General features: G+C 42.3%; 1 protein-coding gene across 2 annotated transcripts; it reads right to left on the bottom strand.

Annotated features, from left to right (window-relative positions):
- Nucleotides 1-13,573: 13,573 nt before the first annotated feature.
- Dpy19l1 (dpy-19 like C-mannosyltransferase 1) lies at nucleotides 13,574-109,428 on the bottom strand. 2 transcript variants are annotated; one of them, XM_052754978.1, is made up of 23 exons: nucleotides 109,000-109,427; nucleotides 91,145-91,169; nucleotides 90,454-90,541; nucleotides 87,413-87,550; nucleotides 84,247-84,367; nucleotides 83,517-83,610; nucleotides 67,818-67,875; nucleotides 56,621-56,712; nucleotides 53,019-53,118; nucleotides 50,176-50,253; nucleotides 40,559-40,645; nucleotides 38,784-38,843; nucleotides 38,257-38,337; nucleotides 32,091-32,192; nucleotides 30,021-30,092; nucleotides 28,107-28,156; nucleotides 24,337-24,361; nucleotides 22,949-23,068; nucleotides 21,558-21,732; nucleotides 20,800-20,899; nucleotides 19,608-19,733; nucleotides 16,126-16,315; nucleotides 13,574-14,824 (listed from the first exon to the last, which is right to left on the bottom strand). In XM_052754978.1, exons 1-22 carry the CDS (start codon nucleotides 109,289-109,291, stop codon nucleotides 16,159-16,161), a joined length of 2,241 nt encoding a protein of 746 aa, XP_052610938.1. In that variant the 5' UTR covers nucleotides 109,292-109,427; the 3' UTR covers nucleotides 13,574-14,824; nucleotides 16,126-16,158. The 2 variants fall into 2 exon arrangements, with proteins under 2 accessions (XP_052610938.1, XP_052610944.1); XM_052754984.1 differs by lacking the exons at nucleotides 67,818-67,875; nucleotides 83,517-83,610; nucleotides 84,247-84,367 and having other exon boundaries at nucleotides 109,000-109,428.
- Between the last annotated feature and the right edge of the window lie 19,957 nt (nucleotides 109,429-129,385).

Here is a 129,385-nt window from a genome sequence, read left to right on the forward strand (position 1 = left end):
CATGATGAGTAGAAATACTAGAAGAATTAATAATCACTTTGTGTATGCACACACATGTTCATGTTTATATTCATGTGTTTGCAGATACATGCAGAAGTCAGGGGTCAATGTCAGATGTCTTCCTATATTTGTTCTTTACCTTATTTTGGAGACATGCTATTTAATTGAGAACTTTTGGTTTGTCTAGACTGACTAGCCAACCCAAGGATTCCTCCTGTTTCTACCTTCCCATAATGCCCAGTTTTTTTTTTTTTAATTTGGGTGCTGTGGATCCAATTCTGGTCTGCATGTTTGTTCACTAAGTATTTTACTGACAGAGTAAAATATGCAACCCCATCAATTACTATTAATAAAAAATGTACTTGAGAGATATCTTTTCTGTTTTGACTCGGCACAGACCCAAAATGGATAGAAATCCAAAAATGAAGCAGGGAAAGCAGTTTCTAAAATGTTAGCACACACTAGGCATGGTGGCCTATGATGGCTATTCTTGGTTGTCAACTTGACTACACCTGAAATTAACTAAAGTCCAAAAATGGGGGACACACCTGTGAGGGATTTCTGCTTAATTTGAAGTGGGAAGATCTACTTCTAATCCAGATCTTTGAGGTAAGAAAAAGGTAAAAAAAAAAAAGGTAAAAAAAAAAAAAGACACACTTTTAATTCAGATCTTTAATCAAGATCTAATCTGGGTTATGCCTTGTGCTGGAAGCCTATGTAAAGGCATAGAAGACAGAAGCTTTTGCTCTTTGCCTGCTTGCTCTGGCCATGCTTACAATACTATTCCTTCACAGACATTGGGGCTTACTTCTTTGAGATTCCAGTGTGTCCTGAAGACCAGCCAAGATATCCAGCCTCACAGACTGAGAAACCTCTGGATTCTTGGACTTTCCATTCATAGTCAGCAATTGTTGGATTTGCTGGACCACAGCCTGTAAGTCATCCTAATAAATCCCCTTTCTATATATAGAAATTAATTCTGTAAGTTTTGTTACCTAGAGAATCCTGACTAACACATATCCCATGCTTTTAACCCCAGAAGGCAGAGGCAGACAGATTTCTGTGTGTTCAAGTTCATCTTGGTCTGCATAACACATTCCAAGGCAGCCAGGGCTACATAATAAGGCTGTCTCAAAAACAAAACAAAACAAAAAGTTAACACAAAGATGTTAGGGTCTCCTGGGGGATTTAAAATGATTTCAAATCTCAGTCTGTAGCTTTCTGGAATGCTGTAGTATTTCAAGTTTGAGAATTTTTTTTGGATTATCTGCTAGGAAAAGCTCAAATCATCAACAAGGAAAAGGGTGAAGCCTAATCCAAGCTGCACCCGGGAAGATGGCTTTCCTGGACCAGAAGGATGCTGTCAATAAACAGATACCAGGAGAGCAAGAGTGAAGACCATCAGGGGCCAGGCCACATAAGACATCATTAAAGCATTACCAGAGAGTGTTCCCATGCATCTTCTCAAAATGTTCATGTCTTTTAAAAATAACTTGACAAGGATTAAAACTGTTGAAACAATCAGCCTAACAACTAAATGAGGTTAATTTTGCTAAATTAAACTTTTCCCCAAGTATTAAATTTGTATACCACAAAAGAAAACCATACCTAGGTGCATTGATTAAATGACATTATATTGTATTTAAAACAGCATGCCTTCCCTAAGAGAATACCAGGCACCATTGCCATTTATTTGAAAGTCATTTAACAACATTATGTGTAATTAGTTTGTGGTTAGAGATAATTAAGCATAGAAAAAAATTGCTTTGAAAGTCAAGTCAGTGTCAGTATTGCTTTCTAAAGTTTATTATAATAGACAGAAAGAAAGGAGGGAAGGAATGAGAAAGGAAGGAAGGAAGGAGGGAAGGAAGGAAGTTCTCAGTTGCCTTATTTGGAATTCATGGGAGGAAATATGGAAGTTAAGTTTCTAGAACCTTCTGGTACCTCTTCCACCTTCTCCCAATGCAGCACTGTGAAATAATTTGCAAACACAATGAATCTTAAAGGTATCTCCATGCTTTTTGTGCTGAGAATTACTTTAGAGATTTACATGAGGAACATCTAGTTGGGCAGAGGACTACAGAAGGCAGGAGGAACAGGTGGTTGATGATCCAGTACTGATTCACAGTGGCCTTCAACTAGAGAGAGAAGATTGAAAATTTCTGAGGCAAAAAAAAAGTAATAAAGTGAAAAAAAAAAAAACCAAAATGTTAAAATTCTGACACATCACTGAATTTATCTGTTTTCTCCTGGACAAAGTAATGTTTCAAAGGCTAATTCCATTTCAAGATATTTTTGCTCATTTTCCATCTCTGAAATAACAAGAAAGTCTCATTTACAGCACTGAAATACTTAAATGATGCATAACTCTTATCAGTGCTCTGCTACAAATGTATCTCATTCGTTCCAATTAGATCAAAGTCCCTTGTAGCTGGAAGTTTCTCCGGTCCCACCCAGCCCCGTGGTCCACTTATAAAATAATCATTCAGAAGCTTAATATTAATTGCAAATTATATGGTCTATAGCTCAGGCTTCTTACTGGCTAGCTCTTATAACTTAATTCAACCCAAAACTATTAATCTATGTATCTCCACATGTTCTGTGGCTTCACCTGCATCCCATTACATGTTGCTCCTTGGACAGAAGTTTAGCTTCTCCCTCCACTCTCCTTTCTCTTCTCACTATCTCTTTTGTTTTTTCCCACCTGACTCCATCCTGTCCTGACCTAGGCGAATGCAACATTATTTATTAATCAATCAGAGCAACACATATTCACAGTATACAGAAAGATATCCCACAGCACTTCCCCTTTTCTGTCTAATCAAAAAGGAAGGTTTTAATTTTAACATAGTAAAATTATATATAGGAAAACAGTTATTAAGCAGGAATTATAGTTATAATATCTAGTCTATTTATATTTGGCAAAATTAGAAATATTCTACCATCTGTCCTATTTTTGTGAATCTAAAGTTTTATATCTAATTTATCTTTTATCATGACTAAGGAAAACTATAATTGTAATTATCCAGTCTTCAGCTCCACCAAAGACCCCAGAAGGATATAATATTACCTAAGTAAACAGAAAATGCATTGTAAGCAACTTCCAAAATTCTGGAAATGACAGAGACAGCTGGCTGCCTGGACAGTCACCCAAAGTTCCTCTACAACATTGGAGTATCCATCTTCAGCCCACAGGCCTAGAGTTTTTCAGTTGCTTCTCCCGGTGTCCTGCAGAATGTCTGGCAGTCTCCTCTGTGAAGCACGAACCTGAAGGACCATCCCACCTTGTTTTGGCAAAATTTAGTGGTCATTTCTCATGGGCCCTGCATGTCCAGTCTATATAACATACTGCCAAGCAGTCTAGACAAGAGCAGTTCTTTGCCCAGCAGGCTATTTTGTACCAAGAAGAAGATAAACTCCATATGGAATGTCTTTTATGCCCATCTCCCTCTGAAATAAATTGGTGTGCCAGGAGCAGACATGTCTCATTGTCCAGAAAAGTCTAATTTTTTGAAACATTTTAAATGCCATATTCTGTAAGTCTTTGAAGTGTTTGAAGATTACCTAGCTAATTGAAATCTAACTTTATATACATAAAAACTTAAATAACATGACTTTTAGTTTGATTATCCTAGATGACCATTCATCTGTATTTTTAATTATATATCACAATTTTAAGTGAGTTGCATAAGCATAATATTTTTAAAAAGAGTAGAAATATACATATAGTATAACACAATTAACTTTAAATTTGTATCAATAAACTAAAATCCATAGCAATGTAGAACACTTCAAATAAGTTGTTGCTCTTTAAAAGTAGATTCAATAATCTACCCTTTTATTCTATCATGTCTATATCCCCTTTTTTCCTTTGGAAAGTGATTGCATTTATAATCAATCCCATTTAAATGAAAATAAACATTTATAAACAATATTTTGGGAATTTGGGCATAGCTTCTACTACTACTTCCTGCTGATTGGGGGTTCTGGTAATCATATGGGGATCCTGAGAAAATTAAGAATTATAGTTAAATATTGACTGCAGTAGTCTGTGAGGATGGATCATCTCAGCCAGTTGCTTTGAAACTGATTTTGGATGTTAGATCATTTGGGCAATGGCTATCAGCAAAGACCTTTCAGGTGGTCTTGGTTGATCAAATCATATTAGCCTGGAAGCAATCCACAGTTTTTTTTATTCTGTGGAAACAACAGCAGAACCTCTTTTCCAAAGCAATGTATCCTTAGACATACATTTTGAAGTCAAGATACCTTTAAAATATACATATCAGTTTAACTTTGTAGCCTTTACAATCAAATGTCTTTCTGCAGTTAAAAATCCCAAAGACAATATAATCCAGACTCTCTGTAATTTCCATCTTTACAAGCTTTACTTTTTATATTACTTTTACTGTCTCTTTAAAGACTTTTTTCCCAAAAACTTTTTTTTTTTTTGTTTTTTTGATACAGGATTTCTCTGTGTAGCTTTGTGCCTTTCCTGGAACTCACTCTGTAGCCCAGGCTGGCCTTGAACTCACAGAGATCCGCCTGGCTCTGCCTCCCGAGTGCTAGGATTAAAGGCATGCACCACCACTGCCCGGCAAGACTTTATTTTTTAAAACTATCTATTTCTTTATATAACTGTCTATCCTCCTTTTCCTCTTTCAAACCTATGTACATTTTTATATACACTGTAAACCATTTAGAGGTTTATTCCATCTGAATCTGTCTTTTGTGTATCTATAAATATTCTCTGACCAGGAGAGATGTTGAATTGTTAAACTGCTTGTCTAGGACAAAAAGAGGCAGCCCTGGCTGCTGACTCCACCCACCTCACTTCCCCAACATGGTGGAGGTACCCAGAAGAGTCACACTTACCCTGACAACTCTGAGGTCCATGCTAACACCAGGTAGCATGCAGCTGGCCCATAAACCCTTTTTGCCTGTATGAGTAAAGGCTAAATCCACCATGAAGCATGCTGCACAGCTTGGAGATGCCTCTGTGTACTGAGGCAGGAATCTGCCATGCTGCACCCAAGCCCAAATGCTACAGTGTCTCTGTACCATAGCATCTCTGTACTGAAGTCCTACATGAGACCTGAAGGAGGAAGCTGTTTTGAGCTCAATTTTAGAATCCCTTATTAAGTTCTCTCAGGTTTTGGGTAGAAATTCTGGCTACCACATTGAGCACCAAAAGGGAAGTTTCTCCAGTCCTGCCCTGCCCCATGGTCATGCAGCTGCTTATAAAATAATCACTCAGAGGCTTAGTATTAATTGCAAATTATATGGCCTATAGCTCAGGCTTCCTACTAGCTAGCTCTTAAAACTTAACTCAACCCATAACTATTAATCTGTGTAATGCCTTGTGTTCTGTGGCTTTACCTGCATCCCATTACATGTTGTTCCTTGGACAGTGGTTTGGCATCTCCCTCTTCTCACTGTCTCTCATGGATTTTCCTGCCTGGCTCCATCCTGTCCTTCCATAGGCCAATGCAGCTTTATTTATTAACCAAACAGCAACACATATTCACAGCATACAGAAAGACATCCCACAGCAGTTCGTAGGTGTCAGAGGGACAAAGAAAGTTAGCTCTGGTTCCAAGGGGCTGGTCTGGGTGTAAGTGGACAGGAATGGAATGCCTCTATAGGTCAGCCATTGAGCTAGTTTATACCCATCTATTAGTGAAAACATTCTCAAGGATGGGATCCTGGAAAAATCATCATAACCTAACTGGTAGGAAATGCAAATAACAGATCAAGCAAACTATGTATAAAAATCCACAAGAAACCTGCTAATTTTTAAGCTAATTAAAAAAATGAAATTAAAAATATTTGAGCAGAGGTACCTTGTAGTACTTTGTAGTACGACAGGCCCATAGGGTGGAGGAAATTGGCTCAAAGCAGTTGCCAAGGCATAAACATAACAGACTTTCTTATGAGCCAACCTGGAGTCTGCCTGAGGGCCTACCAACAGATGCTGTCAGAGTTCCTGATCACTGTCAGATTTCCTGATCATGCCCAGCCAATGAGGGACAACTACATAATGCCACCAGATTGGGACACAGCTTGGGTGCTGAGAGGAGAGTATATAAGGCCTTCCCTGTTATTGAATAAATGAGTTTGCTGTTTGCTTTCAACTGACTCCTGGTGTCTGTGACATTGACACCATGCCTTATCACCCCTTCCCCCTAGGAAGGCCTTAGGATTCAGCAAAATGGGTGGGTAAAGTTGCTCCCAGATGCTATAAGGTTATTAAATTGCCTAAATATTTTTGGATTATGACCATTCTGATGATTAGTGTTAACTGTCAATTTGATGCAACCTAGAATCACTCAGAAGATGAGATTCTGGACATGCCTATGGGATTATCATGATTTTATGCTAAGTAACATGAGAAGACCCATTTTAATTGTGGGCTGGACTATTCCTTGGGAAGAGAATCATCATGGACCATATAAAGTGGAAAGAGGGAGCTAAGCATGCACTGGTTCCTTTCTGCTTTTCAACAGTGGATACAATGTGACCAGCTAGCTCTGGCTCCCACTGCTGTGACTTTCCTGCCATGATGGACTACAACATGGACCTATGAGGCAGAATAAACTTCTTCCTTAAATTGCCTTTGTCAAATATTATGATCATAGCAACAGAAATGGTCAGTGTTGCTGTAAGCTTTGGTCAGGAAAGTATAGATTTGTAATAGGTGATTGTTGCTCTGGAGATTTATGACTGGTCAAAGTGCTAAGAATAACTGAATGGTGGAAGTTGTGTGTTGGGGAATATTATTTTAAGATGTGTTACTTTTGTTTATGTTGCATTTGTTTAATTCTGTGAAGCTGTGTTACTCTGCCTGTTTAAAACACCTGATGGTCTAATAAAAAACTGAACATCTAATAGCAAGACAGGAGAAAGGATAGGCAGGGCTGCCAGGTGGAGAGGAGATATAGAAGGAGGAATCTGGGAGAAAAAAGATAAGTAGCCAGAGAAGGAGGAGGACTCCAGGTGCCAGTCACCCAGCTACACAGCAAGACAAGGAGTAAGAGTAAGATTTACAGAAGTAAGAGAACAGTAAAAGCCCAGAGGCAAAAGGTAGATGAAATAATTTAAAGTTAAGGAAAGCTGGCAAGAAACAAGCCAAGCTAAGAATAGGTGTTTGTAAGTAGTTGTTCTCCAAACAGGACACCACTCACACCCCCTCAAAGGTGTGGGGACCATCATAGAGGGTCCAGAAAGAATGCAAGAGCTGGAGGAAGGGGTACAGTGTGATGGAACACTATCTTCTTTGCATTCCTGGACTCTCAGCTGTGAATGTGAGAGTTCCATCAACACTGTCACAGAGGAGAGGGAATCACAAGGCCCATCTTCCCATAAGATTATAAATGCAGTTAATGGTTGCTGGCAGCAAGGAGACAAATTTCTTGAGTGATCTAGCCTCAGGTTAAGTTATTCATGCTCCTGAATGCAACTGCAATGGAAGTCTGAGTCACAAAGACAAACACATGACAAAAGGGCAACTGACAGGGAGAGCAAGAGGAGGGAAAAGGGATAGAGAGTTATGTAGGATGGATATGATCAAAATACATAGTATACATGTATGAAAATGTTAAAAATAAAAAACCCAGTAGCAGAGGTGAAATACCTCCCCATAGGTTGTTGACCACAAATGCTTCTGATGAACCTAAAATAATACAGGCCAATTGCCCCTGATACTGGCTGTATACCATAGCTAGGTGGTAAGACTCCTTTATTGTTCAATACTTTGGTTGAAGGACATGCAGAAATCAATTTGTAACTGAACTAGAAGTGTCCTCCCATGTGGGAGGCCAGCTCCCACTTTTTTAAAGGGTTATTATGAGGAGAGAAAACTAAGAAATGTTTAAATAGATAGCGGAGATAAGACAGACAGAAACACAGGATGGCCTCGAGAGGACCTGGATCAAATTCCATCAGCCCCTTCTGTCTCTTCCAAAGGGCTTTTTATAAAAATGTCAAGGGGTGGAGCAAAAAACCTCCCCCTTGCCAGATCAAAGCACACCATGCAGCCAAGTGCAGACCCTTCCAAACACCTGGTAACTATGCACATGTTCAAGTCATACCTTTTTGCAGCCATGTTGTGTAAATCAAGCTCAGATCTCACTAGAAAACCTCTGTGGGTTCCCACAGGTCCCCCTTCTTAATATAATGAAAGGCCCCTCAGCCTCCCTAGATGGACTGTGCCTGCCCTAGGTCATCTTCTTCAGCTAGACAGAGATACACTATCTGTCAAGCATATTCTGTCTTAGGTCAGAAGCTAACAAGAAGAATGTTGCCTGTCTCTGACTACCAGCTTCTGGCAGGAGAGGGTACAGAGTTTAACTCAGCTCTGACTCAGGTCCCTACTAAGAGCTTGCAAGCATCTGGAACAACCCAGCAATCTCTAGGGCTGTGACACCCCCAGTAAAGGAGAAGAGAGATAATAAAGATGGAATGTCCTTTTAGAATGGGTCTAAGATGTCTATAACAGCCTTAGCTACGCCAAGCCCTTTTTTAAATCAATAAACCCTTGATGCAAACACATCAAATGAACTGCATCAAACTTAAAGATTTCCTTAGCTTTACCAAACCATGGTTCATTAATATCAACATAATTCTAGTATGAATATTATTATACATATTTACAACTAGCATGAATATTGCTGTACATATTTACAATTCTTACAAACTTACATTCAAAAGCAAACTCTCTAAAGGACTACTATGTAAACTTTAGCAAACATCTAAAAGAGATCTCTTTACAGAACTATGTACATTGTCTTTAAACAAGACAGAGAGTACATGAATCGTGAGTCACCACAGTAAAAATTACAGGTGAACTCAAAACTATTTCATTTCTGATATTTGAAGTTCAGAGTCAGTTTTGATAACATCCTTAAAGTTCCACTAACAGTTTGAAATCAGTCTAATTCGTCAATGGCTCTGGAGCCTTTATATCCAACTCCCTTGGCCTCAGAATTTGGTGAGTGCTGCTGTTAAGGGGCTCTAACACTCAGGACAATGCCACTCCCCAACCTTCCCCACCAGGCCCTTCCATCTGATCTTGTACCAACAGAAGTGCACACAGTGGTGGATGATCACCAGCTGGGGGGGGGGCTGACCCTTTACTCATTGCAGCTCCCCTGAGTGCCACAATTCAAACAAATGCTACTCCCTGCTATAGCAGCACTTTATGACAGTCCTTCCAGTGAACCTTGCTTCTGGGTGAGGATGGTCGCCATAGTAACTGAGCTGCCTCTCTGTTCAACTAGTAGGACTCAGGAACTGACTCTTAAAGGGGCCACACATTAATTTGCTGATAGTAAACAGAAGCGGTGTGGCTCCAGGCTCTATTTCATTCCTAAATGGTGACAAGACCTTTGTCCCTTCAGCAGTCTGGGGGACTCCTTAGTCTCCTGCTTTCCTCCAACTGCAGGACAGGACATCAATATCAGGAACATTGGTTCTGTTAGCAGTTATGGTGTTATCAGAGCTGACATTTCTCTGTTCCATGTATTGCACCAAGTGCTCAGGCAGCCATGGAGCTTCATTTGGTGACTGAGGGTACAATTCCTCCCTCTTAATTCTTAAAGGTGCATCTTAAGACTGCCATCAGCTCTTTCAATGGTGCCTTGTCTATGATAGATTTCTATTAGCCCGATGTGTCCCTCTTTTGCATCTCTGGCACAACCCAGGTTCCTTATTTGCCCTTAAGTTTTTTTCCACACCCAAAGCACCTTCCTGGTGTTTGGAGCACTCTCCCTTGCTTTCTAAAGGGTCTCAAAGATGCTTTAACATTTTAATTGCCTCCTGGCAGGCAAACTTTGTTCATCTATTTCTAGTTCTCAGAAGGTAAGGCTAACAAACCTCGTGAGAAAAATGACATTTGGGCCTGAAAAAAGTGGCATTTTTAACTCCTTAAGTTGTTTAAAAGGAATTGGAACATTCATTCACATTATATTTCACTGGGCATCTTGCTGCTCTATTATGGGGAACATTTTGAAAGCCTTGTCTAGACTTACCCTGACCTAAAAGGGCTCTTTTTTCATGGTCTGTATTCATACAATCAAGATTAAGCTTTTGCTCTTTTGCCATGGGAGGTTTCTGTCCTCCCTGAGTTTGTCTTGGGACATCTGCATTATCCCTTGACAGGTGTACCACCTCAATCAAACTTCCCACCTGGCATTGTCCTCGGAGTGAGTTGTGCCTGCCCACATTCACAGACCAGCACTTGGCATCAGGAGAGAGGACCACTCAGGGCTCCCACCACCACCTCACTGAGTCAGTGAAAAAACAAGAGTACTTGAAATGAGCATTTCAGAGAGATTTCCTCCTCAATAGATCTCCTTTGTCCCTGCTTGTTTCCTCCCTGCTACAGACTCCCTGATGCTGCCTTGTGTTCTGGGGGTAGAGGCTTGCATCCCATTTCTGCCTTGTTTGTATGGCCAAATGCAGCCTCAGCATTTCCTGTGCTGCCACTGCAGCTACTACTAGAGACTTAGACCCTGCTCTTTCAGTTGTAGGGAGGATTTCAAAGCCTCTGCTGCTTTCTCCATGCCAGGGCTCATCCCACCCAGTGTCTTGTCAGCCAGAAGCTTTCCCCCAGGTCCCACATCACCTCTGCCATGACTCTGGCCTTGAGGATGCTGCCTGGTGACCCCAGGGACCCCAGTGTCCCTAGAATGCACTCAAACTCAGAAGTGCTTGCTCCCTGGCCCTCTGCTAGTTGCCTCCCAAATGCTGGCTTGAAGAGGAAACACAGCGCTAATAGTGAGGGTTTGCAATGCTCCAGGGTTTTTTTGTGCTAGGGCAATTATGGGCAGCTTTTCCTTTCTGATAGATGGTCCCTCAGGTGAGTCTAATTCTGCCCCTACAGAAGTAAAATGCGACCTGAAGAGCTTCCCGTTTTTAAGTAAGAGAAATTACTAAGTTTTTCAAGCCTTCCAGTTCCTCCCTTGTCTCATCCCAAAACTTCTGTTCTCTAAACTTGGCTTCATGGCCAAGAGAGAACTGACCCTGATTATTCGGTGCTGTAAAGTGTTTTCAGGCACTTCTGTAGGAGCAGACGGTTTTGTCTCACCAGCGTATGCCTCAGGGAAATTCCACCATGTCTCAGGGCTTAGATCTAAGCTGTCCCACATTAATGCCTACAAGCTGAAAGCTTCCACAGGAATCTTTTCTGGCCAGTTTTCCTCATAGTATTTTTGCATTTCAACTCCAATTCTCCCTGAGGAGTCTGCGTCCAGAGTTCCATAGTTGGAAAACCAAGGACACAGCTACTCTATGAACTCCAAGAACCTCTGTACTTGTTGTATTCCACCTCAACCCCTCTAGTTTTTAAACTTTCTACAAGTGAATCTTCAAAGATCTGCTTACTATTTCTCTGCTCCATTTTGGCATTAGGGAAATTTTACTCTTACTCTAAGTTCCTTCTCCAACATTCCTATACTTAACCCTATATTTTTTTTTATCTAATTTTAATAGAAATAAAACAAGAAACCTAGACAGAGACACTCGCTGCAGCCTAATCCTTTCTATATACAACTTTTGCTCCCGAAGAATAAAATGCTGCCCTTACTTTTACTACAAAACCAGACATGTCCAACTGCATCCTGAGAGGTACTTTCCTACTCGTGCTTAACTTCCTCCATACCCAAGTAAGTCCCTGTTCAGGCACCATCTGTGGGAGGCCAGCTCCCACCTTTTTAAAGGATTCCTATGAGGAGGAGAGAGGAATAAGAAACATTTTAGACAGAAAGATAGAGAAGAGACAGAAACACAGGATAGCTTCGAGAGGACCTGGATCAAAATCCACCGGCCCCTTCTGTCTCTTCAAAGGGGCTTTTTATAACAATGTCAAGGGGTAGAACAAAAGACACCCCCCCCCCCCCGCTAGATTAAAGCATACCACACAGCCAAGTGTAGACCCTTCCAAACACCTGGTAACTATGCACATGGTCAAGTCATCCCCTTATGCAGCCCTGCTGGGTAAAGCAAACTCAGATCTCACTAGAAACCTCTTTGGGCTCCCACATTCCCGCTGGCAAGATTTTATGGTGCTGGAAGATACTGTGCAAGCTGTTGGTAGGGAGAATGCTCCTGTCCATGCCCATGGCCCTCGTATACTACAGGGCTGAGCTTCTGGCCAAGGCAGGCCCAGTGGTGCAACAGTGACAGGCTGTTGAGGAAACTGCTTCACATGCCTGGTGCTGCAAGTCTAGTCAAAAGCCAGGGCTGGGAAAGGTTCTCGTGGGGAAGCTCTTGCTAAATGGACACAGTCTAGCTGTCAGTTTGCTTCTGAATAGGATTATGCCCATGGACTAATGCTGCAGTTAGTGGATCTTCCTTTTGCACTGGGCTGCAGTTACTACAGAAGCTCAGGACTGGTAGATGTCGAGACTAAATGACTCCTGAATGCTAATCCATAAATGGGGCATTTATATCCCTGCCTCCCAGGTTTAGGAACATGCGAAACAGGAAGGGGAACAAACAATGTAAGAGATTGGGGGTGGTTTACAACATGGAACACCATCTTCAGGACCTAGCAAGGCCACTACACCCTTCAACTCTTGACAGCTGTGACCACTGACAAAACCTACACAAAACTGGACCCATCATTTTGTCATGGAGTGGGGAGGGAGGACTACAGGGCCCACCTCTCCCTGATTACTTAGAGGCATTAACAACTGCTATGGGAAGGGCTCCAGAGGTCCTACTCACCCCTGAAGATCTCCAGGCAGTTACTAGGCTGGCAAAGGGACAGTTTCTTTAGTCTTTAGCCTCTGGGAACTGCCCGTGCTCTTGTAATCAATCCCTCACCCATGCTCTTAAGAAGTTATAAACACATATAAATATGCTGAATCACACACACATAAAAGACATCAAAGTAGAAGGGGACATTTTTGGAAGAGGAAAGGAATCAGTGAGAGTGGAAGGGGACAAGGGAGTACAATGGAGGGGTGAAAGTGACCCAAACATATTCATGTATGCAAACGTCAAAATGACATTTTGTATGTATAATTACTATATGCTAATAAAAATGTAACTCCTGGGGTCCCCATCTTAGACCAGCCAAGTGAGAAACTTCTGTGGAAGGGCCACTTGCAGACTTTGCAGGTACCTCTGATGGCCACTACTAGCTTGAGAACATTATTCTCCACGAGATGTCAGAATCAAAGTGCAGCTGTGTTAGAAAGTCAGTTCTATATGGATAAACACAACTAAACTGCCTTCCTTCCGAGCAGGATAAACAATAATGCACACATATATGGACTATATTTTGAGGAATCTTTTATAGCAAATTGTCCGTGGTATAATGTATGGGGAAAGCTGTCAGCAACTCTAATTATACCAACACATATGTCCCTTGCTGAAAAGGACAACAGAACATGTGTGGCTTTGACCATACACATAATAAAGTTTTGGGTGATTCTAGCTCCCACCATCAACAATGGGCCCTGTGGTGACTATCCTTTTTCAAAGACCAGTCCATGGCCAGCTGACTAGAAATGAAAATGTGCACGGTCACAGTCAGGGCGCAAAGGAAAGCAGAGGGCAAAGAAACACATTGTGCATTTTCATGTATTTTTTATTTAACATATATAGTACATGTAAACAAGGGGCATAAAATTCATAAAAATACAATACTCCTATGCAGTTATCACTTTATTTGAGACACATCTTTTTATGTTCTCCTTAATGCTATTGGCCTACTTTAACAGCACACACTTTCTGTCAGGCATTTTAGAGGCTTATTTTTTATGGAAGTATTACCCAGCTTTTTTTTAAATGTCACAATAATAACTATTTCAATCGCCTCCTGTCTTTCCTTACTTTCCTCACACTAAAGCAAAAATATTTGTAAATGCTAAAAATATGCAAAATACTGAGCTTTAATGCTGCATTGTCAGCTACACAGAATCTATTACTGCTCCATGTCGCCATAAAAGTGTTTATGCCGCAGAGCACCGGCTGCTACTGGATGTGCTGGAGGCTAAATGTGCAGTGGACCCCCAAGGCCTCTGTTCCAAGCTGACTTGCCTAAAATACAAGCGGAGCTTGCTGGTGGAGTTACATTAAGAAATACTGTTACAAAAGGCTTCTGCAAAGAACTAATTTAGACTACTTTTAATGTTTCCCAGCATGTGAACTGGCTCTAATAGTATTTTAATGTTTTGTTTCTCTGTACAGAATTTCCAATCATTACACATGAACTTATTATGAAGGGAACCGTTAGAGGGTAAGGATAGAAAAGAACTTTAAAAAGGTGATTAAAAAAAAAATCTAACTGCTGTATACACACACCAGCCATCTGAGGCTGCAGAATGAGTGTGGACGAGCAGGGCGTGCACACACCCCCCCTCACACCCATGCCCACTCTTTCCCTCCAACCTCAACAGCCCTCTTTTCACTTCCTTGCATTATTGCACCATCACTGAAACTCCTAACCCACCTATCTCCAGCCGCTTCCCTATTTACTGAATGGGTGAAAGCTTATAAACAAAACTAAGCTCCAAGTGAGGAAGCACAGTCCGAGTGTTTGACACTGGGAATGACAGTCCCTGGGCAGCTCCAGGGAGGGAGACCCTGGGAGGTGAGGCTGGCTCTGGGGACAGTGAGGCCACACTCAGTCTCACATGCTGTCTTTTGCAGGTTGACCAATAAGAGCAAGCCTGCGCTTCCCCCAGACAAGCTTGTCCTTGGGCTCTGGTAAGAAGGCAGAAAGAGAACAGCTCTTCTGTGGCTGCCAGGAGTGGGCACCAGAAGCCATCCCTGAGGACTCCGGTCTCAAGGGCAATCCACACTGAGGTTAATCAGCCTGTGGTCAATAAAGAGAAGACTGTAATTAAATGTGTAGTCAGCCATGGTCACAATTTGCTTAGAATTTAAAACCTGAAAACCATTTCTTACAACAATGAAGATCCATGGTTTTGAAGAATCCCATTTCACACAAATTAACTTCTAAGAAACAAAATTTATATAAGAAATTCAAAGCATGTTTGGAAATTTTTCAAAAAACAAACAATCAAAAAAAAAAAAAAACCAAGGAAGAAAAAATGGGGAAGACTGAACATACTCATTCCTCATACTGAATTTTTTATTTTAGGTAAAATTATAAGGCTTAAGGCTTTGTCTTATTAAAGACAGGTAATTTTGAAAGCAAAATAGAAAAACTATTCTATTATTATTATTCATTTACATTTTGACAGAAAAGTTAGTTATGTTTTATTTTATCTTAATAGTAAAGAAAAATTTCCATATACTACAGTCCACCATAAGCTATGTCTCTATATATATTAGGATCTAGATGCATCATATTTGAGGTTGTCCAAAATAGGTTTTCTTAAGACTGTAATTAATCATGAAAAAATTTTAAATGGATTAAAAATATTAAAATATAATATTTGATTAATACTAAAAATGAGAAAAATACACATTTACTAATTTTTTTAACCAAGAATAAGCATTTGCTAATCAACCTAAAGACAAGATAGCATTTATTTTGGGGGAAAAAAAAGTCTGTGTGGGAAGAGGCAGATGCCACATGGCTGGGAACTAAGGAGCTGTTCCTCCCACCACATCCAGGAGTCTGGGTAACAATGGGCAGGAACACTTGATTCACAAGCGCCATACAGAACAAAAGAGCACCAGGAAGTAAGATGTGCAGGTGACCCAGAGGCCAGCTGCACCTGGACTCATGGTGAGATGGGCTGACAAGATTGGGACAGAGTCACCCGAGTGTCCAGAGGTAAGACCAGGAGGTAAGTAAGAAGCGAGGTGGGTTAACAGGCCCTCAACAGTTCAGAAAGAACTATGTTTTCATATCATCTTCATCTTTGTCATGACCCATGATGTATTTCTACACAGATGGCTTTGTTCACTCTAACACAAATATTTAAATGAAGTACAAGCATATACTCATTTGCATAGCAAATTTTAACAGGTGCACTGAAACAGTAACTAATTGATCTGATGTAAGTCATTTTTACAATCAGAATGACAAATTGACCAAATAAAATGTTTTCCATTTGAAAACAGTTACTTTGAAAGACTTTTAAAGGTTTTGCAATCTGAGTTAAAACGATACAGGACTTAGTGGCAAAGCAGTAAAGCCATTACTGATGTGGTCTCTGTAGCCGGGGCACATGGCAGTCATTCTTTGATAACTTCTAGGACTTTGTAAACGCTGTTCTGGAACACTGTGGTGAAGTGAGGCTTGGACTCCTTCACCAAGATGTTACACAGGGGTGTTTTCCCAGCGTTGGCTGGATCCTCCACATCCCAGATTTCAGGCATGCTGCACCCAGGCCTAGAAAAGTAAATGCACATGTTAAAATCAATGCATGTTATCCAAGTGCACACAGCACAGAACACTGCCCACGCACCTCGTCTCAGTTCAGCTCTCCTACTTATATTATATCTTTTAAAATCTCATAATCCTTTATTTTTGTAAGCTGCCATAGCTCCCCTTTTAGGACATGGGAAACACAGCAACAGGGTATATAAGGACAGACATACAGAATACAGGACAACAGCTCAGAGGCCCTGGGAAGCTCAGCCTCGGCTACTTGTCAAGAATGTGTTGTCATAGTTACGTTCCCTCAGTTGGTTCCCACCTATGTGAAGGGGGAAGATGCCCATGCACTGGTTTGAGTTGGTTCACACTTGTGTGAAGGGGGAAGATGCCCATGCACTGGTTTGCCACTCAGAATGTGCAGATTGAGGGCAGTTAAATATCTACGGCACCAGGCACAATGCACAAAAAGTATTAGTTTTAAAGATGATGAAATTTGCCTAGTTCACAGGGAAGGTGTATCCATTATACTCTAAAATGAGTCAATTTAAAAGAAAGTCTTATTGTGATTGTATGGGAGGGGCACATCAAATAAACTGCCAATACACCCACTCCAAGCCATGGTTAAGGCTTTAATTGTAGGTAAAAGAGAAAAAAAATGTCCAGAATCCAGAGCAGAGAGAGAAAAAAGCAGACTGGACATGGCTGGGGCTACCTATGAGAGGAACAAGAAGAGTAAGAGCAGGAACAGTGAGGGAATAGTTACTGGGCTGGGACACCTGGGACACAGGGTAGAAAGAACAGGAGCTGAGGAGAAGGGCCAGGATGCTCCTGCGGACTTTGAAATGTCTAGCAGGTGAGAAGCATACTTGTGAGAGGACAGTGAGGGACCGCAGGCACAGCATGGGCTTTGGTATACAACCACATGTGCATGCCAACAGAGGCATATGTCCCTTCCAACAGAGGTGAGGGAAATGACTCTTTTTGGCAGATGTGAACTGGTTTCACAACTTCCTGAGTAATACTGGCTTTTTAAACCACCAGAAATCCTCTGACAGCCCAGTTTGAGCTCATTTCTGGATATATGGACTTTCTGAGACCTGTAGTGGTAAGCTTACATCTTAGCTAAATGAATAATTAAATCTCAAATACGATGTACTCCCCCGCCCCCGGAAAAATCAGGGACTCATCATGTGACCTAGGATAGCCTTAAACATGTAACCTTCCAGTCTCAGAGTCCCAAGGTTTGAGAGTACAGGAAAATTAGGATTACATGTATGCTACCATGCACAGCCAATAATATATTTTACAAATAATAATGTAAGTAGATGGGCATGGTGGTGCACACCTTTAATCCCAGTACTTGGGAGGCAGGCAGATCTCTGTGAGTTCAAGGCTAGTCTGGTCTTCTATTTTTACTTGCTTTGGAAGATCTTAAGAAAAAGAAAAGCTGGTGCTGGTGGCACAGGCCTATAATCCCACCCACCTCTGAGGCTGAAGTAGGACTATCTCAAGTTCAAGGCTAGACTGAGCAAATTACTGAGATGATATCTCAAAACAAGAAAATGGAAAAAGTGCTGCTTTAATAACATTCATGAGGCCCTACATTCAATCCCAAATATAAACAATAAAAAAAGAAGAAAAAGAGAAAAAAAATTACAGAAAGTTGACCATGGCTGTTTTGTCATAGTTACTTTTCTTTCTATTTTTTCCCTCCCTTCCTTCCTTCCTTCCTTCCTTCCTTCCTTCCTTCCTTCCTTCCTTCCTTCCTTCCTTCCTTCCTTCCTTCCTTCTTCTTTCCCTCCCTCCCTCCCTTCCTTTCTTCGTTCCTTTTTTTTCTTAATGAAAAGAAAATATTTCTAGGAAGTCCAAGTTCCATTTATTCTTATCCTTTGTGACTATCCAGTCCAACTTTCACCACTTGGCAGGTACATCCATTAGCCTTGACTATCATTTCTCAGAGCACTGTTTATGGACATCAGCATCTAACTATCCTGCTAGAGCTCTGACCCATGTTCCCACTCACACACAATAAACGGGGCAGTTCTGTGTTGCTTTCAGAGAACTGAGGATATTATGGGATTCACAACAGTACAATGTGCTGTTTTCTGAGTCATTTGCACCTTTCATAGCTGGTAGTTCCGAGCTACGAATTACTGAAGGCCTCTCTCCTGGGTGTACACTTTGGTCCCTTCCCACTTTGCTGCCATAAGCCAACACCATACTGGCCTATCTCCCTTTTGTAAATGTTCATTGTGTACAAGACATAATTTTTCACTTTGCTTCCATATGATTAACTGCCAGAGAGCCTACCAGTGACAGCCCCCACTTAGAGGTCCCAGTGCACCTTTTTGAATAGCCTTATTAACATTGGATGCTACAGAGCAGAACTCCTAGAACAGTGGTTCTCAACCCATGGATCATGACCTATGAGGGTTACTGAATGACAGTTTCATAGGGCCACCTAAGACCATCGGAAAATATAGATATTTACATTACAATTCATAACAGCAGTAAAATTACAGTTATGAAGTAGCAACAAAAATAATGTTATAGTTGGGGGTCACCACAAAATGAAGAACTGTACTAAAGGGTCACAGCATTAGGAAGGTTGAGGACCTCTGACCTAGAATAGTAAGGCTGGGCTTTTGGTTTCCACCCTTAAAGTTCTCACACACATCAAGGTTGAACTATCACCACACTTTGGGTGGTAGAGAACATGACAACTGAAAATTCATAAACCTACTCTTGGTTTTCCAGAGCCCAACACACTGGGGAAAAGTAAAGGGGCAAAGAACTGGCTTAGGAGCCCCATCTGTCTTTGTAACACCTGCTACTGGCATTCTGCAAGTCCCCTCGGTGGCCAGCCCCATCTTTCACTAGCATTTGTGACGTTGGACACAGTAGTGTATGTCCATAAGCCTAGATCCTCAGAAGGCTGAATTAAAAGCATCAGTTAAGGACAGCTCAGAGCCAGGCTGGACAACAGAGCAACATTCATTATTAAAGGAAAAAAAAAGGTTAAAAAAAAGCATCGGTGAGAACCTGCATGATTTCCTTCTCAATATAATTATTTTAACTTTATTTAACTTCCATTGCTAGAATTAAGGAAAGTTTTCTTTGAAAATGTAAAAGGTTATAAAAACTCATCTACAATTACCTATTTAAAAATGGGTATATTTTAGTTTTAGGCAACATATACATGCATATCACTATTTAAAAGTATATTTCTATAATGAATAAAAAGGTCTGATTATGTACAGGGTGTTGACTCATACTATAAACTATTAATTGTATGGATACTCACTTGGATCTTCTTATGCACCATGATTCTTCTAGAATGTAGTAATTCACTTTCAATTTCATCAATTCCTTCTTCACTTCTTCAGCTGCTTTGCGGCTATACATCGAATACACAATTTTTGTTCTGGCTCTTCAAGAAAAAAAAAATAAGTAGGCAAACAATCTTTCAAGACTAAAAAGGATACAATCAACACTATCTGGAAGCAAGCATGGCATGGAGCGAGCACACTCCAGAAGAGGAAGAGGTGCAGACACCCTGGAGGAGTTTGCAAGGGGGTCAGAGTGAGCAGACAACTGGAAGGCAGAATTCGCCTGTGGGGCCTAGAAGAAGGGGCGTGGTTCTAATACAAGCCCACATTTCCAAACTCTGTCTTCTCTTTGTTCATTTGCTTTTGTTTCTAACTGTCCAGCAACCCTGTTTGCAGACAGAGCTGAGAGCAAATACCCCAGCAATGCTAAAAAGGGCCAAGGGCACAGCCCATAGGCTCCCCACTTGACTTCTAGATTTAAGAAAAACTCACTCTACAAAATTGCTTTGGAAATTCGTTCATTGAAATGGATTTTTTTAATGGAAAAGCTTTTTATTTATAAAATCTATACCCTGCTGTTATGCAAAACAATATACTAATAGTATTCATCTGATCATTTGGGAAATGAATAGCTTTATCTCCTCTAGGAAGTACATTGATATTAAATCTTCACCTATTCTAGGAGAATGCAAGGCATCATTTATGGGAAAAACAAGTCTTATGCCATCAAAAAATATCTAAGCTCATTACAGCAAACAATTTCATAAAAGCAGAGGAGAAATCCCACTGAATGATTCTCTTCCAAATGACTCCTCAGATTTCAAGAAAAAGGCCTGTAAGGAGGAGGCTTTACTAAAAACCTTAAACTGGAGTGTAGGACAACTGTGGATGACGGCATGAGGAGGCCTAGCTATCTTGGACAACTGATCGGATTTTCTTTCTGCGGAACAGGAAACAGCACAAAGAAAACAGCTTTGCTGCACCACTGAGCCCAAACAGTTCTGTTTCTATCCCAGCTATCTTAGTTCAGCATCTCCTTCCCCATGAATGACTCTGAAATAACCCTGTTGACCCTATCTTCTGTGAAACACTCCACTCTTGTGGGTTCCTCACTCGCGTCCATCTGCATGAGCACTTGCTCTTTCCCCCATGATCCTGCACACTAACCTCAGACCTGCATCTTCATAATGAGGGTGGTTCACCACAGGCCGCAGAGCAGAGAGCTTCACACTCGCCATGGTGGGCATGGCGCCTGCAAACACTGCATCTGGAAGCAACGACATGGTCTCAGGAACACGCTGGGCAAGCATCAGCAGGGGTTTCCTTTGGGATAGCCCAGCTATGTCACAAGTAACAGAGCTGCCTGGGGCCCAGGGGGGTCACAAGTTACAGGTTCAAGGGCAGCAGCAGAATGAAGCCAGAAGCTGGCAGAGTGCAGATCTGCAGCCAGGCTTGGGGAACAGTCATCGGCGCTGAGGAGTGCTTATCACCTTCCCTTCCCTTTCCTTTCTTTTCAGTATCTTAGGGAGCAGCATCCAACTGACTAAGAACATTTCCCAGTATCAAGTAGCTCTGAGAGTCAGCCACTTCACACTGGGACAGTAAGTTTCCATAGGGACACGTGGATTAAAGAGCATGTCACCAGTGAGTGGGAATGGAAAGGCTATTACTGAAATTCTATTAAGGGAAGAAACATAACAAAATCATGCTAAATGTAGCACCTAAAACTTTGGAAAACTTTTATAAATTTAAATTTACTAAAATAGCAAAATAAATTACTAAGGTTATATAGACTCCCCCTTTAAGCCATGTAGCCAGTAGTAACAGATCCTTTAAACAAGGATAAGATTTTGTGGTAACATATAAAATTATGGAGGAAAAGAATCCTGGCTAGATAAAAAGTAACAGGGTGTCCTTGTTTTTACCTGGTTTTGTGCTGTATCTGATCCATTCTATGAGCTCTTCTTGTGGTAGATTGCTGAACTCCCCTACAATGTTCCACTGGGTTTGTAGGTTTGCTGAGCCTTGAATGGACATTGCTGCTAATACAGCAAAGACAACAGTACCAGGATGTACTTTGCCAAACAGCCACCCAAACAGCTGAAATCACAGCAAAAACACCGGTCACTGTCAGGGCAAAGCAGTATGTTCCAGGACGAAAACCATCCTGAGGAAGAACTCAACCCGTGGGAGGGTTAGAGGTTAGAAGACAAGCTCTGTGGAGCCTGCTCTCTCCTTCCACCTGACAGGAATTCCAGGCACTGAGTTCAGGTCACGGAGTCATCTTGCTGGCCAGCAAACAGTCCTTCAACAATGACCTTTAGCATCAAAACGATTCTACCCAAGAGGGGCAGCCCAAGAAGCATTGCAGGAAGAGCCAGATCACCTGCTTGATTTAGGTCCAGCCACATAAAAATGAGAGCCCATTTATAAGTGGGTTCAGGACAGGCTAGGGACACAGCTCACAGGTAGAGCACTTGCCTATGAGCCTGTGTTTGATTTCCAGTACCACAGCAGGAGCAAGCTTAACCCAGTGCAGAGTCCTAAGTTCAGTACACATCAGTGGGATGGGAGTCCAGATGGAGGACTTGCTACCAGCTTTCTTTCCTGTCCCAACCCTGCCTAAAGGACAGAAATGAGGGAGCTGGGGCCTCTCTAACACAGTGTGTGCATGGTGATAGGAGCCTGGAGCCCACACGGCAGTCCACACTAAGTAACAGCACTGTCCACTGTTCTCTTCTGCGGGCATCCCTGCCTGACTGGGAGCTGGATATCAAGCTTCGTGAACCTCGTTGCAGTTAACAGAGGCGATGCTTCTGCACCTTTGCGGGCTGACTGAAGAGACAGCAGTACCACAGAGGAACGAAAACCTCTAAATATAATTACATGACAGATAAGAATAAATAGTCAAGGACGATTAAACTTGAGAGTAAAATTGGGGACATACATACAAATGTACATACCACAAAAAAACATCCTAAAACTTGATCTGAATAAGACAATATAATTTGAAAGATAACTTGAAATCCATTTTTAGAAATTCTGTGATATAAATATTAAAAAAATTCTATAGTTGAACTATAGTACTTTCTATCAGCACCTGTACTGATTATAGGTGACCCAGTCTGCAGTGATTTGGCACCTGCTGTTTGCCAAGGACAGTTTTACACGGCAGAAGAGCAGCCATGATCAGCATGGGCCATTGGCTTTAGGAAGCTGTGTACAGAACCAGAGGAGAGCTGCAGTGGAAAGGAAGGCTGCCAGCCAGGGCTAGTTCAGGACCACCTGGTAGCACTCACCGTCCCTGCCAAGTTACCTGTCTGGAGCAGATCAGGGACGCCATCACACACATGTGTGGTGTCAGGAAGAGCTTCAGCCGCATGATCAGGACACCGAGCGCTGTGTAGGCTAACAGCTGCAGAGCGTGGTAGACCAACTGTAGGGAGGGAAGACAGGGGCCCGTGTCTACCATCTGTCACATCAAGAATATACTGTTCATCTGGACATGCAGAAATGACTTCCCAAATGACTCTACGTCACAGTTTCACTAATTCTTTGAGAACTTCAAATGAGGCATTTTGAACACAATCATTCCCCACTTCTTCCTCTGGCACCTCTCAGATCCACATCCCCAAACACTTCACACCGTAACTTTGTGTCCTCCTTTAGAAAACAAACAACAACAAAAACCCAGGGTCCAATTTGTGCTGCCTGTACATACACATATCCACCCCTCCCTTCTTCCCTCCCTCCTCCACCTTCTCATGGCTTTGAGAGCATCTTCTGGAGCATTGTGGACCTACCAGGGCCACATCTTTAAAGAAAACTGATCCTCCCTCCCTTAGCAGCCATCAACTGTCAAGAGCTTCTCAGTTAGGGATGAAGGCTCAGAAGCCCCGCCCCGTCCATGCTAGAATGCAGACTGCCTGTGCAGGTGACCACATCCACTGTGTGTTCAGGACTGCAGGGGTCCTATCCTGTCCTCCCTGACTCCTGGCTCTTACAGCCCCCCCCACACACACCCCATTTTCTGAGCTGGGCCCTGGCTTGGTAGGGGGAGGGACCACACAGGTATCACCTGCCTCAATCTATGGGCATAGAGAAATGGTTAAAATGTACTGTCAGGCTGCCTCAATTTAGAGAGTTACTGAGTCAAGCCTTTGTGCAACTGTGCTCATAGCCAAGCCTACGGTTCACACAGCCTGATTTCTGGATCTGCCTTTCTTCTGCCAGGAGACCAGGGCACGGAAGTGGTCAGGGGAATGAAGGCCACTGCCACTCAACCACACTGCTCTACCCTGAGCTGTGTGGAAGCTGACTGGTCTCAGGAAGGTGGGAACAGAAGCCAGTCACACCTCTGAAGCTTCAGGACAAGGTGGGTGGAGAAAATTGTGGCATTCCACCATGAAATGGCACCTCACACACCTGCCTCACATACACTGGGTTCTAGAAACCGCTATTATTGTAAGGACTCACTCACAGACCAAAAGTGTTTATCATTTCAGCAAAAGATCACCCAATCAGCTTCTAACATTCCCCCCACCCCCGACACACACACACACACACACACACACAAATACATACCAAAGAATATTGAAGATAAATTAATGATAAATGTCAATAAACCTAGATATCAGGAGTATAAAACAGAATCCACAAATATATATAAAAATAAGTAAAGTCTTAGTAATGTTAAATATTTACCTCTCCATGATCAAATTGGTGTTTTCTGAAATGGGAGCAAAATGACTCATTACTGAGGCACTCACTTCCTTTATTTGTTCTTTTATCTACAAATATGAGCTTTCGACAACTTCTATAGTATCCCCCCAGACACATATCAGTAAATCAAAATAACTGCAAGTCTTAGCCCAACACTAGTGTACAACCATTTAAGACAGTTTGTTTTTAAAATGGCAATGTGTGTTTGACTAGGTACACATTTACTATGCCAATAATCATATGGTGTGCACACCAGCTCACTCAAGGCACCAAGTGAAGAACTCTGAGGCCTTCATAGCTCATGTACCTGCTTCGTGCCCTAGTGAGACCTGAGCTCTACGTACCACTGCTGTAGTAGAGATGACAGGGCCACAGGAGCTGCACGCGCAGTCTTCTCAGCACTAGGGGTTTAACATCAAAACAGAGCTAACATCTGCCCTTGCTTTGCTTGAACGTGCTCTTTTTTTAAAAAATCTGGTTATGTGCTTAGAGACTGACAAGTCCTGCCCTCATCTTTCCTGGTCCTCCATCAATTCCCACAGTAGCAAGAAGAGCAGTTATAGAAAGGGCCAGCAAGCTGTCTACTCCTTTGCTTCAGTCTAAAACGGATGAGGTCCCTCTGCAATGCTCTCAATCCATCATCTGCAATGTAGCTCCTCCAATGACCCCACTTCTCTCCCTGGACAGCTACCTCCTCCTTGTTCTCTCCTGATTGCAATGACCTGCTCATAGGTTAACTGACCCTAAAGCCACCAGAGAAGCTTGTGTCCTACACCAGTGCCCATTCCGTGGTCATGCCTATCCCACTGACTATCTTAGAGGAGACAGGGCTCACACTTGTTTTTGGCATATCACCTCACTTCCCCTTCCCCATTAAAATGGGACCTGCAAGAGTCTAGGGTATGAATCTATCCATCCATCTCTTCAAGTTCACTGAGTACTGAACACACAGGAGACAGACAGAGGAACAACAAAACAAAACAAATCCGTATCCTCTCGGTTTATAGGTAAGTCAAAGAGGGAAAAAAAAAAGGGCAAATAAGACTTTGTCTCCCAGTGGCTAGAACTGTAGAGAACAGGAAATGGTGTACCACACAGGAACATGAGTACCCAGAGAGGTACATGCTCCTCAGTCTCATCCACACTGAGTGATACCTGAGTGGGGTCTGAAGCAGAAAGACTGAGAGACCCAGGGGGCAAAATGCAGACAGGATCAAAAGGTCCAGTGTAGGGAGGTTCTGCTGGGCCAGCCATGAAGACAGCATGCTTGGAGAAGAGAGAAGGCAAAGACGGAGGGGAGTGGTTGACGGGAGGTGAGGGGTCAAGTGGCAGTCAGGAGGCAGTAATCCAGGAAGGCAGTGGTGACAGGGAGGTAAGGGTGGGCAGGAACAGCCGAAGTCTGGATATGATTCTAAACAGGACAACGACAAGAGCCCCATACTGTTAGGGTAGGTATGGACCTAAGAGCAGAGCCAAAGCTCACAGCTTCTGAGACCATCTGCTGGGGGAGTGGAGGCGTCAGAGAGGAGAGACAGATCTGGAAGCTTTCTGACAGAGAGAACACTGAGAAACTCAGGGCTGTTCCCAAGGCTTGAACACAGATGAACATCTGTATCAGTGATCATCCTCCCCAACCCAGGCAGAACACAATCGGATCTGGGAATCTAGTCTCAAAAGATGTGTGTGCGTTGGTTTCAGCAAATACACAGGCCAAGCAGGAAGGAGGTGGAATGTCCCTTCACTCATTCCAAGCAAAGACTCCCTCTCTGTTTCCTGAGCATCCAATGTGTTAACAGACTACAATCGTCCGTCATACCCACAGATGGCAAGGAAGCCAAGCCCAGCACTCCTGCCAGACTAGACGGGCCTGCACTCAGGATGACCTCAAAGCTGATGCAGTTTCTACGTGAGGGCACAGTTACTCTCCTTTATCTCCAGGGCCACGAATAGAGCATTAAATGGTGATCACATCCAAATTAAATGTAGCCTTTTCTCTTCCCCTCTCTATTTTATAATGGCACGACTTTTGTTCTTATGCAAAATGAAATGTCAACATGCCATTCCCTTTTCCACAAGAGAGCTTCAACCCTTCTGAACTGAAAACCTCATGAAGTTTAGGTTTTCTGAAATTCCCTCTGTAGTAAAGCTCTTCTTGATGAGGCAAATCTCTTTTTCCATGAAAACTTTTACTTTCCTTTTCCAGAGTTGCACACTATGGTTCTAACTTTGAAGCTTTTCCTAACTCTTCCAAAAATAAAAATAAATACCTCAGATGAAGAGAAATGTTGACATTATATACCAGGATAATTTCCCCTTTCCTGTTTATCTACACAGGTATGAGCAAGGCACAGTTACAGCCAACTGTTTCTAAATGACATAAAAGATTTTCCCATGTGTTATCAGAGCTTCAAAGCTCAGTGTAAAGGTGAGGAAATTCAAATTATAAAAGAAAATGCACAAACACACACACACACACACGTATAAGTTAAAAGCATAGTTGTCATATATGTATATTATTTGATTTTTTAAAAAACAATCCAATGATGTATGATTGAATTATTCCCATAAAGATGGCAAAACATTTCACTTTATACCTGGCCCATAATGCCATTCTGTACTAATACATATTTTGACCATATTAACTTTCCTCATTATACACAACACCATGCTAAGCAAACTTTGACCATTGTCTCCATCCATGTGAACACTTCCGGAGCATGTACCTGTACTTGGGGAACTGTTGGCTTGAAAGGCAGGCCCACTGTATGGCTTCCTGTCACAACCAACTACACCCCATTTCTCCCAGTTATGCAGGCACCAGATATTACCAATTCTTACTAATCTGTTAAGTAGAAAGACTTTAATTGTATTCAAAATGTCTTCATCACCAAGACTGTAGGCCTTTCTGAGCCTCTATGAGTCATATGGGAATATTCACCCTTTCAACTACTACTCTTTCCTATTGGCTATGGAAAGAGTCAGGCTGTAAGGGAGAGCAGGAAACAAATGGGCAAAGGGTTCAACTCCTGCAAACCCCAGAGACAGGGACAACTCCCCATTGTTGAAGTGCACAAGAAGGTCCTAGGGGCACAAGTGTGGTGGAGAAGAAACAGGCAAACTCACTTTTCTTGTGGTCCCTTTTCTGTGTCTTCCATTCATTGTCTCAACACTTTCCTATTCATTTTTCTAGGTTCTTTATGTGTCCCTGGCTGTCATCAATCCTGAGTCACACATCACAAATATTCACTGTAACTGTCCTTTTCCTTTCAATAATGCTTCTGGCAACATTTATCAAACTGAAGTACTTCTGGTTGATGTTGTTTGTCAACCTTCCCAGCGTAGAAGTGTTGTATCCTGCTGAAAGGCCTTTCACTTCTTCAGTTACAAATACGTTCTCTCTGTCAATTTCTAGGTACATTTGCTTACCTATGTTTTAAAACTGCTTCTTAGGGAGTAAAAAATAAGGAAAGGATCTAGTTTTATACTTCCCTATTTCTCAATATGGCAACCTATTGGCCCCCAAACAGAGTAATTAATTTTCTCTGCTGAACTGGCAAAGCTGTGTCCCCCCAAGAAAGGGGATGTGGGGGGCCATGGTCAGGCTTCTGCGGATGAGAACTGACAATGATACAGGAAGGGCAACGGTGACAATGGAAATCAGCACTTACGAAGTGTACAACATGTAAGCATAGAAGTATATACTGCAGCCAATAGTCAATAAGTGGAAGTAAGAAAATTAAGTGCATATTTACCTTATATGTGTCTGTTGTTTAGCTACGACACCCCACATATCACTAACAATCTGAAAATGGATTTTTAAAGACTTTAGAAAAGCTGTTATAAAGAAAATAAATGTTAAAACTCTTAATATAAATATGAGAGGTATGGAGACAAGAGATCACTCAGAAAATAATAATTTCAAGATTATCTTGTACTAGCACAGTCCTTCAATGTGTCTAATTTAGCAGTCCTATTAGGAAAATTACAATACCCATTTAGGACATGAGCAATGCGCTCAGGAGGATGAAATGGTCTTCCTGAGGGGATAAACATTAGGTGGCTCTGCTGGCCCTGACTCTCCTGCTCCTTCCCACCCACGGAAGTGGCAGCCACTACCTCCCTTACTCACACACACAAACGGCACAGGGGCTCAGAGACAACATCTTGCACACGCCTTATTTAACCTTTGGAGGAGGCATTGGGTTGCTGCCTGAGGTTCTAATACTCCCCTGATTGGTCTTATGCATCCTGGTCAAAAGTCCTATCTCCAGGAGTTGATCATTGACCATATTTCTAAGGCACCAAAAGGAACATAGTCTTATTTTCCAAATGGTAGGCTCTTAAATATTTTAAACTAATTTCTCAGCTTCTACTTGAATCTTTTGCTCTTTAAACTAAACAATGTCGCTTCGCTCATCTGACCTACTATATTCCATCACATCTTGCCATCAAAGCTGCAGTTTTTTGTTTTGTTTTATTGAACAGAGTCTCATCTCACTGTGCAGCTCTAGCTGGCCTAGAACTCACAGACATCCACCTGCCTCTGTCTCTCAGGTGCAAAAATTAAAGGCCTGTGCTATCATGCCAGGCCACTGTAGTCTGAATAGGTTCTTGACAGTCAATATCTGATCATTTTTGAGGATTATGATGTCTGAATCAATGCAAAAGTGCAAGGCAGGTGCAGCACCTGGCACACAATGGAACCGAGTAAAGCGGCAGAAGCTGAAGCATGCTGAGCGCCACGCTGAGGACCAGCAGATGTCTGGTACAGGAGGAGGGAGCTGAGACAGTCTGGGGTGACAATGGGCACAAAAGGAGCTACTAACAACCTGTGATCTTCCAAGGCAGTGTCTGTCTACCCCATGGGTCACTGGCTGAGTAACACATCAAAATATGCTGTGGGGAAATAGTCTGGGGGAGTACAAGGCACAGTACAAACACAATGTGAACAGTAACCACAGTACAGACTACCCCACCGATAAATATGCTGTGTTAACCCGAATCACTAGAGATCAATAAATTGTTAGGCTTTGTCATCTCTTCTTCGATCGCAGGCTAATCTCATCTCTTAGGTCTCATGTAGTTAGAGCCTTCACAAGTTACTTAAGAATCAGTTCCACACCTGCTTTTCTTCACAGAAGATTGATGTTTCTCACGCCTAGTTTACACAAGGGCTTAGAATTTCACTATCAATGCAAAGTTGGAGCATAAGCAAGTTATCCAGTTCATCAATATACTGCAATTTCCCAAATCTTCTATTGATTAATAATAAACCCCATTCAGGAGTAACTGCAAACTGCTCATCTATCATATAAAAACAGCTAAATATTAAATATTTTTGGAAATATTACTTAGCATTAAAATCCAGCCAATAATAGACAGGTAGATCAACTTGTATCTCAGTCAATTATGACCTCTAGACATGACTTCCAAAACACAATCGGAACCTAAGCCATTCATTTTTCCTGGGTCTATTTTAGGCTAGCAGGGAGCAGAATATCTTTAAGATTTGTAAGTATTCATCAAAGGCCGTCAGGTAAGAAAATACAGAATGTTTCAATAAATCAGTACAAAACTATCCTATTATCGTGTAGCCAAATATCCGTAAGTACTATACAAAACCGAGAAGATGTTTAATTGGGAAGCGCATCCCGTGGCGAGCGCACCTTTCGAACAATCGCAGTGAACACGACGAGAACAACAGGGAGCAGCAGTGTCTTCGTGTATCTCAGTGGAGTCTAAAATTGAGGGGTATTTGTTAGAAGGAAATGTTTTAGCCAAACAAAACTTCTTTTCAAATGATGAAATGGGTGAATTTCTAAAAGCATAAGTAGAGAAATACAAACATTCATCAACCAAGAGTTGAATCTATCCACTGACTCCCATCACTGAAATTAAAGCATGTTTCCATAGAAACACATTTCACCAGTGCTGAGTTGAAAACACTAAAAATACAGTCCCCAAAACTCATGTGAAAGGCAACAAGAGAGTCTTCTCTTCACACACTATTTGTCTAACTGCAGACCTCACTATTCATCCCAAGCAAACAGTACATATCTACATGGAACAAGCTACCTTGTGCATTTTATGTATATTCTTTCCCATTGTATTTCTTTTTCTTCTACACAAATATACACTGGATAATGACTGATGTTTACGAAGATAACAAAGCTAATTTTTATATTTCATCAACAGATACATTTATAAAAATGTATTTAGTAACACAGTCTTATGTACCTCTCAGTTATCTCCCTACCTGAGCCACTGTCGGGATGTGGCTCTTTCACTTTTGTGAGTCAATTATAGGAAAGATCTCCTCTGTTTACTCCATTACATGTTTTAAGCATCTTTCCGGGTCAGTTTGAACTGTTCCGGACTAGCATTCAAGGTTTGTCTCTTTCCCTACTATACTGATGTACTATAAAAGGAATGCACTCCCTCAGGTGACAGACACTCAACTGCCTCGGCAGCACTGTCCCTGAGTTCAGATGCACACGGAGACAGGAATGGCACACCAGAGCCTGGCTTTCTGTTGAAGCTGAATGACATCGTGCCATGCCTCAACACACAATTTATTTTACTAGACCTGGCAATGACCACTCTTGGGTTACAGTAGCATGCACGATGTTCTCAGTAGTCTCCAGCCCCTCCTACAACATCTCAGGTCTCTGCTTATATTTACCTTCTATTGTCTTTACCACTTTCTTGAAGGAGTCTTCATTTACCATAAACCGGTATTTTAAGGCCCTACAAGGTACTCTTCCTTTGATTTTTCTCACTATCATTTGTATAGTTTTATCAGCTATTGTGTATCAACATCATAAATAGGATGAACGAAGACCAACACGCAGTTGGAGCTGTCAAGGCACACTTGACTAGGAATAGATAAGTCTACACTGAAGGCTGCTTACCTGGCACTCAGGACATGGAATTATCAGAGTGGGATTATAGGAGCAATAAATATGTCAATAAAGTGATGGCCAGTTTAGTATATTCCTACACATATGTAGCCTCAGAGGAAAATGTATCAGGTGCAAACAGCAATATAGGAATTCAACATGGATGGTGCTTCCAAGGCTAATATAAACATGCTTGTTGAAACAAACTACCTCATAAAGTATTGAAAATAATATTTCACTTAGGAGATCAAAGCACCTTAGTATGTGAAATCTCATTTTGTCTTCACAATATCTGTTTGCAATATACTACTAGAAACTAGTAGACTATATATAACACAAAGAATAGGACGTGTTTGTTCAAGACCATTAATTCACATTGCAGGAGTCTGTCTCACAATCCACTACCCACTCTCAGGTTTTCCTATAAATATCAAATATCTGAATCAAGTTTTCAAAGGAGAAATGTTAATATGAAAAACCTGTGCTCAATGATATTTAAGTGCAATGAGATCATTCAAATATCGACACAGTGAGTGGGAGCATACAAGCCTGAGAACCTGACTGAACTGTGTAATGTTGTCTCTGAAAAGAAGCAATTGGGGAAATGTCTGTGCTCACCCATCCAAGCACTGTGGGCATTCTGAATGCATATTTCCAAATTACCAACATGGAAAAGGTCATAAATAAATATACAAATGGGTAAAGCTTGCATTAAGTTGCTAACTTCTTCTTCTAAGCTGAGATAACAGTGCATGCAGACCCTGAAACAGCATGGCATCCTTTATGAGAAAGGGAAGGGCTGAAGCCAAGGGAACAAAATTGGAAGTCAGAGCTTACCTCCTTTTCCATAAAGTCAAACTCTGCTGCACAAGTATATAGTAAAGTATCAAAATCCTTGTAACTGAAGAATTTTGATGTTAATAAGTTGCCAATATGAGCCTAGAAAGAAATAAAGTCAGGAATCATTATACTAAGCCAAACATTATAATTATGCATTTTAATCTTAACAGTATCTAAAAATAGTTTCCACTGTATGAAAAAGTCCATTGTTCCAAATCTGGGCTTTTATGTTAAAGAAAGTTCTGTTCTTCTGTTCCTCCAACCTCACAGCTGTGCCCCCTGTTCTGCCAGCAAGTGACAGCTCCCAAAGCTTCCTACCAATGTCTACTACCGCCCACTCAACAATGCCCAAGGCTTTTACCCTTGAGGTTTTCTGTTCATGGTGCTAAACCTGGTAAAACAGCTCCCCAGCCTGTTTTCTTCTGCTAGACTTCTTCTAAGCTAACAGTGCACGAGGATCCTGATACAGCAGGACATCCTTTATGAAAAAGGAGAGGGCTGAAGCCAAGGGAACAAAATTGGTGCTAAACCTGGGAAAACAGCTCTCCAGGCCCACCTTGCTCTCCACCAGGCGGTATGAGCCCAGGAACTCGTAAGGTTTCTGACAACCACATAGGAAACCAGTCTGGAGTACTGAGGGAAGGCCGATTCTCAATTCTGAGAAGGGACTTAGCAGACAGTTTCAAGGTAGCAGACATGGGAGAAAAGGCGCCTCTGACTGACGGCCAACAAGGGCATGCGTGCAGTCACATTCGCCTCCTGCACTTTATAGAGAGAAAAGGAAGGCTTGAAGACATCAGACATTCACCAAACTTTCAAAGCCTAGGAAAAGAGGCAATTTTGCCGAAGACCCCCACAGCACAGGAGCTGGTGAGAGGGGAGTAGAAGGGTGTGGGAACATGATGAAACACGAGCTGCCAGAAAGAAGAGAAAATGAAGCAAAACTTCCTAGCAAAAGGCAATTGCCATATACACAAAGAGTTTAAATTATCTAATTAAAGGGCAGATGCTTAAACTGACTTAAGGGAACAAATACAATATTATGTTGTCTACCAAAGATAGGTTAACACCAAAGCATAAAAGAAAATAAACAGCGTAAGTTTGAAACAAAAACCTAGGGTGGTAACCGAGGCATTTCATAGAATTAAGTTCAAAGGCCAGAGAGATTCAGGCAAAGGGACATGCCATGCAAACTGATGAACAGAGTGTACTCCCAGAACCATAGTGGGAAGAAAGAACTCCCTCCACATCCCTCCCAAAACACACACACACACATACACACACACACATACACACACACACACACACACACACACACACACACACACACACACACACTACAAAATTCAAGATAAAAAACACATAGGGATTCAGGAAAACTTGAAAAGCGAAAAGACAATACTTTGCTGAGAAATGAGTAGCAAGACAAAAGGACACACGCCTGTATGTGGACTACCAAATGTATGTCTATGAAATTGACAGCTGTAGGAGAAATAGGCAAGCTGACGGTATTCACTGGAAGTGTTAAGCATTATTCCAGGAGCAAGAGAAGATAAAATTTAACATAAATCAGCACAATATAATTAATTAGTCCATAAATAAAGACTATAAACTTTATAGGAAGAACACACACATTTTCCTTAAGCACAGTAAAAAAAATTAAGTGTTTATATATAGCATGTCATAACAGTATGTTGAAAATTCATATAAATTTTTTCTAATCATAAATGCAGTAAAACTAGAAATATCTAGGAATGATCATCAGAGTCTTTTTGACTGGAAACTAAATAGGCCAAAATTTAATAAACCTTTAGATCATGTAAAAAGTCACAAAAAGCAAATTTATAAAGTATACAAAAAGCACTACTTACAGGAATAATTAAGACAAATTTACCAGAAAATAAGAATGGCAAAAGCAAAAGAGCCCCACATTTTCCTACATGCTTGATCTTGCAAACGGATTCTACAAAAACGACTCTCAAAAGAAGGGTGGTTAAAAACGGTGTGGGAGAGGACAGAGTGGGGAGGGGTGGCCAGAGGACACACAGCTGCAGGTAGGAAGGAGGAACTCAGCAGGGACTGCACATCAGGTGACTGTCACTAGTGACCCCTTTGCATGCCACTGCAAAGTGCAGAGAATGGATGTGAAGAGCTCCAGCCACGAAACAACCAATTTATCTGAGGAAAGGCTGCTTTTCAGGCCTCCACAGTGTACCAACACTTCCCCACACGATGCTATACATGGTATACACGTAGAATGTCAAGTTAGAGAAGTTGAAAATTTAATTGTTTAATAAGAAAAGACCATTTCCCATATACATATATTCATACATACATATACATAAATACACACACACACACACACACACACACACACACACACACACATATAAACTTGCACATGCAATTCTAAAAGCATGCTCCACTCAGTAGCACACAGGGAACAGGCAAAGTGGCCCTGAGGACACCTGTCAAAGCTCCAGCCAGATGGCTAAGTTCCCAAAAAAGTCGAGTTTGTACTGAAAACCTCCTCACACAGAAAATCCTTAACACTGTAGGCTTCAGTGTTGCTGTCTGCCTACATCTAAGAGGGAAATGCAGTTCTACTCAAATGCTCTCTGAAAGTAGGAGACTGAACCCATCTTCAAAAATGTGGGAAGCTACCACTATCCTGAAGACAAAATCATTACAAGAAGAAAACTATGACTAATACCTATCACGATTAAAGGCAATATTCTTAAAACACTAGACAGCCAAACTCAGCACTATTAAGAAAGAACAGTGCTATGGAATCATCTTTTTGTATACTGTGAAGATGTATGTTTCTTTGCCAAAGCACCTTCTGATTAGTTTAATAAAAGAGCTGACTGGCAGGTAGCTAGGCAGGACAGCCAGACAGAGGATGCTGGGAGGAAGAAGGGTGGAGTCTCAGGAGTCGAGAGGAGATGCAGAGCGAGCAGGATGGAAAGTACATACATGAAGTCACAAGCAGCACACAGATGGAGAGAAACGGGTTAATTTAAGTTATCAGAGCTAGCTAACAACAAGCCTAAGCTAACGGTCGAGCATTTATAGTTAATAATAAGTCTGAGTGGTTATTTGGGAGCGGTTGCCAAGACACAGAGAAACTCCGTCTACAGAACACAATGAGCAAATGAGATTTGCTTCAGGAGCACAACACTGGGTCCATGTGAGATGTCAGTGAATGTGGGAGCTTGTAGATATGGAAGAGAGAGTCAGAAACTCCCTCCCCCAAGACAACTATAACATGACAGAAGTGTCACAAACAACCATGTCACAGTCTTCTAATCTAACAACCACCAAGTTGTATTTTCTGATAAAAATGAACTTTGGTTGAAGAAATGGGAGTGTGTGGCTGTCCCAACCACCATCAACACCACTATGGATTCTTTAGTTTGCCGGGTCAATGGCATGGTCTCTGTGAGCGTGGTGGGCCCAATTTTGAAAACTTGATTTGGAGCAAATTAGAAACAAACATCTGTGCTGTCTTCAGCAACAGCAGGAAATGAAAGATAAAAGCCTTCCCGCCAGAACCACCGCTTCAATCCCAGTGACGTCAACAGAAGATGGGCAGACTAGCTGTCAAAGCTACAGTGAGAAGCTAGAGACGAGACAACCATCTAAGGGATGGGGGGGGGGAGGTTATAACCCTGGAGGACTGGGAAGTGTACACATGTACAAGAGGATCCAAGAGAGTCCAAGCATTCCACAAGCCCACAGATGATGGGGCAGAAGGCGGTGTGGACCTTCAGGGAGCAAGCAAAGGGGCATGGAAGGCAGGAAAGATGTGATTTTATCAATATTTATTAAAGAATATTGATTGGCTTCTCAGAAATAATAAAGGACAGAAGTTTTAAAGAAACTACAGTCAACAAACAATTCTTTAAACAGCAAAATGAGAAAAAAAAAACAACAACCAACCAAGACTAAACACTGGAACAGAAACAAAACCCGACAGAACCCACTGCTAAGAGACCTGGCTTATGAAAAATTAGAAAATTGAGTCCTATGGGTAAGTCCTATGAGTAAACAAGCCTCCTCAAGCACAAGAAGAAAAGGCAATAAAAATGGCAGAAAATGCTGATAAATACAAAAGGCGATATAACCCCCCTTGTTCTTTTTCTCTTCGTTTAAGATAGAAGAGTGCATGAAGCAATAATGAGAACCTGTGCTGCGGGCACTAACACACCGATGGCCAATGTATGACAGTAACGGCCCAAAGGGAGAGGAGCAGACTCTAAGGAGAGGTACTATAGATTCCACCTGAATTAAGCCAGCAGGCGCCTAAGTGGATTGTTTTAAACTAAGATATGTACTGCAATCTCTCGAATCACCATTCAAAATTAACTAATGAGTTATTCACACCTCAGCGCACGGCAGCACTATCTGCCAACCGAGCAACCTAAGTACCATCAATGAATCCACAAAGACGAAAATGGTGTGCATGCTTGTGTACACAATCAATTACAGCAGTAACAACCATGACAACACCAACTAATGCTTAATGACCCCATGCTACCCTCAGTAAGTTCCTCAATTCAGGTAAACTACAAGATCTCACAGGTGAGACGTGGCCTTTCCAAGCTAACTGTAAAACTCTGCTGAAAAAGCCTTTCCTGTGAAGTACAAGTGTTTTGTTGTTGTTGTTTGTTTCTGGTTTTGTTTTGAATTCATCACTGATGAAATGAGGCCCACATAAAACTTGCAAGTGGGAATCCTCGAACCCTAACAGTATAAGCTCCTCAGACTCGAGAGAAGTGACAGGTGCAGGGACAGGCCCAGGCTCCTCCAGAAGGACAATGAGCGGAGAAGGGGAGGCACAGCCCTTCCCAGGGCGGAGTGGTTGGCACTTGCTTCTTCAGCAACAGCGCGTTCAGAACGCAGGAGCCACTGCTGTTCCTCATGTTACAGTGTAGAGACATTCGCCACGCTCATGTCATCTCCGGGGTGGAAATCTGTATTGACTGTACTTTTCAGTCGTTTCACTTCACTAGGACATAAGGCTACACCAGAAATGTCACCAGTGGCTTCAGTCTGAATCACTGCCTTAATTGGTTTGTCTCCCAACAGAAAGGAAATGAGAGTCCACATACCTGAGACTGGAGCTATTTTATCCAACTTCTTCCTACATTCTGCATCCAGCTCCATTACCCTTTGCCTCTCCGGTCCATTCCTGATTCTCCTCCTGTGGGCTCCTGTAGCATCCTGAACTTACTACTCCTGCTTGCTACAGCCTTCATTATCTTTATTATTATAACTGCTGGGAGGCCCCTCCCTAACTTAGAATGTGCTAATCACAACATCAAAATAAAGTAAGCAAAGTGAAGCCAGGGGATGGCTTGAGGGGGGTATTAGCACTCACGGCCAAAGCACAAGACTACCTGCCTATAAGCCCAGTGTTGTCAAGGGTGAGACAGGAGGATTACTGGGGCTTGCTGACCCCCAGACTAGCTCCAGGTTCATGGGAGACCTTGCCTCAAGACAGTAAGGTAGAGATGGTAGAACAGAATACCTTGTGTCCAATTCTGCTCACTCATAGGCACCCACACAAGCACCATGAAAATACACACACACACACACACACACACACACACACACACACACATAAATAAAGCAACTATTCATAAGAAGAATCCTTAAGATAATAAATCAGAAACATTTTATCATTTTATTCTCTGTCCTAGCCAAACAAAACAAAATCTCTGAAGTCTAACATGGCTCCACCTGAATAATGACATCTAAACATCCCATACTGACCACAGAGACAATGGGGAGGGCAGATCTCTATCCATGACGTTGAGGACACTGTCTCATTGGTTTTAAAAGGAGACCATGAAAAAGTCAGAAAATGGCTAGGCAGACTTTAAATGTTAGGCCTTAGTGTCCAGAGTTCCTGTTTTATATCTTCTACATCTCTGTGACATAGAAATATACTAAAAGGGGGCTGTGTTAATTCTGGAGATTAAAACTATATACATAGTCACATTTTTGTGATTTTCTTTCTTGCGTTAAAGAGGGAAAATAATATTTACTTCACTTTGGAATCTGGCTTAAGTAATGATACTCTAATAATTCCATTAATTTATTCCCTGCCTATTGGATCCTTTTCAAGTCTTTCAATTTTAAGCAAGAATACACTTACATCATCTGCAATGCCGAAGATTCTGGAAGTCAAATACTTGAGTGTAACAGTTCCACATAACCAACAACACCCTTGGATAACCTACAAAAGAAGAATAAATAAACAACGTTGCTTCCACCTTCTGTAGCCTGGTAAAGTGAACAGAACAAATACTTTTATTCCCATGTTAGCAATATTTTAATCTCCGAGGGAAAATGCCTTTTAACAGCATGTTGCTCCAAAACCAAGGGTTATTATAACTAAAAATAAAACTGAGAACATATGACCTCTCTAGCAAAATGTATTTATGTCTTATCAGAGATGTAAACAAGAACTGCAGCCTGCCTCCTACAGTGGAGTGGTTACACATGGCTGCTCCTCACCTACCTAATGAAAAGGACAGTTTGCACATTCAAACACAGCCCTCATATTTATTACAAAGCCATTGGGCCGCTGCACTGTGTGTATAATTCCTTTAAAAGTAAAGCACAAAACCAATGCTATATTTTAGAGAAGAGAAAAAAAAAACCATGTAGGTTTATTCTTACCCATAAACTAAGTTCAGATACATTCATTTTTAGGAACTGTGGTTTCACTGCCAGCATACCCTGCATAGGAAAACAAAAGAAAGCTCCGGCGTTCAGGTAACAATTATTCTGGATAACTGAGACTTTGAAGAATATAAAATCCAGCACATATTGATTATTAATTAAATCTGTTTTTTGCCATTTTCATGCATGTATAAACTATATCCTAATTACTCTACCATCCTATCTCTCCCAGTCCCCATCCCTTCTCCCTACAAATTTCTTTCCCACATTCATGTCCTTTGCTTTGTTTTGTGGATTTTTCACAATTATCACCCCACATCCATTTACAAAATTAGTGATTTCAAAGCATACCTTAAAAAAATCCACAGTAAAAAAAAATATATTGTCAGTGTGTTTGTAAAATTGAAAAGAAAATCACTATATAAAAGATTCATTCTCTGTTTTATCTATCTGGTTTACCTATGAATCAAGAGGTATGCAACAATTTCAGAAATTTAAATAGCTCATAAAAGCGCAAGATTTCCTTTAAGCTTAAAATTCCTGACTTATGTGAAGTTATACATGAGATTTTATTGTCCTAACAAGATATTTCTATGTTAAATCAAGTCTGTCCCGGTACATGAATCCTAAACCATATTACCTCCAGAGAGAAAAACAGACTTCAAACATGTCAAAAATATCTTAGAGAATTTGTCAATCCCAAGGCACAGCAGCAGCAACTCTCAGGTTAGGATTGCAAACAGCATCACCACAAGCCCATGGCTATGGCTAATTATACTTCACCTACAGAGTAATAAATAATGCATCAGCTACAGGTGGTGCCTCAGGCTGGAAAAAGCACGTCTTGGAAATGGGTATTTTAAACTAGTTATCTGTGAGGCAGGAATGTAAGGCTCTGCAAATTTATTAATGGGTTCTGGAAATCAAGTGACTCAAACGATGACTACTCAAAAGGTAGGGAGCACTCCAATGGGGAAGTGTGATGTGTGTGTCGTCATAAAGAGGCTCAGCGGAAGTGCACGGCCCACAGGTGGAAGAACTTTGCTTTGTAAACACTGTAATTCTAAAGCCCATGAATCAAAGTCTTTACCTAGACGTACATGGAAGTCTACATTGAAGACAACTTTTTTTTTTTTTTTTTTTTTTTTGGTTTTTCGAGACAGGGTTTCTCTGTGTAGCTTTGCGCCTCTCCTGGAACTCACTTGGTAGCCCAGGCTGGCCTCGAACTCACAGAGATCCGCCTGGCTCTGCCTCCCGAGTGCTGGGATTAAAGGCGTGCGCCACCACCGCCCGGCTGAAGACAACTTTTATACTTAGACTGAAACTGAAGATGAAAAGAAAATGTAGGGAGCACAGAAACCTCCCGCAATGAACCCAAGGTGCAAGGGAAGCAGAGAGGGAAAGCAACCCCGGGACGTAGGGGCGTGGCTCTGAGCTTTCCAATAGTGACGTCACTGCGTCTTACTTTCTCTGCTATCGTACTGAGAACTTCACTGCTCCGTAGGGTAGAGACAGAGTTGATACACACTTTATATGACCCTGCAGAAGCTACTCACACATCCCAAGCCAGTGATAAAGAAGTTGACTCTATTTGTTTCAAAAACAGGCAGGCAGATTAACTGAACATAGTAATTTATCAATTAAAAAACAGAAACATGAAGCTTGGAAGACATGCTGAGGGGATATGGGGAATATCTGAGATCATACTTCATTGTATACATGCATAAACTTCTCAAAAATAGTTTAAAAAAAACAGCCAAAGGAATACTTACCCAAATAATTACCAAAGAGGATGCATAGTAAGATGTTAGTAACATCGAGTTCCCAAACATCAACACAAAACAAAGCACAAGAGAAATCTGTAAAAACCCAAAAGAAATGCAATCAGTGCACATAGACACATAGGAAGAATGTGGACTTTCATTTTCCAATTGTATATGCCCGTGATGGATGGATTTAAAGTACTCCAACGGACTACCAGGCAAAACTCAGCTCACTCTACATCCCAAGCCCCACACTCCAAGACAGCCATCCCCAGCCATTTCCTGTGCACCCTCCCAGATACCAGCATTTGAAATTCTAGTTTATATTTCATTCATAAGCCACAAGTGGCCACTGAAAAGCATGTCCCACGCACTGTACAGATGAGCCACAGCTTATTTAAACTGTCCTGAGTACTGCCCAACACTTAAGTGCCTTCTGGTTCTTCCCCATTTTCCTCTTTCTCGGCCCAAATGACAAGGCCCTTTGGATGCATCTTACACACTGGTCAATAAACTCATGTAGATAAACCACCTCAACAAAGCTGATAGAGCCATTTCAAAAACAAAAGACAAAATACTGACAAACTGCTATACAAATAGATGTGACAGTTTTCTCCCCACAAACTGGATGAGCGTTTCTGTTGGCACACACTCTGACTCACATTGCACATACTTCTTCAAACATTCTAGTATACCTGGGCAAATGCTCCATCCATCACTGCCTCCCCTTTGCTGCTGTAACGGCACAGGAGACAGTGCCTGCCATAGGCCACACATGCAGGATGAGTGGGAACTGCTTATTTCTACTCTGTGTTTTTTCTGTGAGCTTAGCGGTTTTCCTTCAGGCTCTAGTTGGTGCCAAAGGACAAAGCTCCTTATGGAACAAACACACGACAAGGCTTCCCCAGTTCATTTTTCCTTTGTCCTATTTTTGTATTATGGTTACTGCTTAAATGTTTATGTTAGTCATATTTACCATTCACCTCCTTATCATTTAAAAAGCTTTTAAGAATGAAAAGCCCATATTTTATTCTAGAAGTTTCACCTTTTCTTTGATATATTTCCATTTGCATGTAGATTTCATTTCAAAATATGTATTTATATTTTTGAAAAACCAATCAATGTAATACATTACAACTTGAGAATAAAAGGTACAATTGTTTCAATGGATACAGGAAGGTATTCGGCAGATTTCAACATTATCTACTTACAATACACTGAATCAACTGGGGACAGACGGCTGAATCTACCTTTTCATATTAGAGGCCATCTATGAAGCCAACAGTGAGAAACTGAAATCTCTCCCTCAAGGGCCAGTAACATGGGCCATTACAAACTTGAGTCACTTAGATGGGAAAGAAGACATCAAAGGCAAAATGGAGATGAAAGAGTAAAATGTCTGTTCACAGATACAATTTCATAGGAAGAAAAGCCTAAAGGTGGGATAACAACTGTTAAAAGTTCAGCAAAGTAACCGAACGTAAAGTTACACATAAAAAATCCACACACTAACAAGAAACAATCTGAGAGAAATCTAGAAAACAAACCCTTTTGCCAATAGCATCAGGTGGTTAGCTTAATTGTGGAGACACAATACTTAGAAAACTATAAACTGACACTGAAAGAATAAAGCCATGAATAATGGCAAGGCAGCTCATGTTTATTGTTGGAATGCTGTTAACGTGCCATGAACATGCCGGCATCCACAGATTCAGTACAGTATCGAGAAAACCCAACACCTTTTGCAGAAAACAAAATTGACGTAGGATCTAAAGGGCACAGGGCAGAGAAAACAACAGAGAAAAAGAACAGCGGACAGACTAAGACTCTGGTTTCAAAGGGTGATATGAAACCAAAGTACAAAGAACGCTGTAAGGCAGGAATAAAGTCAAAGAATAGACCAATGACCTTCAACTCCATCCAGACACAAGCCCTCTAATGAATGAACCAATGATTTTTGACAAGAATTCCAACATCAGACAATGGAAACGAGACAACCTTTTCAAGAAACAGTGCTTAGGAAACTAGATACTCCCATGAACATGGACTGTTATCTAGTGCCATTCACAGTAATTAGCTCAAAACAGATTGAACCTCTAAAGGTAAGAGCTGGAATGGTAAAGCCGTCAAACTTCCAATAACTTGATTTCATAATATTTCCTTGGGTGTGACACTAAGAGCATAGAAAACAGGAAAAAATGGTTGAACTGGAATATCCAAAAATTAATGGTCATCAAAGGATAAAGGACAGTAGAGTCAAAAGTCAACTTACAGATGTAGTCATAATCATAATTATGCATAACTCCTAAAACTCAACACAAAAAACTTCTTTCAAAAATGAACGAATAACTTGAAATGACACCTCTTCAAAGATACAGAAATTACTAAGAACCAAATAACAAAATGCTTACTATAACCATCAAAGAAATGTAAATTAAGAGACTCCACAAGGAGAGGTGCACATGGAGAGCTTAGAAGTTGTCACTGGGTCTTAGCAACAGGAAGACCAGTAACCAACTGACAACTGTCTGTGCAGAGAATGGAGGTCACAGAGAAAGCTGCCTCAGAACGGAAGAGACGGGCGGGTGCACCTCAGCTCCCAGGAGCACAAACCCCCGTGGAAGCAATCCCAGACAGGGAGACCTGTACAGAGTGATGGCAGCTGCTGTGGGCCCAGTGGGAAGGGGAGCTTACAATTCAGTCATTTTTTTCCTCTCAGAGCAAAAAGCACAGAGGAAAATCCTTCTATACTCCCAGCAGGAGGAGAAACTAGTACTGTTATGAAATATGCCAGAGCATCCTGTTCTTAGGAAGAAATTACACCAGCTTTCTACACTCTCTTCTGGAAGATGGGAGCTGAGAAAACTCTTCTTAACCCCTTCTAGAGCACAAGATTACTCTCATTCTAACTCAGACAATGACATTACAATAAAACTACTGCCAGGTGCAAAAAAAAGATGCAAAAAAGTACAAAATATCAGCAAATCAAATTGGACAATGGATAAAAAGACACACACTACAACCAAGTGGATGTACCCTGGGCAGTAGCATTCAGCATTTGAAAGCCAATTTGTCTGTAACATCCACAGCCTGAAGAATAAAACAGGTAAAGAAAAATTACCTGACCAAGTTCAACATGCATTCAAGGTTTAAAGGAAAAAATCTGCAGCAAACTGGGAATAACAAAGAAAATCCCTAAACTCAACAAAGAAGATTTACAAAAGTTCATGTGTGTACATCAGCGTTAATATAGGGTGATGAAGCTTTCTGGCCAAGATCAGGAGCCAGGCTATACATTCTCCCTATACTGCCTCTCAAAAAGCCCACATCTTACAGTGAGGAAGGATGTGAAGGCTAGAAGGAAGAAATCAGGTATCTTTGCAAGTAACATGGCGATTTGTAAAGAGTATCATCGCAAACAACACAACCAACAACACCGGAGTTAACAAGGAAGTGCATCAAGATGAGAAGCAGGTTACTGTCCCAAGGCAACTAGGTTCCACTGTAGCGGCAAGAGTCTGAGATTAATAACACACTGCCATTTAAGCTAGCACCTGAAAAGACGAACTATATAAAAAATGTGCACAAGATCTCTAGACACAAGTTTACATACACAAACACATACAAACAAATACTTAAACTTAAATAAATAAATGAATATATATGAGCTGGAAAGATGGCTCTGTTGTTAAAAGTACTAGCTGCTCTTGCTAAGGATTCAGGCTCGGATCCCAGCACCCACATGGCAGCTCACAACCTTCTGTACCTCTAGTTCTAAGTGATCCAATGCCTTCTTCTGATTTCTGCAGGCACCAGGCACACATGTGATGGAGACATACACACAGGCAAAACATATACAGTTCTATGTAGAGAAAACAATGCAGTACTGGTTAAGAGTATTCAAATAGGTAAATAAATAAATCTTTAAAATTAAAAATTCCAACTCCAAGAAAGTCAATGCCAAGATCACTGCAAGCATAGACTAAGGGAAAAGTATCTGTAAAAGGTACATCTGAGCTGGGGCTGCAGCTGGGCTTCTGACAGAGAGCTTGACTAACATGTATAAGGCTCTTGGTTCAATCCCCAGTACCCAGCTTTAGAAAGAAGAGAAAAGCACCATCTGTTAAAGGATTGTTATCCAAAATAATACAAAAATTAATAAAGAATTATTAAAACTCAGTAATAAGAAAATGAACAACCAAATTCAACAAAAACGGCAAAAGATCTGACAACCAGGACAGCACAGCAGAAACACAGACCAACAATACGGAAGCACGTTCAAGCACATGCAGTGGGGCAAGCAGGACACACGGATCAGAATGGCTGACAAGAGGCTCAGGGGAGGGTGCAGAGATGCAGGGTCCCCTCCCTCCCTCCCTCCCTCCCTCCCTCCCTTCCTTCCTTCTCTCCCTCTCTCTTCTGGTGGGAATGCAAAATGGTGCGGTCACTATGGAAAAGTTTGGCAATTTTCTAAACACTAGATAAACTGTTGCCCTGTGATTCAACAATCACTTTCCTTGATACTTTTCCAAATGAATTTAAAATTTAAATTTACATTAAAGCCTGCAAGCAAATGCTTCAGCAGCTTATTTATACCTACAAAAACTTGGAACTAACCAAAATGTCCCTCAGTAACTAAATAGGTAAACCATGATGCAGCCCAAAAAAAGTCGAAATGTTATTCAGTTATGAAAACATGAGCTACCAGGGCACAGTAGAGTAAACTGAACTGTTTAAGTAAGTGAAAGAAGTGGATCTGCACATGGCTATGGGCTACCTGACTCCAAATGCATGGCATTCTGCACCAGGCCAAACAATGCAAAGACAGCAGTTACCAGGCACACGGGAGGGAGGATTGATGACTTCTAGAACTGATAGAAGTGCAACTGCTCTGCAGGATGCGTCATCATCCATCAGGCCCTGTACAATACACAGTGCCGAGAGTGAGCCCTGATGTAGACCACAGACAGGGTGCTTAGGACATGTCCACGCAGGCTCATCAGCTGTGATGACAGTACCATGCTGGTTCAGGACAACAGCAATTAGGGGTGTCATGCAGAGGACACTTCCTGTTCCACTGTGCCGTAAACCTAAATCTGCTCTACAACATGCAATCTTTTAATTAAAGTAAGAATAAGGAAAATTAAAACATCCTATTCCCATTAGATAGGTTACAGTAACTTTTTAGAGACAGAAAATAGATGTTATTTATTGCGGAGAATATAAAATGGTACCATCACTGTAGAAAACAGTATCACTGTCACTCAAAAAAATAAAAATAGGTTTGCCACTTGATCAATTCTACTCTAAAAACCAGAAAACAAAGAGATGCTCATGTTCACAGAAGCATTTTGCTGTAGTTTAAGTCCAGAAGCAATCCACAGCAGACACCTCACACACATATGAACAACAGGATGTTGGTCATCCACAGAAACAAACAAAACTACAAACTACAAAACTACAACACATGATACAACACAGAATAAACTTGAGACTGCTACGGGCTGCAGGGATATATCATAAGAACTCAGCTGGTTATGGCAAAGCCACTACCTGAAGGGATCAAGGAATTCCTTCAGAGGAAGCCAAATTCCAAGGAGCATTTGGTGCTATTTGGCTTGTTATATATCAGCTGTCTTCTGTTATGAAAATCATGTGTGCCTTCATAGCTTTCCCAACTGATTTTTTCCTAAGAATTGCTAATAATGTGGACTGATCACTATTTGTACATATACATTCAAGGTATTTGGAGAACAACCTCAGCAAAGACTTCCTTCCCTTAGGCCCATCCATTTCTTCTCCTTTTAGCTCTGGAATCAGATATCTCCCTTAGCCACATTCAAGAACTAACAGGAACAACAGTCCAAACCACCACATAATAAGTCTTCTGAATTAAGGTAAATTCCACATGGAGACACCACCTAGGTCAGGTGGACCTTAAGTAATAGCTTCGTACAATTTAGCTCTGACCCTCCTTTTCTTACAGCCTTACTAACTTTATAGACCTCTAATTAACTTTATAGACCTCTAATTCCATACCTAACCACTTCTAGGAATATTTAGATAACCATCTGCGCTAATGGCAGCACGTAGCCAGAATCCCAGTTTCTATCCTCCCTGTAATTATCGTCATTAGCTACATCCTGCCAGAACCATTCTCCTAGACAAAAATATCTTATCTGAGAAACTTCCCAGACTTTCTAAGAACAGACCATCTGTCAGAGAAGGAAAAGATTTACACTGGTAAATAATTGCCCGGGCCTGGTGGATGTGCTAATTAAGCTTAACTTTCTCCTTTCCCAAATCTTACCTCTGGTTCCAGATCTCCCTTTAACTATCACCAGAGGCATCTAGCTTTACACAGGTTACCTAGCGACCAAGCACACTTTCCCCCACCCTACAGGAAAACGGCAGATAGCCTGGACAGATAGGAGTCACAGGAAAAAAGAAGACAGTTTTATTTTCACCCATTGACCTAGCAACTTACAGATTCTTAACATTTTCTACCAATTACTTTTAAGATTATAGTTGAGCACATTCTTAGATATTACCCAAATTTAGTCCTTAGTTAATTCATTTCCCCATTAGTCACTTTCCTTTTGGGTTGCAAATGACAATTTAACAATTACTGCCCCTCTATGTGGTTCTTATCACCCTTCTGTTTGACCCTGGAAGCCTGGCTTTGCACTGCCAAGGGATTACTACTTATAAGTGTATATATACCAGGACTCCCAGGGCATGAAAGGACGGAGAGGAGGACTAGGAAGAACAAATGATTGGACTAAGAGCTTGGTGTACTTAGATTCTTTTCCCAAAAATAATTCTCGCCGTTTGTAGTTTCTCTCCTGAGCCCCTGGGAAGTATAATATTAAAGCTGGTCCTTTAATATTATACAAGATGAGACCATTATGCTAAATTAAAGAAACCAGGGGTAGACATATACTGCACCATGTCACTTACATGACATACAGGATAGTCATTATCAGACATAGAACGTACAATGGTGGTTTCCCTAGACTAAAGAGATGGAGACCACAGAACTTATATGTAAAGCAGATGCAGAGTTTCAATTCTGTACAATGAAGACAGTTCTTGAACTGGACCGTGATGCTAGCAAACCAGTGTGAACATTATGACCACCCAGTCGCACAATTCTAATTGTTCAGAGGGCACATTCTGTTACATGACTTTTACCAAGTAAGACATGGGGAAAGTTCTTTGGGGAAATAATTCTATATATTTTTCTTAATATAACTTTAAGAATCTAGAAATAGGTAAAGTGATAACAGAGGAAAACAGAGGATAATTAGTAAATTACTAAAAGCACGTATCATATTCCCAAGAAAGAAAATAAACAAAATCTTGTCATTTCAATACTTATGGATTTTCAGCTTTCAAAGCTCTCAACCATAGCTGCCTGTGTAACTATGTTACAGCCCAATGAGATGGAACACTTGCCTTTTATTCTGAATTGTACTTCAAAGTAAAAATAAATAAATAAATCAGTTTGGGAAGAAAAATATGTATATTTAAGAAAATAAAAGTAAATAATTCACTTTAAACTTTAGAATTCATAGAGAAGTAAAAACGTTGTACAGTTAGAAATGATGTCTAGCCCCCAAATGAAGGTTGTTTTGTTTGTTTGTTTTAATGTGACTTCACCATAGTACAGCTTGAAGAGGGAATAGCAGCACACAGGATCATCTGGCACAGGAAGAAAGCTTCTCATGAAACTTGTTATTCATTTCTCTTGAAAAGTAGTCAAAGCATGATGACAGCATGCTAAAAAAAGAAGCCACAGAATAGTGGAATGAACCTGGAGTAATTCATGCCACCAACAAAATAAAAACAATGGATTATACTGCTCAGAAGTGAAGAGATCCCATCTCTCTCTAACAGAAGAGAAAATTTGCAAAAAGATTTGAGCAGGAAAGTCTCAGAAATGAAAACAGGGGGTGACTAAACACACCAAAGATGCAGATTCACAGAAAAAAATGTAAACTGTAATTGCACTATACTATTTTATATAACCAGACATTATATTTAAATAAAATGGAGTGTCATGAGCCATTATATACTGCTATTTTAAATACTCTCACCATCTGAAAACTGATTTAGCAGTTGTAAAGTTGAACACGTGAATAATTTAGCATGGAGCATATACAGCACTAGGAAAGGACTCCTCAGAAATGCCTAGCCACACGCCCCAGGAGACATGGTAAGACTACACACCATTACTTGTTAATGAAAGAACAGAACTAGCAGCAAAAACTTCCACATCCTTTAACAAGGAAACAGAGAAATAAACTGTTTTATTAACACAATGGAAAATACACAGCAGTGGACATTTCTGAACTTCAGTAACATGCAAATCCCAGAAACCTGAGAGAAAACTTCAGTCTCAGAAAAAAAGCCATTTACATCAGCCTGAAAAACTAGGTTTCTAGTTCATAAGCACGTTGATTATTTCAAAATATCCATACAGCAAAACAGAAGGAAAGCCACTCAATGACAGCTCAGAGAGGACAGTGGTCACCCCCTGGAGAGGTGAGAGTACTCTATGCCTTGTTAGGATGGTAGCCTCATACTCATTAATATTGTATCTTTATCCATAAGGTTCCTATAAGTGAACATATCAACAGCCCGGAGTGTCAAGTGTAAGAAAAGGAAAGGCAATTGTGGTCCAGTGAAACAACATCAAGGTCACCAGGGGAAGAACACACTCACTGATGTGTAAGAGGAGGGGCAGCAGAGAAGATAAATGCAGCCACATCCACCAGGCTTGAGGCTTCCTCTAGCTGTTCACCAACCTACATCAGTGTCCTCTGTAATATCACTTGCCTGTCTGCTCTCTTCTCTCTGTCCTGCTCCTCCTTCATAGCCTCCATCTACTTCCCTGGCTTTGTGCTCCTTTAAGCCCTACTCTGTTAAGTTTTCATTATTTAGTTTTTAATTGCTTTCTAACATGCATTATATTTCCACTTTTCCCTCTCTACTAGGTCAGAAGCATGAATGTTGAGTGCTCTGCAGCTCTGGTCCTGTGCGTGTCTCACACGCCCAGTGAGTGGATATTCCACTGCACTTGAAGAGGTGGCTCCACCTGCAGACAGTGCACCACTTCATACCCCACTGCACAGGTGCATATGCTGGCACACGGCCAATAAGATAACGAAATCCAAATTAAAACTTTCTTTTTTTTTTTCTTTTAATGCCGAATGCTGTTTATTAAAGGAGGGAGGAGGTCTTAAATACAGGCTTACAGCACAATGGGAGAACCCTGGAGGGCAGAATCTTGCATCTAAGCTGTTAATGCCCATTATGCAGGATACACAGACAAGGAACTTCCCTTAAGCATTCAGGAGTGTGGAACCCGGCAGAGAATTAGCATAGGGAGGATATCAAGGTCAAGGTCAGCAAGTAAGGCAACAGTTACCCAAAACAGGGGCCAGGGCGCTACAGGTCCCCCTTTTACTAAAAAATGAGCTTCTGACTTAGTATCAGTGTTTGAATGATACTTATGGTTATTAAAGAATCATGTTACAACTAGTTTCATAAATAAACAAATGGGACATCAGTCAGGAGTTTATTATGGCCACACTAAGTAGAAAACAAACAAAAAGCATTACCATGTGTATATAAATGATCTTCCGTAATTTACAAATATCAATGTATCCCACAACATACACTGCAAATAATGATGAAATCTGAAATAAAAAAAGAAATTATGTTAAAAATAAAAATCATATATATACATAAAAAAGTCGTCACAAGAATAAAGAAAAGACTACTTTATTATTTCAAATTATCTTTATACAGTGTTTTAGTTTTCTTTCCAGCTGCCAATTTATTATTGAATATGATTGTTAATTGATCTTTCACTCACATAGCTCTCCTAATATGCAACTATGTGAGTATGTACTCTGTGGATTGTCCAAAACAGCACTCATTTTAATATCAGGCTGACTCTACTGTCAACACATACAATTAAAATGTACTCTAGCCAATCAAACACTTGAAAGTGTAATTATAACATGACCACCAAGACATAATTGCAGAAACCACAGTAAACGAAAAAGTAATTAGGTGATATATATTTAGGTAAAAACACATTAAATCTTCCTGTTTGTCACCTCCATTAGCATTATGAATAATTCAGATAAATATCACATGCTAGTTACAAATTTATCAAGTTTTATATTTAAAAGAATAATACATAAACTTTCTTTTCCATTTGAAGAAAATTCTGTTATTTATGAAGAATTCTAAAATTCTCAGATTCATCACAAATTACTAGATTTAGATGGGTTCCCCGATTAAATGATACTCCAGCTCATGTAGAGAATCATGTCAGACAGGGTCTCTCCACCTTTTTCAGAGGGAAAGCCACTCCAATTAAATTCTGCACTTCTCCACATACAAACAAGGAAAAACTGCCTAACAGGTAAAAATTTACATATAACCTATGTTCCAACTACTAAGCTTTTTTGTTTGATTTTTTTAATTGCCAAGTCCTCTACAGCAAATGTTCCTACTAATAAGAAAACCATGGTTTCTTTTCCTCAGCAACCCATGCGGACTGCTTCAGGGTGACTAACAGGATATGTCTGTGGGCAGGTGTGTGTTGTTCTGCATTAGCCCCATGAGAGGCAGGGTAAGTCGGCTCCTTTCCTAAACCCCTCAACTCTGCAGTTAATGAAGGCTAGCCCACTACCTGTAAGCAATTAGAAGGCCCTTCTCACTGCTGGAGCAGAGCCACACACAGATCACCTACAGGTTCAATCTTGGGATTCCAAGGATAACTCAGCCCATAAAAAGAATTTAAACAGAATCAAACTAAAGAAGAAAAAGAAGTCTCAAAGATCAGATCAAAGATGATGTACATAAAACCCAACCTACTTTTTGTTTTTTAAATAATAAAAAGAGTAATTAAGAAGGTCAGTGGAAGGAGCAGCTGGGAACCCAGCAACCAGGAGGTTGAAGCTAGAGCATCATCACTTTGTGGTCACTGAGATTCTGTCTCAAAAAATAAAACCAATCAAAATAGCTGACCTCACTGACATCTGCTGAGTACTTAAACACACTACTATCTGATGCTAAACCAACCTAGGAGAGTAGGCACTTTCATTCCCTATGTTCCAAAACGATGTATCTGGAACAAAGAAAAGTTAGTTTTTGTCTTTCTGGGGTATTTGATTATTTCTTTTGTTTTGTCTAAGAAAATAGTAAATAGTTAAAACTCAAATCCAGATATGCCTTTATTTCTGAGGCAAGGCATCTGAATATTTAAAAGCATCCCTCCAACAGTGTTATGTAAGTAAGGCAAGCATAATTTCATAAATAGTAAGTATGAAAAAACCCAAGCCTACAAAGCCCTCCTCTCTCAGAGGGCTACTTTGCTTTATAAACCCAAGAGAGAAGCGGGAATACATGGGAAGATGATAAATTGTGGACTGTTACAGGGAGCCACATAAAACAGGAACTTATTGCCTGTTCACTCTCTTATCCCACGTATACTGATTCTGCATGTAAGGATTTAAGAGAGCCAGCAAAAATCCCACAATGGATTGAGAAGGGTTCTGGAGGTCCCACCCCTATTTGAAGATCTACTGGCAATTGATGACTAGTGGCAGTCAGCTGTCTTCAGAGATTCAGGGCCCTGAGATGATGATTGCACACTAATGCACATACAGACAGACCAAATGCACTCAGTTGGGGAGGTGGGCAGAGTGCAGGAGAGGGGGGCATGTGAGTGTGCGAGCACTTAAGTTGGGAGGGGACAGTGGTAGCAGAGAGAAGAGGAGAGGAATTCAAGGGAAGGGAATGGGGTGGATTTGATCCAAATAAATGATATATAAGCATGAATATTAGTGAAATACTTCAGACTAATCATAGAAGAAACACATTTTACTCAAAAGAAGTACTTGGGGCCCACCACTAGTTTTCTTTCCAGCACTCTAACAATTATGGAATAATAAGAGAAGCATTCTAATAAAATTGAATTCTACTAGTAAGTAATATAATAAATAAATCTCATGAAGATTCATACTCTTTATGAATTTTCTTTAAAAGAATGAATGAGAAAAATCTTACAACTTAAGACTCATGAAACAGGAGGAATCGGTCTGCTCCAGGGATGAAGACAGATGGACAGTCAGCCCTAAGTACATGTATACATCAGTAACGCAGGTTGTATTTATAAATTTATATATATATTCAAAAAACATATAAATTTATATATATATATATATATATATCATCAACAAAAAAACAAAAGAGCATGAATCTGAAAGGCAGACATGGAGCAGTTGGATGGAAGAGTAGGGGAATGAAGTTAGTACAGTACTCATAGATGTAATTCTCAAAATATAAAAATAAAAAATTAATCTTGGTTACAATTTCATACAGATGAGCTCACAAAATCAGAAGCATTAAGCTCAAAGACTCCAGTTTAAAAATGTGCCCACCTTACCTGAGTAAGAAGCACGAACTGGGCAAACTGCCAAGGAAGCATGAAGAAGACATTGGAAACGCAGAGTGCAATCAAGCTCCCTCTGTAAAGTTTTGTAGCCCTTGAAAAGATAAATATCAGGAGGTTTAACTACAACACAGTCCAGCATAGCTCTAAACTGCTGCCAATTAGAATCTCGAACATGATCTGGGGTTCACATACTCTGCACACAAGATGAACCAGTGGGTTGGAAATTATACCTTCTGATTCTCAATTATAATAATTTTCTATAAAAAGTAAATACCTATTATTACTGCAAAACCACAAAGCCCTGACAAATAAAGGGAGGGAGGCCAGGTGAATACAGTCATTACTTTCTTTTTCATATTATATTTTAGTGAATTTATAATAAGACTTCATAAAATGTAAGTCAACAGATTCATTAGTTGGAGAAGGAAGGGAGTGTCTAGGAGAAATGACAAAAGTGGCATCTTCTATGAGCTAAGCAGTGTGTAGACGAAGACTGCAGGGATGGGATGCTGGGGAAGGGTGGGTGATGGGGAGCTGAGCAGTGTGTAGACGAAGACTGCAGGGATGGGATGCTGGGGAAGGGTGGGTGATGGGGAGCTGAGCAGTGTGTGGACCAACACTGCAGGGATGCTGGGGAAGAGTGAGTGATGGGGAGCTGAGCAGTGTGTAGACAATCACTGCAGGGATGGGATGCTAGAGAAGGGTGAGTGATGGGGAGCTGAGCAGTGTGTAGACAATCACTGCAGGGATGGGATGCTAGAGAAGGGTGGGTGATGGGGAGCTGAGCAGTGTGTGGACCAACACTGCAGGGATGGGATGCTAGAGAAGGGTGAGTGATGGGGAGCTGAGCAGTGTGTAGACAATCACTGCAGGGATGCTGGGGAAAGGGTGGGTGATGGGGAGCTGAGCAGTGTGTGGACCAACACTGCAGGGATGGGACACTGGGTCAGAGTGAGTGAGGAGAAGTACCATAAAAGCCAGTCTTCTGCAGCTGCACCTTGGAAAGGAAAAGCGGCAGCAAAGGAAGGGGCTGCTCTGAAGCCGCCATTACCAGCTAGAACTTCAGGAGACTTTCAGGCACAGCCTTTACTCACACGCATGAGCCGATGGCAAGCCCCAAGTCTGCCATCGTCTTCACAGTAGAGTGTGCAGCCTAACACCCTGGGGTGAGAAGTAGGCAGTGTGGGGACACCACCATTGGTGCCTTCCTGAGGAGGTAACCCAGACAACCTTTACAATTAAGTAACTAGATGGAAGCCAGCACTTTTGATGAAGTAGAAAAGACAGACAATATCTGCAGCACCCTGCAGAACAGGGCTCTGGTCTGTGAAGCGTCTGCTTCCCCCATGTGCTTCCTGTGCATACGCATGTGCTGGACCACAGTGAACACTCACTTCTAATACAATAGATCACAGTCGAGGGACACAAATACCACTCTGTAAAATAAAGCGTTTTTCTACTGCTTTTGAATGCAAGGCTCGATTTTCATTCTATAGGTAACAAGGGAAATTATGGATTTAGAGATAGAATATAGCACTAATTTGGCAGCTGGGTACAGAATGCACTCAAGAGAAGATAAGAACCAAAAGAAACCAAAGGAATTTCAGCTGGCAGTGATCGATACACCACTAACTCTGGACAGCAGAAATGAAAACATAAACATTACTAAGAACAACTGAGAAAAAACAGACAATGTGGCACTGGGGGTGAGTTCTGTAAACCTGGATGCTCAAAAAGACTTAAAACTCTGAACTGTATAAACCAATTTGCTAAAATAAAACCTATTGCTAACTTCATTTCTAAAGTATTCCTACCCTTAAAGAGGCAGGAGAAAAAGGTGGTGGGGAGTGAATGCCACAGAAGGACCTTGATGAAAACTCAGAGAGTAACCCACAGAAAAAGCAGGCCACTGCAATAGGAGCAGCCCTGGACAGAATGTGTCTGAATCCTTGAGTCTGAGAGGATGTTACAGGACATGGCAAAGGGGAAGCAGACATGCACGTGGAGTTAAGATTTCTAATCTCCCAACCTAAGGACAGAGAGAAGATGCTGGCTATCCAGGTGAGCCCTGTGTAAGCACCAAGGTTCTTGGAGGTAGAGGGCAGCAGAGAAGGGCGGAGTGAATGTGGGGAAGGAAGAGCCCAGTCTCCATTGCTGGCTTTCATGATTTAAAAGGAGCCAATATACAAAGAAGAACTAGGAGATCAGGGAAACTGATTCTCTCTGAAAGGCCCCAGGAAGGGTACAGCCCTGTCAGAACCTGCAGCTTGGGGCCTCTGCCCCACACAGAAGGTTGTAAGCACCAATCTACACTCATTCATTCTCTCAGCTGCCACCGATCCACAGCTCAGGTGAGGGAGGGAGGGAGAAGAATCAGAGGCTTGTCCTCATCAGACTTAACAGAAGCAGACACTCCTGAGCAGCCTAATGTCTCTACACACAGGAGGGAAAAGTCAAGAACGGCCATGTGGATGTGGAAATGGCTTCTACAGGTGAGCTGGAGATAGGTTTGCAGTGTAGCACTTCCTCCAGAGTGCACGCAAGTCCTTTCTCAGTCCCAGAAGCAAGTGGACAGAGCCGCACCTCATTTGGAGGTACTAAAGAAACACCAAAACCTATAATAATCGTGGACTTAGAGGAATGCTGGAGGTGCATGGACTTCTAAAAGCTCACAATATAAAAGCCACCACCCACTGGACCTGTGAAAGGTCTGTCTGATGAGACTACATGTGACACAGGAGGCTGTGTACAGGCCCTGTCTTCCAAGTACGTTACACAGGCAAATGCCCAAAGGGTTTCCTGCAGCAAACTTCACCGCCTTTCTTCCAAATTCAGCAGACCCCTGAGGGGAGTTCTCAGACCAAGACAGCTTTGAACTTTCACAGGCTCGGACCTCTGTCTCTCACAGACCCTACTCTATGTTTACACTCTGGATCAAGGCGACGCATATCTACACTTAGCATGTGTCCACTGAAAGAGAAGTCGCTCTTACTTTCTCAGTGGTGCTTAAAGCTGTCTGGTCTCCGAACTAAGTCCAAGTCACTCCTGGATTTCTAACGGGAATTCTCCTAGCATACCTTCGGTCTATAGAGGCTGTTTCCTTCTACCACTACTATCTGATACCCATACTCTAAACGAGTTTCAGGACAAACTCCATGTGTTAATGGATGTTTAACGATGATTCTATGGATCTTCTTGTTCCAAAGGTCTGAGTCCTATAGGATGAGGCTCAGCCTGGCCAGCCTCTCCTTCCGCTGGCAGTCGACATGGTAAAAGAGAAAGACTAGGAAATACGGAGAGGTAGAAGCGAAAGTGGATTTGCTCATCTTGAGCAGTTGCCATGGACCCCAAAGAAAAAGAGGACCAGAGGGTAGGCTAAGGAAAGCTCTTTGATACTAAGTAGTCTTTAAAGTTAATTTTTAAAAAATACTTTAAATTTACCTTTATTAATTCAATATAACAAGATCACCTTAGTTTACTATGTTAATTTTTATTAAGGAAACAAGACATCTTTTCAAACAAAACTTACGAGCCGCTAGTTTAAGTTACTTAAGGGAAAATAAACCCCCAGCAGAAGAATCAGTGAAAGTTACCTGAGAATGTGAGTCACCAGCAACATCTGAAGCACAAGGAATGGGTATGAGAAGCTTTCCCGGAGAGGAGGCGTCCACATCACTCGGGTGCACTGAAGAAAAAAAAAAAAAAACCAGGTCAGAGAAGGCACCTGCTCCAGGTACCGAGTGGGTACAAGGCAAGGGTGCTATCAACACACACCAAGTCTTTCCCACATGAACTTCAAATGGCACATTGCAAACAGGCTGCTGGGTTTTCTCTGAACAGAAACACTAGGTCATGAGAGGTACTGCTGGGGAAAAGGCACACGAGGCTCCAGACGTATAGAGTACATGAATATCATATCGTCCTTATTCTTCTGTCCATCAATAAGCATTTGTTGTTGATCCTGTATCTTGGGTGTTGTGACTAGTGCTGTGGTGAACACGTGAGTATGGGTAACTTTTGATAAAGGTTTTATTTCCTTTAGAGATATACCTTAGAGTAGAATGGCCACAATGAGTCAGTATTGGTTACAACAATCCAAGCTATGTTTCCAAACAGCTAGAGGAGTAGGACTGTTCTGAGAGACATGCTCAGTGCTGGGAGGGATGCAAGTGCTTATGGTGCCAACTGTGATCTCTAAATACCATTTCCCCAATAGGATACGAGAGTCTATGAAAATAGTTGGTTTTGTAGCTTGGGACAAGGTTATCCTGAGGCAGCGTCTGTACCACAAAGTGTTCAAAGACTGAAGGAACATATCAAAAGAAGTGAAATGCCCCCCAGCCCTTTCCAGAGAAGCTTCTCTATGCGATGAGCAGCAATGAATGTAGACGCATGGCTGCCATAAAGTTGCAATTGACTGCTCGGCCCTAAAAAGGACATTTATCTCACCTCTGCTAGGGCTCAGAGAACATCTTGGAAGATAGTGTGGAAAAAACTTAAGAGCCACAAGACAAGGATAAAGACTGAAAAGTTCTCTTCTGTGCATGGCATAGCCACAGCAACCATGGCTGCCTGCCCTGCCTGAACAAAACTGGGCCCGTCAACAGCCAATCATGAATCTGGGAGGGGCTCGGGGGCCCTTCTCTGTTGCACTAGTGGCTACTGAGAGTCCTGTAAAAAGGTAAGTCAATGTCTTTAGCTGTGTAACCCTGGTGAGCCCACCAGGTTCAAATGGAAAGTTCCAGATGCATACTGGCTAAATTCATTGAGTGGCTCACAGAACAAAACACAAAACATTGGATGAAGAAAGCAAAATGCTGTAGCTATGAGATGGGCCTGCAGAACATGCTCACAGGAACTGCAGCATTCCTGCAGCTCCCACAGACCAAAAGAAAGAACTCACACCCGTATGGGCAATGACTTAATAGACACTCGAGAGACAAAAGTGACGTGGAAGTGCTCCACGCCAGAACCAACCGGGAAAGCGAACAAGCTATTCCTGCACTCACACAGAAGGATTGAAATGAAGAGGACTGAATCCTGAACACTGACCCAGGTGGGAAGGAAAATGGATTCTGTACTATGCTGATGGAAGCCAGAACCAGTACTTTCAGAAAACAATATGGGTAAATGCCTAGACACGTGTCGAGAGGAAGAAGTCACACACAGGAAAGTATGAATCTAGCAACAGGGTCTTTCTATCCAGCTGGCGAGCAAGCTAGAGCAATGCAAGAGTCTATATTGTTTTGGGTGCCTGTGCGGCCTCCATGGTCAACCAGTGGGAAGGGGACCTGTGCCTAACTCTGAGATTTGCATTCATGAGCACATGTCTGTTTTCTGGGAGCAGCACTTTTCATACATGTGGGCACCTCTGTGTAACAGGCTTTCTTTTGGGCCACCAACCAGCTCCCAAATCATGACATGGAGACTTATTATTAGTTACTGAGTGCTCGGCCTTAACTTGGGCTTATTCCACTAGCTCTTGTAACTTAAATTAACCTGTGTCTGTCTCTTCATCTACGTTTTGCCTCAGGGCTTTTTACCTCTCATTCTGTGTGTCCTACTCTGTGTCTGACTGCCTGGCTGGCCTGGGCATCTTTCTCTTTCTCCCTCATTCTCTCTTCTCTCTCATTCTTCCAAACCTAGATTCCTCCTCCTCATTCTCTCTGCCCGCCAGGCCCACCTATCCCTCTACTACCTGGCTATTGGCCATTCAGCTTTTTATTTGACTAACTGGATGCCTTAGGCAGGCAAAGCAACACACCTTTACATCATTAAACAAATTCAGCATAAAAAATGTAATACACCTTCACAAAGTTAAAATAGTATTTCAGAATATAAACAAATGTAACATATCTTTACATAGTTAAAGTAATATTCCCCAACACCTTTTAAAGTTCCTTTAAAAATAGTAATTATAATATTAATAGCTTACAGAGTACTAGGTTTTCCTAAGGCTTCTTCATACATCCCTTAGTTTCAGTTAACCCATCCCATAGCCCTCCTTTCCCCATTCCCCTGCCCCAAATATCCTCCCATTCCTTCATGTTACATGTGTTCTACCATTTTGTATTTTTTCCTTGACATACAAGAACATAGATTTCCATATAGCTTTCTCAGGACACTTCATTTTGGATGACCTTTCTCCACCCCCTTGGTTCCCCATCCTCATCACTCTAATACCTGCTTCAACTTTTGTGCCCCTAGTATTTCTCCTTTCTACTTAAAGGACAGACAGAAATCAAGCTTCCTGACCTTGAACCTCTCTCCTGGATGGCTAGCCATGCAGGCTGCTGGGGAAGAAAGCACACCAAGGGCTTTACCCGGTGCTGAACCTGTACGCTGCAATACCAGCACCTGCATGCCAGCAAAGACCAAGTGTGCCCACTGCTGCAATAGTGGCATGACCACCACGGGATTAACCAACCATTAGGTGCTGTAAACAAAACCAGACCTGATGGCTAAGATAGAAACTAAATGCTCGTCCTATCAAACTGCCTTATAAATATGTATGTTCACATCCGCAAATCTGTGCTATGCTCAAGTCTGGCAGAAGAAGCTTCTTATTGTGGTGGGTAATGGTTAGTTCAGACTCATAATTGTTCAAACTGCTCAGAGTAAGAGACTATAAGCACTCAGTTGTTTATGGGGCATCTAAATCAACACCTCTGAGGCCCAGGGATCATCATGTAGAGGAGCACAGAGTGCAAGAGCTAAAGGACTGGAGAGTGCTAAGCAACAGCTTTCTGGATGTGACTTAACTACTGCACACATGAAGCCACAGCAGCTGCGGCTACCTGCACAACCCAGTTACAGATCCCAGCAGGGGTGTGGGAGGGGCTCCCAAGGCCCCACACCTGGCTGAGGAGCCTGCCAGCTGATGGCTGCTGGGGGAAGGAAAGTCACTTTTCTGGAGGGTGCTAGGCTGCCAATGTCCCAGTGGGTTGGCCCACACCCATGCACTTGTGGGAAGCTCTGACTGGATTCAGTGGACTAAAACAAAACAATAATAATTAAAAAGAGAGCATGAAATAGGAAGGAAGATGTGCTGGAAGATTCTAGAGGAAACTGGAGGTCAGGTAGATATGACTAAGATATACCATATACATGTAAGATATTTTTAAAGAACACTATTTCATAAAGAAAGTAGGAACCCATTTCTATAAAGTCTCTAAAGTACCAAACCTTCAATAATGACAGAGACAGGGGTTCCCCTTGGAGGAAGTTAGGAGGATAGATTTGACAGAGTCAGGGAAATGCCTGCTGAGGGCTAAAACCATCTGTATATTGCTAGAGAAGTTATTCTCAACCTGTGGGTCATTACCACTTGGGGTAACATATCAGATATTTACATATCTGATTCATAACAGTAGCAAAATTACAGTTATGAGGTAACAGCAAAAATAATTTTATGGTTGGGGGTCACCCCAACATGAGGATCTGTATTAAAGGGTTGCAGCATTGGGAAGGTTAAGAACCACTGGTCTAGAGAGTGGCTACATAATTGGGTACATATGTAAAATCTGTTCAGCTTAACAGTTACCGCATGGGATATTAATATATGTAAATCATATAACATCTAAAGTCAAGGTTATCATTGAATCTGTAATGATTTGAACATCAAGAATTATGATGACAGGTTATAGAACCCTACATATAAAAAGAACCCACATATATAGTAACAGTAAAAAAAGAAAAGATATGTCTTTATAGAGCACCAATTATTAATCACAGATAAAATAAGAGAATCAGGAAACTGCCACTGTCAATGGTCAACAGCGTAAATGACTCAGGCGGTGATATCAATGGATGTGAGCATTTGGTAAGACACTTTAAGGAAACGAGACATTCTATATCTCAAAGCATCAAGACCCACACAGCTTACTGTTGTAGAAAGGAACAAGAGTATTTTTCCAACATATAAACTGACTTCCACCACCTGAATCATGGGACTGCTTGAAGAAATCCAATAATGTAGCAAACTGGTCTCACAAGCCTCTCAATGTATTGCAATAAAAATGATGTATCTGCTTTAGTCTTCAAAAACTGTCTAATCGGGACCCAATAGCGAGGAAACAGACAAATCCAAATCATGGAACCTTCACAAAACAGTATGCGTGAATTCTTGAAAGAATGCCCATTCATTTGAACAGACAGAAGAACTGTACTAGAAGAAGCACTCTACATCAAATGGCAACTAAAAGCCATGTGTTTGTCTTAAACTCTGCATCCAAACCAAGAGCATAAAGGAACTGACTGGGATAACTGTGGAAAGTTGACTGTGGATTATAATATATTATCACTGAATTTCTTAAGTATGAGTCATGATAATGTAGCTTTTAGGCAACACACGTCAGTCATGATAATGTAGCAGCTTTTAGGCAACATATATCAAGGTATTTATGGCAAGACGCCATCAGGCCTGCATCTCATATCCAAATGGAGCAGGAAAATGCCTGTCAGGGTAAGGTGTGTATATAACAGTAAGAGAAAGCAAACATGCAAACTGGTAAATGAAGAGCTAGTGAGCTGACTCATCAGGTAAAGGATGCCCCGATCCTGAGCTCATGGCCTGACATCAACGCCCAAGACCCACATGGAGAAGGGGAAAGCCAACTCCTGCAAGTTGTCTGGACTTTCATATGTGGTATATGAGTTATGAACATGAACACACACACTAATGAAAACTTTAAAAGAAATGTAAAAAAAATTTGGAAAATAAAAATGAAGGTAAACATGATCTTACTTATATAAGAAATCAAAATATTCTCAGAGAAATTAAGAAAGAACTGGTGCCTACTAGGGCTGGGGGAGGAAGGAGACAGGTGTGTGGGAAAGGGAAAATGCAAATTAAAGGCACAAAGCCATACTTAGAAGAGGTCAGTGGTCTGCTGTACCGCTGTAACCACAGCGAATAACACAGTATGTATCTCAAAATGGCTCCAAGAGTACTTTAATACCTTTAATCACAAGAGTTGATAATTATTTTGACTAAATGTACAATGTATACATAGACCATATAATTACTGTTTCTACTTAAAAAATATACATTGAAAGTAAATAAATCTCCCTGTTTAGTAATCATGAGCTACTAAATCTTTAGTGATTCCATTTAATACATACTGGGATATTATAACTTCCCACCATGAAAGAATATTATGAAGATTATCAAAATTGTTTTCAGTGTCCTAAGAATTGTTTTCCAAATCTTACATAAGCAAAATAATTATGCCAACAAGTAATTAGTATCACGAGGATTTATATTTTAATCACAGTCCAGTTAACAACATCTGAGAGACTCTATCACTACTCCAGGGATACTTGCTCACCCAAGTCCTTTGCTGCTCTAGTCAAAATAGCCAGGAAATGGAAACAACCTAAATGTCCTTCAGCTGATGAATGAATAATAAAAGTATGGTACATATGCACAATGGAATTCTATTTGGTTGCAAAGAAAATGAAATCATGAAATTGCAGGCAAATGGATAGAACTAGAAATACTGCACTGAGTGAGGTCACCCAGACCAGAGAGACTGAGTGTTCTCTCATATCTGTGGGTCCTAGCTCCAAATTTTAGAAACTCAAGAATGCAAAGAAGCAAGGAACAAGCTCTAGAGATGGGGACTGTAGGAAGCAGGTGCTACAAAGGAAGTGATGGGAACATAATAGTAATATAAGACAGAGAGAAGGAGAGAGGACACAAAGTATCTGGAAAAGCCATAGGGAAACATTTTATAAGCTAACTTAATATATGTGTGTATACATGTGTATATGTGTGTTTAACAGACTTACACTACATGGGGTGATGGTGCTACCTCCAATACCTAATAAAAACTCCAGTCCCAGGCACAGGAAATGTCCCCTCAAGTTGTTGGTCCGAGGAAAACAAGATCCTCCAAAACCAATATGGATTATTATTTCCATGGCCTTCGGTCACCTTCCAGATCTTGAACGTTAAGACCCTATTACTGAAGACACCACACACTTTTGGCCTAAGATCTGCAGGAACTGTGATGCAAGAGGACTCCAAGCCTCCTCACTGAGGACTGGCTCTCATGGTATCAGAAGGTCTATGTAAGCTGCCAAGAAAGAGAAGCTATCGGAAGGCCTACCCAGTGATAGTCTGTGAACCACAGCAAAGACTGGGCTGGAAAGACATCCAAAATGGTGCGTTAGTGGCACTTTCATCTTGGGTATAAACAGCAGCTACCTAATTAAACTTGACCTGCTCAACAGGCGGGAACTCATGCCTGGCAATATAAACCCAGCTAACTACCCATAGCTGGAAAGGTCACAGACCTGAGTAGAGAACCTACTACTGCCATTTTCCTAAAATTTCTAACTATTCTACAGCCTTATCCTTATACCAACAGGCAAGTGGAGCTTTCACCCCTCACAGAGCTTCTTTATAGATGGGAACTATCACAGAGACCCACAGAACTAAGTGACTGCAGGTACCCAACCCCAAATGACACATCGCAATGCAATCCCTACACCTAAGACTCAAGGAAAATCATGGAATGGTGGACAGAAATTCCTCTAGACATAAGAGGGGAAATGCACCCACAAACTCTCAACAGTGTGGCTGCCTGAGATGAGACAAGCACAGTGGCAAGCTAAGTGACACGTCACTGTGGGCAGGGAAACTGCACATGGGCCACCCGAGACGAAGTGCACCTGGCCAGTAGCTGCTGAGATAGGAACAGTCAGTTTCCGCCAGGGATGAGCACCCAAATACGCTGTATAATTACAATGGTCATCCCTGGACACATAGACATGTAAACAATGCTAAATGGACTCAACACACACACACGTACGCACACAACAATGTACTTAAAGATCATTCATGAACTTGGGAGGGGACACAGGAGGATGTGAATGGGTGAGGGGAAAGGGAATAATGTAGATTACTCAAGTTCTCAATGATAAATAAATAAATTTCAGAAACTGACATGAATAAGAAATATGTTGTGAGTAGTTTAAAGGGTGAATCAGATATGGCCAACAAGACAATATTTTCATATGCCTTCACTTGCTTTTCTAAAGTGAAATTTTGAAACTTTCTAAAGGCTTTTTTTATTTATATGTGAATCTATTCATAAATGACAGTATGTTTTATCTAAAACATCAATCATGCACAGTAATTTTTACCTCATGGAAAAGGCTAGAAAATTTTTTTGGTTTTTCAAGACAGGGTTTCTCTGTGTAGCTTTGGAGCCTGTCCTGGATCTCGCTCTGTAGACCAGGCTGGCCTTGAACTCACAGAGATCTGCCTGGCTCTGCCTCCCAAGTGCTGGGACTAAAGGCGTGTGCCACTGCCACCCGGCTCATCTTTTGTTTCAAAGAACATTTTTATTATTAATTCTTTGAGAATTTCACACAATGTATTTTTAACATCTTCACCTACTTCTCCAGTCCCTCCCATAATCACACTTTCCCTCCTCCCCACCCACCCCGTCAAGTCCAGTGTGTGCCGTACAGACTGTTGGGGAGTGGGGCCTGCCCAGTGAATGTGGTCTGTCTACGGGGCACCACAACATAAAAACCTGCCTCTTCCTCTCCCAGAAGCTATGGAACATTGCTAGCTCCTCAGCTAGGACTGGGATTTCTTGCCCATTTTCTCTCTTCTATGCTGGGATTTGTCTGGCTGAAGCGTACACAGGCTTACACATGCTGTCACAATCAGTGTGAGTTCACATGTTCATCTGCCCTGGAGCAGCTGCAAACACTGTTTCCTTGATGTTATCCAGCACCTCTGGCTCTTACAGTTCTTCTCCCCGCTCTTCCTGGAAGATCTCTGAGCTGTGGGGATGGGATAGGCTCTGTATGTCCCCTCTAAGGTTGAGCAGTCCCCAGGCATTCTTTTCAGTTGTGTGCTGCAGCATCAGCCTAAGGCACACATTTCTGGTCTTATGACAAGGAAACATTTAAAACAACAGCACGTGGCAGGTCCAGTCCCCTCCTCCCTTCTGAATCTACCAGGCTGAGCTGAATCCCCAGGGGAGTCCTTGCCCTGGAGGAGATGGGAATGGGGGTGGGCTGGAGGGGGGTGTGTGGCGGGAGGAGGGAGGACAGGGGAATCCGTGGCTGATATGTAAAATTAAATTAAATTATAAAATAAAAAATATAAAATAAAAAATAAATTTAAAAAAGCAGCATGTGATTGGCTTTCGTTGTAGCTTCTTCCCACGGTGACATAATCAACAAGAAGAAACTCATCTACTTGTCTTATCCTGGAATGCAGACCCTCAGTGCTGCCACTCATGATGCTGAAAACCCCATGCTCCATTTTCACGTTTCAGATTGCCAGATTTTCTATTTATTTTTTAAAAACTGTACTAATCCATTCGTGCTACACATTATTTTAGGTAAGCCAGGAACAAACTCAGTACCTTGAGAATACTAGGCAAGCACTCTACCCTTGAGCAACATCCTCTGACCTATACATTTTAAAGTTCCTCTGTTAGGGCAAAATTTTTCTTTGTCATATCATCTGTGGGGAAAAAATTATAATATACCAAATACTATCTTAGATCTACTACTAAAACAACTAACTTGAAAATAGAACCTAAAAGTAACTAACAAGCCACGACTACGTTTCAGTATGTGAATAACTCACTCTGTGAGTAAATATCTCTTCTAAGACAGTAAAGTACCGGGACAGCAAGATGGCTCCCCAGGTAAAGGTTCCTGCTGCCAACCCTGACAGCCGACATTTGATCCCCAGAGCACACACAGGGTGAGAGGAACAGATGCCAGAGAGCTCTCCAATGACCTTCATATGAATGCCATGCCATATGCACCCCCCGCACTCACTGAATAAACAAATACAATTAATTTTTAAAAGAAAGGTACTGATTAATAGCCCATAGCAATTTCACCGAGCAAGGTTCTACAAAAATGACTAGATACATGAATAGGTATAAGCAGAGTAGATGGTTTCTGAATATAAAAATTAGATACTTTAGAAACATACAATTTACTTATTTATTTGACAAGATCTCACTGTAAAGCCCTGGCTGGCCTAAAATTCTCTATATCGACCAGGCTGGCCTCAAACACCAGAGATCCACTTTCTTGCCCCTTGACTGCTGAGATGAATGGTGGACACCCAGCTAGAAACAGTTTTAAAAGATTAGAAAAAACAGGGACTAAAGCTGTCATAACCTGAAGCCATATGACACACAAAATTATAGTAAGCTTTTAGTTACCTGCATTCTTACCAATATTTATCAAAACTGTACTGTATGCTCTAAATTTTAATGTCATATAAAAATGTTACATTTTTGTCCTAAGATAAATAAAGAAAACATAACAATTAATTGGTCATTCCCATAAAACAAAAGTAATTTTAATTGTTTCATGTATCTTTTCCTAAGAAAATGATATCTAACTAAGCATGTTTTAAATAAACTAAACAGCTGAAAAATGTCGAGGAAAAGTCCATCAACCTAAAAAAAACCAACTAATCTGAATTCTACTTTTAAAATTGAAAATTGTAAGAAACAATGTTTCTGCTACTTGAGCATCAAGATTGTAAGAAAAACATAAGGAGAGGCACTAATAGCTCAGAGACCGTGAGGGGCACAAGGGCCCTCTGTGCTCAACAGCAGTGCCTTTCTCGCCGCATCTGGAGCTACATATTCAATAACCCCGTGCCCCAGCATCCTACTCTTAACACGCAATGCTCCTTTCCTGCGTTATTAAGCAGTTATTTCCCATTGTGGACATCATTCTCATACAATCAGCTTCAAAACATCCTACAGTCCAGGCTATTACAATGTGCAGTATCCAGTCAGGAAAGAGGCGAATCCTTCTCTTTCCTTGGCACAAACTCACATTATACCAAATGCATTGCTGCTGCTGCTGCACTCACGTGTCACATGCTCTAACCAAAGGCCACTCCACTTTGCGTTTCTGTAATTCTAAATAGTGAGTGCATATCAGGTGAGAATCCGTTAGCACCTGGCTAACAGCCCATTTCTGACTGCAGTTTGTGTACCATTCCTCACTCTTAAAACCAGTGTATGTCCAAAGCCTGCAGACACTTGCGGCATGAACATAAAAGATGCAGACATTTCACACATCCTTTTCCTCCCCCATACAAACATTTCCATGAGAAGTCTGGATGGACATATTACTAGAAAATTCATTTACAAGTATGATTAACTTAGAAGAAGGAATTGATTGAAAATATGAATTTATTAGAATTTGATCTGAAAACTATTAGTAATGAATAAAACTACTAATCTGAGCTAACAAGCATACGGCACTTTATGTTTTAAAGCCTGTACTAGGCACTTTACTCATATGAGCTCATTGGATTTATGCAATAACTGCATGAGATGCCTAACACCATGATCCCATTTACAAAGCAAGGGAATGCAGAGACAGGTTAACTGACTTGCTCAGGTGGCATAGATGCTATATGGAAGAGGTGGGATTTGAACCCAGGCAACATGGATCCACTGACTATGTACCTGACAATGCTGCTACCTTTGGACTGCCTTGAAGACTTGCAAATGTATAGGTTTAGGAAAGAGTCTGAATAGGATACTTAAAAGTATGTACGTTCTTTAACGTAAGAGGCACCAACTTTAAAACCAGGCTCACCATTTGCTCAAATCAGTGAGACTCCTGTCACTTAAGAGACCACCAGCATTTAAATTTTGGGTCAAAATAAAAAGATCAAATGCTTAAGGAACACTATTACAGATTCAACATAAAGACATTAATTTGAAGAAGCTTGCATTTCAGGAGTGATTCTGAAAGTACCTTCTGACGACCTACCTCTCCGTGATTGAAGAAGAAGCATAACACTGTGACCAGGCCTCCCAATCGGCTGCCACTGCAGAAGAGGATAAGAAAATGCAACTCGATGTCAGAAATGTAGGTCAATCCTGAAAAACCTCACAATATGGTTCCATGATAACCTTCCACCACAGACCGCTTTGGCCACTAAAGAACTCTTCTGTGCTTATTCATAAAATAGCTGACTGCTTCCAAACTCTAGCTAGTCAAAATGCAAAACACATTCTTTTAAACACACTTGTCAGCTGGGTGAGGTGACACACATCTATGATTCCAGCACCTGAGGGGCAGGAAGGAGGAGCGGGAGTCCAATGGCAGCTTTGGCTGCTTAGTTTAAGGCCAGAGTATGAGGTCCTGTCTCAGAAAAACAAAAAACGACCACCTCATTTGCCACCCGCAAAATGTGCACACTCAGGAAGAAGAAAAAGAAAGGAAAGGAAAGAAAAGAAAAGAAAAAGACATCACTGAACAAAATCATTTAAGAAAGTTACCAGGCAGTGGTGGCGCACGCCTTTAATCCCATCTCTAGGGAGGCAGAGGCAGGTGAATCTCTGTGAGTTTGAGGGCAGCCTGGTCTACAGCGCGAGATCCAGGAAAGGCTCCAAAACTATACAAGAAACTGTCTTGAAAAAAAAAAAAAAAAGAAAAAGAAAAGAAATAAAGATAGTTCTAGAAAGAAAGTTAAACGACAACACTGCACAATTCTCTCCTTCCAAACCAACCCCTCTAGAAGTGAACAATTTCTAGTGTGAGGGTATCATCCTCATCTGTCTGACATTTGTTCTTTTTCTAATTTATTATGAAGATTATTCATAATCAATACTTGTTACCAAAGGTATCTTTTTAAATCAATGTGAAATATTGCAGTCCCAAAGTACTGCAATTTCTTCATCTATTTTTGAATGGACATGCAACTGTTTCTCAGTCTCATGCTATGTACCATGCCTATATTTTGGAACTGCACATACCTGTGCTTCTCTTCCCCTAGACAGACTGAGGTGTGAAGCATGCTGGTAAACACTACATCAGTTCCTCCCCAGTCTGCCTTCAGACAGGTGGACCGCTCCCACATGGTTATTTTGATGTTTACTTCTCTCCCTGTCTGTATGGGAGACCACTGTACTGGTTCAGTGTGAAATGCACACTTCTCTCCCGTGAACTGCCTGTAACTGCCTTGCAGATCCATCCACTATGACTGCAGGATGAACTGCCTGGGACCGTCCTTGCGGATCCCTCTGCTATGACTGCATGCTTCTCCACTCAAACGCTGTGTAAAGGTCCTTGCAGATCCATCCTCTATGATTGCAGGATGAACTGCCTGTGACTGTCCTTGTGGATCCATCCGCTATGACTGCATGCTTCTCCACTCAAACACTGTGGGGATCAAATGTTTGGCTGTCACATGTCACAAATTACTTAGACATAATTTATAGAGTATTCATCTAGAACTTTAAGAATATGATGTATCTAAGTATGCCAATGATTCTATTTCTTCTCTACTGCATGCCTGGTCTGGGAAAGTTTTTTTCCTATTTCAAAATTTTATAGATAGACAACTACAATTTCTTCTAGTACCATTGATTTCCATTTAGATCTTTCATCTGGAGAGCTCTAATCTATTTTCTTTGAAATCTCCACTCATGCTAAAATACCAAGCAAGTGCATCTCCCTGTCTCAGAGAAATGCAATTTCTAGCCTTTCTCATACAGTAATTTCCTGCAATGCTAGAGTCTTTTCTAGTCTAATTAACTGACTTAATTCTGTAATCCTTTTCTGTCATGCGGCACCATTTTTATCCTGTAAGATTCTGGTTATTTTAATACATCTAAGGAAAGCTCCCCAACCCCAGTCACACAGAGAGACTGTCTTAGGTGATTCCCAGCAACTTACTCTGCACAGAATACAGTCTAACAGGCCCCTTTTCACACAAATGTTGTTTTCCATCAAAATGGCACTGAATTTATATACAACTTATGATATATATACATATAACAGTCCATAGTATACATACATATATATAAACAGTCCATCATAAGTTGTACATAAATTCAGTGCCAGTAATTCAGTAAATTCAATGTCATCACAATTCAGTATGTAAATTCAGTAATTCAAGTGTATGTAAACACACATATATATGTAAATACATATATATTACACACACACACATGTGATTCTGCCTGCTCAATCACTAAATATGCCACTCCCCATTTATTCAATTCTAATTATATTACTTCAAAAAAATTATAAGCCAATAATACAGCAGTCAGGTACTAAAGTTAATCCTTCTATAAATACAGAGAATGTGGTGAACTCTAACCATGGTGGTTGTTTTCACACTTTCAGAATGTGACAGGTCACATAAGCCAAGGAAAACATGCCAGAGATTTGAAGTAGATAGCCAAAATGCTCAATTTCATAAAAAATACAGCATTCTGACCCAACAGAGAACGTGGTACTTCTTACACCCCTATAGCACGGAGCTCTGGAGACAACTCATTCTCTGAATAATCAAACACATAAGACAAAGAAAACATTTTAAGAGCTTAATATAAAATTCCTTTTTTAAGACTTCCCTTGAGCAAAACAGAACAAAACTAAACTTTTCCAACTTTAGTTTTTCTTAATGAAAGAGTAGAGGTAGATGGAACATGTAAGAGGTGCAACACCTGAACAAATCTCAGGCTTGCGCTGCCTTAGCTGTCCATCCTCACTCGGCTGCCACCAGCCTGTGAGGCTCCATGACTGGACAATCTCCAAAGAACATCCCCCACTTCACCAATCCACACAGCACAGGTTCCAGTCTGGCACCATCTGTCTTCTGTGCCTAACTATCCAGTGAGACAGGTTTTCTGACCCACTTTCACAACCTACAAAGCTGTGAGCTGGAGTACAGCCTGCTTGTCTGTAGGGAATAGTCTGAGTTGGGAACACTGTTTAATGATGTGACTTGCAAATAGTCAAAATTAGTATCCCTAACACTAAACTACCATTCTGAGCCTGGAGACTGCCACAAAGATTTTACTTTGATAAAAAGAAAAGGTGTGGTAATCAGAATATTTAAAATTGTTTAAATTTTTCTCCATTATAGTTGATATTTCAGCATTCCTGAGTAATAAAAAAACTCTTCTGTAATATCGCCAACTGTCAGAAAGCATGAAGGCCACTGCTGTGCAAATTTATAAAACATGCTAAGCTCCTGAACATCAGTCATGAACACTTATAGATTTCACTCATCTTTCTGTGTATGTGGTCTACGTGTATGTATGTGTCTATGTATATGTACACAGTGTGTGTCCACATGTGTACATATGTGTGTGGCAACCAGAGGTCAACACTGGGTATTTTCCTCTGTGACTCTCCAACTTTTTTTTTTTTTTTTTTTTTTTTTTTTTTTTTTTTTGAGACAGAGGGTCTCTCCATGACCCTGAAGCTTGTCAAACCTGCTGGTCAATGAGCTCCAGGCACCCTCCATCACCCCTGCCTCCCCTGCACTGGGGATCACAGATGTGTGCTTCTGCAGTACCTGGACTTGACATAGCCACCAGTGATCTGAACTCAGATCAGCATTCTGTGCAAGCTTTACCAGCTGACATCTACCTAGCCTCTTTATTTACTCTTTGAGCCTCGATGATCTTAGACAGAAAAGTAAAGAGGGGCATTAAAGCTTAAAATTGTAAAAACCCACTAAAAATACTTCATAGTTTTGAAATTTAATAATTCTATAATCTTTCTTACTCCCTGATAATTGGAATCAATTATCAAATTTTAATGGGTTTTGTTAATCAGACTATAGCAACACATAGGGAAAATGATGGAACACAAAATAGAACATTTACAGAGAAGAAAAGCACATTCAGAGTTTTTAAAACTATAGTAAATAACATTTGGAATGACTTCTCTTGTGTAAATACTTAATAAATGAGAAAGAGAAAAACATGGAAGCTGAATGGAGAATTTTCAGTTCCTAGTTTGGGAACTAGGGTTCTGAGACCTTCCTGGTCTGGCTCAGAGGAGAGACCCTTCTCCCTACACTTATGGGATGCAATGGTGCAAAAAAGAAGAAAGCTGGGTAGCGAGAGGGCTTGGTGGGTAAAGGCTCTGGCCACTCAAGGCTGGTAATCCGAGTTCAAGCCCCTGAGCTTACACAAAGGTGGTTTTCCTCCATCCATGCACCAAGGCGCATGCCCACACACATGGACACAATAACAATAATGATTTAAAAGAAGAAAGTAAAAGCAAGGGAAGGAAATGACAACAAAGTAGAAAAAACGTTCTCTGCTTGGCGCTGTGCAGGTCTCCAGCTTACATAACAACTCAATGCCTTTAATTTAACTGTCCACCAGCATTTAAACAAACCTCCCTCTCACCATGGTAGGAACCACATACTTAGTACCAGACCAAGCCCTGCCCATGGCAGAGACTCATAGATGGCACCTGAGGATAAACACATAAAAGGCTGCTGGTGGTCACTGGTTTTGGAAACTTGCTGTGGGACATGTCATTATTGTCCTTAGTCACTTGCCCAGACCTAGAAGACAATTCATTGTCAACAGCATGTGGTCAGTGGAGTCTCAGCACCCATACAGGCCGTCCATCCACTGTGCCCTCCACAACCTCCAACCAGGAACTCCCACTTGCTCTGCCTCAGCAGCCTCTTCCCAGGGACTTCTTCCTGATGCTGCTAGACCCGTCATGTCTTTGTGTGTTTGCTTCCCTGAAGACTCTCCCCAGCTCTGCAGCATGCTCTTCCCGCATAGCACACCCACGCACTAGCCCAGGATGCCATCCTCTTCTTCCTCAAGGCCTCCTTCTCCCATGCCTGTTTCCTTTCTCTAAACATAATGAACTGCCTCAGGTCACCATCATCCACATAGCACATCCTACATGAACTGCAACAGGCCACCACTGTCCTCAACAACAGGTCACTGCCATTCTATTTCTCTCTTAACTTCAGATCCAAACATGAGAGCATGTTCAAATGTCCTGCAGGACTCGGCCCCTGCTCAACCGCCAGACCCCTTCCCTCTTCTTCCCCACCTGAGATCTGTGGCTCAGCTACCACGTCTCTGTCAGACTCTCAAGTGAAATGAGCACGTGGATGCAGTGTACGGACAGTGTGTTGAGGGGCAGGGCTGATGGAGCAGCTGGGAACCAGGGAACCGAGGCTTTGGGGTCTGAAGTGATGGTGATGAAGAGGAGAGTGGGAGGTCTTGGGATGCCGAGGAAAGTGACAGGATTCAGAAAAGTGACAGGGTCCACGGGACTACAGAGCCAAGGGCTGAGGAAGGCCACAGGCACCTCAAAGGAGTCAGGCACGGTCTTTCTTTTATTTGCTCAGACAGTGAAGACATCCAAGGGAAAGGATTAGGGAAAAAAGATGCTAGTATTTTCTAACAACAACATTCATCATTTTATGCATACCAAAGGGAAATACTTTAAATATTCATATACAACTGTTAAGCCAAATGGGGTGGATTAAAGATGACAGTAGGCCAAGTTACTAGAACATTCAGAAAAGTCTGCAACTGGCCAGGTTTCAGATGGTACAATACGCAACCTATTTAAGACACATTTTACCAAATCCTGCCTGGATAAGCAATAAATGCCTGCTTTAAGGTAAGAATTAGAAATTGTCACATAAAACTGGGTAAATATATTCTCATGGGAAATTTAACTTTTCCTTAAAATAGACAGGAACCAGTGGAGAAATAAGAAATAGATATTAAAAGAAATATTTTATTCTACCACAGAGCTTCAAAAGAATAGATTTTTTGATCAGTACCTGGGATTGGATTGTGGGGAGATTGTAATGAATATTCATTTCAGAAGTAAAGAGGGACAGAAAATCAAATGGGCAATATATAGATGAATGATCCGGGCCCTTGGGCCTTCAGTAACACATCTAGAAATAAAATCACATTTTAAAAGTTTCTCTGCCACCAAGTGAGCTGCTCTGACCTGCAGTGACCAGGGAAGTTAACCGAAGGACTGGAGAGGAACACACTGTGCTCTGACTGGGGCGTTCATAGTCCAAAGAGAGAGCGTTTTCTGCTAATTTCATCTACAAAACAAAGAAGCAATGGACAGTTGTGACACAAGAACACGAATATCCTTAAGAGGAGGAAAGCAACAGGGGCAGATCAGAGTGGCCAGAGACCCCGTTCGGCAGATAAGAGATGGACAGAAACGAATGAAAAAAAGACTGTCAGTTCTCACGAAGCTAGCTCAGTACAAGACACGAAGGCAAAGGAGGCATAGGAGAGTTCCTGGGCGAGCATGCATCCACTCAGCCTTCCTCCGTCACTGTTCCCTGTGGTGGGTAGCACTATGCAGGTATCACTTCCATAGTTTCCATGCCAAGTTAATAGAACAAACTTGGAGGAGGATGCCGAGGATGCCAAGGAGGAAATGGTTAAAAATGAAGTTCCTCCTTTCCCCTTTCTCTCCATATGTAGAGGCTGCTGGGGCGATAAGGGTAGATGTACAGACAAAAGGAGTCTGGGTCTCCTCCACAGAGAGCTTCCCAGCCTCACGAGGCTGCTAGTCTCAAAGTCTCACTCCCTTAAAAACTGTCATCTCAGGTTCTAAAAACTCTAATTCTAAAATGGAACTGTTTGCACTAAAGGTCACCACACTGGGGCCACTCTCAGTGTGGAAGCAAACTACAATTAAAGGGGGAGACTAGACCTAAGAAACAACACACGAGCGCGCGCGCACACACACACACACACACACACATACACACACACACACACAGCCACACACACAGCACACACACACACACACACACACACACACACACACACAGCCAGAAGAAAAATTCAAACTCAGATTCTTTAAAAAGTTGAAATTTTACTGAGGAACAGAAAGCCTAACAGAGAAAATAAGGGAGGAAAAACCCTAAATTTTTAATTTAAAAAATTCTAATATCCAAACAATTGGACTTTGAGAAAAATGGAAAAAACAATGGGTAAGAAAGTCATCTTAGAATCACCACTAGACAAAATATTCATCCAAACTGAAAACAGTATTTGTCCAAAATGCAGAATCCAGAGTTCCCATAGACAGAATGAACTCTCCTCTGCTACATTAAGACTTTCTGGACAATAAAGATAAAAAGATGGATGCATGGGAACATATTGGGGGGAAGGGGAACCAGTCAGAGGGACTGATGGCAGGCATCCCTGCTGTGAGGCAATTCCCTGAGAGATAAAACCTCCATCTTGGAAAGAAGCTTCATCCTGCAGGGAAGCTCATTGAGCCCAGAAAGTAAACAACTGAAAGGCCTCAGAAAGTCCCTGAAACCAATCAGATTCATCAGGTCCCCACCTCCCCAAACATATATAAATGTAAGGACTGCTGAGAAACAAGCTGAGCTCCCCAAAAAGGCAGTTCAGATAAGCTGCCTAGAAGAAGCACAGATCAGCTGAGTGACCTGGTAAGGTCACTCTCCAATATGAGCTGCCTGCAGACTGTGCAGTGTGCTCCAGGTTCCCGGCTTTGTGAGTTGTCACCTGTGCTGGGGTGGGCTGTGGCTATGCAGCTGTCTTTGAGTCATTCCTGCTCCTGTAAGTGACCCCTCATCCACACTCCTGTAAGTAATCCCAATAAAACTCCCTGATTTACCAAATTGGATTTTGTTGGTATCTTTATGTTAGCCTGTCAGTTCCCTACCCAGCAGAGTAGACAGATGATTGTTCACACCTTCCCAGAAACAGTGTCACACAATGAGGCTGAAAGACAGCAAAACAAACCTTCAATGCCTAAGGAAGAATAGAATTCTGTAATAAGGCAAACAGCAAGAGAAAAAAAAAGTCAAACAAGGAGTGTTCAAATCTGCAATTTTAAAATGATCTCTAGGTTCACTCGATGTTTCAGAACTACCTGAAAAAGTGATTCTCAAAATTCAAGGAACACATAAGAAAGAGACCACTATAGAACGCCAGGTGAAGACAAACCCAGAGGGAAGGATTCTCAGGATGGTGGAGACAGAGGTCTGGGGAACGGCCCTGTGGGCAGCCTAGAAAAGGTCCATCTAGATGGCAGCAGCAGAAGAAGAGGAGGAGTTCCAGAGAGAAACATAAAAGGGGGCTGGGTGGGGGCAGAGGGGCTGAAATAAAAAGTGAAAAATATGAACTTATAGTTCAGTTGTAAAATTGAAGGAGGAGTAACCAGAATACAGAAAACCAGGGAAACCAAATTAATAAGCAATTATGTATACAATGAAATCCACTTTTAGATTTTGATGTCATTCCAAGGTACAACATTATACATTTATGCAAATGTTCCAAATTTAAAAATGCCAAATCCGAAATCTTTCTGGTCAGGTCAGTGAATCTCAATGTGTAATGACTACATTGACGGCTATACATCCACCCGGGTCACTTCTTCAGACACACTGATTTGGATGCCAACTGGTATTTGTCATGCAAATGACTATGAGAAACAAAACCATGAAAATACCCCAGATGGTATCAAAACAGATATTCCTATTTACCAATAACCCCCAAATAGTAATGTTGGTTAATTTTGGCTTAAAACCATTAGGAGTGAAACTATCCCTAAAACAGATTGAGGCAAACACAAATTGCCATATCATGGAAACTTATGGAGTCATGGGCGGGGTGATAAATGGAGAATGAACCCGGGGCAGGTACAGTCACAAGGGACCTGTAAAACCACAGAAGCACTGCATACAGCAGCAGGTCTCAACCTGTTGGCCATAACCACTAGAAAATGTGTATTTCCAATGGTCTTAGGGACCCTCAACCATAGCTTTATTGTCATTACTACTTCATAACTATAAGTTTGCTACTGAGCAGTGTCTCGGTTCCTAAGACCATGGGACATAAGTGTTTTCCAATAGTCATGACCCACAGGTCAAGAAATGCTGGCGTAGAGCATGTCACCTTTTTTTCCCAATCTTTGCTGTAGTTAAAAAGTCAATATAGTGATTCCAAGAAGAAGAAATCAATGAGAAAATCACTCAAATGATTATAAAAATCCCCTGTATGACAGTGTAGAAACAGCAAAAATAGATGCTGATAAATGGCAATATTGAAGACAGTCAACTTGCAGGCGTCAAGTGGAAACAGAAGGGCAGGTACAAGTCTTGACATAAGAACACCGAAGTCCTGGGACTGCGGAGACCTTAGGAAATGAACTCTGAAGAGGTGGGGGGACGAACAGAAAGTCCAGATCCTTCTGCATGCCATTCATCTTTGAAGTACTTTAGGTGAAGCTTTTTAAAAATAAAATACTACTCTCCTTGAAAGTCAAATAGATAGTTATTTTTCTTTCATTACTTGGAATGTGTAAATAATAAATTAAGCTATAGATAATTTAACTTCTGTAGAAAGAATGTTTAAAATGTGCTTACACAAAGACTGTGGAACACACATTCTGAAGTCCTGTCTGCACTCAAATCCCAACACTGCAACAGAACAGCTCTCAGAAGATCTTAGAAAAATTACTTCCTATTATCTAAACCTCAGCTTCATCTAAAGAACCTGCTCACCTGTCTCACAGAGGCAACATAGGCCTAAGTGAGTTTACCACCACAAAGAGCCGGTACACAGTATAAGATGGGTTTCTTCAATATGAAAGTAGTCTTCAGTAATGACCAGACTACGTGGAGAGAATGGAAACCAATGCAGAATGGATGCCACCGGACAAATACTTCCTAAGGTGGTAGGTTCTAGTAAGGCTTATGTGGTGGTATTGTGTTCCCCAAAATATTGTGTACCTTAATAAACTTATCTGGGGTCAGAGAACAGAAAAGCCACAAGATACTTAGGCTAGAAAATGTTAGCACACACCTTTAATCCTAGCACTCCAGAGGGAGAAATCCCTCTGGATCTCTGTGAGTTCAAGGCCGCATTGGAAACAGCCAGGCATGGTGACTCATGCCTTTAATCCCAGAAAGCAGCCTTTAATCCCAGGGAGTGGTGGTAGAAAGCAGAAAGGTTTATAAGGCGTGAGGACCAGAAACTAGAAGCATTTGGCTGGTTAGGAGACATTTGGCTGGTTAAGATTCAGGATTTCGAGCAGCAGTTCAGCTGAGAGCCATTGGGATGAGGACACAGAAGCTTCCAGTCTGAGGAAACAGGACCAGCTGAGGAATTGGCCAGGTGAGGTGGCTGTGGCTTGTTCTGTCTTTCTGATCTTCCAGCATTCACCCCAATAACTGGCCTCGGGTTTGATTTTATTAATAAGAACTTTTAAGATTCATGCTACAGGCTTACATGATAAAGAATAATCCACTTCTACCATGCCTTTTATATGTGGCCACTCTGCCATGGGTGGAACCTCCAGAGCTGTGAGCAGAACAAATGTCTTTGCAAGCTGAACCTTTGGCTTGAGAGCAATGGAACGTGAACATAAATGCCCTCTTGTTTACAGGGCTTTCAAAGTCATCTTCAGTTGTCAGGCCCAAATGCCCTTGTGTCCCGCCTTTCGCTTCCTAAGCCTCTGTCTCAGTACTGCACGCCATCTTCTGTTTGTACCAGTCAGAACATTTCTGACACATTAATCCCAAAAAGAAAACAAATCTCTGCCTCAATAACACTGTAATCGGTACATGTCTTCCATTGGTAAGTTTTAATGAATTTTATGTGTGTGTCTCTGTATTTTTCCAGACTGCCAGTTGCAAAACATTCCCTAGCACATCACTGCAAAGGAGATAGTAATTCCACAATAAACTGGCCAATTGCCTTTCAGTGCACAATGACCAGCGTTAACTCCAAACCATAGGACTGTGAAGCCATGCTACACTGTCAAGAGCTGTTTGCCTGCTTGATATCTGCTCTGGAATCCAACAACAAATACTTTTGGTAGTTACCAATCAAAGAAGTTCATGCCTTGGGCATGTATGAATTTTCCCCAAAAAGAAACTATGGAGGAGAAACTCTATCCTTAGATATGATCTCCTGGTACTGTGAATCTAGAGGATGGAAATACCAAGATCCCTACTGAACATGAACTAACAATACAGCCTGAATAGTAATTAGAAGCAAATATTTAGGAGAAATACTGAAATACTGAGACTTCCAGGAAAAGGATTACACTGTGAATAGGCTATGTTTGGAAAATATATCTCATTTGTCTCTTTAAGTCAAATTTGGGAGCCAGCCCCAATCACTGTTTTCTATTTCCCTTCCACTTCCACTTCTGAGGAAAAGCAACAGTCATCTGGCTTCTGAAAATATATATCTGCATTGTCATGTTATTTTAAAAACAAACATACATTTGAAAAGGTATCGTACACTTAGTCTGTCCTGCAAATTTCTCGTCGGTTAGACAAAAATCTAAATTTTATTTCTCTCTACCTAACACAATTCATATTGACAAATTCCTATGACAATTTTTTATAGCATCCTCTTTATTCTTAACTCAGATTTTAAAAACTCTGCACCTTTATCCCAGTCAAAATATTAGAAAAGTAATTAATTTAACCTTCAAATAAGAAAACATTAGCAAACTGTAAACATAGTAACTCTGAAAGCACTTCATGGCAGTTAACACCAACACTTAGAAGTACAACCAGCAGCCAGAGACAGCTTGAGTGGTTTAATTGGAAAAGCACTTGGAGGAGGAGGAGCGAGTTCTGTCCTCAGAGCCTGCACTCGAGCCTGGTGCTTTAGACTTGCAATGCCAGTGCTGGGCAGGCAAAGACAGGCTGACCCCTAGACCAGGCACGTTCTAGGCCAGTAAGACCCTGTCTCACACCCCAGGGTCATCCTCTGGCCCACTACGCTAAGAGCTCCAAGCTCTGTGGGGATGCCAAGTGCGGGAGGACCTCGGAGTTGAGGATGCTGTGTCACTGAAACCCTTGCAGTCTCCAAAGTGACAGGTTCCTTTTTCACTGACAGCTTGGGGACGGGGACTGGTCACAGGAAGTGAAGGCCGAGTTGAGGGTTTAGGCGTTTTCATTATCAACCACCAAAACCCAGGCATGGAAAAGTGGTTAAAGGTCAAATTGACAGCTGTCACTCAATCTTCCCTACACGACAATGCTTCCACAAAATGACAAAAAGATGAAGTTTAGAAAGCTTCCAAATGGCCAAGCAGAGGAAGAAGGTTCATGAAAAGTGGTACAATCAGAGAGCAAGGAGGCCTGTGCTTTCCACATGCCTCCCCCACATGTCTCTCCATCCCGTCCTTTGTAATTGACTTTACAGCAGCCCAGCAGCACAGGCACATGTTTCCTGAGTTTAACCAGAAGCTCCGACAAACTGAGTCAAGAACGGGGACATCAAACTTTTACAGCCATCCAGCCAAAGCACACGTGACCAAGAGACTTGTCAAAGAAATTTCTGTGTGGGTGGCGTTAAATAGAGACTGTGAGCAGAGAAACTGGGCTGGTTTTCCCATCTATCTTCAGAGATACCTTTGGGCAGGACTAAAAATGATGGGGGACAGGAGGGATGCACAGAGGAACTTTCTATTCTATGTTTTAAGGCACATTGGATTTCAAATTGCAGAATTTACACACACACACACACACACACACACACACACACACACACACACACATGTTTAAAGTAGATGCTAGACTATCCCATCTTTAATGGTGTCAGTAAACCTAAGCATGTTATATTTGTGTGTCTGTGTGTGCTGGGTTATGCTGTAATGCTTTCTCTATCCGTAGCTGCAGTCCTCCAAATGTCTACATTACAGTTTTAGGTGGCGGTGAGGGAGCAATTTAGATTCAGAGGGTCCAAATCTGTCCAAATCTGTCTGGACAGTGGTCTGTTCTTCTCCCAGGGTCAAGTCCTGAAGCTTGCTTCAGCTTGGCCTGCTTTGCTGCCTTTGACCTCTTCTGTACTGCCCAAGCTTGATTCTCCACCACAGCCTGCATTACCAGTACATGTTCACCTCCCAGCTATCTTTGTGGTTTGTGGAACCACAAAGTAGACATCATACTGCCTGAAACCCCAGATGCCCATATGCCAAGCTGGGAATTAACCTTTAAGCTGCACAGATCTGAGAAGGCAGAAGAGAAACATCATAGAAACTATATTCCATCTCATCTGACATCAGGCTTTAGAGCATGGTGACAGGGACCCTCCTCCATTTCAAAGTTAGCCTTGCCTTTGGGGAAGGTGGTTTACCATGTCTCTGAGGTTCGTGGTATTTCTGCTTCTCTTTACCTGTCTCTCACCAGCCTGGAAATTGCTGAGGATGCTAAGTTGGCTGGCCAAGGGCCATCAGGATCCACTTGTCTCAGCCTCCCCACATTCCAGTGCTAGGATGTACCTGCCTGCATGTCTTCTTGTTTCCTAACAAGGCAGAGTGGTTTGGATAAGAATGTCCCCAGAGGCTTGGGCCTTTGAGAACTTGGTCCCCAGGTGGTGGCGCTTGTGTGGGGATCATAAAGCCTTGCTGGAGGAATTAGAGGTGGGCTTTGAGAATTTATACCTTTGCCTCACACCCCTCTTCCAGTCTGCTCTCTCAGCTTCCTGCTGCTGCCCTGCCTGCACCTTGCTACCATGCCTCCATGCCAGGATAGACCCTTAGCCCTCTAGAATCATACACCAAAGTCAACTCGTTCTTGCATAGCTTGCCTTGTCATGGTGTTTTGCACCAGCAACAGAAAAATGACTAATACGTGTGGGTTCTGGTGAAAACCCAGGTCTCCATGCTTGAAAAGCAAGCACTGTGCCAACTGAGCTGTTTCCCAGTCCCTAAAATATTCTTCTCCAGGAAAAAAAAAAAACAAAACTGGAGTACCAACCTACAAAGTTGATTCAAAGCTTCCTATAGGTGATGCTCTGTAGTGTGATGCTGTGCTGGGGTTCACTGTGTGCCTCTGGGGAAGATGGCAGTTAGGGGTCATCTAAGATCACAGCTCAGCTTGAACCATGGCCCACTGCTTGTGAAACTTCAAAGTTACTCCATTCACTTTGGAATAAGTTTGAAACCAGCCTCACACTAAGGCCTTCATCATCCAGCCCACCCACGGCTGTAACTTGAGTTGCCCCCTAGCCCCTCGAGAACATGAACCCTCTGTCACCTCGCTGTCTGCTTTCACATCTTACGTGCCCTATTTCTGCCTAACCTCGGGGTGTTTTCCTGTTACTTCCACCTGTTTAAATCCTCTTATTGTTCAGGGTTGGGCTAAAGTGCCCCTTCAATCAGAACAAACTTCTTCTACTTCGGGATTCTAGACTTTCACTGATAGGCATTATGCCCCCATCTTCATCTCCCACCCTGCCTGCTCCCATTTTGTCACAGCCCACAGTCTTAAGAAAAAAGCTACCCAGCATGTACCTTAGGTGCTGACTGAACAAGTGCACATGATTGCCCATATATGGAGAAGAGTGTTTGTTTATCACGAAAGGTTAGGGCTAAAGATTAAGGAAGTTCTCCAGGGCAAGTGGCACTAGTGCCAGAACCTTACGTACAGAAGTTCCAGCAAGCATGGGAAGAAATCAGTGTGAACGCTGACTCTTATAAAGGGGAGAAAGGCTTCCGACAACAAAAGAGTAGAACTATCTGTGCGGCCTAGCAGTAACACCAAGTTTGCGTTTAGCTTACTCAAATCTAGTCTCCTAAGGATGTTCAAGGTGTCTGTGTTTTAAATGGATATGTAAATACCTTTAAACTGATCTAGTTGCTTCTTCATTTGATAAGTATTTATCAAGTAACTTCTATATACTCAAACAATGAGATAAAAACAGATCTTCAAGAAGTTATAACTGAAAATGCAAAGAAGGTAATAGGACAGTAAGGGACCCTAAGTCTTTTCCACTAACCCAAGTGAAAATCGTATTTGTATGCACACAGTCCTGCACTACAGACGGCCAGCAAGCAGTAGGAAGAAACATCGAAGATTCTTTCAAGGTGAGACAAGCTCAAGTGGCTGAGGAGACAGCTCGTAATAAAGTGCTTCCCTTGCGAACATGAGGACCTGAATTCAATCACCAGAAGCCACGAAAGAAGATGGATAATCGTAGCATGTAATCCTGGCTCTCTGGAGGAGGAGACAGGTGGATTCCCGGGGCTTGACAGTCAGCTAGCCTAGCCCACCTGGTAAGTTCTGGCAAGGGACTTAGTCTCCAAAGTTTGGCAGTGCCTAAGAAATGACATCCAACATCTTCCTCTGACATCCACACACATGCATGTGCACCCCTACATACACGTGCACCCACAGATATGCACATGCACACACACAAATGAAATACAATAGTTCAGACAAGCAGAGACACATATTGCAATATATTATCAAACTAAAAAGGGAAATGTGCAAACAAAACCTTTAAGCACTATCGTTATTTAAGTTGCAGGAACACTGTCTGACTGCAAAGACAGATAGACAGGAAACAAAATTGTGCAGAGCACACTTCTGCTTTAACACCAGCAAAGCAGAGGCTGCTATTATCATTTGATATAGGTGGTGCTTCCTAATACTTTATGAAAATGATGCCTATTACATATGATCACATGCCTATGAATCTTAGCATTTAACACATATGCCCACCACACTCCATTTAAGCCTCTAAAACTATCTGAAATGTGATTTTCATACCAACAGTGAAATCTGATAAATAAGAAATCCTATTATAATCACAAATAGACATTTTAGGAACACTATTAAAACTGAGCAATAAGTTATCAATAATTATTAACTAAAAGCTTTTTATTATATTTTATAAACACATATTGAAATGTTCTTACCTCAAATATGTGCCATAGATGAAGAATAATGCCATCATTAGTCCATTTAACATAAAAATTACAGCAACATAAAAGCAAGCAGGATCTCCCAATCCTTTAAAAATAAACAAAACATATGTTCTAGCCACAAATTATGTTATGAGTCTAGCAATTTACATTCAACTGTGCTTACTGTGAAACGGTTGCCAGATAAATGGTTTCCTTGGTTCCCATATGAAAACAGGACAGGAATGCAGAATAATGATGAGGAGAGTATTACAGATACGCTGCTCTGAAACAGGGCTGCAAACCTGTTGATACCCTGGCTAAGGAGATGGCGGGCGGGTGAGCTGGGCTGGGTTAGGTGGCAGGAGAGTAAGGCAGAGGCAGCACCACAGCCTCTGGGAGGGGGCATCAACAACCACAGTGATGTTACCTCGGAAGAGCATTGCTATGCTGTGGCAAGTACCTTGCTATGAAAAAGCTCGAAGTCCACAGAAAGGTGGCATGTAACATCCCAGGTGATACCTGAACCACCTCAGCCCAAGGGCCGGATGTGACTAAAACAGCTTCCGGTTCAGCCCACTTCTTCCAGCCATGTGATTACCCTGTTACCATGGAAGCAAACCAGCCTGCCCAAATGTGTGACTTGAAGAATCCAAGAGCTACAATGAAATGGTTGTTATTTTTCCTAAGATTAAAGGGTATTACGTTCCAACAGACAACTAGACAACATGACAGAGGAGCTCACCCTCGCAGCTTTCAATTGGACTGAGCCCTTCTCCTCGGGTAACTGTCCAGCATATCTTGGTCTGTATACCAATCAAATCCATTATTTTGGTGTAAATGCGGTACCAGCTGGCTAAGATCACCTTTTTAAAGAAAATAAAGATATCATAAGAAATAGTTTCCATGACTAAATGTGTTTTAGAGATTTTTATAATTGTCAAACTTTCTTTTTATGCTTCATCTGTTTGACTCCCGCTCTATCTAGTCACAGGAGGCTCAGCCTCTCCCACACAGACTCTTAACTACACAAGTCTTTGCTGACACACAGGGAAGAAAGAATAAAATAAGAAACTTGCAACATTTACATTTTTAAAACATATACAATTCTACCAAGGAACATAAAAGGCCTAAACAAGTATATATATATATATATATATATATATATATATATATATATATATATATATATATACTATGTCTGATTTTTCAAGATGTAAAATCACATCTCAAATTAATTCATAAAGATAAAAAAACCCTACTCCAAACCTCAGTACCTCAAATTATTCTAGAAAAGTAAAAGGAAGAATACAAGGGGAAAGTCCTAATGAACATAGAGTCTACCACTGAAAATAACTGAAGCAGCATGGCACCGGCAGAGGCATCCCCAGATGGAGCCATGGAATAGTGGAGGCGGTGGACACAGCTGATCTGCCTTCCAGGCAGAGGCACTCCCAGCCCCAGCAGCTGCCCAGATGGTTGGCTGCTGACAGCTGTCAACTCTAAGGAACTGCTCTGGGCTGAAGAAAGTACTGTACTCAAGGTCACACAAGGAAGACTGCATCCTACAACAGACCCCACTGAACTGATGCTGGTCCAGGGGTCTTTGTCAAAGGGAGCCCAACTGCAAAGCTATCCCCGCCAGCGAGCCCACGAGGTTTCCCGGGGCTTCTGATGAGGCTCCATCACAGCTCAACCCTGTTTATAACTCCTTCTGCTCCATCAGCCTGGCTCAGTGTGAACCCAAGGGCACTCACTCTCTGCCACACTTTCGGCAAGCAAATCTCCAGTTCGGAGCCCACTTTCAGGACCTCAAATGAGGCAATACTGAGCACCAAATCCAGACACAGGGGACAATCATCTGTATGTACACTACTTGAAATCAGTGGGGAGAAAATGGGCCTCTCACCAGTGTTAAGTTATATAGAAGACCAGTATGAAAAAAAAATCTTACTCTACAAACCCACCAACACAAATTCCATATAAGTTAAAAATAGAAATATAAATAATATATATAAATATAAATATTTTACATGCATTTTTAAAAGTAGTAAGTTAAAAGATTCATGGTCATAAAATGTTACATAGAAAAATATGCATCCATAGCTAAAAAGGAAAATATTTTATTATTATGTCATAATAACATTTATAAAAAAAATGAGTCTTTAAGAAACCCAACAGAAACAGACAAGGAGGCATGAACAGGAATTCTTTTTTAAAATAGAAATGGATAGTTACATGGCACCGAAATGCATACATATACATGAATGAATAAAATACATCAAGTAGTTATAATTTCCTTGTCTATCAAAATCAGCATGGATGCAAATCAACATTTCCAAAACTGCTGTTGGCAGGAATTCAATCCCTACAACCTGTGTGGAAGGCCTTTGGGCAATATGGCCCCCAAATCATTACAAGACATATTCTCCTGAACTGGAGGGCTATATCCACAAATTATAGTTTTAAAAACCATGAATAAATGTTTTGCTGGTGGTTTCTGTCAATTTGACACAAATCTAGACATATCTCGGAAGAACAACTCTTAATTGAGGAAATGCCTCTAAAAGACTGGCCTGCCAGCAAGTCTGGGGGCATTTTCTTGATTCATGATTGATATGGGAGGGCCCAGCCACATGGGTGGTGCCACTCCTGGGCAGGTCATGGGGAGCAAGCCAGTAAGCACATTCTCTCATGGTCTCTTCTTCTGTTCCTGCCTCGAATTCCTACTTTGGCTTTTCTCAATGGACTATTGCCATCAGATAAACCACATAAACCCTTTCCTCCCCAGGTTCCCTTTCGTTGTAGTGTTTTATCACAGCAGTAGAACCTAAAAAGGCAGCTGTGTATGATTAAGATTTAGATTCGTGGACATTTGCTGCAGCTTTATCTATAATAGTCAGAAGTTTGAAAAGTTAAGATGTCCATAAAAATGGGCTAAGGGAGACAATAGTAGATCACTCACACAGCCAATAAAAATGACATAATGGAAGGGAGGTGGAAGAGAGGTGGTTATAAATACCCCCAAAGACAAAATGCACACATAAAAAGATTGCACACACCGTGTAATCCCATTTTTGTAAAGTCTACTTGCATACAGTCACAGAAAATACTCAAAAGTAGTACTTTGTAGGAAATCACTGAACTGTGGAGGGCAGGCATGCTGATTACTCAATAATCAACCAAGTCATTGATCCAGAAGGGAAGTCCTCTCAATAGAAAAAAAGACTGCAGACCCACTAAGAACAGCTGCTGAGCAGAGACCGAGGCAGACAGCCCAGCCACCAGGGTTCCATTGTGTACCACGTGCTAAGCAGGTAAAAGGCAGACATGATCTTTACAAAGACATCCTGATTTCAAGTCACAAAGGAAGTGGCTTCTTAGCCCAGGGCCCAGAAGATGCTTAAGAAGTATGTCCAATGAAGGCAGGAAGGGCAATGAAAGTCCAAAAACGTTACCAATATCACAGTTCTCCTTCCTTGCCTCCTGGGTGAGCCCACCTTCCTCCTAGCCCTGCCCCAAAAAATGCTCTCGATTAAAAGAAGAACCCTAGAGAGGGAAGAATGTGACCCTACAGAAAGAAGGGATGTGACCCTACAGAGGAAGGGATGTGACCCTACAGAGGGAAGGATGTGACCCTACAGAGGAAGGGTTGTTATCTGGTAAATGACATATGACAAGAACTCACCAAATGTAGACAGTCCCTCACTTTCCAATAATGCAATCACAATTACAGCTCTCAAAGATTCAAAATCCCCCCAATAAACTCCTTCCCCACGGTGCATATTCTCTATCAAAAAGTGAAATAAAACTTAGTATGGTGAATCAGAACTTAAGCGTTAGAATCACATTTAATTTTTTAAAGGCATTTTTTTAATGAAAAATCACAAGTGAGAAAACTAACAACTTACCTCCGGGTAAAGATTGAACCTTTTTAACGTGTTAATAACAAGTGGGTACTCAGTTAGCTTGTCATTCATTATCATCCATACTCCATTCAAAAAGGACGGTGCTTCCACAATAGTCTTGAAGTAAGAATAATACAGCCCCTGAAAGAAGGATTCGCTCCAGTTACAACAAAAAGTGCACAGTTATTCATCTCCTTAGATTACAAATATTTAAAATACATTGCTTTTGAAAACTGAGCACTCAAGCAGGTAATAGTCACAATTAATTTCACAGGCTTCTAGTCACTTATAAATTCTTAGGTTGTAAAAAATATTTTAGAAGAATTTCATCTTAATTAAAGTAATTATGTGGAAAAATAATTTCAAAAATAGTTTCAGAATTTAAATATATATACATGTAATTCAGCACATGACATGTATGAAAAGTCTATTGAATACACAAAATTATATCAATCTTACTTCCTCCAGATTTACATTCAAATATCCAAATGTCTTTTAAAAAGACTGAACATTATACACATTCCTATTAAACAATATTTTTACAGATCATTTCCCCCACAGCAACTCAACAAATGAGTTGGCACTGGGGCCGGGGGCAGAGTGGGGGTCTTGGGGGGTTGTATTTTGAGGGAAATGGGGAAGTTTTGTCTGACATGCTACTTTGAAAAGGTTTCTAACATAAGACAAAAATGAAGAGGCAGGGCTGAAGATGTAGCTCACTTGGCTGAGTGCCTGCCCATCATGCAGGAGGCTCTGGGTTCGATGCCCACCACTCTACACATCTAACACTGCAATCCCATAAATGAAGGCAGGAGGAACGTCCTCAGCTACAAAGTAAGTTTGAGCCAGCCAGGGATACACGAGACTCCTCCTCAATATAAATAAATTAAATTAAAATAAACTCCCTAACAGTCCATGAAGTTTAGGCAAGAGTCTGAGGACCATCGTAAGGGATGTGGATGGGCAGAGTACAAATGCCACCTTCTCTGCAGTTTCAGTAGAGCAGCAGCAACTGCCAAGCTCTGACTTCCCCACTACCCAGTGTCTGGAGAGGAGGAAATTTGATTCTGCCTTGCACTAGTTCACACATAATCCTTTCTAAACTTACACTTCCTACTGTATAAGTTATCAAGGTCTCTAAAACTTTCTTGTAGACCAGAACAGGTGACCATGACCTCCTTTGGAAATAGGGTCCGTAATGGTGTAATCAAGTTGAAGCAAAGACAAAGCAGATCAGGTGACTCTAAACTGAGCAGAGCTTTAAGGCATGGAAAGACAGACATGAAGGATGAAGGCGATGGAGGAGTGATGCAGCACACGCCTAGGAACCCTAGCCGGCCTCAGGGGGAAGCCCACCTTGCTGAACTCCTTTCCAGACTCCGGAACTGACAAAAACAGATCCCCACTGTTTCCATCCAACCTGGATGGACATTGTCATGGCAGGGCCCGGGACTGCGGCATCTGCCCTGCTCGGGCAGAGCCCAGAACTCCTTCATCCACCCTGCTCTGTGAGTTTCATTTTAGAAACATATAGCATTTTACTTAATTATAAAACATACAAGTTTAAATATTTAAGTAACAAAAATAAAGAAAAGGCATTAATTATTTAACAAATTGGAAGAGAACACCAAGTAATCCTACTGGGCATTTTAAGTGGAGCACAGACAAGCTATGAGAAAACCCTGGATTTCTTTTAATAATTATATTTCTAGTAATGAGTTTGACATTTTTATCCTATTAAATAATTTGAAATTAACAGTCTCATATTAAAACAAATTAAATATCAAGTAAAAAAAATCAAACCCTAAATTTTAATTTTAAAATCTTAATATAAATTCAGGACTTACTGTTTTGTAAATAATAAACAAACAAACAAACAATGTTTGCTAACGCTACTCACCAAAAAGTAGCAATGAACACCAGCAGCACAGACCTCCTGGTATCTATACTGTCTGCAACTGAAAAGAACTGAGGCTCCCTAGAAAACTGGCTGCTGCCAGCCCTGGGTAGGAACAGTCATGCAGCACCCCAAAATAAGGAAGTCCTGGACACCAAGGAAACACTAGTGAGGTCACACTGTGGGACAGGACAGCCAACTGCAAGAGACTGGCCAACTCCAGGCACCAAAGGTCACAAAATACATTCCAATCAGTCTACGGATTCTAACTAGAAGATGTGACAATCAATTTGTTTTTATGAAAAAGATATGGTAAATAAAAGAATTGATCATTTTCCTGTATTTCCACCACGAAGTAAACCTCAGAAAGAAATTGGAGCCAGATGTAGGAAAATTCTTTACAGAGTTACAAGTTAACTGTGCAGGAAAATAACAAGTTTGTCTATTCTAACAAGATGAGTCAACTACAAGGATGGCTGGGCTCTGAGAAGAACTCAGCGAGGACACTACAATAAAAAGCGCCCAGCAGCACCTGGAAGTACCTCACAGAAAGCGAGTCACATCTTCCATCAGCCTTCAAAAACCCAGGAGACAGGAACACAGTGAGAACATGAGTTACAGTGGACAATTTCTACTAAACATATATATGATGTGTGTGTGCACACACGTGTGTGCATGCGTGCGTACATGCATACGTGTGCGTGTGTGTTTGTGTGTACTGGTTTCTCAATAGATAAATGGCAGAAAAAGAAACAGAAAGGGATTTAGAGATGCTAGGACTCAGCAATACAGCAGGTCAACACAAGTGTAGACAGTTCAGAACAACAGCTGCTGGTAAGTGCCAATGAGCTCATTCAAACACCAATCTATATTTGATGGTGCTAAGAAACTGCTAACAACAGAAAGTCCTCTGAGGAACTCTGAATGTGCTAGCACAGAGCAATTGTAATTCCCATTAAACAGAGATGGGTGTTTAAGAAGGTATGGATGACCGTGGGTTGTCTGTCATGGAAGCTACAAAATGAGGAGGGAGAACTGTCTACTCCTTTAACCTGGGAATGTCTTGTTGAAACTTTTCATGCTAAAAAAACTTTAAAATATTTAGAGTCCCCAAATACTACAATGAAATACTATAGACAAAACGAACCATTTCAGTGCGGAAAGCCATCTCCCTTTCCAGGGTTGAGAGGTGAGAAAAATGCCGATCATTTTCAAAAAGGTGTGTTATGTGGCTCCTGGAAACATTAAAACAACAAAGTCAAGAGTGTGCAGCTGTAAATTACTCCAAAAGCAAAAAGGGAAGGCCTACAGATTATAGACAGTTTGTAATAAAACTCAAAAATGATTGTATTTATATTTGTTTTCTACCAGGTTTTTACAATTCTACTAAAATTCCTCTCCATAAGAAAACACATTCCAATTAGATTTTTACATTAAAATGAACCATAACAATATTTTAAGTGATGTACTATAAAAATATAGATCACACTGAATGTGCCATCAGGTACCACTCAGAAACTGCCTAGTTCACCAAATTCATACAATGCTCCATTCAGAAGATTAAAAACATCAATCTAACACTCAACATGCACACAATATTAATGTTAAGCAAATTACAGTATCAAATATAGCCTCTTTAATAATGAATATTTTTATATAAAAGTTTTATTATTCTGATCCTGACTTATCAATTAAATTAATCTTTCAGAGTATTGTGGTATAAATAAGATACATTCATCCTTATGATATAGAAATTATTCTTTTAAATACATGGACTATAGCTTTGGTAAGTTATAAACATTTAAATAATACATATCATTGAAGAAAAACAATCTTACCAGTGCAACAGGGCCGCAAAGGAAGCTGAAAGAAGAAAGAAAGTTACATTACTATTTTAGCATAAACACTTTCTCCTTACAGATAAGCACTTCAAGTGAGACCCAGCACAGTCAGGGCTGGACAGCTGTGGACCCCCACAAACACTCCCAGGATAAACTTACAGTGCCTGAGCTGTGGGAAGACTCAAGCAGGCTGAGTCAGGAGAGGTTATGGAGCCTTCCAAAGAAGCACTGCAGCTAAGCATAACACCAAAGGACGTGTAGCTACAGTGTTCCTTCATTCCTTCACTCACTTAGCAGTGTGGGAGGCCCTACGATTGCCAGATACTGTCCAGGAACCAATGGATGGAAACGATTACAAAAGACCGCAGGGGAACAGGATCAGTAGGTAAGGTGCCTTAGGACAAAGAGCCATGCTGACTGGTGGGCCAGGGTTACCAGTGAAATACACAAAGTATCACAACCTTTATACTACCGTAGTGCGTTAATGTTCACAGTAAGGCCCACTCGTGTGTGTGTGTGTGTGTGTGTGTGTGTGTGTGTGTGTGTGTGTGTGTGTGTGTATGTGTAGAGGGTGTCTAACAAATAGATACTCCATTTCTTTCTACTTAAACAAGTAGAACCTTTTTGTGTTTTCAGTAACCGAGTTTTTATTTAAAAAAAAAAAAAACTAAAAAAATTCAAATAAAAAAGAAATTCAAAGAAGGTCAAGGAAAAGCAATTGCAGAGGACCCCCATTCCTTACCATGATGGTTTTGAAAGCCCTCCCCATCTGGCGGGAAGCATCCATACTGCCCACATCCAAGCTCAATCAGACACTAGGATCTTATATTAACTCCTGATGATTAAGGAATCTGCACCAGATTCCACGTTACACTGTATTTTCAGTCTTAGGGATCGGAGGGGAAACATTACAAACAAAACCGAGTCTCTCCCTGCCACTAGACTCCAGCTAAGCACCATAGGGTCTAACTCCCCTGCAGATGAGAACTTAGAACAAAGTTCCTGAAGGTACTCCAGCACTTGTTAGCCTGAGTACACAGCTGCGGCTGGAATGAGTCAGAAATTACTCTGTATAACTAAGTGTGATGGGAGGGTACGAACTAACCCAAATCCTGTCCTTGATGTAAAGAAGCTGAATTGAACCTTTTGTTAGACACACACCTATACGCAATCTTTTCTCCATTTACTCTCTGAAAATTAGACATCTCAGTGGAGGCAGCTAAGGGCCAAGCCTCAGGATTTTCTGCCACATCAGTGAGCAAGGCACCCAGGATCCTGCTGCCCTGAGCTTGCCTCAGCTTTCTGGGCCAGCCAAAGGTGTGAGAAACAAGCCACTGGACATTTTATCCTCTCGGCAACCACGTAGCTCCTGCCAAAGTGACATCTCACCTGCCCGATGCTGACTCCTCATTCCAACCACAGCTCAAGAGTCCAAGGACTGGTGGAAAGGGGTCTGGCAGCATGTGCCAGGTATGAGTTACCTCTTTTCAAGCTGTTGCTCCCAAAACATTACAGTACACTGCACTGCTCTTGGTTATACTGGTGATGGAAAGACCTAAGCGCTAAAGACATACTGAGTCACACACAGGGCATGGATAGACCAAACTGGGACTGACCTGAAAGCTTCAGCCTACTGGCTAGCTTTCACAGTGCTGGAAGGTGCTGTGCATGCTACATAATCAACAGTCTTACCCAGCTGTGAACCTGTAAGCAAGCTACAGTAATTACTGCCCTGGCAAGACATGCCACCAGTGAAAGAGTGGCACAATGTTATGGGAGTAATCAATCACTTTCTGATTGGATTTAAAGCCTGATCACAAGAAGATAACTGGGCCAAGAACCTGCGGTTAGCCAGGTAATAGGCCCTAGGGGAAAACATACTACTATTATTCTGCTAAATGAACAGAGTAATAAAATGCCTCTCAAGTTATCTTTATACTCATAGATTAGTATGTCTCCCAAACCTCATCAGGGAAGCTCCTTTTTACAGCAGATAATGATTAATGCCTGGACCCACAACTGGTCAACATGTGGAGAATAAGAGACTACGCCAGGGTCAGCTCTAAATGGGATGTCTCTACTACATCCCCTTCCCCCAAATCTCAGGGATCATTGCCAAAGAGACATGGGATAGCCAGGGACAGCAGATGTCTGCAGCCACGCTGCTGCACACAGGACTCAGAGGTAGTAACTGCATGCACAAGACAGTAACAAGATTCAGTCCGTCAAAATCCCAGCATGGCTGAGGGAGGACTTCATAAAGTCCCAACCCCTAACTGTGGAGCTACTAGCAAAGGTCACCTGCCATGGAAGACTATTTTCTTCAGGGCTATGGCCCCTGGGAAGCCGCCCATCCTCCATAGACTATCCTGCACCAATGCATACCCACACTGGCAGCACTGAATGGAGAAAGTGGGTTTTAAATAGAGCACATAAAGTTGAGAGGAAAAGCTGGATGAGGGGAGGAGCAGAGAAGAATGGAAAGGGGGACTGGAAGGTGAATTTGATCAAAACATTATACCACTATACACGGCTATGAAATTCTCAAGCAATAAAAAGTCAAAAAATTATCTGTGTATCATCAATAGTGAATTACCTAAATCAAAAATATGTAAGAAATAAAGGGCATGTATAATTAAAAAAGGAGTTCAGGGAGGGCTAATTCTTTAGGTCCTAATGGTCTCCCAGAGACAAGGTAGGTGTCCAGGCAGGTAGGACCAGCCATGCCCCAGGTCAGGTCCACAGTGGTCAGTAGCAGAAAGAAGCAGCCAAGTCTTCCTTCTTGAATGCTCAGCCCCACTGGGGAGTTCATATACTCCAGGCTAACAAAGACGGCCCGTCTCAAAAGCCAAAAGCAAAATTTACCAATCTCCTCTACATACTTTTGATCTCCACAACAACCCTGTATTTATCTTCACTCTACAGATTAAAAGCTGGGCCCTAAAGGTCTTCCCCCAGAGGCACCTAGATCTCCTTCCACACAGCAGAGCTAGCTCCCTCCTTCCCATTTGTGAGCATTTGATGAACATATCTTGTAACAATGTACACATGAAGAAATGTATACTAATTCTACTTCAACACAGCCTATTCCTGAAGTTAATTTTCATGAAAGCATGCTGGTCTCATTACTCCTCAAATGACAAACTGGCATTACAAGGTTAAAGGCATTCCTACAACCATCTAGACAAGGTTTCTGAACGAACCTTGACAAGTTATTTACCACCATTTCTAATACCAGCCGCTCCTTACAGTTCAAGGCCCACTCTCGAGCCTTCACTTCTCTGTAGAGGTGGAAATCTTCTGTAAATGGCCTCCCTATTCTACACCAACAAGCATCCTGGAACATGAAGCCAGGCTCTGAATGTACAGATCTAAGCACTTCACCCACTCCTTGAAAACCCATGACTTCCACACATGGCTCCCATGACGAGGCCCATACTTGTAGCAGGCTTTCTTTTCTTTCTTTCTTTCTTTCTTTCTTTTTTTTTGTATTTTTTTTATTAAGAAAACTTTTTCATTCACTTTACACACCAATCAAAGATTCCCCCACTTCCCTCTTCCCGTCCCCTAGCCTCCCCCACAAGATGGCAAGGCCTAGACCCCCCCCAAAAAAAAGTCCCCTTGCCACATAATAATTAAACCACTAAACATACAGAATAGAGGTAGCAGGCTTCCTTTTGGACCACCAACCACTCTCAAATCATGACATGGAGACTTGATATTGGTTACAAACACTCAGCCTTAGCTTATGCTTGTTTCTGGCTAGCTCTTGTAACTTATATTAACCTGTTTCTCTTCATCTATGTTTGCATCGGACCTTTTTTACCTTTCTTTTATTCTCTATGTCCTACTCCTTATATGACTGGCTGGTGGCCGCCTGGCTGGCCCCAAGCATCTATTTCCCTCTTACTTTTCCTCATTCTCTCCTCTTCTCTCCTGTCCCCTCTCCATCGCTTCTTCTCCTACTTATTCTCTCTGCCTGTCAGCCCCACCTATCCCTTTCCTGCCTAGCTATTGGCTATTCAGCTTTTTATTAAACCAATTAGGTGTCTTAATCTTTATATAATTAAACAAATGAGGCATAAACAAATGCAACACATCTTTACATTGATAAACAAATACAGCATAAATAAATTAACACATCTTGGCCTAGTTAAAGTAATATTCCACAACATAAACAAATATAACATATCTTTACATAGTCAAAGTAATATTCCATAATACATATTCCTGACTATTCCCAGTCAATCCCCACCACACACCCTTCACTCTGATTGTACTGAGCAACCACCTCCTAAAACGCTAGGAGCTTAAATGACTGGGCTTTTGAATTGATCCTTCAAAGTCAAACCACTCCCTCTGCCTGTGAGTGTACATGTACATACGTGTGTGTGTGTGTGTGTGTGTGTGTGTGTGTGTGTGTTCCCACTACTGTAGCTATAGTACTTAGAAAACAAAACCCAGTTTCTGGGTCCTAAGCTGATAAAAACATACTCCTTAGGACCCAAATTTAGGGAAAGCAGATCTTTTAGGCTATGAATGCTTCAGAGACAACAAATGTCTAAAAGCCTTGTAGATGTGCAAAACACATCCAAGAAACCAAGAACACCACTCGAGAAATAATCAGCAAGTACCTGGTCCTCAGGGATAAAATTTTCAAGGGATAAGATTTAGGTTCCCAGAAGAAGTAAACACATTAAACACTCAAGCAGACCTACTAATGAAAACTAAGAATGATAGAAATCTAAGAAGGTGCATCAGTTACTTCTTAAAACAGCTTATTAAAGGAGGACCCTGAAAAGAAGGTCAAGACATGCATACTGCTTGGTGTGTGAATGAAAAATGAGGACATGAGTCTCCTAGGTATGATTGAGGAGAAGGTTTTATTGTAGATATGAGAGAGAAAATAGCCAGAGGCATCTGGAAGAGTCTACACTGAACCAGACCAGGAGAAAAGACTGGGCAGTGGGATGGGGGTAGGACAAGAGAGTGTATGGGAACCAAGAGACCAAATGAGGAACCAGGAGCCAAGAGGACAGGTAGCCAAAACATCTAGGTTATACAGGAAACAAAGAAACTGTGTGAAGCTCAAAGGCTGGAGAGGTTTGGGGTAGGGGCCAGGGTATGGCTGCCAGGGTGACTCTGTAACAGGTACCTGTGATGCTGCAGCCTGAGGACCAGCATCACCTGGATGTGTTAACAGGCACCTCAGTTAGCCATTTGTCCTGGATTTGAGACCTAACAGTGTGGTCTTACAGTAGACAGCCAAAAGACAAATACAATCAAGCTAGATGTGGACTTGGATCCAACATGACAAAAGAATCCTCATCACCAGTGCCAACGGCATGGGAATAAATAATGGCAATGCACTAACATCTACTGAGGTCTCGCTTGTTACATGTGCAGTGGGTCACTCTCCCTGTACCCCAAGAACATCAGGAGTGTAGAACAACCAGAGCTTCCACACCGGTGGGCCAAAAGGAAAGGAGCTGGAATCCCTTAGAACAATCACCCCCTGATGAACTACCGGGGCTTTGAAGAGAATGTACATTCAGTTCACTGTACAGTATGATGCTCTCACCCTCTGTGTGCATCATGATGTAAGAAGGACTGAGATAGCTAACACAGAAAACAAACAAGTGTTTGAGAAAGGAGAACACAGCAGCATAGACTCACAGTGCTCCTAACCCTGGTATTGCATTCGAATCCCCAATAGAACTAAATAAAACTAGACATCTTTATTAAAATAAAATAGCTACATTAACTAAATAATATAAATAAATAAAACAGCTAAATAACTAAATAAAACTAGTTAGTTTTATTAACTAGCCCTGTTTACATTACTAGCCCAAGAGTCATCCGTCTGAATTTCTAGGAATTTCTACTGTACACGTTTAGTTCCTTTCTCACCACTGTGATTAAATGTATGGAGGAACAAGCTGAGGAAGGAAGCATTTATGTTGGTTTATGGTCTGAGGTGATGCTCTTCACAGTGGGAAGCTGGGACAGTGACAGCTAATTACATGACCCATCTAGAGATAGAGAGAGCCCACTGGAACCTGGCTGTTGCGGGAGCTATGAATGTCAAGGCCCATCCCACAACAACCCATTTTCCTCTGGCTAGACCCACCTCCTGAGGAAAATGCAATCTCCCACAGCCGCCAATAGGGGAAGAAGTGTTCCAACAATAAGCTTGTGGGAGACACTCCCCATTCAAACAAGCGACTGTGACAGTCTGATCAAGGCTGATTGTCACAGAAAGCCTGGGGCAAAAGCTAGGTGCTCTTTATAAGGTTTACTGTGAGTACTTGGGTCCCTTAGTACTCCACATGTCCTGGAGGCCAGCACTGATTTATTATTACCTGGCAGCTAGGTGGATATGCTCAATCTCAGGCCATAACCATGCCTCCCAGCCAACGATCAACATTTAAGAAGCCAGAGGTAGACACAAACAGCTCACTATCATTCCCTGGCAGCCTTCCCCATTACTAGGTGGCCTTGGAGCACAGTCACAGGAAAAGCACATCACCACATTGCAGCGTTCTTAGGCCTAGCTCTGCAAAGATCTTCATTCAACAGGTACAGGGACTCCAAGGCACACATTATTAACAAACCCTCAAGTGATTCATATAGTCCACACTTTGAGAAGTGGTAGTTATGATAGCAAATCCAGGGACAAGACCAGGGTGACAATGCATTCATGTAAGATTCGGAGGCCTGGAGAGTGTGACAAAGAGGAATTGGGAACATGAAAATACAAATTCAAAAGGTAACTCTAAGTGAGAAACGGTTAAAACTTGGTGGCCACAAATAAGAAATAAGAAAGGAAAAGAGTTAAAATTCAAACTCCCTTCTTCTAAGAAAGCCCTTGCTAAGAAGAAACATTGATGTTTTCCAAAGACATCACTGATTTAGCCGCTGAGTCCCATTTGCAGAGAGTATAGAATAGGGTGGGGAGGTGTCTGGTTATCTCAACTCGCAGCGCTTAATGTATGACCCACAGCTGTTCCCACTAGCACGGGACTTCATACTCTCTGAAATGAAATGCAACAGTGATTTTCTGCCTATTTTCTATTTTCATTTTTATCTTCCTGTTCCACAACTTCAAAGCCTTCATAGGTTTGATCCATTTCATTTGTTCCCTCTTTGGGGCTAGGGGGAATGTTCTATTCTGAAATAGGAAAAGAAGGCATAAGCTCAATTTACTAATAAAGACATTAAGTCTCAAAATGAGAAGCAAAACTGCTTTTAAAATTCACAGTCTAATTTAAAAAAACCACTTCTAGGAAGATGTAGAAGTCACAGTGGTGCAGGCTGAGGAGTGACTTTGGATAATTCTAGTCTTCTAATCCATTTAGCATTGAGGGAAAATTGACAAAAGCTGAGAAAAAACTTAGACACTCTTAATTATAATGATAGTATCTAATGTCTGCTCATCAGTATTAAGCAAAAGTGATCCAGGAGTCCATCTAAAGAACTTGTGGCTTTTATTTCCCCCAAAGACCCAAGGTCTCATGTAGCAAGGATCCAGCAAACCCTTCAAGAGAGTTCAGGTTTCCCTGACTCCAGGTTCAGACATGAAAATACTGAACACATCGGCCACAAGAGTGAAGTGACATACAGAGAAATGTCTTAGAAATCTCAACAGTGTCAAAGACAAAATGTGTTCAAAAGTGAATATATGAAACAACAGAGCACAGAAGGTATACGCCACCACCCCAGACAGCATGACCGGGATTCTAAACAGAAAAGCGTACAAAGTCAGCTTGCATATACTTCAAATATGAATTTATGTACAAATACTAGAGTAGGCAATTCATGATTACACAAGACATGTTTATAGGTAGTGAATTCCATCTTCCTTTAAAAATCTTAGCCTTACGTGAACACAAATATTTCCAAATCAAACAGGACCGGCATTGATAATTTCCATAAAGTTACTTCCTTCTCATTGGCAAAACATAACACATTTTACTGTTTTAAGAATAAATAAATAAAGTATATAACCAAATAATGTGCTTCTGAGCACACAGAGGGAAATCGTAAAATCTGGTAAATCAGTAGGGGAAGTGTGGAACCCAGGTCTCTTCAATACAGGAACAGACACAAAGACAAGCACTGGTGTGAGGACATGCATACACACACACACACACACACACACACACACACACACACACATACACACCCCCCTAAATATATAAATACAACCTTCTAGGTCCACATAAAGTTACTTGTATGATATGATGTTAAGGACTGATACAAGACCTGGAGGATCCAAGATGCTTCTGAGCTGAAAGCTTCCTCCCTCAGGACTAGCTTTCATGGTATCAAAGGCACCATGCAAGCTTCCAAGAGAGGAAAGCAACCAATAGTCCTATTCAGCTAAGATGCCTCTAAATGAAAACGATGACCAGCGTGGCACAATAGCATACCTAAAGTGCTATAGTGGCACAGATATCTCGGTGGTAAACAACAGCTAACTGGACTTAAGCCCCACTCAACAAGAGGAAGTCATCTGGTACTAGAAACCCAGCCAACTTCCCAAGGCTAGCAAAGTCATGGATCTTGAAGGAGACCCTACAACCATCGTTTACTATATCGGCATAATCCCTAACTACATTCTAACTAGTTATTCTTATACCCAGAGGTAAAAGTAGTCCTCACCCCTCATCAAAGAAATGTTTCCTTGCAACAGATGGAAACGATTACAGAAAATCACAACTAATCAAATGCAGATTATCAAGTGACCATGTGGCTGGTGCCCAGAGCCAAGTGAAACATACATCTATAACACAAGTCCTTCACCTAAGGCTCACGGATCATAGGGGAGGAGGAAGCAGAAAGACTGTGAGTCTTTAGCAATTTTTAACAAGCTTATTTCCTGATAAGCCACTCTAATGTTACGATAATGAAACCCCTTCCAATTGCAAACTGCCCCTGGGTATCACAAGATCTAGCTTATCTTTTAACTTAAATGATTCAGAAATCATGACACTTATTAACTATCTTACTTAATAGCACTGCCAAACAACCAACTATGATTTTTTAAATTCAGAATTTATTCATTTTTAAAAAAATAATTATGAAGTCAAAATGAAAATGGGGGCACATGAAGAGACCTGAGGGTACAGAACCAGAATGATTCTCAGAATGAGCGGAAACAGAAACTTCTGTTCTCTCTAAAGAATTAACAGGACTCAGGACATGTGAGGTCCTCTTCCCACTGATGTGCATTGGACTGTTGTGTAAGCCTTCAGATCTGAACCCTTACAATTTGATCAACATGACTAACAAATAATTAGCTTCAAGCCCAAAGCACATGCAGGGAACTCAAGAATGATGTCCCCATAGGTAAAATCCTCAACGATAACATTTAAGTTATACATACTTAGGACATTTCTGTAGCCATCAAAGACGGGTGAGGAATGGAAAAACAAGGTCTTCCAAAAACAGCGTTTAACTAGTAAAACAACAGAGCACAACGAGGCTTGTGTAAGCACGTTAGCAAAGCCAGAGCCAGGATTACTATGAAGAGTGAGAATGAGAGCGGGGCAGTCACATAATTGGGCAGATTTGAATTATGATAAAATCCTGGCTGGTATATCCCACCTCCTACCATGAACTCTCCAGCCCAGGGGCTGGGCTACACTTCCCCAGCTGCTCTCCTTATATAACTCAGCCATTTTTGTTATGAGCCCCTATTTTATTTACCTTTTGGCCTCTTGCCCTCTTGGTCACTGCTCCTGGTCCCCTTCTCTCTCTCTCTCTCTCTCTCTCTCTCTCTCTCTCTCTCTCTCTCTCTCTCTCTCTCTCTCTCTCTCTCTTTCCTCCCTCTTCTCAAATAGCCAGGTCTAGTCTGTTGGTCATGTCCACTGTGGACTCTCCCAGACGCCTCTGCCTCTGCCTGTATTCTCCCTTACAACTATAATAAAAAACCTCAACCCCTTAGGAGCAGCCACATCCTCCTTCTATTTCTTTTTTCATTCAATCATGATAATGCTGAGAAAATAAAAAGTATTTTTAAAGCACGTTCCACAACTGTTGTATACTGATGTAGTCTCAAAATTAATTCTACTTTAAAAATATACTCTTACTAAATGACTCTTGATTGCATTATAAAAGATCACCCACAGAGGAGTGATTTCTTCATGGGATTAAAGGTGGGGATCTTGAAATGGATGTAATTGTTACTAGTTTTGATTACTAGTAAGGGATGGAATGAAGGACTAAAGAAAACTAAAGAAAAATTCTTTCTTAGAAATGTCCTAATGGTAAATTATAGCTAGTGGCAAAAGATGAGCCCCCAACATAGATTTATAACCAAATATGTAAATAGTAAGCTTTGTAGTCTATGAAATGCAAATGTCATTAATTAAACCTACAAGAGACATTAATACACCTTTACAATCATTAAGGATTATTAATACAATCTAGCAGGATAAGGCTTTAGATGACTAGACTTTAGCAAGAGCTGAGTGTGTGTGTGTGTGTGTGCGCGTGCACGTGTGTGCGTGTGTGTGTGTGTGTGTGTGTGTGTGTGTATGTGTGTGTGTGTGTAATTAAAATTCCATCTACTTTCAGTATTGATGTCCTACTATCAGCAAAAACATAAATCACAAGTAAATAACAGCCTTATACTGACAAGAACTGGAATAAGCTGACTGTATGCAGTTTCTGTGCTCACGAGCGCTTTATTCCCGGAGACTTTCCTATTTAGAGCACCTTTTTTAATAATAACGCATATTTAGGTGATTACAAATATTCTTAAGAATTAACCAGAAGCCTAGTTTAGAAAGGAGGAAAACGGTTTCAAAACCCCAATTTCCGACTTTTTCTCTGGCTTTGATGGGATTCCAGTAATTAACACAGCTCACGTTCACAGCTGCTTGCTTGGCTGGGTCCAAGTTCTTGCCTGAGATCAGCACAGGAGACAAGGCTCCCTGGACTTGGCCCTTCAGCTTCTCTACAGTCACAGACCACCCACTACCCTGCCTACTTTCTAGTCTTCATCTGTCAATCAGATCCCTTTTCCTTCCTTCTGAAGAAAGAAACAAGGGAGAATGTGGTAATGCATTGTGTACCCTAATAAACTTGCCTGAGGATCAGCAGCCAGCCAGCCAGCCACTAGATTAGACATAGAGGTCTTTAACCCCAGCACTTGAGATCTCATGCCTTTGCTTGGGAAGCACATGCCTTTAATCCCAGGAGGTAATATGGCAGGACAGAGAAAGGTATATAAGGCATGAGGAAACAGGAACTCACTCTCTTTAGGCTGAGGATTTTGTAGAGGTAAGAACTAGTGGCTGGCTGTTCTGCTTCTCTGATCTTTCAGCTTTCACCCTGATATCTGGCTCTGGGTTTTTTATCAAAAGACCATCTAAGATTCGAACAACAGGAGAAACACACGTTACTTGAAAACTGCTGCAATTTCTTAGAACTGGCTACTGCGAGACTCCATTTGTCCTCTTGCTACAGGCTCACTAGATGAAGCAACTAAGAACATGAACTCAGAAGACATGGGACTTGGGTTCAAATCTTGACCTTAAAAATTCCAGGGGTGACCTTGCATAAGTTAAGTTACTAAGCTCCGATGTACCTCAGATCCCCCTTCTAGTAAATACAATAGTTACGATGCCATGGTCAGACCCATGTCTACTGTTAAATGAATTCATCTGCAGCATTGGGTACAAAACAGGGCAGGGCAAGAGACCTCTCCCCCAGCATAAGATGCTATTTGTGGAATAGGAAGTCACTTACCCTGATGCCGAAAACCACCTGTTTGCTGAAAAATTACTATTTTCTATTCCACTCACAACTGTTCTTTTGTCCTACCATCAACATGACATTTCAAACTGGGTACCCCATAAATACCTCACAAGTCGTGTGTTCAGATACAATCCTTGCCCTTCTCCATCAAACCTGCCCTGGTCCTCATCTGTACAGTCTTCTTGTCTCCTCCAGGAAGACCTCCCCGCTTCCCCTCACACCAAGGCCAATTCACCCCAAGGTCCACCAGTTTTTAACCACAAAAATCCATCTGAAGTCTACTCCCTCCTGCCATTTCCACAGCCACGCCCTCTGTTCATGCCAATGACCCTTGTGGGCCCTGGACAAGACCCACCTTGGGGGTAGGGCCTGCTTTATTTTCCAAGCATAGATTTCTCAGAATTAAAATGTAAGCATGCCCCTGTCTTGTTCAATACTCCTCAGGGGTTCCCACTGCAACAGAAATAAACTCACTCCTATTTCCCATCTGGTCCACAGGCCACCGTTCCTCCCTCATAGGGTGAGACCTGCTCCTTCCTCCCTCGTGCCCTTGGCCGCATCAAGAACCCATCCTCTCATGCTCCACACAACTCTCACAGGCTCAGCTCTGAGACAGAGGCCACGGCTTCTCCACCCTCTGGCAAAGGTTAACTACAAGGCCCCTTCCCCAAGCCTTTCTTGGCTTTACTAAAGTGGATATTCCCCGGCTTTGGGATCTCCTTTGTTCATTTTGCTTCATGTTCCCCAACACAGAAGCCCTTCCATTTCCTCCAATGCACTTACTACAAGGTGTAACTAACTAGTCACTTATCCTTACTTCCAGAATGCAAACTCCACAGCGGTAGGCAGTACAGGTTTCTTGTCCGTCTTCTTCCCAGGATGCACCTGGGAAGCCTGGCACAGCAGGCATTCAAACCGGTGAATACAAAGAATCCAGACATACTATTTTACATGTATTATCTCACTTACTCTTATAGTCTAACCAAAGCATCTACCATCCCCATCTTAAAGATAAGGAAATAATGGGAGGCGTTGGAGGAGAGTAGCAACAGGCTTCCAATGCAGGTCAGCTTCCACCACCTCACCCCCTGCTGGCCCACCCCAGTTCCCAGTGCCCAGACTCAACTCTCTGCCTTCACGGGCTTCCTCCCTGTCCCTGGCTAGTCCCAGGCTCTCATAAGCCATGCCTTGATGATAATGGTTGATGATAAAGGTGTTTGCCTCCCCCTTACACTTGCCAGTACTTGGGAAGCATTCTGGGTGCCACCACTGGGGAAGTGCTACTAGGTTCTAGTAGGTAGAACTTGGGACTCTGTTTATCCCCCTGCAAGGCACACAACAGTCCCTCAAAACACAGGATGGTCCCACACAAAACATCATAAGGCTCAACTGCACTGCAGCTGCCACAGGAAAAGGGTCTGAAGTGTAAGAGAGTGACATGACTTCTGTCTTAGTCACTGTTCCATTGCTGTGAAGAGACACCATGACCACGGCAACTAATAAAGGAACGTATTTAATTGGGGCTGGCTTACCGTTTCAGAGGGCTAGTCCATTATCAGCATGACCAGAAGCATGCTGGCACACAGACATGGTGCTGGAGAGGGAGCTAAGAGTTCTACATCCGGATCCACAGGCAACAAGAAGAAAAAGACACTGGGCTACGCCAGAGTTTTTGAAACCTCAAAGCCCACCCCCCAGTGACACACTTCCTCCAACAAGGCCACATCTCCTAATCTCTCTCAAGTAGCACCACTCCCCAGTGACACACACATCTGTACTAAAATATATGAGCCTATGGGGGCCATCCGTATTCAAACCACCACAGTTACCTTTTTAATAATTTACAAATGACATCTTACATTACAGTCTTGCACCCCAAGCATGTTTGGTATGCATGTTCAATAGGAATATTTCTCACTTTCACCCCTGAACCAGAGCCCTCTCTCTCCCATGACCACAGCTTTCTTCCTTCTTTTGATAAAGGTCAGGATACAGGTGACTTTGAGGCTGTAGCTGTATCAGCCATGGCAACTGACAGCTCCAGTTCTGAAGACACTATAGAGATTAAGAGAAACTGTAGCATTTGGATAGTTCATGTGACCATTTCAAGGAAGTGGGTAGAGCAGAGTAGAAGGCTGAGTGGGTAAAGGTGCCTACCACCGGGCCTGACAACCTGAGCTCTGGCCCAGGCACCCACTCAGTAGGAAATAATGATTACTGAAAGTTTTCCTCTAACATACAAACACTGTGGCACATGTACATGCACAAGCACACGCACATGCACGTGCCTACACACACACACGCACACACACACACACACACACACACACACACACACACACACAGAGTAAATAAATGAAAAAAAAATTAAATAAAAGGAGGGGTATACATTTACAGTTTCTGTAGGCTGCAGCCATGAAGGAATTCCATATCCTAGAGTTGCCAATCTGCTTCTAGAAAGCTCAGTGGTTGTACAGGCCTTACCTGGCATGTATGAAGCCCTGGAGTCAATCCCCAGCATTTAAAATCCACTTCCTCCAATGTGCTTCCCCACTGCCACATTCCCAGGCATTAAGTGGTCTAATGTGTGGTTCACGGGATGTTTCAAGTTTTTTGATACTGCCAGTGTGCAGCTCAGGTTAAGAACCTCTGTTCTAAGCTGGGTGGTAATGATGCACACCTTTAATCCCAGCACTCGGGAGGCAGAACCAGGCAGATCTCTGAGTTGGAGGCCAGCCTGGTCTACAGAGCAAGATCCAGGACAGGCTCCAAAGCTACACAGAGAGACCCTGTCTCAAAAAACAAAAACAAAAAACAAACAAAACAAAAAAGAATCGCTGTTCTAATCCAGCTCTCTCATCTTACACATGCCCAAACCAATGTCAAAAAGCTAAATATGTGGCTCAGAAATCCAAGGAGTTTGAAGCAGGCGTGGAAAGAAAAGCAGGAGACAGTAAGGAAGTCCTCGTTCAGTTCTCTTGCTATCATAAAATATCCTGACAAACCGCAGCACAGGCGAGGGAGAGGTCCACGTGGCTTCAGATCCCAGGCGATAGCCCATTACTGCAGAGCAGTCAACTCAAGAACGGAAAGCGCCATGCTCATTGTCGGGAGCAGAGAGAGAACAAACACATAGATTTGTCTCCGCTCTTAGACTGCTCAGGATACCTGCCTAGGGATGGAATGGCACAGCCCACAACTGGCTGGGTCCTCTTACCTCAGTCAACAGTCAAGATAATCCTCTACTGGTCAACCAGATCTAGATAATTCCTAACACTCTCTTCCCAGGTAATTCTAAAGTAATGTCAAATTGACAGCTGAAATCAACCAGCACAAAGGGAAAGGAGGAGGAAAAAAAACTTACTGAAAGGTAATACTAACTGGCCTTTGCTAGTTAGTGTCCACTCTCTGCCTCTCTGCCTTGACCCCAGTCTATAGTTGCTTCAGCAGATCTGACAGCAGAAGGCACTACAAGCTGGAGTGTGGGAAGACTGTGTATCTCCTCTCGGGCGCCCTTGGCTCTCTCGGCACAGCCAAGCACACACGCCTCCGGACGAAGCCTTGGTTCTCCAAGCCTCACCTCTCCCCGATGAGTACATTCCCACTGTTCAGTGTACCTCGATGGCTTAACAGCTTTTGTAAGTTTCTCAAACCTATTCATGACTCTGAAAACAACTCAATTACTAATGCTTCCTGCCTGAACACAGAAATCTATGCAGACACATCTATGTACTAGGGTGCACTCTCCAAGGTGGGAGCACATTAGAAGCCATGTATATTATTTACTGTGGTCAGGAAGGTTTGAAAAATAGTTTCAAGGTTCTCCCTCCCCCACTGCCTCCCGTAGCTGGGAGCAACCGGATTGAAACTCCCAAAAATAAACATTTCAAGACCTCTTTGTCACCACTGAATAAGTAGTAACATCCATATATAAGAAAAGCATACATTCTTACTAAAAGGTCACCCCTGTTCAACAGAGGAGAAGGCAACCTTGCTAAGTGGTTTATCAGTGCCCAGCACACATGAAGAAAAACTAACCAGTTCTAACGTGCACCACTATCATGGAGTTTCAAGTGAAGAATATTTATTCTTAAACAGTAATAAAGCCACTTTGTCACAGCCCAATATGTAGCTGATAAAGCCGAGCAACTGCAGTTAATCCAAGCAACAAGTGATATGCAATGCCTCTCAACACGGAAGACAAAGGAGCCATCTTAAAGCTCCACACTGAAATACGAAGTTCACCCACTCTGGGAAGGTAAAGTCAGAGGAAATGAAGCAGCTTGCGAAGACACAGAAATGGCTGGAATTCCTCTGCCCGATGAGAGCCTTTCTGATGCTTTGGCAACATGGTGGGAGAAAGAAATCACTACTGCTTGAGTAGTAGTCTTGAGGGTACAGGGCCAGAACTGAACCAAACACAGCAGGTCTGATCGTTCGCCAGAACCTTCTCTCCAGGTGCTGTGTGGCCTCACGGCAGATGTTCAAGCAAGAGGACAAAGACTATGGTGTCCCTCCAAACTCCACATGCCTGGTGACCTCTGTCCAGGGAAAACCTAAGACTGTGGTTCATCATACTTCCACTTACAATGTCAAAAGAGCAAATCAAGAGAAATGCTATATTGCACAAAACTGTATTTCTGCAAGGGCACTGCTAAATCCAAATAAAAGCCATTCAATATAAGAAAACCCAAAGGAAACGCACCGTAAAATATGAAAAAAGCAGTATCACTTAAAATCTATTATTGTCTCTCCTTGAAATAAAAACAATCCATCCACTACTTCACTTCAATTGTTGTTTATCCTAGCCATTCATGAAAGCTGGAGATCTATTCTGTCATGGGATCGGAAATCAGGATTGTGCACTTGCTTTTACAATAGGAACTGATGCTGCTAAGTGATTTAGACACAAACCTGCATCACCCACCGAATTTTTAGTTTTGCTCCTCAGGACATCCCTGAGTAAGTAGGGCATGGGCTATCCACGTAACAGAGAAGGCTCTCAAAGTGAGGCATAAACCAAACTCAAGCTCTGTGCACTAGCTCTGAATGCCTTCAACCTCATCCACTGTACCACGCTGCCTCCCCAAGGTGAATTTAACCTGTACACCAGCCAGGTTCTCAAGCTAGCTACTGAAGGGAGGCATGACGAAAATAATGCATTTGCCTAATCCTGGCCCAACTATAAAAAGAGCAAATATCCTTGTAACAGTGTCAGCCTTCTTGAACTCACAAACACAGAATCATGTCTGGCTTTCAGTGCCTAAGTGGCTGCGGTAGAGGTTACCCCACAGGATGGCTGATTTTGCTGTATGGCCCATGGAACTCCAAACTCCAAGGCTCGAAGCACCCCCAAACACTTAAATGTCAACTAAGGAACAGTGAAAAGATAGTAACAAAATATCACCAGTAACTAAATAATTCAATAGGCAAAGCCTATTGTGGCAAAAATATTATAGGCTCTTAATAAGGGATTTGGAAAAAATTAGGCCTGCTAATTCAAACTTCAATAAACTTGCCCTATCGGACAAAGTCAATCAGAAAACGAACCCAGAAGGCGGTCCACACGTGAATGCTTCAACTTTATTTCTTTTAGACAGTTACAACCCATCCATTTGGTGTATGGACAGAAGGAAGAGAGATGCCAGCAGGGCATCCAAAACACAACACAACCTGGAAAGTGAACAGAACCACGAAGTGCCACCCTCAGGGTTTGTGGCCAAGAAGGAAAAAAGCATGCTAAAATTTAATTATAAGTTTGGCAACTTTCTAAGACAGGAACCTGAGTGTTTCGGGCTCCAGGAATCGCTCCCATCCCTAAACAAGCCATCCTCCGAGAGAGCGGCCACGCCAGAGGCAAAGAGTGCATGGACTGTCGCTGCAGGCTTTAGCCCGGTCTCCTCCGCGCGGACCAGCCCGCCCGCAGCCAGCCCAGCAGCTCATGATCTCCGGGCCATGTTTTTAAAAGCCCGGGAGGACAGCGGGGCGGAGGGTGAGCGGAGCTGGGCCCCCGGAAGGAGCGGGAGGAGCAGGGAGGAGGCAGGAGCGTCCCGGGAAAAGTCGGAGAGGGCTGCTAACTGGCTCACCTAGCAGCAGCGTGCTCCAGGTCCGGCCGCGCCCGCGCCGCAGGCCCAGCGCCCAGCGCAGCCCGGCCGCCAGGCGGCCCGCGAGGCCGTCCGGGGCGGGCGCAGCGGTCTCCGCGCGGGGTCCCTTCCTGCCCGCCGCGCCTCTGCGCCCCGGCGACGGCGGCGCGCGCTCCGGCCCCGGCTCCCCGGCGCCCACCTCGGATGCCCCGCTCACTGGTGGCGGTGATGCGCGGGCCGGCCGGGGCGGCCTGGAAGCCGCGTCCCGGTGCTTGCTCCGCGCCTGCAGGACCATCTTAGCATAGTCGCGCCCGCTAGCTGCGCGCGCCCGGACAGGAGCCGGGATCCGCGGACTGGCGGTCGCTCACTCCGGCCGGCGAGGGCGGGCCGGGAGGCGGGGACAGCGCGGGCCGGGCGGCCGCTGCCTACTGCTGGGCGGCCGGAGGCGGCGCCGGACTCGCGCGCCTCCGCCGTTGCCGCTCTCGGGTTGCCACGGCGACAGCGGAACGCCGCGGGCCGGGGGCGGGGACAACCTGCGAGCGGCGCGGCCCCGCCCCTCCAGCGCGCGCGCCCAGGCGCGTGCGGGCCGGCAAGCGCGCACGCGCGGGCTGCGAGCGGGGCGGGACCGGCGGCCGGGGGAGCGGCGTGGACGACCTCCCGGAAGCGGCCGTGCGCCCTCGGGGGCAAGCGGTCCGGCTCCGATGCTGCGTGGCGCTGGGTCGCGCGTGGAGGGAACCGGGTGGCCACGGAAGGTCTCGGGGCGTGAGCTCCGGAGTTCTGTGCGTTAGGCTTGTGCGTGAAACTAACGGGGTAAAGTGTGGCCTCTGTTGAAAGCAGCAAGCTTTTTGGTTCACGGAGGAGAAGCTGGGGCCGGACTGAGGATTGAAATAGTGTCCGATGGGTTGGAGCGGAGTGTGAACTGAAAAGCCTAGATAGGAACCCCAACTAAAGGCATCAGTGAAAAGGGCCTGTCAGCAAGGGTGATCAACATGTTACTTTTCCCTGCTGCATCATATCTTCCTTACTAGAAAGTATGGAAACTGCTAAGATGCAAGACTTGAAAACGAATCTTCTCATAGCCAAGTGTAGGGGTAAATGAAGAAGCCCGGGGAAAGTTTAAAGGAAAAAAAGGAAAGAAAAGACCGAATATACCCCAAGTTAATCTTCCTTGCCTCCACCCCAGCGCTATTTGCACAAAGCCTTGGAGAATTGCAGTGGAGAGACTGATTTTTTGGCTCCTATCCAAGTGAGCTTGTTCCAAGAAGTCTGGATTTTGGAAATCAAGTCACATGGTTCCGGTTTTCTCCATTGTAATTACAGGAGTTTCAGGTGGCTGTGGCCTCTCTTGCTCACGACTTTATTAATATCAGAATTCATTAACTCAGGCAAAAAGAATGGATTTTGTGAAAGGACTTAGCGCTGTATTACACTTCGTAAGTTTCCTGAGTTTGAATATTAAAATATGTATTGAAACAAGGAACAACTGTTTAAGACACTTCTGTAAAAAATGATTGACAGTGCCGTACAGAAGGCTTGTGTTGTGAAACAAGATATCCGGTCAATCTAGTGTAATTTCTGGGGTTGATAATGAGTTTATCACCCACCAGATTAAAAGAAATTTTACCCAGTGTCTGCTAAAGACAACAATAAAGTCATCATTAGCGTAATTTATTAATTGGAAACACATGGAGATACAGTATTGGATTGCTAGTCTCTCGGCTAAGGACTGACTCTCAATCAGTTTCTCCAATAAAGAGTGTCACTGGGTGTATCAGCTACGCTCCAGGGCAGGCCTCATACCCAGGAGTAGTTGGTCAACAGAAAACTAACTTGTGGTATATGTTTGTGAAATTTTTGTTTCAAAATGTTTTGGCTTTTTTGTCATACTGGTCTTTTGTTCTAATTTCCGTTTTTGTGCTTTTGTTTTAAGAGAGTGGGGGAAGAAAATTAGGTGGGTTCTGAAAGGGGGGTTCAAAATATATTGTAGGAAAATCAAATAAAATGTATACAGAAAGAAAAAAGTTTCTGTGTGCTTGCTTCCTAAGAATACTGGACTCTGTAAGGGAACTTGCAGGGAAGAAAAAACAAACAAACAAAAACCAACTTCCCTTTAGCTGGTACCTTTCTATCAGATGACTACCTTGTTGAGTAAATGAATGAATGAGTGCAGGAAATAGCATAATCAAACAATCATCCATAACAAGATGGCCCTAGCTCTTACACCTTCTCCACATGGTTTGAGTTTCTGGAAGAAACCAAATCTTTTTCCTTCTCCTCTTGAACTGCACCAAGGACCCGAGCTCAGAACTTGGCTGAAAATTTGCTCCGCTGACTTGAAGGGGACCATGTAGGGCTGGGGCAGATCTTAGTTCCTCTTCTGTGATGAGCAACCCTGAACAAAGGCAGCCTGTGAGCAACTGGGGAGTTTTGCTTGGCTTTGGTTTTGGTTTTGTTTTAAACATGATTTTAACAGGCACTGTGGTACATACTTGCAATGTGGTACATACTTTGGGGTGCAGTGAAGCAAATGAATCTCAAGTTTGGAGCCAGCCTGTGCTGCATAGCAATACTCTGTCAAAAAAGAAAATTGCAAAGTGATCATTCTAGAACCGGGTCAAAGTTCCTGCTTCTGTGCCTGGCATGACTCTCCTATTTATGCCCTTCACTTTTTGAACTCAATTGCCCCATCCTGTGATAAGGAGAATAAAAATACCTATCTGGCAAGTTTGGCAGGTTTGCAAAACTTGGAAGAAAGAAAGGAAGGAAAAGGAAGAAAGGGTAGAGTTTCTAGCAATTATATGTTGCTCTATGAAGGTTCAAAGGGACTTGGGCAAAGCAGTTGTTAAGTGTCCAGAGCACTTCCTTATCACTGGGTAATGATAAGGAAAAGGAAGATGCTTTGCCCTGCCAGAGACTTGAGCTGATAGTCCAAGATATTCTGAGGCAAGAGATTAAGGACTGCCCTAGACTTCAATGGTCCTCAATTCTTTGGGTGTCAAGCTTCTTAGATCTGAACTGTGGCTCCCTTACTATACAAGATAGTGTCCATTTCATGAATCATTAAGCCTAGACAAAATATCAGGCCACTCCTGCTGCCCTGCCCCTCCCCAAAGGAGGATGTTTCACACAGGGAAGGTGATACACTGAACATGGCGTCTTCAGAGATATGCCAGACTCGATTTAATCTTCATAAAATCCAGAAGAGCCAGAATACAGTTCATTCATCTGCGTATCCTTAAACCAGTGCCTGCTGCAAAGCGGTGACTATTTAAAGAACAGCAACCCCCCTCCAAAAAAAAAAAAACCTCACACACTGAAAGCTACATTCTGTTAATATAAAATAATATATGCATGATCCTATGAATCGATACAGGGTTGCAATGAATTTAAATTAAGCGTTCATATTGCAGTTCTTCACTATGCTTCCTTTCTATTCTTTAATGATATACCAGAAAGACAATTCCTACTGTAACAGTATAGAAATACTAGTCTGAGACAAACAGCCAGGTACCAGAAAGAACTACTACTCAAGAAAGGATCCCTGAATCTGATCCCTGAGCAGAAATCAATCCCTTTCTCACTATAAAACTATATTTTTCCCATTGAAATAAAAGCTTTAGATTGAAAACACTGCGTGTCACTTTAGGAGTGGTGGTGGAGTTATATCCTACCGAAGTAAACACAGAACGAAGGTTAAAAGTATAACACCCTAACGCAAGAGTGAAGCAGCTTAGTGCCATTTCAGTGTGGGTGTCAAAGAGACACCAACCGGGTAATGAGGAAAGTCAGGGGGATCAAGGCAAGGCCGCGCTGGGAACTGGCCTCTGTTTTCATCATTTAAAGGCTCTTATTTGGATCTCCCAAATGTTCCCCTTCATTTTCCTACTCATAGGTAACAGACAAATGTGGAATCTCTGGTATTTATTTTTCATTCTCTTGAGCCACATCCTTTGATCTCTATTTTAAAGAAGTACCCGACAGTTAGTTCCAGACTCTAGTGGTTTCCTGGCTCAACAGCTGCTTCCACCAAGAGAGGAACCAGAACAATCCTGGCACTTCACTGAAGCCTACATGGGTACAGAAAGGTCCATCTGTGTAGCATCTGGCTTTCAGCAGAGCTCCAACATTAACCTGTCATTGCATTTGTTTTAACGCACTTTCTTAAAGTGGGGAGAAAAATACATAAATTGCTAGTTTATTGCTTTTCATATATTTTATCTTGTGTCTTTCTTGTATCTGACCTTGTAATTTAAACTGTTCATACTCCCATGAGTTTTCCCTAGAGAGTTCATTATTAGGCTTAGTTATAGCGTGTAGTCAATCACTCTGTTGCCGAGGAGCGTGTCTGTTAAACTAAAGTATAATTCCAATTATTGAGGGCTTACCAGGTCCCAAGTGCCTTAGCACATATTACAGACATTAAAAATTCATATGCCAAATCTCTATCCCGGAAGAGCCTAAGGTTTAATTGGTGAGGCAAAATAAGATAGAACAAAATATGCTCACACAACAAAGTGTATTATTTAGAACATAAGGACTAAATTCAAAACAAGAAATGATGACTGACATGATGGAGTTTTTGGAGGGAAGTGAAATTTTGCCTAGGCATATATTTTGTGTGATTAGAGAGGACTGCGGACAAATCAAAATAAGCAGGGTAAGCATATTTCTGAAGCCCTTCATCTGTATTTGTCAGATAGCATGTTTTAATATGACTATCTGAAATCCTGTTTGGAATGAAGGGACTGAATGAGTTACCTTATAAATGGACCATGAAATGTTCAGAATGGGCAACCCATGGTGTGACTTTCAGTACTCCCAGATCTGCCCAGATAGGACAACATCCAGAGTGCTGAGACTCATCCATACTAATGGATGTCTTGGGAATAATGGAAGACAAGAGTCCACCTCTAGTCTCTTTGGACCAGAACTTGCTAGCATCTAGCCTGCCTCGGTGAACTTCTTGCCAAATCCCAACCCTTCCTCTCACTTGCCTACAGGAAGATTAGGGCTAATTCTCTTAAAATCTATGATCAGCGTCCTATTACCAGTGCACAGGTCTGTATTGGATTGCATCCTTGCCTCCCCAAGGGTCACAGGTTAAAGGCTTGATTTCCCAACTGTTGGGATCTGATAGAAATCTTAGGAAGTAGGGATATAATTGAAGGGAACATTGGCATACATCCCCTGCCACCTCTGTTTCCTGGCTGTCGTGAAATGAGCTGCTTTGCTCCATCATGTGCTCTTGGATGTTCAGCCTTGCCTCAGGCACAGAACAGTCCAAACAAATGGTCATGACACCTCTGAAAGTGTGTACCAAAATAAAAACTTTCTTACTTTGTTTATCTCAGATGGTTATGTAACAATAGAAAACTGACCAACACAAACAAAGGAAGTCTGAAAATGGGGCATTAATATGGCCTTCATTAAGCATAAAGTTCATAATTCTTTGAAACAGGCTTGTGGAAGGAACTTGGGAAAGGTTGGGAAAACAGGTCAGAAAAATCCTGAAATACTGTAATTATTAACATGTGGTTCTGATGGGAGCCCAGAAAACCAGAACCCCTGTACAGATGCAGATGAGGAAGCCTGCACTGATCAAGCTTCAGAAGGAGATCAAGTGTTGAGAATGGAACTGTCAAGTTTGTGACACTCTGCAGTGAGCCTGACTATATTCTGCCTATGCCACGAGACTTTGTAAAATGGTTAGTTTAAAAAGGTGATGGACTTGTTTACATGGTGGAGGAAAATTCTAGGCACCACAGCATGCAGACACTGCCATGGATAATGCTGACTATGTCTAGCCAGATTTACACTAAAAATCATGAACAAAGAGTGTTTGAAAAACTCACAATTTGAACTAAATGATGGCTTGTTAAATTCTGGTTACTGAAGTTATTAACACTATTGAAAAGCAGCCAAGCACTCTGCACTGAGAGAAGGGAAATGTGTTTGAGGGCATCTCAGGGATCAGCAAGCTCCACCCGCCCAAGCTTAAAGTATACCTTCATAAACCTTTGCTTTGAGAAGGACACTGGCCCCCAAGCATGTGCTTCTGCACAATTAGCCATCTGGACACATGGGGGCTGTGGTCCAAGTGGGCATTATCCAGTTGTACTGATTTTAGGAGCATAATTGAATGTGAGTTGTGGGGTAATGGAGGCGTCCATGCAGAGTTCTTAAAAACCCAAGGAATCCTGGAGTATGTGGCAGGGTCAGGCTTCCTGCAGGCAGCCTGGGAGAAGGTAATCCATGGAAATGAGTGAAGCCACAGCTGTGACAGACAGTTCAGGGTAACAGAGGTGTCAGGAATACAGGCCATAGCCCTAGGGAGGTGACTCAGCATGTGAAGCATCTGCTGCCCAAGAATGAGAACCAGGATTTAATTCCCCAGCACTCACAAAACAACAACAACAACAACAAACCCCAAGTATTCAAAAAAAAAAAAAAAAAGAACTTCAGATTCAATGAAAGATCATGACTCAAGTTAATACAGAAGAAACTAAGAATGATAAATCGGTGTCATTCTTCTCAGGAAGAGCCTAATTTTGTCAGGCAGACAGGACAACCCTGGGTAACATCTCCTGACAAAGGCAGCCCTGATCTGTCTGGAGATAACTACAACAAATATTTTACATGGTTAATCTCCCCATTACTCCAAATAACAAAGCCTTGGAATCTGTCTCTTTCAAACAAGTTTAATAACTCAAAATTATAACTTGGGGCTATGAAACCATATAAGCTGATGAGGATTTCTGTTCTGGTCTGGTTCCCTTTTGTGCATTAGCCAAGAACCAGTTGTGTACTATTATTAAAAGGGGTTTTTCTTTGTCAATCTATACCAAAGGGACTAAAGGGAAGATGTGTAGAAGGGGGAACTTGGCATCCTTCTCTGGCCTCTTTATATACACGAGCACACCCCAGCATAAACAAACAATCTCTTTGGTCTGGATGTTAAACATGGCACTTCAGAATCTGATGTTTCCCCATTGGGGTTTGGTCCTGTGCTATTGGTATTCCACTCCTCCTCTTTGTAATAGGAGTCTACCCAGTGCCGTTGTATGTTGAAAGTATGGAACTTATTTTTAAAGATTTACAGTTGTTCAAAGCTAAGAGTCTGCTTTACATCTCAAAGGAGACTTTGGGTTGGATTTTGAGTGATCCTAGAAACTTTAAGACTTCGGTGACTCTCGGAGAAGGGCTGAATGCATTTTGCATTGTGAGATGGGACAGGAAGCTTTCTAATGTTACAATTTGGATCTGAAATGCCCCCATAAAGCGCATGGGTTAAAGGCATAGTCCCTGCTAGGGACACTATCGGGAGGAAGTAAACTCTTGAGGAGGTAGGGGCTGGGTATAGAAAATAGGTAATAGGGAGCAAAGTAAGTCAAAAGATATCTCCAAATGACCATTGAAGGAGACAGTGGGATCCCTAGCCCTTCCTCTGTTTCCTGAGAGCTACAAGGTGGGCGGGTTCGTTCCCTATGTGCTTCTACCATGATGTTCTGATTTGCCTCACCTCGAAGCAACTGAGCCAAATGCCCCTGGGCTCAAATAAAATTCTTCTTCTTCTTCTTCTTCTTCTTCTTCTTCTTCTTCTTCTTCTTCTTCTTCTTCTTCTTCTCCTTCTTCTTCTTCTTCCCCCTCCTCCTCCTCTTCCTCCTTTTTTGAGGGGGTGAGGTTGAGACAGGGTTTCTCTGTGTAGCTCTGGCTGTCCTGGAACTCACTCTGTAGATCAGGCTGGTCTCAAACTCACAAAGATCCTTCTGCTTCTGCCTCCTGAGTGCTGGGATTAAAGGTATGCACTACCACTGCCTGGCAAGTCTCTTCTTTAAATCATCTCAGGTTATTTTGTCACACCAATAGAAAGTTGTACCAGGAGAAGTGCCTGGAAGCTTTGCACATGCGCAGGTATATCCCCATGTTTTTTTGCATCATTCATCCCAAGATCCAGTCTGACCCAACACTCTCAGCCCTTGTTTGTGATCTTCCCCTAAAACCTATGGCAGGCTCACACATTCCACCATGGTACTTTCCCAGAATTCCTTTCTGCCTCCTGCAAAGATGCTATGAACCCTTATCTGTAGCACTTGCCCTTCTGTTCTCCACTCTTCACTCACTGTAGCAAACCCTACCTCATCCTCCCTCTCGGTTCCTGATAAACAGTTCCTTCCATTTCCTTCTCCTGGGGCCTGCATCCCTAACCCCTCTCATCTGCCCAGTATCATGCTCTCATCGTGTACCTTGTAACCACCCCAATCTGCCTTTGCCTTTGTGTTGTACAACACAAGTTATCCAATCTAGTGATTCCATCATCTTTTATTCTGAGTCAATGGCAGACCCACCACTGCAACTCTGGCAGAATCCTTCTTCCCTGCTTGGTTTCATCTCACCCACATGGCAAAATTTCACTGCACAGCTCTGAGATCTGCACCCATGCTGCTAAGGAATGCTAGGGAAATGCCACAACTTAGAAGGTGGGAACCTATAGCTAGAGTTTTCCTGCCTGGCCCAGGGTCAGGACAAATTTCTCTCACCCACCAATCCCACAGCCACTCAGACCCAATCAAGTAAACACATAGACTTATATTGCTTACAAACTGTATGGCCGTAGCAGGCTTCTTGTTATCTAGTTCTTCTATCTTAAATTAACCCATTTCTATAAATCTATACTTTGCCACGTGGCTCGTGGCTTACTGGTACCTTACATCTTCCTTATCATGGCAGCTGCTGGCAGCGTCTCTCTCCTCTGCCTTCCACTTCCCACACTTCTCCTCTCTCCTTGTCCTGCCTATGCTTCCTGCCTGGCTACTGGCCAATCAGTGTTTTATTTATTAACTAATCAGAGCAACACATTTAATGTACAGAACATCCCATAGCAGGAACCCCTATGAATTCTCAGTTCTCTCACCAACTGGACCCTAGCAGCTACCTTTTATATTTTTCTGACCCCATTCTCCATTGCAGGTGTAGAAAATGTTCACTTAATGTTTTATACCTACACATGTCACCAGGCCTCTCATCCCTAGAAGATGCTCTCTCATCCTCCTCCATGCCACTGGACACTTTCAGAAGGAACTGTCATATCTTTCCTCAGAGTCATCCTTGGTCTCCTTCCCTTTGATAAAAAGAGGAGCCGTCCTCTACATATCCAACCTCTCTTCTATTTGATGGTCTACAGCATCCAATTATCTTCGTGTCTTACTCTATCAACTAGATGCTTAGTTTCCTCTAGATTCTTCTGGGTGATTCCAAGTTTCAAGCAAGGTCAAATGTCACCTATCTTGACTAGCACTTTCCTTCAAGCTAAAACCTCAAGGCTACCATCCTCTTCTTCCTTCATCCATAGATGCTCTCAGCAGAGCTCCTTATACCCGCTATATTTGTGTACTTATTTTCCTACCAGGCTCACGGAACCTTGGCATCTACATTTAATGTCCTACGGCTATTCTTCTGCCAAGGCTGTAACAACCTCCACATTATCAGCTTCACAGGAACACATTGTCTTCTGCCCCAGAATCTGATCACTTACTTCCCATGGTTCTCTCCCCTATGGCATCTGATCACTTCCTGTGGTCCCTCTGAACCACTCTCTCAGGTTTTGTGATCCCTTTGTCTGCTTTTTTTCTGTTCTCCTTTGAAAGTACTTCTTATTTACAAGTATTAATCTTCCCCAGAATTTGAAAGTTGCCTCTTCTCTTTTTACTCCATTTCCCCCAGGCAATATTCTGACCTTGCAGTAGATAGATATATTGGCAGTGAAGTGTGCTGTAGAGGAAAGCTATTTGCATCATGACAGCCTGGTCATGGGAGGAAGAGGAACCAATTAGGCCTCCAGCCCATGGGATCAGGCTCAGGATGTGTGTTTCCCCCTCAGTTAATCTTGCTGTAAACACCCTCACCACACACTAAGAGGTGTATCTTGGTCTCCTAGGTGATTCTAAGTGTATTCAAATTGACAGTGAGGATAAACCATCACATTCTTTGCTACACATATCCAAACCTGTATCCTCAATTCCCTCCCCTGACATTCAGACCCATATACATTCAGGTCCACTCAGTACTTCTAGTAGAATTTCTCTTGGTACCTCAAATGCCCAAATCTCACCCTGTGTCTTCTCTACTGTCCTTATGTCAGCAAATAACCATTCTCTCAATCCAGGAAGTCATTCTTCCTTCTTGTCATTCCTCAAACTTGATCAATCCATAATGCGGGCATTCTGCTCATTGGCATCTGTCATTTCTTTCCTTGTATAATCCATCAAAGCCTTCAGCAGCACCTAAATTGGTCTCTGAATCTTCAATGACTGCCCATCAAACTTCCGCAGCATGATTCCTAACAAGCAAGCTACTTCCTGAGCAGGAAGTGCACAGTTCTGCCTGATCATGTCTTTTCACCCTAATGGACTCCCCTACCACAGGCCAATAGCAACACAGCTAACCAATCACGGACTGCAACCACTCCAACCTAAGCCAAAACGAACCTTTTCTCCTGTTGGTTGTCTCCACATTTGTTGTAACAGAAAGCTCATCAGTAGTTCATAGTACATATTTGTAGTGTAAGCAAATCAGTCCTGCCTGGCAGAATTCTGACAAAGACTTTGGATGAGTAGGCCACAGACTGATGGAAGTCCACCCTCCCAAAGCGTTTGTTCATTTCAAATTAGACATTATTTTTAAGTCGTCTTGCAGATATATTTTAAAACTAAGGTGTTTAGAGATTTAGTTATTTTGCTCACTAAGCAAGTGTTCAGTTCACCTCAGTTTGTGTTAGGAATCTTGTTTTTCTGTCAGTCAACTAGACGTGAAGAGACAGCAGGAGATGATTCACTTCCACCTCCGGATGACCCAGTGTGCACACTGCTAAGTGAGGGAACACTCTGCTATGCCTACCAAGAAGCTCTGTGCTGCCACTGTCTAGGTGTTGTAGCGGACGGCAGGTGAGGGAAGAGTAATGGGGAAGAGAACTTGCCTTTTCAGAAGAGACCTCACTAGCCTCAGTTATACCCACTGATTTCTGCCTCTGGCCCGTGGCCATTGTGCATTGAGGAATCAATATTACTTCGGAAGAGGCAAAGTGCAAGGTTCAGTGGAATCATGTGGTACTGGCCTTTACCTTGCTTGTGGAACAGTGAAAACCCCAGTAGGCTCCCAGCAGCCTTGGGAAGGAACACTTTGCATGAGCTTTGAGAAGAAGTCTTGAGAGGAATGGAGAGCCTGCTGACACTGTTGTGAGTTAAGACAGGCCTTTGGATGGAGGAAAGCAATTGGTTTTTACAGTACAGTCAAGAAAATCAGCTGTTTGCACTAAGCATGTGGCCCCAGATTCTATCCTAGGTCCTATAACTGCACACGCCATGCACTTCCACCGAGGCTTGAGGATTGAGTAGAGGAGACAGTGCGATGACGAGGGATGAACACAGTAACTTGATGGGATTTACAGGTCTGTGCCCTTCCTGACTCCAGACTTCGTTCAGTTATCACTTGTTTAAAGTGTGAAAGTCAGAGAAAATCAAGTTGAGCCTCTGGATTCCCTTGACCAGATGACACAATGGTCCTTCCTGGTGAGGCGTCAGTTTTGTGACTTGCTTGGTGCAACAGTTTACTCATGGCGGGATCTGAAATAGTTCTGTGGGTGAGCTGACACAGATTGTGATCTGTGGTTCCCTTGGCAGCTTATTGTAGCCCTGAAACTCACACAGACATGTGTTTGTTGTCTTTCCTCTCTCCCATGATGAAATAAACATAACACACAATCCTGAAGTATTAGCCTCAAAGTTTAACCAGTGTTATATTTTCATGGGAGCTACATGTGCACGGAGAGACTTACTGAGTATATACCTCAAGACCAGCACTTGGGAGCAGCCCAGATGTAATTGGAATTTTCTTTGGGCCACCAAACAGCTCCTAAATAAAGACACAGAGACTTATTATTAATTATGAATGCTCAGCCTTAGTTTAGGCTTATCCCACTAGCTCTTTTAACTTAATTTAACCTGTTTCTATGTTTCTATTCATCTATGTTTTGCCTCAGGGCTTTTTACCTTTCTTTCATTCTGTATGTATGTCCTACTTTCCTGCTTCCTTTGTGTCTGGCTGGCCAGCTCCCACTGTCTCCCTGGCATCTCCTTTTCTTTCTCCCTCCAGCCTAACCTCCTCCTCCTACTTACTCTCCTTGCCCAGAAGTTCTCCTTATATACCTCCTCCCTTGCTATTGGCCATTCAGCTTTTTATTAGACCAATCAAGTGCCTTAGACAGGCAAGGTGAAACAACAACACATCTTTACATAATTAAGCAAATGCAACACATCTTCACATAGTTAAACAAATATTCCTCAACATAAACAAATACAACACAACTTCACATAGTTAAACAAATGTTCTGCAACATATGCAACACATCTTTATATAGTTAAACAAATATTACTCAACATAAACAAATAGAACATATCTTTACATAGTTAAACAAATACAACACATCTTTGCATAGTTAAACAAATATTCTGCAACATAAATGCAACACATCTTTACATAGTTAAATATATACAACACATCTTTATATAGTTAAACAAATACTCTACAACATAAACAAATGCAATGCATCTTTGCATAGTTAAAGGAATATTCCACAACACTCAGACAATCAGAGCAGAGCCACACACTTTTGTGAAGTCCACTCCAGCTGCAGAGGACAGGCAGGGAAGTGGTGGTAGCAATACTTAACTATTCCACAAGCCAGAAGCAATGTCTGAGAAGTTAGTCAGCCTCATCACGACATCATAAGCATTTGACTGTTTCAATGACTATGTTTGCCAACTGTGTGTATTCTCAAAGCCCCTGACTATGTAAGATTGTTGGAAGAAAGATTACAGTGAGTTATAAGGAGGACAAGGGACCCTAACAAGGACATCACAGGCAGAGGAAACAAGGTGGATGGAGAGAAGGACCGGAACAAGTTAGCAGAGGAGCAGTTCATTGGAAACCAGAGCAGAGGTGACATGCTGTTTGGAGTCTTTCTCACAGCTGGGTACAGTGCCTCAAAGAGGACCCTCTGGATGTCCATGCCACCTGCTGAACCCAGGCTGCTTCCTTACCAGTTTGCATCTACTACAAGAGATCCACCTTCACCTAGTTTGGATAGCAGCCTTCCAAATTACAGTTTCATGCTAAAGACCATGCATCAGCTATAAAACAATAATAGTAATAATAAATAATTATATTTATTACAATAACATGAATTCTTATTATCTTTATCAATGACAACAAGAAAAAAGCTTTAGGAAGTTTGCTTAAAATGCAGATTATCTCCCCCCACCCCCTGTCCCTAGGCTTTGAGAGGGAACCTTGCTGTGCATTTCTAGCCAGGGTGCTACATGCTGTACTTTCTGACCACATCTTGCAATGTCTCATTTACAGCAAAGAAATCAATTATGAGTGTTGGAGGTCACACTTCCTAATAAGTATTTTTCCCTTCTGTTTTCTGTTTTTTGAGGACAAATATTTTTTTCCTCAACTAATATTTAGTAATTCATATGCCTGTGAGCGATACATTCAGAAAAAACACAAGCACATAGTCTTCCTAGCTGTGGAAAAAGCAGTAGAGAGAAGTTTCACATAGTTGATCTTTTATCGTCTTTCTTGAAGCCCTGTTGTAAAGGAGTGGCTAGGGAATACCTATATGACTTCTTTCGTCATTTAAGAGGGGTCCTGAAGCCAGGCCTTGACAATATTGCCAAGGAAACAAAGCAGGTAACAATAGAACAAGCACTATTCATTAAACTGTTTTCATTTTTATATTTAGGAACCTGAGCACTAGAATATTCCAGAGGTGGAAGAACGTTGGAAGGTATCCCACCCTTTTTGAAACAGGGAGGAAGGGGTAATTAGGGTACCCACAGCATTTCCATGAGTACTTGTGGTTTGAATGTGAAATATCTCCCATGGGCTCACATTTGAACACTTGATCTTCAGATGGTTACGCTTTTTTGGCAAGATGCCTTAAGAGGCGGAGCTTTGCTGGAGGAAGTGTGTTACCAGGGGTGGGCTTTGATGTTTTATATCCAGCCCCACTTCCTGTTCACTCTACACTTCCAGAGTATGGTTACAATGTGACCAGCCAACCTCCTGCCACTGTCCGTGTCCGCCCCCCATGCTAGCGCTAGCATTTCTTCCCAACCATACAACCCAAAATAAACTCTTCTTTCATTTGCTTTGATCAAGGTTTTTATCTCAGCAATAGAAAAACAACTAAAACAGTGCCTATATTCTATCCTCAAATCTCTGAAACAGGAGAGTTACCTGAGAGCAGTTGACACCCAGCCCTCACACCAGTACCTTGAGATGGTCCTGAAGTGACTCTGTCAAGTGGGCAGACTGAGACCTACAGCTTTGGGTGACAAATGGCTGCCTCTCAGATGGCAAGTTGAAACATGAAAGAGGCTTTCCCGTGTCTCACACTAGTCCTCATTTGGGTCCTCTTCTCTTTCACACATCTTGGGGCGGGTGTTGTCTTGGCAACTGTCCCCTTCCATCTGAACCTCTTCTGGAGTATCCCCAGCACATGGGCCAGGTCATCAGCCCACAGAACCACGTGCTTATAGCACTTGTTAGAAAGTGCTCTGTCCACCCTAGCTGGACTGTAGCTTTGGCAACCTGAGCTCACTCTACCCTTTACCCCTACCTGCAACAGGCCAGAAACAGGGAGAGCTGAAAGTGACGGCTGTGGAGGGAGACAGGAAGCAAGACACAGCCGAGAGCCAGTGGAGGGAGTCTTCAGGTTTTGTTTTTCTGTCTTTTTCCCCCAAAGTCGGGAGCACAGAACACTTCAGGAGACAGCCAAGGGAGAGATGTGAGGAGCTCTCAGTATCCCCCAAAGAAAAACACCCCAGGCTGAGGAAGCCCACCTGTTCTTGTGCAGTGTGACTCAACACAGTAAACACAGTAAATGTGCATTTGTTCTTCACACCCAAAGATAGACAAACTGATCAGACAGCAGGACAAATGGAAGGGGGAGGTCTCACTGTTCCAAATGGTAGCACTCAAAAGCTAGCCTTTTCTGGGTGCAGGCTCTGTTCTAGTCCCGCACACACATGAGCGTGTGTAATTCTCACAGCAGTCTTCAAAGTGCATGCTGTCATCCCCAGTATTGCAGAGCAGGAACACAGAGACACCGAGTAACTCATTCGAGGTTGCACAGCTAGTCAAGAGTAGACTCAAACAGGTCTCCATGACTATGCCCTTGATACTACTACACTTGCTTTGAGGTGTAGCATTCATAAAAGGCAGGCACCGTGTTTTGTAGTTTCCCTAAAAAACTCAAAATTGCTTCTTTGAAAATGTGGCCATCGCTACAATCATGGGCTTTCACAGTATGTTCAAAGCAACAGAGTGTAGCGTTTTACAGGGGTTAACTTGACTTCCCTTTCATTATATATTTATAAATAGGCCCTTTGCAGACTGACACACTATTGTTAGTAACAAATGACTTTTCCCGTTGCTGACCGCCCATTGCAACACCCCAGTGTGTTGTGACACCGCCACGGCTAGGAACCCACTGGCTTGGAAAATAAACCTGAGCGGGCAGATGTTTATATAACCAAGTTGGAAAGGTAGTTGGAATGTGCACAGAACAAGACGTCAGCAGTGCGTGTCAGTCTCCTGGCTTAGAGCCTTCCTGGAAACAGACAACAAAAAAAAAGTAGTTGATGGTAAAGCCAAGGCCTGGGGTGCAGAAGTGGAGATTGGGGACTAGGGATGGGGGTGTTGCTGGGATGCCTGCAGAGATAAGCTTCAGGACATCTGTGGGAGGCCCTGGGCTTCAGGACAGAAAGCCCAGATTTATTGTTGCCAAGGATTTCAGTTCTCCCTGGCTGAGAATGCCCTCTAAAAGCTCACATGATCCACTATGAGGGAAGAAATCAGGGCTTCTCCAAGGACTTGTGGGTGCTTCCTGGGACATTTGGCTCTCTGATGTGCCAGGGTAGTTTGTGACTTTGGTGGGGTCATTCAATGCTAGCCTGAGGGAGGGAGCATACACTTCTATCATTTCTATCCAGCTGGGAAAATCTGCAAAGCTTTGATAAAAATGAAGCCAAGATGGATTTCTATTCCCGCCGGAAAGGGTGAACTCTGACTGCTCACTGCTTATTTCCTCTTGCCTTCAATTTTCTTCCAGAAACTCACCCCCAAATTACTTTCTCTAGTATTTCAAATGAATAGGTTAGTGGAGCCCCTGTGTGTCTCTGGTTCGAAGATACTAAGTAATACACTGTTTTTCTTCAATCCATGTAAGCATTATTTAGATAAAAACCAATGAATCTATATAATGGCTGTGTGTAAATGCTAAGGCTTCAATATTCTCCGTATTCGTATACATTTATAGTCTCTATATATCCTCCCCCCCAATCCATTCTTAAATAGGATGCATTTGAGGATATTGCACTAAAAAAGAGAAATTATATGGGAGAAGTTAGTTTGCAAAAATCAGTATTGGCCCTTTGGTTAGATTTCAAATGATCACAATGGGTTTGAGAGATCCAATCTCACCTGGCCTGCTAATTAGCTCAAGAATCTCAAGGCCTTGTTAGTTGGGAAATGTGATGATTAAAAAAGAAAGAGAGAGAGAGAGAAAGAGAGAGAGAAAGAGAGAGAGAGAGAAAGGAAGAAAGGGAGGGAGGGAGGGAGGAAGGAAGGAAGGAAGGAAGGAAGGAAGGAAGGAAGGAAGGAAGGAAGGAAGAGAAAACAAAACAACAACAAAAACATTGACTTGTGCCTTCAGGACTTACTAGGGACTGCTCAGTGGACTTGATGTTGAGGATAAATATGAACAAAACCTGGTCCTGCCCTCAAGTCTAGCATAGCAACATATTGTGTAAGACAGCCCCCACCACAAATCCTAAGTCTGTGACTGACAGACAATACTATTATACTGGGTGAGCATTTAGTCTGGGCAAGCATGGAGATCGGACTCAGAAAAGGAACATGGTGGGGCAGGCCTATCAGTTCAGGAGGGAGATGCCCCACACAGTGAGAAGAGTGGGAGAAAGAGGGAGGGGAGAGGAAGGGAGGGAAGAAGCAGGGGGAGGATATAGAGTGTGTGAATCAGAAAATGCCACTTGCCACTAGTCTTTGGTTCTAGGCCCTTCCCAAAGTCCAGTCACATCCCAACACTCCAGTACTTGAGCGCCCTACATTTTTCTAAGTGGGTTCACACTGTTGTCATTTTAATGTATCTAAACCAAGAGTTAATGAAATTAACTGTATGACAATTAAAATGACTATGGAACAAAATTTGACCTGTCTTATACAAATACAACTGTTTTTGGTAACTAGGCCAAAGGCAACTTTCTATGGCTCTTAACCCCCTCCCCTTGTAAGGACTCAATTGATGGATGCCTGTCCACCACTGAGATTTGGCAATAAGTGTAAGCACTTCATTTTGATCAAGGGTAAGGTCAGGGAAAAGCAAAACTACTAAATGGCAATATTTCTATCTCAAAGTGACTTTATTGTTACTTTAAAGAGGGAAGTAATAGTTTTATGATTTGGCTGATTATTCAATAGAACACTGTGAATGAAAAAAACAAACAAACAAAAAAAAAACCGTGGTTTTCAGGTTCAAAGCTGTCCAGCATAATGCCATCTGAAAGTTAGTCTTCCTCTGTCTTCTGCTTTGACAGTATGCCAGTGTTCACCAGACGAGTCCTGCCTCAGCCCGGCTATTCCTCACCTTCCACAGAACTCTATCAGAAACTATTATTTGCACTTAACACAGAAAGAAACTGAGGCCCATTGAACTTTCCAAACAACCTATATGTCCTTTGATTCTGAGGTCTGTAGTTCTGCTCTTGGATCCCAGACAGCATTCCTCCCTGTCCCCGGGAACGCATGCTAGAAGTAACGCGGTGACCAGGAAGCAGGTCACCAAGAGCAGCTAATCACAAAAGAAATTGACAATTCCACCTGAAACAAGCACTTTTGGACCCAGGTCGTTATTTGCTAGAAGGCCCATAAGGAGGGACCCTACTGCGGTACGGAGGGGTGCTAGGGACCCTCAGTGTACCAGCCCCAGACTTGTGGGTAGGTCTTCCCATCCCAGGCTCAGGGCATTACAAATGGAAAGGTTCCCAAGAGAATCCTAGCTCTAGACAGTCATCGACAAAAAGGCCCAAATCCCCTGGCTAAGTGTGGCCAACTCCCAAAGCAGTGTAGGATAATAAATGCCTGCTGGGTTTTTTTATTTATTTATTTATTTATTTTTTTATTTTACAATACAATTCGGTTCTACATATCAGCCACGGATTCCCTTGTTTTCCTCCCTCACGCCCCTCTCCCCTTCCCCCCAGCCCACCCCCCCATTCCCACTTCCTCCAGGGCAAAGCCTCCCCCGAGGACTGAGATCAACCTGGTAGACTCAATCCAGGCAGGTCCAGTCCCCTCCACCCAGGCCGAACCAAGCGACCCTGCACAAGCCCCAGGTTTCAAACAGCCAACTCATGCAATGAGCACAGGACCCGGTCCCACTGCCTGGGTGCCTCCCAAACAGATCAAGCCAATCAACTGTCTCACCCATTCAGAGGGCCTGATCCAGTTGGGGGCCCCTCAGCCATTGGTTCATAGTTCATGTGTTTCCATTCGTTTGGCTATTTGTCCCTGTGCTTTATCCAACCTTGGTCTCAACAATTCTCGCTCATATAAACCCTCCTCTTTCTCGCCAATTGGCCTCCTGGAGCTCCACTCGGGGCCTAGCCATGGATCTCTGCATCCAGATCCCTCAGTCATTGGATGGGGTTTCTAGCCCGAAACTCGGAGTCATTTTCTGTGTCGCAGGCTGCAAGAAAGTGACTTCCAGGATCACTCCAGAATCAATTCATCCACTCAGTGCAGAATGAACCAGATGACTTCTCAGCCTTGGGAAGTAGAGGAGGTTAAGGCATTACACTAACCCTCTGCCAGCCCGTGTCCCCACCCCTGATGGCATATAGAAGTGGCTCTTTCCCACCCGGGTCATGCATCATGGACGCACCCCATGGCTGCTCGTCTCTAGGAACAGGCTCGGGAACGCCCTGGCTTTTCCTGCAATCTTGCTGTGTGCAGGTGGCTCTGGCTTCTTTGAGAGGTGGCGCTGATCCTACTGCCTGCCTTGATTTCCTTGCCAGCTCTTCTCTCATATATCGATAGTCTGTTCCGATCTGAGCACAGACGGTACTGCAAAGGTGGTTGGGAGTCATCCCACCTGCCCGCAGTATTGCTTGCTTCCTGAAAAATTACATCCCGTCCCTGGACTCACATTTGGCTTAATCTACAGGGAAAATGTGTGTTCTGGGTGCGTGTTAATGGTTTGGTTGAGCTTATTTCCTGAGGTAACCATTCCCTGTTAAGATTATAAATCGTCATCTACTTCCTCAGCTTTTTCTGCTGCTGCATTTGAAGGATGTATGTGCTCCAGGGAACGCTTTACACAGAATCCCATTGAATGGCTCCCCCTAGTGTACAGCCTTGCAGAGGCACTGTGCCCAATGCCCATTAGAAGTTCTTTTTCATTTAGATACATGTAATATATTTTCTTTTAGCATCCACAAATGAGATAAATCAATTACTATGTATTATTTGCATCTTTAAAATGTCATTTTTTCATAGTTTTTCCTTTCACGAACTCTATGACGAGTTAAGATGGTCATTGCTGCCGGGCGGTGGTGGCCCACGCCTTTAATCCCAGCACTCGGGAGGCAGAGCCAGGCGGATCTCTGTGAGTTCGAGGCCAGCCTGGTCTACAAAGTGAGTTCCAGGAAAGGCGCAAAACTACAGAGAAACCCTGTCTCGAAAAACCAAAAAAAAAAAAAAAAAAAAGATGGTCATTGCCAAGTTTCTATTTGCTTTCTGGGTTTATTTTATTCAAGATATTGTTGTACAGTATAGAGAAGGAGAAGAGGGGTGGGGAGAAGAGAATGGGGAAGGGGAGGAGGAGGAAGGTGATAAAGAGAGGGAGAGAGGAGGAGAAGGATGAAGAGGAGGAGGAGGAGGAGGAGGAGGAGGAGGAGGAAAATGTGCGAGCAGGGGAAGCTTCCCAGATGGTAAACCTAGGTTATTATTTTGCTTATGCTCTAAAACAAATTCAGTTGCAGCTAATTAGGCAGTATACAGTCGTGAAGCTAGCAGAGATGTGCACAGAGTACATTTTGCTAAATCATCTTTCACAGGACACCGATTCACTAAGAGGTTTGCAAGCATTTTATAAGAAAGACTGTCATTTTAGCATGCTTCAGGCTCTGGAAAGTCCTAGGGCAGAAGCAAATGCTCCACAAAGCTTGTGTGGCTTTGCTTGGCCCCTCTCCCTGATTTATTTGCATCAGAGAGTCTCGGAGCTCCTGGAGTAGTGTGGGGAAATCCT

The sequence above is a fragment of the Peromyscus californicus genome, unplaced genomic scaffold (assembly GCF_007827085.1).
Source record: "Peromyscus californicus insignis strain IS unplaced genomic scaffold, ASM782708v3 Scaffold_11__1_contigs__length_118956290, whole genome shotgun sequence".
Lineage (NCBI taxonomy): Eukaryota > Metazoa > Chordata > Mammalia > Rodentia > Cricetidae > Peromyscus > Peromyscus californicus.

Coding starts and splice junctions, on each gene's coding strand:
- Dpy19l1 (XM_052754978.1), bottom strand. CDS start 109,291: ATGGTCCTGCAGGCGCGGAGCAAGCACCGGGACGCGGCTTCCAGGCCG. Junction 91,170..108,999: donor CTGGAGCACGCTGCTGCTAG/GTGAGCCAGTTA, acceptor TTCTTCTTTCAG/CTTCCTTTGCGGCCCTGTTG. Junction 21,733..22,948: donor CCCTGATCTGCTCCAGACAG/GTAACTTGGCAG, acceptor CTGTGATTTCAG/CTGTTTGGGTGGCTGTTTGG.